The following is a 142,815-nucleotide window of genomic DNA, read 5'->3' on the forward strand; positions in this document are numbered from 1 at the left end:
ATAAACTTGTTTTTGTTCTCCTCAGCATCCTTCCTAGATTAGCACATCACCAGGGGCAGAAAATAACCATCTCTTTCTCACGCTTCCGCCTACAGATCCCTCTGAGAATCCCAAGATTACCCTTCCGAGGTGAGGAACAGTGTGTGCGTGAACTCCGCCAAACTCCATCTGAATGTAAAGCATGTGCTGAAACAGTGAATCGCAGACCCTGGCTATCTGTATATCTGTCTGTAACTTATTGAAAAAATTATCTTAGATTGCTGCTTGAAAGTATGTGAACCCTATACAGATGCTTATTATTCTTGCATAAAATATTATTATTATTATTATTATTGCATACCTAATTCTACCTACTTACCTTCTTGGTTTAACCAACATAACTTTGGGGTTTACTTGTTTTAACACATGCAATTTTACAAAATGTCAGTCTGAGACACATAGCAAGTTTTACAATTAACGAAACTTTATGAATTAATGAAGACACTGCTTGGTATACTGCCAGCTGCTTGGTATTTTCTGTAACTTTTCTCATTAAAGGATATTTCAGCCACCATCTCTAACCATCATTTATTTCTTGATTGTGATGTATTATGGGTTCCTTAGTCTTCAGGGCAGTGTGTCTCTCAGATAATATATGGAACACCATGCAGATGGCTTCTTTTCCTATCTAAACAACCAGCATCCTGCAAAATGCTTACTCAGGTTTCTGAAGTGCATTTTTTTTAAATATATTTTTCAGCTTTCGTGGCCACAAAGTACCTGCAAACCTCTACCAGGCTAGAACATTATATGCAGTTCTCGCTCCTTCTGAGAAAGAGGCAGGAAAGTGCTGTTCTTGCTTTTTATATACTATGAACAAGACCAGCACTTTTTTCTCCTTTCTCAATTTCTTTCACTTTCTTTGTGTCTTACGCTCATAATTACCGTTTTATTTTTATTTTCTGTGACAGCATCACTGGATCACAGCAGCATAAAAACAATGAAACGGCAACATGTTGTGAGTACAGACACCCCTCTACTTACGTGAATTTGACTTACGTAAATCCGGATTTCTGGAAAATATTTCCCGGCATACGCATTATTTTCGAATATCCCTTTTATTTTACACAAAACATCTGAAATACGTTAAGCGCAAGTCAGCGTAGCTAGACAAGGCAGGAAGCTGCATCTTCCCAGTTCTCACGTTTCGAGCCGTGAACGCATCTCCTCTCGTTCGTGTACAGTACTGCTTTTTTCGCATACTTTTTACCCTTTTCATTATTCACAGTACCTGGTGGTAAACGTACACTTGAAGGAAAACGAGAACCTTCTCGCAAACGTACAGCAATTGATTCGGAGATGAAATTGAAAATAATAAGGAAGCATGAAGGTGAACAAAGATCATTGTCTATAGAACGGGAACCAGGTTTAGTCATTTCAACTATAAATACAATAGTGAAGGATGCTGCACGTATAAAGGAGCATGTGAAAGAAACAGCTGGCATGAAAACAACCATAATAATACGACAGACATCTAATACGCCTGACATTACTAGAGAATTATATTGTGTAATTATTTTATACCCATGTTTGCAACAAATGCCTAGGCTAGGGTAGGCTAGCCTATGTTGAATGGTGGGGGAGGAAAGGGAATCCAACATACGTAACTTTGACTTAACGCAAGGGGTTGAGGAACGGTCTAATTGCGTAAGTCGAGGGGTGTCTGTACATCAAAATACAAAACAAAAGGACATGAACTGCAATGTCCAAAAAGCAGTCCAGTGTTCACATAAATTATAATGCAGTTTTGTAATTAAATATCCTAGCAAAAGCAAATACTTTATTGGATCATGCATATAGTGTTTTACCGAAGAATACGCCCAGTGTTGCCGGGTTAGGCTCCAGCTCGCTGTGACCCTGCTTGGGACAAGCGGTTTCAGACAATGTGTGTGTGTGTGTGTGTGTGTGTAGACATATAGACCACAATGACAAAATTAATAAAGCTGAAGGAAATAAGGATAAGAGGAATCAGGATAAGAGAAAACATAACAAGTTATGGCAGTTAGCTGTTTTGTAGTAAAAATGAAATAGTAACAAAGTTTTTCACAGTGGCATCAAGAAGACACCAGCTTACACCTCCTGCCAGCTCGGTTTCCTTCACTGGGCTTGAAAGAAATCAGTCCATGTGAATCTGACCTATTCTGCCCTGTGACTATGGCTCACCTGTCACTGGCTTACATGAAGATGGTGCCATGTAGAAATTATTATATCATTACTTTATTACATAAAGGATACATTCTAAGGATGATTCTAAGTTTGAATCACAACTGAATCACTGCTGTTACAGGTGTGAGATCTAAATCGATTTAACTCCTGTCATCACTTTCGTGATCTGCCAAACCATGCAAAACTTCTGACTCATTCTTCTTTGAAAAAGAAAAAAACCTACTGGAAGGCCCAATCCTTGCTGAGGAAAAGGTGTTTAAAGGTGAAAAATCACACATTTCCTCTTAATACTGCCATAACAAGTATAATCTGTTCCTGAAGGCCTACTTGTTAAGAGAGTTCTAATAAATAGGACTCTTTTTGTCAGAAAAACAAGTAATATGTTCCTGAGCCACAACGGATTCAGCCATTTCTTTCACCAAACCTGCAAAATTCCTTCCTTTTAAATACCGATGCAATCCAATTCAATATTAAGTACAGACTATCAACTGCTTTGGAAACCTTTAAATCCAGGGTTAAGACTCACATGTTCTGATTCCTCTATACATAACTTTTACATATATCGGACACTTTTCTCCAAAGTGACATGATTATTGTCATTTAACTCTTTTAACCAGCTGATTGTTCAGTTGTTTTGTGGGTCTTTCTTACCAATAGCCATCCGTCTCCAAAATACTACTCAAGGACCTTGGGTTCTAGGATGGAACGTTTGCAATAAATTAATAGGAAGTGAAATCACTTTTGCAATTTGTAATGATATGGCTCTTCAAAAAAAAAACATCCTGTGTGTTAGCTATGTGTGTTTTCTCAACTTTTAGAACTTTCCTCATTGTGAGAGACGACAGGTCGTTATCTGAAATTTTGAGAACAAATTGCATTTACTCATAACTTGGAATCCCTGTAAAAGGAGCCGTTGCTATATGAATGAAGCGAGTACCTTCTTTTTAATCGATGGACGTCGGTACATCGCTGTGATAGCTTATACACTTGATTGTTGTTTTTTTTGCTTATTATGAGGCCACAATGATAATTATCTTTTGCTTTGCCACGCTACACTGACCCTGAAATAATAAGTACCTTTTCAAACTAGTCTGTTCCAGTTTGCCTGCGTCATTCAAATATTATTCCAACAGTTGAGTAGAAAAGCAATAAGAGAGCGGAGCAACTCATGCATATGCTCTGCTTTTGTCAGTGCTCACTTCCTAGAGCATCATGACTCACACACATTGCGCCGCATGTAATAATGACATGTCCTTGTAAGAGAAAGGCAACAGTTCATTGAGAGATACAGAATTCAGAAGAAAGCTAGCCGTTCATCTCCGTAGAGGGGAGGCAGTGTTCAAACTCAAATCAGATGTTTTTCTATTCTACCTGGGCACAGGACATTCACGTCGGAAGGTCTTTTTTCCATATATAAGTCCGTGGTCCGAGGTGCCCTCCGAGCGCTACCATGCTCTCGGAGACACTGCACTGAAAAGACGTCCATGTCCATGTTTGTGGTGTGTAATTACACAGCTCATGTGAATACAGATTATTTCTTCCTAAAGAAATGATCAGGAGTACTGTACAGCACACCTCTAACATACAACGAAGATACTTTATTCTAGATTTTGCACGACCGGGATGTAACTAAATATAAAAGCGTAATGTGAATTTTTATAATTGGAGGCACAACCGCAAGCAGGAGGGAAGTTTATGTGCAAAACAGTAACGCAAAAGAGCATTTGCATCATCAGCAGTGTGTCATACTGGAACTGCTGTATTGTTATTATGTAATATAAAGCTGGTTTTAAAACGAGAGCATTCAGTCGCAAAGGCTGCACTATCGTAAGCTGTACTGTGCCAGTGGGTAGCAAAAAAATTCATTGAGAAATCTATAGGTACACAATTGTTATTTTAAAAAAATTACATTTATTGGAATGTAAAAGCAGATGGACATACTTCACAATGAATATGCAGAACAGCAATAGTCAGGTAATCATTAGTCAATATACTGTACATGGTTATAACTGCAAAGAGGGTTAACTTTATGACATTCAGTTACACCTGTGTTTTCTGTCCAGTGCTTCTCTGAGGATTCATTATTCATTAACATCTCGCTCATCTGTGGGTGGTCCCTCTGTTGGGGGCGCACCCCATCTGATATGTTTCATCAACACTCATTACAAACGCCTCTCTTTTTGCCAGCTAGTACACAGTGTGTGATGATGACATTTTATTTCCCAAGACACATCACCTTACCTGTTCTCTATTAATTTCTGTTTCTTTCAAAAATCACATTTCAGAAGAGGTGGGGCACTCCCAATTCCATACCATAATAAATGAAAGAGGCCAAATGCTGGAGATGTAACGAATGGGAAACAAACTGGCAATATTTTTTTAAAAAAAAAACCTCAGTCATCACAGGATGATCATATATAAGTTTTTGTCACATTTTTTTCAAATAATAAATGTTGATTATGAATGCTGAAAGGTGTCTATTTATAATGTCATGCTGTTGATTCCCAGCTAATTTGTTCCCAAGGTGCTTTACGTACACACACACACACACACACATTTTCAGAACCGCTCGTCCCATACGGGGTCACGGGGAACCGGAGCCTACCCGGCAACACAGGGCGTAAGGCCGGAGGGGACACACCCAGGACGGGACGCCAGTCCGCCACAAGGCACCCCAAGCGGGATTCAAACCCCAGACCCACTGGAAAGCAGGACTGTGGTCCAACCCACCGCGCCACTGCACCCCCTACCGCTTTACGTACACTTTTCACAAAATTACGGCACAAATGAATTTATCCATAACTTTTCTAGGGGTTTTGATAACAAAAAAAACAACAGATGTGTATTACAAATGCCAAGATCTGTACTGGGTACCTTCAGTTCATATTTAGAGTCTGTTTCATGATATGGTTGTGAATTACGTCACCCGTTGGAGCGGCAGGTTTGGCCTGGTCCTGATCTCTGGTGGGTTTGGGGTTCGAGCCCTGCTTTGGGTGCCTTGCGATGAACTAGCATCCCGCCCCGGGTGCGTCCCCTCCACTCCAGCCTTACGCCCTGAGTTGCTGGGTTAGGCTCTGGTTCACCACGACCCCGTTCGGGTTCAGCCAGTGTGTGTGTGTGTGTGTGTGTGTGTGTGTGTGTGTGTGTGTGTGCATCCCAATGCATTCCTTATTTGCTGACTTTTTTTTGGACATGCAAATATGCATCCAGCAAGACATTGCATCCATTAATAATAATTAGCAATTGATAATAATTATATTGAAAGCTCATCAAATGAGGTTTGGTCAAGTCAAATGCTTTTCATTAATGAAGGTTTGTCTCTCCAGCACAGCTCAGGTCACTGACCTGTTCGGTACTATATCATTTGCTCCTTGTGACTAGAGTCCCGCAAGGGCAAATTATGTTATTCCACCAAAGGTAAGAGCCTTAATTTGGGTGGTGTGTCTTGGCTGAATACAGCACTGAAAAAAAAAAAAGACGACTCTACCGCCTACCGTGCTGCCAGCAGTGGGTCACGTGATGTCTGGATGAGTGCGGCTATAGATGGGAGGAGCGCATGTCAGGTGATTCAGCCCTCAGCGAAGGATGTTGTCCAGGACACGAACACACGAAGGGCAGTGTGAATAGGAGAGCAGATGGGGGATTAAATCTGAGGTTCCCTCTGCATCTGGGATGCAGTGGAAGCGTTTCGGACGGGCGATGCAGAATTAGACATTACTAAAACGGGATGAAAGAAAACACCAAAAAAACAAAGAGAAGTAAACAAACGAAAATGTCTGTTTTGGATGGGAAAGCAGGCTTTGATTTGTGGGATTTGTGCAGCTCAAAATATCCTCAATGTAAGGGGAAAATCAGTCTGCAGAGCAGACTCATGCACAGTGTTCTTACTTCTGAATGAAAGAGGGGTTTGAGCGGAGAAAGGTTAATAGTCAGGCAAGTTTACTGGTTAAGGACGTAAGTACAAATACCGAGCCAAGGTTTCTTTCATTGAGTTTATAATCCTAGACCTGGATCGACTTGAAATCGAACGTTTGCGAACCATTGACACGTTGAGGTCAATTAAGATTGGCTAGATGGTTGTGGTAGAGCCCATGAGTTTCTGGACCGTGGTGATATTTTGATCCATGCCTGATTGGCTCAGGCATAGAGAAGATGCCACATGGCAATCTGCTTGCGTGGGTTCTCCAGCATCTGCTGCCAGTGCTGGAGCCCCGTCCCGGTGGCCTGCAGGCCCAGCTGACAGCGACCCAGCGGCTCCAGCCTCCCAACACCAGCCTGGTTCAGCACCTCCAGCTCCAGACTGGTCTTGGCCAGTAGGTCCCTAGGGACCTCGAGCATCATCATCTCGTTCCACACTGGATTCATCTTGTGCTTAACCCGTCGCGTCTGCTTCTTCTTGAGCTTGGTGGCTTGGTGCTTGAGGGCCAGCTTCACAGAGAGGTCTGCGGACATAGACGCAACTGGTCAAAGTGGGGCGTGGTTCCACGCACCACCAGAGTGACAGCTTGTGGCATGATTGTCTGACAGCAGTCATGATGAATCAAGAGTTTGAATCCCATGTGAAATCCACTCAATTTCTTCAGTGATGAATGCATATCATAGATTATATTATATTGTATAATATATATAGGTCTATATATACAGTGCTGTGCAAAAGTTTTAGGCACTTGGGGAAAAAGCTGTCAAGTGAGAATCATTCCAACATACCATTTCACAACATACAAAACCCTTACTGTAATACTGTAACTTTTTGCAAAAGGAATGCTTTGAAATCTAAAATATGCTCTTTGCCATTGGCACTAATGCAGAAGACATTAAAGAACCATGTAAAACTAAAATTTTTGTGAAACATCTAAGTGCCTAACACTTTTGCACAGTACTGTGTATATACAGAGTATAATATTCTAGTGATGTTATAGCTTGGAGTTTCATCCTAGCTAGGAGATTACATGAAGGGTTACTAATGGTATAGCACATTTACCACAATGAGTTATGAATGATCTGACATAAACTACACTAGTATTTCTGCTACACTGGTGTTCAGTTATTTACAGATTTCCTAGTGCAAGTTTGCATGTATTTATTATGGTTTAGAATGTGCTGGAGTTATGGAAGCTGGCTATTTACTAGATATTTTGGATACCCTGTTAGGGCTGTACACAGGAAACTGATGTGGCAATGGAGTAAAATCGGGGTGCAGGAGGACAAAAGTGTTTTGGTTATTTATGCTTCTAGACAATAGCATGTTTTATGTGATTTGGTTTCTACCTGAAGGAATGTCTTTTACTCCATCCATGCATCCATCCATCCACCCAGTTTCAATAACTGCTCTGTCATGAACAGGGTCACAGTGGTCTGGAGCCTACCCCAGAATTACGTGCAAGGCTGAGGGGGTTGCACCTTGGATGGGATGCAGGGTAGCCACAAACACACACACACACACACACACACACACACACACACACACACACACACACACACACACATCAAGAGCAATTCGGAGTCACCAATTCACCTGAACTACATGTCTTTGGACTGCGGGAGGAAACCAGAGCACTTGGAGGAAACCCATGCAGACACAGTTCAAATAGAAATAATTTTTAGTAGAATTCTCTCATTTAAATACAGTCATATAATTTTAAGATCATAAGGGGCCCTAATAGGGCTTCTGCTTCATCACTGCCATATCTGTCTGCATGGGCATAATGAAACAATTCAGTGTCGTCACCTCTTGTACCATCAGAATGTCAGGGGAACACAGTGGGACAGACCAATAGAATCCTTCAGCTTGCTGGACTGCAGACCACGAGCCTTCATAACCACCACGCCGAGACGGTTGGCTGCCGGCAGGTAGCTGATGGACAGCAGGATCTCGCCTGCAGACACGGCCACCTCCTGCAAGCATGTGAATGTTAAAGAATTACGCCCTGTCGCACTCACAAATTAAACATCACAATGGTTCTCTTTCTCACACACATGCATTCTGCTTTAGCTCTCACGATTTAACAACCCAGACTCTTCCTATATATAACCGGTAGATTATATCTAGAAATAAATCACTGTCCAGTTGGGAAATTATAAGAAAAATAGCGATTTACTTCACCGCAAGTTTAGCTCATTACAACGGCATGTTTTGATACTTTAACATGTATAATGTTTCCTTTGAGGAAATGGAAATGTGTTTAACACGGAGGAAACGGGATCTTTCATTCTGTTAGGCAGACATAATGATAACAGGCTTCATTTCCTTTTGTCTGCACAGACCAGGCAGGACGGAAACCGTGGTTTTTTTTCTACACAGCACAGTAATGCACTATATAATCCCCTTGGAAATGAAAGCAGATTAATTACTCAACATGTAAAATATCATAATGAATGCCAGCTTCCGCAATTGCCAGATTTGGATGCAAGTGTTAAATTGCTGTGTCTCATTAGGAGATTGTTCACCCCACGGTCCTTACTGGAGTAACGGGTCATTCCAGCGGCAGACCTGGAACTTGCTGAAGGTGTGTGGGCCAGTAACGCTACATAGTATCCATTGTAAGTCGCTTTGGAGAAAAGCGTCTGCTAAGTGAATAAATGTAAATGTAAATGAACAATTGCTTTAATACACGTGCAGCCAAGCAGCAGTAAAAATTCGAATGAAATCAGGCTGGTTCTTATTAAATTGTCGCTCATTACTTTGTTATCCTCTCATTTCTTACGTCCTCAACTCATCCCTGTTTTCCAACTCTTTCACCACGACTTCCAAGCAAACGAGGTCAGAACCTCCTACTGCTGACATTAAAGGCGTTCCAAATTCCTGACCTTTTCAACAAATTTTTTTCTTTTTTTTTTTTTTTTGCAGAAATTTTTGTGAAAGGGGGACTTACAATGTCACGCTTGTGCATGAAGTTACTTTTATTAGAGCAGTTGCATAATTTTTACCGGCGCAGTTCAGGGTAAGTACATTGATCGAGGTGGTTACAGCTGGAGAGACTGCTCCAATCACTGCACTTCACTGTACCTGAAAGGGTATGCGTTCAGATCCAAACTCCTGGTGTGCTTCCCTTGATCAAGGTTTCAAGCTTCTAAAGCTTAATTTGATACTGTCAAAAAATTACCTACGTGATCAGTTACATAAATATAGAGTGACACGGCTGTGCAGCAGTAACACTGCGTGGATGGATGTGGGTTTGAATACAGCTCGGGGTGTGGAGAGTTTGCACGTTTTCCCTGCATGAGCAACTCGAAGACACGGAAGGAACCAAAGGCGAAGGTGAATCACTTCCGTACCCTCCTTTACTATGTAAACCACGGCAGCGGTTGCCATTGAGCTGCATTCCACTTGATGGTACTTATCCTACCTTACATAATGAGAGCTTAGTAATATCCATAACAAACACTGTAAGATGCCTTAGAGAACAACTATAGAATCAAGCACCAAACCAACATTTTATCAGGAAGGGACAGCTGCAAGTGTGGTGGTTAGTGCTGCTCCCTTTAAACCCAAAGGTCATAGGTTTGATCCCCACCTCGGACTGCAGCACCCTTAAGCAAAGTACTTACCCTAAATTCCTCCGGTAAAATCACCCAGCTGTGTAAATGGGTAAATAATTGTAAGTAGCTCAATCCTATAAATTGCTTTGGAGGAAAAGTGTCAGGAAAATGTAAGATCTTATGGCATGAAATCAGTATGAATTGGACTTTGCCATAATTATCAGTATGAGAGATGGAATCACTGCCCTGGGTTACAGAGGCTGTTCTAATATAAATATTTTAAAGCTGTTGTGCTTTGATTACGACTAAAATGATGATCACAGGGAAGAGGGAGAAATCGATGCGGAAGAAAGCCATGCTGGGTGTTCACATTTCATTAACCATTGTCAATGAACTTTCCAGAAGAGTGTTTCCTGGATGTCTGCCAATTAATGTGTTTTAATGAATTTATAAATTGAAGAACCTAATAATAGGACATAGTAAAAAAAAGAAAAAAAAAAAATTGCCTGGATGAAAAGGAAAGGTGAAAAAATGTCTGTACTACTTGTCATGATACTGGGTTGTCTATAGAACTGAATTAAATAAGTGTGAAAAGAAATCACTAAGTTATCTGGCCATTATGCTGTGTGTGTGTGTGTGTGTATTGTCTATACTATATGGATCCACTGTTTGCAATAGCAGTTTCTGCCTCGTACAGCTCTGCGAAGTTTACACAAATGGAGTGACAGCCACACGCAGGCCACCATCCGTGTTTTTACCGCGATTTTGTGGTACTCATTTTATATTAAGCTAACCAGTGTGTCGTTCATAGCCCATAGGCCCATTTCTGCCTAATTTTCAGATTGAAATGCTCTCTTGCTCAAACTCATCCTTGCAAATTAGCAAATCAAAATGCTCCCTTTTCATTTTGAAGAGCATTTAAAATGTTTTGACTGGAAGTGGATTAGCAACAGTCTCCCTAGAAAGAGGAAAAATAAAACACTGTCATAAAACTGTTATTCTTATAACTGTCATCCTAAAAATATTAATGGGAATTTTTTCCTGTCTGAGAAAACACACTATAATGTTATTCGATTTTTTTCTATGAAACTGTTCATTCTGTAATTCATGATGTGTACTAAAATACCTCAGTTACCACACATTTAGAGCATCATATCAAGGTCATGCTGGGGGTTAATAGGCCGAAAGTGTGGGCTCCATGGGATGTTGTTTGATTATGTGTTTGAATCCCATGGCCGTGTTTCTGATCCCACACAGAGAATCTCTTTTGAACACAAAACTGATATTTCAAATGATATTTTTATAGGAGCTGGATGATGAAAACTATAAATAATTCATTGCTTCTCCTCGGCAGCAGAGCACAACGTGCGTCATGGATGTCAGAGAAAGCTCTGCTCTCACTTGTTTGTTTCTGCTCATTTACCACATAATAATAATAATAATAATAATAACAACATTGTTGTTGTTATTATTATTATTATTATTATTATTATTACTTAGCACTTTATTTTCTTTTTATTTCACTTTTTTATTTCCTATCCCATGGCCCCCTCCAAGGTTTCTCACCCCCACACTCCTCCACTCTTAAACCCCCCCACTGGTTTTTCCTCCAGTTCCTTGCAAGGATTTCTTCTTTTTCCCACCCCGTCCATTAGGACTCCCCCCCCCAGGGCTCACGATGACGCAAATCAGATCTCGTGCTCAGCCGCCGCCCCCCCGACCCCGCGCACAGGTGGGCGACGTCTGCAAGATTCCAATCGCACTCAGGTGTCGCACTGCATTTGGCTGCATTAATCAAGCCTCATTGTTACCAGGGGACTCGGGGGGGGGGGGGGGGGGGGCTGCTTCCATCCAATTTGGCATCAGACGTTTACTGTTATTTTAAATCGATTCCCACAGTCAGAGAGCACTGCTCTGGTTTCGCCGTACTTCACCAAAACCAGTAAACCCTGCAGTAAGAACCGAGGTAGCGCTGGTACGTCTAGGAGAGCCGACGGCGAGAGGTCCGTACGTTTCCGCTCCTAGCGTATCGCCTCCCCTCGAGAGGCGACGCATTCTTCCTTTGATGCTAGCAGAGAAGTGAGATCTGGACGTAGCTGGGCTCCATCATCGTCATTCGCCGCAAGCTTTCCATTGACGTCCTTTGCTCGCGTCACTCTCTGGCACCAGTGAGCTTTTGTCCTTGCTGTTCTCTGCCACCCTGCTGCCGTGTGGCCAGAAAATCGCATTGCTGCTCGATCCTGAAATACCTGCCCTGCGACCCTCTGTCTCCAAACGCAGATGATGTTTGTTCTCGTTATTCTGGATCCACAAACCGCAGGAATGAAATGTCCTTTCCTCTAAAATGCTAAATTGAATTGATATGCTATCAGTCTGGGATAATGGCCTTGCTGTCAAAGATAATGGTCTCTTGTACGACGGGGGGAACTGTGTGTAGTGTGCTGTTAGGGAATATCACACAGAGCTGTTAAATCATTGCGGCTTTGTGGTGTCCTTATCGAAAGCTATGGAGAACACGGAGCTCATCTGAAAGCTACGGAAAAAGTCCGTTTGAGAAAGAAGGGAGATTTCTGCCAGCTGTCAAAATAAAAAAGCGAGTTCTGAAGCTGGCAAATCGTATATTTCCAAACGACACGGTGTATTCAATACATTGCTTGGGTATTAAATTAGTTACGCTTATTTATTTAGCAGATACTTTTCTCCAAAGCGACTTCCAGTGAACTCTATGTAGTGTTTTCAGCCCACACACCTTATTCACCACGGTGACTTACACTGCTAAATACACTACTTACACTGGGTCACTCATCCATACATCAGTGGAACATACTCATTCTGTCACTCACGCACTATGGGGGAACCTGAACAGCATGTATTTGGACTGTGGGAGGAAACCAGAGCACCCAAAGACTTACACTGCTGGATACACTACTTACGCTGGGTCACTTATCCATACATCAGTGGAACACACACACACACAGTCACACACTATGGGTGAACCTCAACAGCACGTCTTTGGACTATGGGAGGAAACCAGAGCACCCAAAGACTTACACTGCTGGATACACTACTTACACTGGGTCACTTATCCACTCATCAGTGGAACACACACACTCTCTGTGTCACTCACACACTCTAGGGGAACCTGAACAGCATGGACTGTGGGAGGAAACCAGAGCACTCAGAGAAGATACAAACTCCACACAGACTAAGCGGGGATCAAACCCATGTCCTCTCGCACCACCCAGACACTGTGAGACAGCAGCTCTACTCAATGTACAACCATGCCACCCCTTTTAGTTTAATAATTTAAGTAATTTTAAATTAAAATCTATAATCACTAATTAAAAGTGAAAGGAATAGGGTTGATTGGGCAGAAGGAAGTGCAATAGTTCATGCTGCTCCCTTGTATTTGGAAAACCTAGCTTTGAATCCCAGCTCCTGCTGCAGTACCCCTGAGCAAGGTACTGAAATGATTCAGTAAAAATTGCCCAACTGTATAAATTGGCTCTATAATTGCAAGCAGCTAAGTATACAAACCGAACACTGTAATTTGTTTCGGAGGGAAGTGTCAGCCAAGTGAATAAATAATAGATTTACATGTCATAATTCAGAAGACATTTTTCTCCAAAGTGATGTGCGATGATGTCAAAGGTGAAGCCCGTACAACCGTTCGTCCATGTATGAAGGAGAGCGATGTACCACACTCTTTCACTCAGAGACACAGAGTAAAGGCAAAAAAGAGCCATCAATTTGCACTGTGGGAGGAAACCAGAGCACCTGGAGGAAACCAATGCAAATGCAGGGAGACCATGCAAACTCAGCACAGACTGAGCCGGATTTGACCCCCCATGGGAATGCTCAGCCCAGGTGGTCTAAGGCTCCAGTGCTACTTGCTGGGCCCCTAAATGAAGGAGTCCAAACAGTGTGAAATGAAATAAATTCTATTAGGACTAAAACGTGGGGCCGATCCTCCGCAGTGCTGTCTCGGGCCGGGCGATTACCTTCAGCTGCTTTTCTTTCGGCAACGGAACATTTCTGCATGACCTCGCCCTCTACCCCAGTTGATTAGTGAGCATGTTTCGGTATTACATTTACCTGTATTTATTTATCCGATGCTTTTCTGCAAAGCGACTGATGATGTTAACGCACTCAGAATTATTTACCCATTTTTATTGTTGGGTAATTTTTACTGGAGCATTTTAGGCTAAAGAATACCAGTGCGCTACCAACTGCCCCTATTATTATTACTAGTATAATAATAGTGGCATTACACAATATGGGGACAGCTGACAGCATAGTAGGTAGAGCTGCTGCCTTTGGACCTGCAGGATTGGTTCCCACTTTTGGCTGTAATACCCGTGAGCAAGGTATTTACCCTGAATTGTTCCAGTAATGTTATCCAGCTGTATGAATTGCTTTAGAGAAAAGCATTAGCTAAATGAACAAACGTATCATCCAAATACTCCAGCGATCCCAGTCGCTGCATCTTCTATGGAACATTCCGGAATGATCTCGAGACAGCATTGTCCACCTCCGTTCCCTGTATGACAATCGTACAGACGATGGCTTCTTTCTACGTACTGGATGATGGTCCTACATCCCTCATGCAGAATTCTAGATATAGTAAACTGTGTACCACATATTCAACTGTACTGGTTGGATTTAACAGCCAAACTGGCCACTGTAAGATGCTATTCAGCAGTTCCGAACAAAGCCCTGCCCCCTACTTTTCGAGCCGTGTGCGTCAGCCGAGAGTACCTGTTTGGGAGGTTGAAGGTCGACCCAGCATTCGGCGTCAGACATCATGTCCACATCAGCAAGCTTGAAGTGCATGGTGCCCAGGTTGACGTGCCGGGAGAAGCGGTCCCAGCTGTGGAGGGACAGGGCTACCTCTCCTTCACCTCGGCAACCACCCGGGAGCGGGAACACCAGGCGTTCCCTCCAGCGCATAGAGGGTGCCAGGCGTTGCATGGTCGTCTGAGCATCCCTGCGGCCCGAGGGTGTCGACAGTTGCCCCGCCACATAGCCCTCGCAGCCGGTCTCCGTGTTCACGTGCTCCACTGCAGCACACGGGAGATCAGGGATGACCACACGCCACAGGAACGCATCCGTCGGTCCGAGCAGCACGTTTAATCCACGACATCCTCCTGGTGCGGTCCGGGCGGAGACTCGGATTCGTTGAGCTCATTTATCGATTTGATTCTCAAGATTTTTTTTTGAATTGTAAGAATTTTCCTAAGGCTCAGATACCGATAAATTAAAAACCACATTGGGTAAAATGCGAGTCAATGGTTGGTAAGTGCCATTCAAATCAAGGCCGGACAATCCGAAGGTAAAAACACGGAAAGAGACGAAATTTACCGCAGCTTGTCTTTGGAACGCCAGGTAGACAAGGCGTCTGTAGGAAACAGTGGCACGAAAACAGAAACACACAGACTTGGCACCAACTTGGAAGCCACAACCATAAAAACACACACACACACATTTTCAGAACCGCTTGTCCCATACAGGGTCACGGGGAACCAGAGCCAACCCGGTAACACAGGGCATAAGGCCAGAGGGGGAGGGGACACACCCAGGACAGGAGGCCAGTCCATCGCAAGGTACCCCAAGCGGGACTTGAACCCCAGACCCACCGGACAGTGGTCCAACCCACTGCGCCACCGCACCCCTTTGCCATAAAAACACATTCTCTATTTTCTTCTCCTGCTGATCAAATACATGAAGAAAATCAGTGCTTTAGGGGGACACTTTAGCACCACCGAACTGACCATATTTCGCGTTGCTGTGCTTTTTAGCGTCACGTTTCGTTTCGGAACGACGACTAATTTCCCTCTGTTTGCCTGTTTATTTCATCGCTTTAATGCGGTTCCGGTCATGTTTCATTTTCGCTCCGCCTAATACGTTGCCCGAGAGCCCTTAACGAAATAACTCAAAAAGAAAAATGGAGCGCGTAACAGGAGAAAGACATACAGCTACAGTCAAGCGCTGGAAAATGGGATTCTGATTGTGTCTCTTTATGATTACGTATTGCCAAGGTCTGGGCAGAAAGTCAATACTAGACGGTCACACTTAGCACTGCCTTCTTGTTATATATTGATTCACCTAGTTAAGTGTCTGTATGTGTGTTTTTACCTTAATGACCACAAAACTATTGATGTCAGTCTGAGTAGCAATTGCTTCGCTTTCATTTTCACTTTCAGCATGTAATATACATGTCCCGTGGTGACTATATTGGACATTTTTAAAATCATTAATTGATTAAGTGGGGATGCAGCAGGGCAGTGGGTTTGGCCGGGTCCTGCTCTCCGGTGGGTCTGGGATTCAAGTCCCGCTTGGGGTGCCTTGTGACGAACTGGCATCCCGTCCTGGGTGTGTCCCGTCCCCCTCCAGCCTTGCACCCTGTGTTGCCGGGTTAAGCTCCAGCTTGCCGCGACCCCATTTGAGACAAGCGGCTTCAGCCAGCGCGTGCGTAATTGATTAAGTGGCCCAGTGACATTTTTTTTTTACATTCAGTAGTGGACAGTTGGGTGGAGGGGTGCAGTGGATTTGGCCGGGGCCTGCTGCCTGGTGGGTCGGGGGTTGGAGTCCTGCTTGGGGTGCCTTGCGATGGACTGGCGTCCTCTCCTGGGTGTGTCCCCTCCCCCTCTACCCCTGCGCCCTGTGTTGCTGGGTTAGGCTTCGGCTCGCCGCGACCCCGTTCGGGACAAGCAGCTGTAGACATTGTGTGTGTGTGTGTGTGTGTGTATGTACTCCAGACTTTATTGAGTCTATAGTCTCCTACTCTAGGCAATATAGACTATAGACTCCTAATTGGTCCCTTTTGTGCATATTACAGCCAACTCTAACCCATTTTGCATATTCTCCACAATCAGATCTGTGGGGTAGGGTGGAAAGAGGCAAAGCTGTTTCTCACCCCCCCAAAAAATGTAAACCCAGTTGCAAGGAGACACATCCAATCCCCCAAAATAGTGAGGACAGGGACTCTGACCAGGACAGAGGGAAATGAATAATTCGAAATGTCAAAAACATCAAAATGTGGCACAAAAGCTGTTGCCAGAGAGTCAAAGAAAAATTTCACCTTCAGCATGACAATGGTTCAAAGCATGCACCCATCACAACCGAGGGAAGGTCATTTTATTGGAGTGCCAAGTCAGAGCCCATTTTCAAAATGTGCGGACTGACCTATAGTGGGCTGTGCACAGAAGATCCCCATAGGATGAAAGCGCAAAATCTCGGGGCAAATACCTGGATACTGGTGGTAATAACTGAGACCTCACCTCTCTGTACTAGTGTATTTAAAGAAAAGGGTAAAGCAGACTATATGCAGAGATTTGGAAAATATGTGCATGAACATGCTCGCAAGGATGAGGCTTGAAGAACCCTGAAATAGTGCCTTTGGCACTCTTGAACCATTGGTCCCCAGCAACTAAGAGCAGCTACACATCAACGGAGGCAATTATGACAAAAGCAGATTACTGCAAAGTGCCACTTCAGTGTGAAAGCCTTATGTTGGCTGCTGGTTGGCGGACTCCTCTACCTTCCATCACAGTGACGTGCAGCTCCTTTTCCCGGCTTTGGTAGGTCAGGGAGAAGTGCAGCTTAGGACGAAGGACCGAGTCGCTCGTAGTCGGGCTCTTCTTGAGCTCTGCGCCAGTGGGGCCGTTTTTGGTGGAACCTAGAGAACAGATAGTACTATGAACCAGGGTGTTTTTTTGACCCACTGACACAGTGATCTGGATGCTGCTTTGGCATCTGGCTGCAGTTGTTCTTTCTTACTTTGAAATAATACGGAAAAATAAAATCCATATCTGTCAGTCAGATAATATCTCCTCACCAAAAGGATCAGCTGCTCATCAGTGCATGACCTCAAGATAGAAAGTGTTTAAAGAGTGCATGGGTAAAAGAGAGGAAATGCACTGCATGGTTATGGTCCATATTTGAAGTTCTATAAATATCTGAATGACCAAAGTGTTTGACTTCCTTCAGCTGGAAAAAATAAGACTTGATATCTGTGACAGTTCAACGGAATCCTGCAATGTCTTCGCCCTCCTGGAACTCCTGAGATAGTGCTGCGTGATGATACCTGTGAAATATGACAACCTTTTACCCTTGCTTTATCTATGTGGATTTATTTGTAATTTGTCGCTGCACTGTTTCTGCCTCTGTGATGCTGTGGCCCAGTGTTCTTCTGTTGATAATAAAAGAAAAAAGTACAAGTAATTAATAGTCATCCTCTGAATTTTCTATCTCAGCCCCCAGGGTAATTTGCTACTTATTTTAGGTTATTTTTATTGACCTATTTACTTACCACGAGATGTCAAAGAACCAGTGAGCTAACAACCCTTCCACACTCACAGAAGGGCATTGACTCGTATTTAAACTTACATTTCCTTAGCACTGCAGTGGAATAACCTACACCCATTAGCGCTGTGGAAGAGGTGAATAGGGCATCGCTAAATGAAGGAGGGAGGAAGCGAGTACGGTTTGCTCGAGACCTCCTGCTCGATCAGACCTAATTTACCTTGCCTGGGGATGATGAAGACCTTCTCAGATTCTGCTGTTGCTAGGATACCATGTTCAAGCTCAGCTGTAGCGGGCTTGTCCAGCAACGGTTCGTCCGTCGTCGCCAGGGCGTAAGAGGGGAGACCGATGACCTCGGGGGAGGTCACCGAAGGCTTCGGCTTGTAGGTTTTGGGGAATTTCAGTTGCGTCTCTGGCTGGATAGGCTCTGTGGACTTCTCCACACTGAACTGCAGGATGACAGAGAGAATGAGGCCACCTCTCTAGTTATAGACTATACATACCCAATATATACTCATTCCTCACATAGGGGGGTTAATTCATTCTGTGACATCATCCTCTCATCGTGAGGAGGTCAAATTTATGTGGCTGTCAGGAAACAGGAGAGAAATAGGTCAGAAAGAGGTGGGTTTTGAGATCTTTCTTAAATGCTGGGAGGGATTCAGCAGCTCTGAGGGAAAGAGGGATGAGAGAGAAGAGCAAATTCTTCCATGTCAGAGTCAACACTGAGAACCTACAGACTTTTAGTTTCGGACCCCTGGTGACCACCAATGGGATGGAAGCGGAGGAGCACAGCAGTCCTGCTGGGGTGTAGGGAGTGATCAGAGCAACACAGATTGCATCAAAATTAAAGGCAGAGACTTGTAAATGTACAGTTCATTGTTCAAGGCTGCTTGATGAGGTGTGTTCCAGTGGGAGAAGAATTCAAACCAAAACTGTTAAGACCCTTAAAAGTGTATAATGAACAAAATAATGCAAATCCAAAAGGTGGCAGCAAGGCTCAGTATTATTTCAAATAGTGTTCAAAACCTTTGTTTTATTTAAGATTATACATCCAACTGAAAAGGAGCTTTCTTCACTAGAGGGTAGTTGTCACTATTTCAAATAAATACCTGTTAACTAAGATGATCAACCCTACAGAATCATGCTTTTGCTTTTCAGCAATTAAGCAAAAAGGTTAATCCAGAAGAAGACGTTCAATATTAATTTATTCTGTTTTGCTTCAGGACAGATCAAAATGAATGAAACATCATACTGGAGAACCTCTAATAATTTTGTCAGCCCAACGCAAATTCGATTTCGTACAACTGAAAAGCTTATTGAGTTCTCTGCCTCTCTGTCTGGTTCCGGGTTTCGGTTGTGTGACTCAGTCAACAACTATAGCAGCAAATGAATTAAGAGCTCTAGTGCAGAAAAAAATGGAATACATTGGGGGTCCACCACACTGGGGGGTTAATTACCACTGTACAAGAACTGATTGTTCCAGGACAGATTGAAGGGGATGAATGTACATTGCTTAAATAAACCTTCTGAATTTAAAGTTGGATTGCTGGATGGACGGATGGACAGATGGACGCATTAGTAGCAGAGAATAGCAGGGAATGAACTAAATACATTAGCTAGAGAACACCATAATCGCTAGATTTATTGAGGCTTAATGGGCTCTTCTAATCTTCTAGACCATGTTTATCTGCAAACACCCTTCACTATTTCTGCTTGACTACCTAATACACTTTATTGAAATACCACTGTGAGTGTACTTACGTTAATCTCAAGACTATCCATCAAACTGAAGGAATCTCATTAGAAGTAAGTCCTGTTGCAAAATGACTAGTGAATGAAATATATAAATGTGGCTTAGAAAACTTGGAGTCCACACATCTTGAGAGCGGCTCCATGTCGATAAAAGAGAAAATTAAAAACGGAAGAAATAGGGAATAAATCAAAATTGTTCAAAACATACGTATCCACCCAAGACATCATATCAAGGTTTCTGTAGAGACATTGATCAGAAACACAACCAACTTAATGGATTAAACGCAAACTTATCACCGAAGGCATGTTTAACGCAGCACTCAAACACTCTCACTTCTAATTTGATTAATGTTCAGTTGCAGTTCATACATTTACTTGTTTTGTTGTTGATTTTGTCCAAAGCAACTTGCAGTAATTCTTTTATACAGCAGGGTTAATTTTACTGAACTATACAGAGTTAGAACCTGGCTGAAAGGGGCCATAGCAGGAGGTGGGACTTGAACCTGTGTATATCAATCATTGATAAATGCTGTAACCCTAACCCTACCTGCTTCCCTGTGTATGTAGACTTTGTTATTTTTTTTGCAATTCAAGCTGAAAAATTATGTTGAGGGAAACATGTTTGGGGGGATGCAACGGGTTTGGCCGGGTCCCGCTGTCTGCTGGGTCTGGGGTTCGAGTCTTTCTTGGGATGCCTTGCAGCGGACTGGCGTCCCGTCCTGGGTGCGTCCCCTCCCCCTTCGGCCTTGCACCCTGTGTTGCCAGCTTAGGCTCCAGTTTACCGCGACCCTGCTTGGGACAAGCGGTTGTAAACATTGTGTGTATGCGTGTGTGCTACAGTTATGACTAGTATTAACAATAATCACATGGACTGGCATGAGGAAGCATTGCAGTAGCTCAAGCAATACTGTGGAAGACATGTGTCAGCGAATAAAATTAACGCAGACGCTGAGACTGCCAGAGGATCTCTTTCCCTGGATCTCCACCTCCATCAGAAACTGAATAATGCACAACCTGTCAAGGACTCCTGTGGATGTGGAAACCCATCAAAGGAACCATCTGGCAGCAGCGATGGGGCTTCCACACGGCTCGTATATGATGTAGCGGTCCCTCGCGAAGCCCGTGTGCCAAGAGCTCCGTCTGAAGGTCCCATGTGCCTGTATGTCCCAGGTCTCGGCTCTTCTCCCAAAAAAATATTTTGCCTCCTCTGCACGATATCAACGAAATTTGCTGTTCTGATAAAAACGACTTTGTTAACGACTTCATTTGGAACATCAGTCATGTCCCTGCGTAAACGCCACACTCTTTTTAGGATTGCAGAGGGGCTTGAATGCAAATTACTGGAATCATGAATATTCATATTGCGTGCAGTTATCCTTCAGCCTATCGCACCAGCTGAAGAATGAAGTGAATGGACATTGAAGCCGTGTGAGTACTTGAAGATTAATTTTTTTTTCTTTTTCGCACTTGGAGCTGCTGCTACACGGTGCGGCAGTTTGGACGAAAAGAGCGTTGCAGACGATGATCCCCATAGCCCTTCGAGGTGATCCGCTGCTTTCATTGTTCGTCCATCCTGTGCGTACGGAAGGGGGAGGGGTCAGGGGTTTGGGATGAGCCTCGGTCTCGAACGCCATCTCCCCCAGGAGCTTCCTTCAGTCCCTGGCATCTATTAATAGCACGCTCCATCTAGTCTGCCAGCTTGTGGGCACGGCAGCAGGGGAGAGCTGACGGCTGACGGCTGATGGCTGACAGCTGCAGGATGCTTTCTGGGTGCCGAGTGGGTTTGGGCAGATCGTGTCCTCGGTTTCCCAGCATTAGCTTTCAAAGTGCCTTCCCTGCAGACAAAGCAGTCCATATTGCTCTAATTATTCTAGTTATTATCATACAAGGTATTATTATTATTATTAAGCTGCTGTCTTACACTTGAAGGACGCACCTGCTGCTGTGCTACCAGTGACCAAGGTAATTAGTTAAATGTAATACAAATGAGGGAATTGTAAGATTTAAGTCACTTTGTTAGCATCAAATAAATAAAGAGTAATAAATAAATGTTAATGTCAGGTGTAGCATCAAAAGTGCAATGAACGCCATGAAACTCCATGCAGTTTCCAGGAAAATGAGCTCATGAACTCCGCGCTGTTCATCAATTCCTGCTAAAAGCAGTTTCTTCTCTTTTTTGGCAAATATGTGACTGGTAAATCAAAATTTTGTTGTGTGCACATTAGACAACGTGTGAATATTTTTCATTTAATTGTAAAATCAAAGGGTGATCCTGCATTCTGGTAGTGTAGCAGTTAGAGCTGCTGTCTTTCAACCCAAAGGTTTCAGGTTTGAATCTCACTTCCCCTTGATCAAGGAACTTACCTTAAATTTTCCTAGTAAAATTACCCAGCTGTATAAATGGGTACATAATTGTAACCTTAACATTGTAAGTTGCTTTGGAGAAAAGCATCCGCTTAATGAATAAATGTAGACTGTCTTCCACAAATTAGTTATAACTTTGTAATTTCAAAGATACAATATTGTTCATGTTAAAAACATACTGTATTTTAGCTGCCAAAAAATTTCTTGAAATAATTTAAGCATTGCAAGAGATATTTTTTATCTAAATTTATGGTGAAGTGTTATCTTGGACCTGTTCCCATAATGTTTCGGTCGGAAGTGCTCTCTTTCCACTTGGTAGCATCAAAGGCCATTTATGTTTGCATGATATCTTATCTTGGGATATCATGATGTATGTGTGTGTGTGCTTATTGAAGAGGCTGCAACATCCACAGTTCATTCTGTTCATGGTAAGTATACATCCACCAACCCTTCAGCCTTTTCATGGTCAATATACATCCACTAACCCTTGAGAACCTTTCATTGTCAACATATATCTGCCATCCATTCAACCTGTTCCTGCTCATTCTGAATCCACCAACCACTGAGCCTTTTCATGGTCAATATACATCCACCACATCCATTCAACCTGTTCAGGTTCATTCTCAATCATTCAGTTTTTTCATAGTAACTCTACATCCACCAACCATTGAGTCTTTCCATGGTCAATATACATCCACCACATCCATTCAACCTGTTCAGGTTCATTCTCAATCATTCAGTTTTTTCATGGTAACTCTACATCCACCAACCATTGAGTCTTTTCATGGTAACTCTACATCCACTAACCACTGAGCATTTTCATGGTCAATCTACATCCACCAACCACTGAGCCTTTTCATGGTAACTCTGCGTCCGCTAACTGGATGTAGCTATGCGCTCATCCTAATATAATTCTACTCACTGTTCAGCCCGTTTGTGGTTGTACTACATTCACTCAGTCTAAACTGATCAATCTCCACTCTATCATTTAGTCAATACTACTCTATACGCCTCCAAAAATAAGCATTCCATTTGGCAGAGTCCCTCAACATGACACCTCTTCAGTTAACAAGCAAGTGCTCCATAAGAATAAAACTTTTTTACTGTTATCATCAATTACAATATAACCCCATCCTATTATGCAGAACCCTGCCATGTACAAAGTATTGCAACTTGTTTTTTGTTTTGATTTATTGATTTATTTGATTTGTTCATGATTCCATTACCTTGTTGAAGACGCTAGACACTTGACTATGCCAAGATCCTCCAGGTTCTTACCTGCTCAGTGGAGTGCATCACGCTGGGCATTGTCTTCTCTGGGTCGGCATCCTGCGAACCCTCCAACTGTCCCTTCCTGTACTGCTTGCAGAGCAAGGAGAGCAGGCATAGGGTGAGGGCCCCTGAGGCAGTGCCCAGGGTGGCCCCGAGGACAACAGCACTGGAGAAGATCATCCCAGCAGTCACAGGAGTAAAGGTGCTAGATTAAACATCAGTTTCCAAGGTAAGGGTAAGCGGAGGTCAGGGTAGGTTCGCACTTTTAGTCCTGGGAGGGGTCGAAGGTCAAGCCGCCCTCACCCAAACGAAGGATGTCTCCTTGGAGGTCAGAGGTCAGACAGCACTTAGATGCTTAGGCTGTCTCTCTGGGAGTCCGCAGAAGAATTGCATCACAAAACAGTCGTTTCCGTACCGCTCCCTGCCAGGTCTCCGCTCCTGTGTGGCGGAAGACGGTTGTTCCCGTCTGCAGAAATGTGCAGAAGAGAAGAAGCGGCTCAGCGCCTCCCCTCTCAGACGTTATCCAGAAAGGGAGGTGGGAAGGGGAGGGGAAGGGAGGGGAGGGGAGGGGAGGGAGTCAAGGGTTGTCTGCTGTTTGCGGCTCAGACGGAAAGTGACAGGCTCACCTCCCTCTCATTCTCATTGCTCTCCCTCCTCTCCTGTTCTCTGTCTCGCTGGGACAGTGACAGCTACTGCATTTCTGTCTATGTGGCCATCAGGAAATCATCAATGAGTAAAACAGTTACAGTACTTTTACTGAAAAACTCATTTAAAAACACCTCTGCAGACCATATGTAGAGAAATCCCACTTTTCTGTTTTATGGTTTTGACATCACTCAATGTGGGCTTTATTTCGACAACTTTCACAACATCTTAAGCAGGAACATTTTTAAAATGTTCTCATTTTTCATCAAAGATAAGGCATAAAATATATGAATAATACTGCTCTTCTTTTCTGTGTCAAACCAAATTCGTTATATTATAGCATTAAAATGTTTGTTCATAGATTGTGGGTCATTTATTTCTAATACTGAATGTAAGCATGACCTTTGATGTTAAGATGGTGAAAACATCCCTCCGCTTATGTCTTCTATATTTAGAGTCCTGATGAAAAAAACATACAGCTTCCTCAGCCACACAGAGGTAGACTGTTTGTTAGGGCTCTAAGTTTGATAATTTGTCAATGAAAAGAAAAATCTGTATCTGACAATAGTAAACTATACTAAAAAAATGGCTATTTTCTCATTATCATAATCTTCACGATTTTAGGTTCTGGTGAAAAGAAAAGAGAAACAAAAAATTACCTACCAGCATACACCGGAATATAAAAAAAAAAAAAAAAAAGAAAAAAACTAATCATAGACTTTAATTGAAACAAATTGTGAATGTAGCCCTTCACAAAAATAAATCGATTCAATACCTTCCAACTTTTGAGCTATATATAGAGAGTGCAAGTGAGAGGCGCAAGGCGCAATGTTTCCATGGAAACCACCCCCCCCCACCCTCCCGCACACACACGCTGCACCCCGAAAAACAAGAGAAACAGAGCTGGAGTGAATGCAGAGTTTTGCATAATTATTAACTTTTTCTCTCTAAGGGCAAGAGCAAGAAAAGTCCTTATGAAATCAGAAAGGGTGAGATTGAGGAATCTACCTACTGGAGATTAGCAGTAAAAACAGTATTATACTGGGAAAGCAACCCACTAAAGTGGTGTGTGCACATGCCTGTGAGGACACATCTATGTGGGACTAGAACATAGGACCCACTGACTAACCCAGAACACTAGAAGATTAATGTCAACAGAAGTATATACTGTAAGTGCAGAAGGGAATAAATGCGTATAGAGCTTTGGTCTCTACAGCGATCGCATTCTACTGATGTTCCAACTGTATTGACGTCAACGGTTATATATCATCCCATGTAGGAGAGATAAGGAGGTCAGCTTATTTAAATTTTTTTTCACACAGCTTGATGAAGTAGTATGTTTCCCACATTTCTTACTGATCCGCAGTCTCACTCAAAAGTACATAATTAAGTAGAGAGAAAACATCAACATGATTCCTTCAGCAGAAACCCTCAGAAGGTAACTGAGACAAGGTGTGGATCAAACATTCATCCCCCATCATTTTTGACATGGCTACATGACTCATCCCAAGAATGGATTCGTACCTGATTTGTCGATATGGAATACAGAACATGTGCATTGGAACAGGTAGGGCAGGAAGAAGGGTGCCATCCAATAAACTCATTTTTTACAGCAGGCATTTTTTTGTACTCCTTGAAACAGATGCAGCTGAACACCTGCACACGGGAGTCATGCAGGTTTGCCGAACAGATTTTCGCTCGGATTTTCACAGTATGGGTTTCCGACAACTGTCAAAGTATGATGTGATGTCATTGATAAACCTGTAGGTCTGGAAGCATCAGAGCGTGCGGTATTTTACAGTACAGATGTTTTTCCACTTATGATGGTTCGACTTACAATTTTTCGACTTTATGATGGTGAGCTGGCGATAGACATTCAGTAGGAACCATAATTTGAATTTTGATTTTTCCACGGGCAAGCGATATGTGATGCGATACTCTCTTGTGATGCTGGGCAGCGGCAGCGATCCACATCTCCCAGTCTGTCATGCGATCACTACTATAGAGATACCCTCCATATCTACGTTGTGTTTTGAGCATCCATCATGTCCAGAAAATGCCCATCTGTGTCTCCTGCTACTGGTGGGAAGAAGAGAGGAGGGCAATTACTCTTGAGGAGAAACGGCCATCGCACGTATGCTAGGCAATGATGTTCGGCAGATTAAGTGTATTAAACGCATTTTCGATTTACGATATTTTCAACTTACGTTGGGTTTATTGAAACGTAACCCCATCGTAAGTCGGGGACCACCTGTCCTGCAAAGTGGTCCACGCTTGTTCTGTACAAAGGAAGTTAAAAGCTGGAAAGTTCATCGATTGTGTCCTTTGAGAAAAATCATCTGGCAGAACGTGAAGATCAGCCTCCCGCCAAAAACACAAATCAAAAGAGTTCAGATGTGCCAACACACAGCAATACTTCTAAATAACATAATATTTGCATATTAACTGTAATGTCTGAGTGGTTCTGCAAATTGTGGGATGAATCCTTGTGGTGAACCATGTAAACGAGGTACTGGATGTCATTTCTAATCAAAATTGGATACTGTCAGTCCCAGCGAAGAGAGTCCTCACTGTTGATTTAACCACTTAATTTCCACCAAAAGGACATGCTGTTCAGGTTCACCCGTAGTGTGTGAGTGACAGAGAGAGTGTGTGTGTGTTCCACTGATGTATGGATGAGTGACCCAGTGTAAGTAATGTATCTAGCAGTGTAAGTCTTTGGGTGCTCTGGTTTCCTCCCACACTCCAAAGACATGTTGTTCATGTTCAGGTTCACCCATAGTGTGTGAGTGACAAAGAGTGTGTGTTCCACTGATGTATGGATGAGTGACCCAGTGTAAGTAGTGTACCTAGCAGTGTAAGTCACCACGGTGAATAAGGTGTGTGAGCTCATAACACTACATAGAGTTCGTTGGAAGTCGCTTTGGAGAAAAGTCTCTCCTAAGTAAGTAAATGTAAATGCAGACAGAATGATAACACCGATCAACTGAAGGACTTGGTTCTGCTGTGTTTTCTGACATTTGCAGATACAGCTGATGCTCCTGTCCAGCTCACTTTCAACGTTCGACACTTTCACAATGATTTGCACTTTCATTACAGAGTATTCTTGCCGTATGGATTCACTTTGAGTTCCTCGCGCAGCGGTTCAACGGAGCGACGTTTAATCCAGGGATCTTCAGTTTGCAAGAGAATAGTCCAAATAAAACATATTGTTTGCACACCTAACAATGTACTGTACATTTCCATCTCACCTTAATACCATCGCAGCTGTGCTTCTGTAGAGAGTAGATTTGTACCACTACTAATATCAAGGTTTAGAACTTTGTTGCCATCTAGAGGGAAGAAACATGGGTACAGTAGGGTAAAAGGAACAATCAGACACTGGCAATGCAGAATCTCTCTTGCCGCAGGTGTTGCCAATTTGAGAGGGTCAACAGAGGAGACAGCAAGTAGCATAGTGGTTAAAGCAACTACCCTTGAGTAAGGTACTTACCCTGAATTACTCCAGTAAAAAAAAAAAAATACTCAGCTGTATAAATGGGTAAATAACAGTAACCTTATGGTGTCAAGTCTCTCTGGAAAAAAAACATCAGCTAAATAAATGTGTCACAGAGGTGCAATGCTGGAGAAGCAAGTTTTATGAATACTACTATTTTTTACAAGTCCTGGAAACACAAGGGATGGCAGGAAATTGTACATATTAGCTTCCATTTCTTTTCTATACCCCCACCTATCCTTCTCCCCAACCTTGTTGAAATTCTGCTTTCTTGCATTCTCATCAAATTCTTTCTGGAATATTCATTTACCTCGCAGCTAAGCAAAAAAAGCAAGGCAGGATGACAGGAGCCTGGACTGATACCCCAGAGAACACCATCCTGATGAAGGAGTCACACCTCCCACTTCACAACTCCCGATATGCTCCGACACCTTTCTTGAAATGAAATCAGGATTCCAGAAAAAAACAGGTGTACACACACACACACAAAGGCTGAAACCGCTTGTCTCAAGCAGGGTCGCAGCAAACCAGAGCCTAGCCTGGCAACTCAGGGCATGGGGCTGGAGTGGGAGGGGACACACCCAGGATGGGATGCCAGTCCATTGTAAGGCACCCCAAGAAGGGCTTAAACCCCAGACTCACCAGGGAGCAAGACCCAACCAAACCCACTGCGCCATCACTATAATATTGTATAATAATAACTATTTCCAATACTGGAAACCATACAATAAATCAGAACCAGTAATACTTTTTATTTATTCAGCTGAGGCTTTTCTCCAAAGTAACTTTTAACATTTTAACATGTCTGTGAACTTAGTTACCTACAGTTATTTACAGCACAGTTTACTGGAGCAATTTGTGACAAATACCTTCATCAAGGGTGATACAAAGGGAGAAGGCATTCAAACCCAGGACCCTTGATTACAAGACTAAAAAGTGTCAACCACTACACTTCCTGCTGCCTGCCACATTGTTGAAGTTGTACGAAATGTCAAATTGGCAAAATATCATATTGTCCCATGACTGGGACACAATCCCATCACAGTCAGTAAATCAACAATAAAATCAATGTCACTCCATTAATTTCTCGGTTAAGTTCGCAGAAACTGCCAGATGTAGCTATAATAAATTTAAATTTAATGATCATATGCTGAGTTTTCACGGAACCAAGCACAAAAAAAACATTGTCCATAAAAAGGAAATCTCTACTGTCATTTTCTCCACAGCTTTCTCTAGACAGGGACACAACAGAGTGGAAAAGTAAACCAAAAAAATAAATAATATGTAACAATGGAATTTAAATGCAGTAAATTAATGATAAAATAAAATGCATCATTAAGGGTACTACAGCTGGAGGTGGGATTCAAACCTGCAACCTGCAGCAGCTCCAACCACTATACAACCAACTACTCTGAAGTTTAACGACAGATTGTCTACATTACTCACCGCTGACAGCTACAGGTTTGAATCCCACCTCCAGCTCTAGTACCCTTGAGCAAGGTACTTGCCCTGAATTGCTCCAGTAAAATTACTCAGCTGTATAAATAAGTAAATGATTGCAAGCAGCTTAATGCTGTGAGCTGCTTTGGAGAAAAGCATCAGGTAATTGAGTAAATGTCAAGGTAAGTGTAGCTGTTGCCAGGGAGCTCCAGAGATGGACAGGAGTTAAGGAGGCTGTGATTTCACCCAGTGACCAAAGCCTGATTCTGCAAACCACTGTCAGAAGAATCAGAGATCAGAAGAAGGGAGCGAGTTGGCAGGGCTGTGATAGTGATCAAAAAATACCAGACGGGCACAATCCTGCTGTTGTGCATTTTCTCCGGAAACCTCTGCAGACTCGCCCACTATTTTACCATTAAAATGAGTTCAGTTAATTCCTGGTACGTCCATACTTATCTGGGGTTGCCACCGATGAGAGCGTTGTACGTGTTTCACTACGTGCTTTTCCGATTTTGCCTGAGTCGAATTTTTACAGAAGGATAAAAGAAATATAGAGACATAATTAACGCATAATTATTGTAATCTTTGTAATCGATGTCTGTTAACGGCTGAGGAAAAAAAAAAAAAACACGTGGGTCCCGTTCTCTTAGGTGTTAAATGACACATTTAGGGTATTTTTTCTAGCTCCTCAACTTATAAACATGACTGGGACAGGATCCCATCGCAGTCATTGAATCAATAATAATACTGATATTATGATATAACCATATTGATATTTCAATAATAATAATGAAAAGAGGAGGCAGCTAGTAGTGCAGTAGTTAGTGCTGCTGCCTTTGGACCCAAAGGCTGAAGGTTGGAATCCCACTTCCAGCTCTAGTACCCTTGATCAAGGTACTTACCTAAATTTTTTGCCAGTAGAAAAAAAAAAACTACCCAACTGCATAGATGGGTGAATAATTATAAGCTTGTGGTAAATGTAACCTTAACATTGTAAGTCACTTTGGAAAAAAGCATCAGCTAAATGAATAAATGCAATATAGATGTCACTTCATTAATCTGTAGGTTAGTTTCAGTATAACTGTCGGATGTAGCTATGATAAATTGAAAAAAGATAAGAAGTAAAAGACGCTGTTTTACTTACTATATTTTATCCACTTTCAGCTATTTTAAAAAGAAACATTTGCTAAATGCGCCTTCAGGAGAGCCATGCACGTAGACATATCAGAGCTTGCGTTATGTATCATCCATACAGAGCCCAGTATGTGACCCAAGCTCAACGCTTCCCTCTCTCAAAGTCTGCAAACCAGGCTCCTGTTTGCATGTTTTCCGCAAGCACTTTTCCTTTGGGAATTTTTAAATGTTTTTTTTTTTTATATTTAAAAAAAAATTTCACTTGTTTTTCTAGTAACACACATTACGTTTTTATAAAATAAAACATTGTGTATATGTATATTGGGGGGTGCGGTGGTGCAGCGGGTTGGCCTGGGTCCTGCTCTCCAGTGGGTCTGGGGTTCGAGTCCCGCTTGGGGTGCCTTACGACGGACTGGCGTCCCGTCCAGGGTGTGTCCCCTCCCCCTCCGGCCTTACGCCCTGTGTTGCTGGGTAGGCTCCGGTTCCCTGCGACCCTGTATGGGACAAGTGGTTCTGAAAATGTGTGTGTGTGTGTGTGTGTGTGTGTGTGTGTGTGTGTGTGTGTGTGTGTGTTATTGCACCTTGACGTTTCTTATTATTTATTGTTGTTTTCTTGCTAGCTGTTCCTTTCACGTGCTCCTTAATACATGCAGCATCCTTCACTATCGTATTTATGTTTGATACAGCTAAACCGGGTTCCCGTTCTATAGACGGTAATCTTTTTACACTTTATTATTTTCAGCTTCGTCTCCAAATCGATTGCTGTACTCTTGCGAGACGGTTCTCGTTTGTGTTCAAGTGCACGTTTACCACCAAGCATTGTGAATAATGAAACAGGTAAAAAAATATGTGAAAAAAGCACTACTATACACTAAGGAGAGGAGTTGCGTTCGCTGAGAACTGGGATGATGCAGCTTCCTGCCTTGTCTGGTTATGCCGACTTGAGCTTTACATATTATCCATAAATAATGCGTATGCTGGGAATTTTTCACGTAAATCCGGATTTACGTAAGTCGAATTTACGCAAATAGAGATTTGTCTGTATATTATTAACTTACTGCCATAAAGTACTAAATAATGCTAAAATTACTCAGAAAAATAGAATTTCTCCCAAAATTCTTCTCAAGAACAAGTAATAAAGTATATTTACGACCCACATCTAGTGGAGCATTTGGACATCAATCATTTATAATGGGCACATAATTTAATTCCCATTTTTTTCATAAAGAGAAGACTCATTCCTCTTGTATGGACGGAAGAGAATTGGCTCTTATACCCTCAAATTGGCCCTTACACCTGCCTATACCGTAACGAAGACGACGCGCAAGGCAGCATTGAAGCATTTTTATGGATAATTACCTTCCTCTGTATTCCTTTCCTGCTCTCCCTGTGGTTTTAATCATGACTTGGCATAATGATGCTGCACTAGAGCAAGAAAAGAACAGAACAGGCAGAACTCAAGGGTGAAATTGATCGTCACAAAGCCAAACACCTAGAGGGGACAAGTGAGCAAAGATGTCAAAACTATAGTTTCATCTCACATCAGAAAGGACAGAAAAGCGGGAAATCGTCTCGAGCTGATAAAACCTCAAAAATTAGCGCTCTATGTTCCACCACAAAGCGGTAAGTGTGATCATAATAATAATAACCATTAAACACGTCATTCACAGAGAAATCCTTTTATTTTGCCCAAAAAGTTTCATTGAAACGCTTTTTTTGTTCTCCCGGAACAACCGTCCTTCTGTGGAGCGCCTCCAACATACAACAACTCTTTATACATGGTTTAGAAATGTGCGCAAGTACTGCCAGCCACAATTCAAGTGCCTTTTGTTGCGTTCTGACAATCGGCACATTGTTTATCCAGTTTAACTAGCACTCATCTACGGGTCCATCCGTGGACTCGTTCCAGCAAAGCGGTCCTCCGTCTCCACCGTCTCCACACAGCGGACCACAATACTGTGTGACTCGTGTGCGTGCGTGCGTGCGTGCGTGCGTGTGCGTGACCCCCGTGTCTGAAAGCTGTCAATACCCAAACGTGTTATGAGTTTCATTACGAAAACTTCACTTTTCGGGTGTTCGGGCGTTGTCGGCCAGTGCTTTACGTTAGAACGCCAGCGATAACTTTTTGTCGAGACTTTTCCGATGAATACAAGCAAACCCTAAGGCGTGCAGTCTGAACTGTGCATGGCACACATTTCGAAGACAGTGCTCCCCTTTTCTGGCCTGCAGCTGCAAGGAAAATTCATGCAATAATAACTGGCCTTTTGTGTTCCTCGGCTCTTAATAAAATTTTTGGTTTTTTCGAAGAGTTACTGAAAAAGCCAGACTAAGCTGTGTACTAAATGCGATGGAAAAATATGATCATAGACAAACTAGACTGCTGTAACGATCTCAAAAGGAAATATAAAAATATTATTATTTTAAAATAATAAGCTTTTTTTTTTTGTTTTCCTTCTTGCAAATAAGGATACGGGTTTGAAGGACTTGTCCACGTCATACAGCATGGATGGTGCAATAAAACAGTTTGTGGGTAAGAGGAGATCCTAGACATACAGCACATCCTATTTCCAGAGCACTGTTTCAATTAAAATGTTTGTAATGAGAAAGAAGCTGTGGAAGGGTGGTGATGATACTCTTTGCACCTCCAACCAGAAGGTTTTTTTTTTTTTTTAGGGAATTCAAAGAAGTCAGCAAAGGCTGAACCTTTTCTTGTTAAAGTTCCCAGTTCAAACCTCACCCATAATACCCTGAATTACCTGCTGTAGTAACCAAGATCAAGGTGCTTGCCTGAATTTCTGTAAGGATATGGTGCTTCATAAAATCACAGTATCTAACATTGTCAGTAACCTGGGGCAAAGGTATCAGCGAAATTAAGGTTAATTATAATAGCTGATGTTCTTCATGCTCCTTGGCGTAATTTACATTAATTTCTTATTCAATAACTACCCGTTTTCATTGAAATACACTGATCCTGAAGGTGAAGGATACCTTTAGTAACTGAAAAATAACAGACACGTAATTTATATGATATATGTTTACCCAGAAATCAAGCTCAAGTTTCGTAATTTTAGTCTTTAATAACTAAGAGTAATATTCTTTAATAATAAGGAATGAACAGAATTTATTCTGGTGTTATGAGATGCAGAAGTATTTATGTGGAAACACGAGTATTAATTTAGAAAAATATGCAAAAGAATTCACTTTAAAGCTTTGATTATTTGTCCTCATTCAGATGGAATCCCAAACTCCGTATGCCCTACTCAAGAGCAAGTTTTAGTTGTATTTTTCTTTCGAGCAATTTTATCGAATGTAGAACGAAGTTAAAAGTTAGTGCGGCAGTGAAATTTAATTTATATTTGATTTTATAAATGCGTCTGTGAATAGTTCCCACTCATGAGGGGTGGGATTAGGAATGACATCACCGGACAAAAGGAACACATTTCAGTGACAAAGATACAGTTCAGCTCTTGTAAACTGACTGTGAACTGGGTGAGTACAACTGCGATTTTACAATATTAAAATACTATCTTACTAGATAAAACAGAGATTACTTGCTGTTGCAGTAAAAAAAAAAAAAAAGCTGCTCTGTACAAAACTATATTTAAAATTTAAATATTTATTTTAACATATTGAAATTATTCTAAACAAAGAGTTTCAAGCCCAATAGCTGTTTCACAATTTCAGAAGATTCGAGTTTATTAACTTTATTTTTTTCATAATTTAGGCAAAGGAATTCAGGAAATCTGCAGCGATGAACCGTTCCATGGGGATATGTTTGGTTTTTTGTTTGGCAACATTCAGTTTGGGTGAGTATCTTATAATTTACACTGTTTTAAACCGAGACACTGCTGATGGCTCCGATGCAATAATACCAGTGTGTTTGGAGACTGTGCAGTAAACATATATATAGTATATTGTATATATATTTATACAGTAACATATATATAGGTATATGATAAGGAAGACACTTTGAAAAGGTTTGCTGGTATATTTCAGGAGGTAGAAATATTAAGCTGGTTGTGCCTCTGAGCGGATGCTTGGTGTACTTGATGTACCACATGGGCTTAGAGTGTGCCGGAGGGCTCATACCTGCTGCTGAGCGAGGTTGTTGACCCCCCCCTCCCCCCACAAAACTCGGTGCACTCTAAGAGGCTAAAACTAAATAGAGATTAGACGCTTCACAGATAAAGTTTCTGTGTGCTGAAAAAAACGAGAAGCTGAGCAGATGATAGCAAAATGGATTGGGACTAAAGGACAGTGTTTACCGGGAGTCTGCTGAACGTAAATTAAATCGTGAACAAACAGGGAAAGAAGTAACTAATGCTGCAGGCTGACATGATCAATGTAGAGCAGATATGGTCCGCGGTGACCTGTGAGGGCGACTGGAAGTGAAGGCAGAGCCGGCCTTGGGCTAGTTGAACTGTGCAGGTTGATGCTCTCGATGGACCGAATTTTGTACGGTACAGGTTGTAACTTAGAGCTCCCGAAGAAGTTGCACTGATTCCACTGTGAGATGAGTGCAGCACTTTTGCTGAGGACAGTTTATGAAAGGCTGGACCTCCTGAAATGAGTCGCCGGATCAACGAGGTAATCGTGGCGGGCACGAACGCCCGGAGGAGTCATTAAGGGAATCATAATGGAGAAAGAATAGGAGGGCGTCTGATGTATTGAGGAGGGTCGGGTCCACGGTTAGAGCACGGAATGAGGCAGTGGCAGGGAAAGAGGTGTGAGGATGATGGAGAAAGCTGTAGGAGGACCAGAAAACTGCAGGAATGGAGGGGGACAGCAAGGAAACTGGACCTGGCGCATGACAAAAGGTGGATGGCCCGAGTGCGAGGGTGCTGGTGCCGGTGGTGCCGACGGTAGATGGAGGAACCCGAAAGAGGGAGGGACAGAGAGAGAGAGAAAACAGGTATAGCCTGGGTTACGGACAGAAAACGGTAGAGGAGGAGAAGGATCTAAGCCTGAATGGAGCGACGAGGGAACCAGGCACGGCCCGGAACGTGGAGGCGGCACAGTTGCCGTAGGGCTAGAAAGGAGAGAAGGAAGGGGCAATGTTCATGTTGCCGCTTGTCATGCAGAAGTTACACATGTAGCTTTGATGCCGCACAGAAAGATGTGTGTGTACTGTTGGAGTGTAGTAAATAAGGAATGTGTTGAAGCTCAATGACAGCGTCTGTTCTTGCGCTCAATGTACTCGTGTAGAACTCAACACAAGAACAGGCAGGGGGAGGGAGGTGCAGTCGCTGGACACACTGGTACTGGTGTAAACCCCCAGGGACGAAAGGAACCCAGACATGGTTCAGGATGAGATGAGGGCAGTTCCCGAAACCAAGAGGTATGAGCTTCGGAAAGAGCGCGTGGTGCAAGACGTGGGGTACGGAGCTCAGAAGCCACTTATATGGCTTGTGCATGATTGACAGCTGGGTGTGGCCAGTGGTTTAGTATAATACTTCTCTCCTGAAGTTTTGTTCTAACAAACTTCAACTCAACTTTCAACGTCAAAAAGAAATATTTACAATATTCAGCATTTTTCCAAGCCCTCACTCACGCGGCGTTTCCATTTTCATCAGTGTAATTGCTGCGTCAAAGAAAAGTATTAGTATCAATATTATCCTTTTCCCGTTTTTGCATCAATTAAAATAATCCATGGGGCAACATATTGTAATAGGAAGGCAAAAATCATGAATTACATTCACTTTTTAGCTTATCAGGGATGCTTGATTTTTGAATTTCAGATGTTTCATGCTGGTTGTTGCATGTATAACCCTGGATGTCGAACCACAGCTATCGTGTGCTGCATGTAAGATGCTGAGTATCTGATGTTGGATTTTCCATGTTGGATGAGCGCGAACTTCTCTTGGCAGCGTCTGCACTCCGATGCTATAAATGCTCGGATTACACCGGGCGCTGCTCTAACATCCAGGAATGCAGTTATGAGGATGCCTGCCTACGGCTACACGAAAGAGGTACTTCATCGAATATTCTGCTTTTCAAAGGATCCAAATGCACCAGATATACCATGTTAATTTATGATGTCCAAAGACACGCTGTTGAGGTTCACCCACAGTGTGTGAGTGACAGACAGAGTGTGTTCCGCTGATGTGTGGATGAGCGACCCAGTGTAAGTAGTGTATCTAGCAGTGTAAGTCTTTGGGTGCTCTGGTTTCCTCCCACACTCCAAAGACATGCTGTTAAGGTTCCCCCATAGTGTGTGAGTGACAGAGAGAGAGAGAGTGTGTGTGTTCCACTGATGTATGGATGAGTGATCCATTGTAAGTAGTGTATCTAGCAGTGTCAGTCACCACGGTGAATAAGGTGTGACACAGAGTTAATTGGAAGCCGCTTTGGAGAAAAGTGTCTGCTAAGTGAATGAATGTAAATATACCTAAAATGTAAATGTATGTCGGTCTTGGACTTGATAACAGTTTTGCTTCGTTGACGTTTCAGGAGGGAAGACCATCCGCCAGTGCATTCGGTACACAGACTGCGACAACGTGCGGCTCTCTCAGATGTTCCCAGCAGTGACTTCCTTCACCTACAGATGCTGCAGCAGTAACCTGTGTAACAGCAGTACCGCTGTCATGATCAGCAAACCCCTGCTGGGCTCGCTGGCCTCCCTGCTCATCTTCTGGTGGTGTTTGCTCTGAAACATGCAGCCGAACCCATTCCGAACAGCGTGCCAGCCGCTAACGTCCGGGGAGGTATCGCTACAGTAATCGGCAAAGTAAAAACGGGATAGGTAACGCAACATAGAAACTCGAGTTAACTCCTAACTTTTGTAATATAAATTAAACAAAAACAGAGCAGCACACCGATTATTAATGAAACTACCGAAATCAGATCCGTTTGCGTGCACGTGGGCCGCGACCCCCAAAATACAAGCAAATTGTGAAAACTCATGTCTGCATCACGTGCGCACCAAGTGGTAAAACACGGTAATTGCCGTGAAACTTGAATGAGGATATAGCTATGTTGACGATGGTGTCGCGGAGCTTTCAAACAACAGAAAACATTCCCGTTGTGGCACAATGAAACATCTGGTGGCCAGAAGATGTGTACTTGTGATGAGAAATGATGCTGTTTTTTTTTAACATTTCATCAGCCATCATAACCCTGGTCTTTTCCCGAGAAAATCTATGGAAATCAAACAATCCTCTTTTGCTAATATGTAAATATGGACTTTGGCATTGCAGATCTAAACCAAAAAGGATTGTTAAGATATTTGTATTTTTTCTCTTGGAAACTTTTGAAACAATTTCATAAGACATAAGAGGCCTAAAGAAGCTGGAATAATGTAATTTCTTAGCTGGCGTGTTTTCCGTCGTACTTCACGTAGCGCTTCGGCGGGTTTATATAAACACGGGAGCACTTTTAATACAAACTGGTACTTAGAACAGCGAGGCACACGGTTATGAAAATAAACCTAATTGTAAGTAACTGTCTACAGAATGATATCCTACTGATTCCGTTTACCGGTATTAATAACAGCGTTGCATTCGAAGGGGAAAGCGGAGAAAAGGAAACTGTTTTAAAAGCACGTGAGAAAATGAGGAGGAAGTCATTTGCGCCATTGGTGGCACATGGAACCAGTGCTCTTAACTTTATCCACCAGGCCTTATACAGCTATGAATAACCGAACTGTAGGAGGGATTCGCGGATGAGGAGCTATAAGCTCTCCGATGGCGTTCGCGCGTCCATTATCCTCGGAAACGCACCGATGTTGCCGCCTTTCTCACTAACCGCGCAGCGCAATAAAATTAAACTGTTTAAACTGCATTTTCCATTATTGTTGCACCTCTCTGAAAGTTAAGCGCATGTTGTGTCTCAAATTAAACCAAAATTGAACAAAAAAAAAAAAAAGATTACCCAACTTGGACCGCAACACTCCTACTCATCTAGTCCAACTTCTGAGTCGAAAAATACCAATTCCGTACAAATTACCCAACTTTAATTTCAAATAAATTAATAAGAAACTTTATTTTATGCAGTTCCTCTAAACACAGCTGCAGAAAGCACTTTAGACTAAAAAGAAAGATATATTGCATGGGGTAGAATTAGAAGAAGAACATTATCAATCCCTTATCACTATTACCCAAGTAAGTACTTTAGTAAAATTAATGCACACATCAGAAATACAGCTTCTTCTTTGGAAGCTGGAGTCCAGACGTTTCATACAGGCAGTACTGAAGGCTGATGGATTTTATGCAGGGCTGTGGATAAAAGTCAAGGTGGACGATTAAGGCTCCACCATCTCCTTTGAAGTTTGCTCAATTTTAAGAAAACTTTCCTAGCATTTCACATTTTATTTTCTCACACATACATTATACTTAATATAATCAGAAATGAGAGGTAATTCTAACAATTATCCAGGTTAAAGCAGATGCTTATTATGGATAGATTGACTAAATTTCAGTGCCTTTAGTGGTAATAATAAAGCAATAATAATAATACTTATAATAAAGCAGTGAAATAGGAAGGAAGGTAAGCAAAGAAGCCATTTGGAAGGTTCTTCCTGTAGTTCCAACCTTTCGTGGTTCTTCAATACTGTCTCCGAGGGTCAGGAGCACGACGCTCGAACCATCACAAAGCTTGGGACAGACAGTACTGCTTGAAAGTCTGTGAACCCTCTAAGGATGGTCATTACTCTTGTATAAAATATTAAAATAAACAGAATCTAAATTTTAAATCTTAAAATAAACTTAGAATGAGTACATGACTGATTTAGACCCCTGATTCTACTTACCTACTTGGTGTAACCAGCGTAACTTGGGCTTCACTTATTTTTACACATACACTACTTCTGTTTCTACTACACACGATTTCCTCTAAACCATCATATGGAATTGATCATTACACACCTATTATGTCACATGAGAAACACTGATTCTCATTAAATACCCATTTTGTAGTAAATCCAAGGGACACAAGGGGTCCACACACTTTCAAGCAGCACTGTAGATGCCCTTCCAGACATTACACACAAAACGAGACCCTTTGGACAGATTCCCTCCATAGACTCACCTGCGAGCGGCAGGTCATCCGACAGAAGGAGCAGGTACCCAGCTCTGTGGAAAACAGGACTAACACCCCTTAACCGCAGCTCTCAGGCAGCTGTATGGATGAATGTATGATCTGCACACAATCAATGATTTTCACTCATACCATTTAAAAGGTAATCATCAATTTATTACAGAAAAAAGTGATATCCAAATTCTTTTTTCTCAGATATTTTCATATACATTTATTTGATACATGTCATTTCTCAAATGTAAACAAATGTGTAGTAAACAAAGCTCTCTTTTGAACTGGAAGTCTTGGCCGTAGACTTGGTATGGCAATACCTAGTCTGCTGTGCTTTCTCCTGCAGGACAGAGAGGTCCACCTCAGTAAATCCAGTAAGAGAGAAGGGGACTGTTACAGTTTGGGGGGAGGTGGTTGGGGGGGCGCGTGCATAATCTCCCCCCTGCCGTCAAAGCTAATTTACTCGAGAATATGTGTAATACTGAGCTGTTTATTGCACATCGGACACCTCACAACTTGGGAGACACATCTTGAAAGAGGGCGTTTTAGGAAAGACAGTAAAAGACACCATGTGAGAGGTGCGGACGCCGCTGTAGAAGAGAGTGCAGCCCCAGCACCGTCTTAGAAATGGTGAAGGAATCAAATCCACACCAGGAAGATGTCCCCCACTGTCTTGAGCAGCACTCTAAGGCTATGATAAGGGCCTTGAAAAGATCCCCAAACTACAGCCGTTCTGTTGCTCGAAAAAAAAAAAAAAAAAAAAATCATAAGCATATCATATTGCAGGATCTCCTGTTAATACTGTATGCACATTTTTGTGTAAATAAGAATGTACATTTTTATTTTTTCACATTTTTTCCCACATTTTAAGTAACTTTGGTCTAGTTCTAATCCGAAAACAATTTTTGTTTTCACCCGCAAGTCCTTGTAATTGAAAAAAGAAAAGAAGAAAAAGAAAAAGAAAAATGTAAACATTCTCATTTTAGGTTGAAACCTTTCAAAATGTGAAGTGTAGAAATTTGACTTCAGAAGGAATACATATTTTGATCTTTCTAAGTGTTTGGATTAATATTTGCCGCTAACTTGGTTTTTTGTTCTGTTCAAATAGTATATGGCCACGTGTACTTTAAATGACCATGCTCTTGGTCTGACATTTTAAAAGACAAGGTGTTAGAATTTAATTAACTATTCCGACTGAGAAGAAAAAAAAGTGTGATGACAGGATGATCCTCATATATACTATTGGACATTCCTGCTCACAACGGTTGCATATTCAAATGTGCTTTTCTTCTGCCCAAAACAATCATGTGCAAAAAATAGTTTTTTTTTTTCATAGTATCTTTCATTTCTTAAAGCTTCGACAGTGATTTTGTACTCGTTCATCACTTTCCAAAGACGTAGCTCCTCTGGAAACTGCAAAACAGCACGGGGTTTACTCACAAGCAGTCCTCTAGGTAGACAAAAATCATGCTTCACAAATCTACTATGCTTTATCCTCATGCAAAGGTTGAGTGCAAAAATATCTTCTGAAAAGCATATTAACTTTATTGTTCACGTCTAGGAAAATATAGTGAAAAGTAATCATCCGCAAATGCTTGAAAGGACACCTGAGAGAAGCGCTTGCATGGACGCACAGACGGTAATGCGTACACTGTGGCTACCGCACGGGCTGCATTCGGAAGCATACCACCATCATGCATGTACAACTTGCACGCAGTCCGCAATGATCCACACCCTCAAAACACTTCTGGAAATGTATATACAGGTGGTCTCCGACTTACGATGGAGTTACGCTCCGAGAAACCCATCGTAAGTCGAAAATATCGTAAGTTGAAAATGCATTTAATACACCTAATACACACTTCTGTGTAACAGACCGGGAGATGCGGACCGCTGCCGCTGTCCAGCATTGCGAGAGAGTATCGCACTGCATGTCGCTAAGCCGAGAAAAAAAAATCAAAACTCAAAGTACAGTTTCTACTGAATGTCTCACCTTCGTAAAGCAGAAAAAATCGTAAGACGAACCATCGTAAGTCGAGGAGCATCCGTACATAGCATATAAACTACACATTACAATAACACAAAGTAAAAAGCAACAAAGAAACAAACAAATAAATACTAAAAATGGGGAAGGGGGAGGAAAAAAAATTGATCCTTATTACAAGAGATATTTGTAAAGTTTTGCCCAACCAGGCTGCAGTCGGTGCGAATCAACAGAACAAATCTAGACCGACTACAACATACTACTCACACTTTAAAAGAAATCAAATGAAAAACTCAAATGCAACGGTGTATTGACAGCATTTCATGTCTATGCGATATGATCCGTAAAACAAGGGCGCTCTCACCTCTCGTTAGTATTACATTGTTCTTTGCTGGAAAACTGGGGACAGTTCTGTACCTTGAATATGGAATGAAGCCACGTGAAACGCACTGCACGGATTACAGCAGACGTGCTTGGGAAGGTGAGTTTCAGCAGTGTAAAAAGTCCAGTAGAAGCTTCTAGCATTTCCCTCGCTTGTATTACTGTCTTAGACCTACAGCAATATGCTGCATCGATATCAACAATGTCTTGGTTCCACTTTCCTAAAACTATGTCAGCCTAGCTAAAAATAATAATTTTTATGCATAAAATAATGATTCTTATCATGATATATGGGTGATTATTGAAAAAATTATTGAGCAGGGCTTTTACCTTACTTACGTGGTTGGGTCTCTGGGAATGTGACATTAATGTATTCTTTGTCACCAGGTCACTTGTGACTTAGGTGACCATCATAGAATCCTTTTGACTGATGCGAACAGCACAGCTACAACTACAGCATTTGACAGAACCGACTGTCCATACAGTTTCTGCAGAATATTTGTGGAATACCGGCTCTGTCAATGCAAAGTAACACGACGCAAACACTAACTCACTTTTAACCACTTATCCTGGTCAGGGGGGTCTAGAGCCTATCCTGGAATCAACGGGTGCTAGTCTAGCAGGGCTGCATCCTTGACAGGACGGAAGCAACGCAGCATCACCAATTCACCTGAACCGCATGTCTCTGGACTGTGGGCGGAACTCAGTCTCAACGAAGACACGGGGAGAACGTGTATGCTCCGCACTCAAATAGCCGAGGCGCTGCGAGACGAGAGCTCTGCCATTGCACCACGGACCCACCTTCCAATGGGAACACAATAACATAAATCAGAAAGCAGTCAGGTCTCTCATATACTACAAGGTGCCCGATTGACATAAGCAAGGAGAATAAAATTTGAACAAAATCGCTGATTGTCCAAGCTAATGATGCATGTCAGTGTACTGCCCTAACCAAACAATGTGTGGTACTAAGCTTCGTAAAAGCTACTGACAGTGACTGTGCTTTACGAGGATGTCTAGTCGTTGTGCCAACGTGATGTAACATAAGGTATTAAAATCCCACAAAACATTTTTCTTTTTCAATGCGTGCAAAGAGCGGGCCGGCTATGGAATAGCTTTCGCAGCCATTCCGATCAACGGTCATACGGTCAAGACCAGTTTGTATGCATTGGCTGTGCGAGTTTGTACATTCGTAAGGCAAGACAAAAGCCGTCAGTTTTGTACATTGGACCATTCTCAAGGCAGAAGGCAAAGAGTCAACGTGATGAACGGACATTCAGAACACTCTCTTATGCTCCTATAAGAGATGAATCTTAAATTATTCATGAATAATATGGTATTCCATCCCCTACAATCTGTCCGTCAAGGCGGTTCCATAGCGAACAAGCACGCACAACACCTGCAAAGTATTGGTTGTTATCTACACGCGCAGCAGGAGAAGCCACGTTGAGATGTGGCTCACGGACCATGGAAGGCCACGGGTTGGGAGGGCAGCACATGTACAGCTCTTCTTCACGACTACGACATCCAAACTGCAACGCTTAGCACAGGTGTATGGATGGGTGCAGAATGAAGCCAAGCATGCATTGCATTACGTAATGGAATATGGGGTGATATCTGTGTCTATTTTGCATTTACAAAACAAAGCATCCGAAAAGGTAAGTCTGCATGCTTTCAAGGGAAGAATACAGTAGATTTGCAAAAAGCTCCGTTGGATACTTTTCGTAGCCGAACAATAAGAACTGCCGAGGTCGGAATATGTACCACGATATGCAATTAAAGTTGCAGTCAGACAACCCGTTGTCCATGTTGCTGTCCATGGGTGGTGCAAGGGTCCTCTAGGCAGGCTGGGGGGGACGGAGGTGTCTGTGATGGCCATGCGCCAGGTGCCTGGTCGCCACTGCAATGGCCGAAGTGGAACGAAGCGTTGATCTACAGCCCTTGATCTGCATAGTAAACATTACAATTGCACGGGGTCTCCTTCAAAGTGCGGACGCTGCACAGGCATGACGGCATCTTGTCAGGCAAAGCTGAGCTGGGGCGGCTAGCGTTGAAAGGACCAAGATGAGTACCGACCTTCACTTTGGATACGGAAGCCGCGTAGACAGAGGTGTGTGTGGGGTCGAGTGTGTCTTTACGCTAGATGACGTTTGCTCCACACATGCAGATGCAGCTCGGCGAAGCTAGCCTCCCCCAGCAACAGTGACGTTTCTTTTTTTCGGGCTGGGTGGGGGCCACAGGACCTAAGGCCACTCATGGTGGTACTGCCTTCCGTTCTTTTTCCTCTCCTTCTGCAGGTGCTCCAGCTCAGCCTCATACATCATCTCCTGCATCAGGTACTTTTCCCGTCGCATGCGGTCACACAGGTCTTTGGGCATGTCCGGGATCAAGTAGGCAATGAAGGACTTGATGCCAAACACCAGGTGCTGGAGGAACAATCAACAACATCCTAGTGAGTATGACTGATACCAGCTACTATTGGTAGGATCTTGTGTGCTTTGACTCTTCTTCAGCTCCTGCAGAACCTCAGTGGTAGGAAAAGCCAGCAGTGGTGGCTATGAGATGCCTATGCTGAACATACATGCTGTAACATTGCTATTATGGAGAAGTCCAGGGCAGTGACACCTTCAGCTGGAGAACAAAGAAAGACCTCCCAACATACCCTGGAAAAGTGGAGGATCTTTCTCTAAACTAGCTGCATTTGCAAATTAACATTTATTCACCTAGCTGACACTTTCTTCCAAAGTAACTTACCATGTTTAAGCTACTTACAATTATTTACCCACTTATTTAGCCGGGTAATTTTACGGGAGCGATGTCTGATTATATACAGGTGGTCCCCGATTTACGATGAGGTTACGTTCCAAGAAAACCATCATAAGTCGAAAATATCGTAACTCAAAAACGCATTTAATACACTTAATACACACTTCTGCGTGACAGACCGGGAGATGTGGATCGCTGTCGCTGCCCAGCATCACGAGAGAGCATCCTGCCGCGTATCGCTTGTCCGAGAAAAAAGTCAAAATTCAAAGTATGGTTTCTACTGAATGTCTATCGGCAGCTCACCATCGTAAAGTCGAAAAAAATCATAAGTCGAACCATCGTAAATCGGGGACCGCCTGTATAGGACTATGTATTATATAGCTGCTAGAGTGCTTAGATGTGCTCTTAGTTATCATTTTATCATTAATATTTCACAAAATCATCGATATTACAAAAATTTCACGCATTAAATAAATTTTTATAACACCAACCCGTTAAACTAAACGATGTCCGATATTTCATGTCGTACCAATCCTGTGTAATGCTCACCGGAGATATGAACAAAACTGTTACCCCTAGAAGTCTCCTTACTTGTTTCAATGTGTAATTTGATAAGTAGCCAATGACTAATTTGTTGAAGCGCCAGTAAGAAGTAATAAAAACGTAATCATGTTTCCAGTTAACTCGGTTTTTCTTTGTCATTGTACAAATAAGTCACTTATAGAGAAGCTGCTGGTGTTATATAGCTTTGTTAATCATGTCTTCCTTCTGGAAGCATTTCCATGTCTCTTTTGTATTAATGCTTTTGCAGCTCATCTTTCAAATTGTTCTCAAAAAAAAAAAAAAAAAAAACAAGCGCTACCAGCCGAGACTAATTTTAAGCTCTCTGTCACGAAGTAGGTTTTGAAGGAGCACGACTGCAGTATGAATTCCGCACAGATGGTGCCTTATGCAGCGGCACAGTAAATCGTCAGGAATGCAATTTGATTATGTGGGACAGCTGGTAGCGCAGTAGTTACAACTGCCGTCTTCGGACCAAAAGGTTGCAGTCGCAGACCCCACCTCCAGCTGTGGTACCCTTGAGCAAGGTACTTACTCTAAACTGCTCCAGTAAAAATTACCCAGCTGTATAAATGGGTAATAACTGTAAGTTGCTTTGGAGAAGAGCGTCAGGTAAATGAATAAATGTAATGCCAGGAAGGAATAAAAACTGAAATTCTGTTACGTCAACCACTAGGGAGGGGTGATTTTGCCTTTGTGCTAAACTTCACTACCAGTATAAACCGTAAGAAGTCCAACAGAATCACTACACATTCTAGGGAAATAAGAACTGCAGAAAAATACCATTTCCTTTAGGCGAATAATAACACAGCGTGGCTTAATGTTAAAAATGAACTCGAAGGTCCCTGTCCCCAGAGTGAACTCCTCTGGAGCTGAAAGAGCTTAAAAGAAGATGAAAAAAAAAAATGGAGCACAACATAATGTGGTGCTGCTTTATCGGCAGTGATAAAACATTAAAATTTGAAGACACCCGTTGCATATGAAGAGTAAAAGGCTCTAATGTTATGGCATCAGCGTGTGTGTGAGTGTGTGTCTTTTATGGAATTACGGGGAAGCATAACCGCTATGTGACAAAGTGCTTCGTTTTTCCACTCGGTCGCTGTGGGATGGAAGCTGGACTTCAGCTGCTGCTTATCTTAAACAAACTAAAGCCCTCATTTGGGTGTAATGTTCTTTTCATTAAGACTCACATTTGGTTCCCACGGTTGTGCTACTGACCTCAAAGACAATGATGAAGGCCAGTCTAGCTGCCAGAACGTGCCAAAACTGCAGCGTGAAGTCGTACGGCTCGGCGCTCCAAGGAGGCGCTCGGTAGTCCCGGTACCTGCAGGCAAACGCCACGGGTCCAACGGTTGCCATGGCAATGGAGGGTCACTTAATCTCTGTTACGTCAGCAGGCCTGACTTATTTTGACTGGACTCAGCACCAGAAGACAGAGCCCCCCCACAACCAAGCTGCTGTGAAGTGACAAATACATCATCTTCCGCAACACCAGAATATTAAATCGGTACAGTGAGAATAAAACATAGCGGGAAATAGACTTACATAAATGGCACCTCTATAATAGAAAAGAAAATAAAATGGTGAAAACATTCCTCCTCGGGAACTTTAAACCCAGTGGAGTCTTTTGACTGGTTATTTCTTCAACTCTTCAACTTAAAGGTGATAACGGTAAAGATTTGCTGGGAGTCCCACAATGAAAGGTTCAAGAAAAAAAAAAGCCAACGCAGCACCAGTTAATGCAGGTAGGTATTTATAAAGTCCTTCAGGGTAAGCACCCTAGTCAGGGCATGTTTTACAGAACTGCCCCAAAGCATCCATCCACCAGCTCATGCACACACAGACACACACACACACACACACACACCACTGGCCCAGATTCTCCCCCACCTGGTGCACACACCTGCAGTATCTGTGACCCTTCTCGTCATCCCCCATGTCAAACACGGACAAGCTGCTGTTCATGTAGCCACGTAAGCACCTATAAGGAAGGGCAATAGCGCAGGTTAACATGTCTCAGAGGTGATAATTCATTTCACAGCACGATTAACTACTCCAGTAACCACGCAAACTTATGGGCTGAAACCAAGATTTTATTTAGGTACGAGATCTTGAGAAGATGTATGGATTTACTGATTTGAGGTGCACACCTACCGGACCGCTTGCATATGAACAGTGTGCAACTAAGAAAGTAGTCACATGAGCAACCCCTTAACCTGGATTAGTGATTAGCTTATGCGTACAACTGATGAACACGTTCTACAACGAAATCATGGGTTCCTTAAAAACACTTCTTGATCTGGGGGAGGACTTGCGAGAAAAACATCTGAGAAGTTTTGGAGAGGTACTGTAAATACACGCAGACATACGGACGCAAACACATGTGCGGGCAGACATCCGTACACGCGCTTGTCTGATATGCAAATCTTCTTTTTCATTTTCCATGTAATATTTCAATAACCCAAAGGCACAGAAGGTAAGCCTCCTCCAGCTCTCAATGGGAACATGAGTTTTAAACATCAAATTCAACACTGTCAGACAGAGATCTCGCTCTAGGCAATCTGGGAGAACACACAAGCTACTGAAGCGGAGACCTATAAGCGTTCTGCATACTTCTGGGTGCAAGGTGCAACACTAAGCCTGGCAACTATGTGCTTACTCTACTTCAACACAAGGTGGCACTACCAGATGTTTAAAAAAAGCAGAACAATCCCACACATACTTCTCATTTCGATAGCCCTTGTCCACGCAGGGGCCGTACTTGAAGGCGTAGACAAAGCGGGGGATGTAGTCGGAGGTGATGGCGATGACAAAGGCATTGGTGATGACTGCCAGGACACCGATCCACTCCAGGATCCCGTGCCAAATACCTAAAGAAAACCATTCATGAGCACAGCATTTCACTGCCACAAGGGAGATAAGCCACCGACCATAACTAGAGCCCGCTTGAAAAATTTCGAAAGTTTCAGTGTTCAGAAGCAGTCCTCAGGAATTCTCGGTCGCACATCTGCTCACTCTGCGATTTGACAAGTGATGGTCTCCTGATCTCAAAGCACAAGCATAGACTGGACGCCTTGATAACACATCATATCACTTCGATCACCCCAATTCATACAACCTAAGTTTATCATCTGAACAGCTTTTTTGGTTGATGTTCGATTCAGTTCTGCACTTGAGATCATTCTGAAATAGACAGCGAAATTACTACCTCCCGGTTGAATATGTCCTATACCTATTGCATCACGTTTCACCGCGTTCTGCGGCGATACGGCCGGCAGACTGACCGATATCCGTGGCTCGAGCTGGCATGGGCCGCCTCCACTGCGTGACGAACTTGTAGGCGTCCAGCCGGATCTCGATGATGTTGTTGAGCAGAGCCAGGAGGGGGGCCAGGGGGAAGGCTGCCACAAAGATGGTGGTGAAGCCGAACTGCAGGACTGGTGTGGGAGGAGCGAGTCATGAACTGTCTACAGGTCACCCACACACTTGCTACAGCACAAAGTACTAGTGTTTCACTGGGAGGGAAAACAGGTTTGTCCTTTCAGCTAAGCCTTTATAATTAAGTTGGACTAACAGTACAAATCGCCTTAGACTCTGGAATTTTCCATTAACCGATTTGTTCTTAATGCTTATTTTGTAGGGAAAAAATTTCTTCAGCATACAGCCACAAGAGTGCTTCATATGTTGCTTTCTCATACCAATATTAGCCGACTTAGTTTGCTCATTGATTTTGCTCCACAGTCAGGGATTAGGCGGTAAACGCATGCCGTTGTGTAATTTCTTTAAATCGTACTTGATTAATGAGTCACAATATGCACTGCAAAGCTATAATTAAATGATTAAGGAGTTGTCTGCTCCAGAAGGCAAACCCAGCATCATTTTTTCATTTGGCATTTTGTGATCTTAGTACTTGACTAGAAACTGCAAAACAAATGGAGATGCAGTTCGAGAGAAAAATACGTGGGGAATTTTAAAAAAGTCACACCCAGGGAATATAAAGACATGGGAGCATTCAGTCTCCACCTTGATGTCAACTGACAAAATAGTACGAAGACTGATTTTTTGGCACGCTGCGACTTCTACATAGAAGATGGATGTTAAAAACATGGCAGAGGGCCATAGATCAGGTCTTACCCATTTCCAGATACTCATCCACCAGCCCATGGGCATTCATGGGCTGCAGGTTCCAGTCTTTGTCCCACTGTGGAAGCAGCACTTTGCTCTCAACATTTTGCCCCCCCTTTTTAATCTTCCTGCGGGACCACCAGTTCTGTAGCAGCCTGAGGAGTAGACGGTAAAGCATGAGCTAATATCTATTATTATCATCATAACACTACTTACCTAGGCAATTCTCATAATTACTGGCATCGCCCCTAATACCCTTCTCAGCTGAGCTATTCGTAAATTACCATGCATAATGCTTTGACTATTCAAGAGCAGTCAATGCATTTTTCAAGTTAGCTTTTATATTTATTCATTTAGCTGATGCTTTTCTCCAAAGCAACTTAGAATGTTAAAGTTACCATTATTACAGTTACAAGCCTTTACCCATTTATACAGCTGGGTAATTCTACCAGAGCAATTTAGAGTAAGTACAGTACTCAACACTACAACAGCCAGAGGTGGGGATGGAATTTGCAACCTTCGGGTCTGAAGGTACCGGCTTCAACCACTACACTACAAGCCGTCCCTATGCGAGGCTTTCAGGTAAGGCTTTCCTTTGCCTTTCCGATTCTTAGTGCTTTCTTTAAAATTGGTTGCTTTAGGACTCATTGTTATTGATGCTAAACAGTCGGCAGATTTCCGAGATGTGCTTATGAGCTGCTAAAGGTGACATGCACAGGAGAAGCGATGCCCCACAGGGGGAGATTCTGCCTGAATTGCATGGTTCTCGGTGTCGTCAAGGTGCATGCTGTGCACGCAAATTTCTGTTCTCATAAGGCATCTCTCACAAGTGAACTGAGAGCTCGTTGACAGCTCGCTATAGCTTGCATATCTTGCGGTGAAAGTGACACTTGCTCATAATACGATCAGCTGTACTTTTGGCTGCTAATTAGTATGTTTATATGCATTTTATTTATTATTATATGGTAATATCTTCTGTTTTTTACTGTGTTCATTATTTTTTGTTGTGTGTAAGTAGCTTCTTGTTGTTTTTTATGTAGCACCACGGTCCAGGAGGAACGTTGTTTCGTTCCACTGTATACTGTACCATCTGTATATGGTTGAAATGGCAATAAAGCCACTTTGACTTTGAATATGAAATTCTCGGGGGCCCTCCCTGCTCACAGTGAAACAAGTCAAGGGGTTAAGGCGTCGTGCTATACTCAGTAACCGGATTTATGGTTCATCATTCGATACTGAGGCATCACTGTTAAAGTTCCACTATTGTATCCAACAATGAACAACTGCTGTCTTTTCCAGGAACTTTAAACATAGTTACGACTGTCACAGACAAGGGCAATCAATAAAAATGCAAGAAATGGATTTTAAATGTATTATCTCTGCAGCTGTGCTTCTTTAAAGCAGATGAGCAAACAGTGGATATGAAGTAAAAATTAAGTATCACATTCAGAAAGTTTAAAAGTCTCAGTGAAAGTTAATTTTTCAGGAAACATCTCCCCAGATGTCCAATATTTATCCTTACAGGTGACTGCATAGCTGGTTTTTAAACCTGCTGTACTACTTAGCTGGGGTTACTGCAGGTGCTTTTTAACAGCATCACAGTATTACAGCACCCGTTACCACAGTATAAGCTGCAAGCGTAAGTAACTGAGACCAGTTCAGTTGCATTCACATCAAAAAATTACCCAGCTGTATAAATCGGTAAATAATTGTAAGTAGCTTTGGAGAAAAGCGAATGATAAATGAATATGTAAATGTAAGTTGCTAATTCGTGGACAGAAGTACTAAGTGAATGTTGCTCCATCATGTACCAATACTCATGTGCAATAGGCTGGGTAACATTCACAGGTACCAGGATGGTGTTACACTTGCAGGTATTGGGCTGTGTAATATTCATGGGCACCAGGCATTGATATGTTCAAAGGTACCAAGATGTTGTAAAAAAACACCAGAATCTCGCTGTGCAATGCTCATGGGTACCAGGCTGTGTAATACACACGGGTGCCGGATGGTGTAATACACATAGGTACCAGCTTGTGTAACACACTCACGGGTAGCCCAGCTCCATGAAGTTGTTCCAGATTTGCTTGAGCACCATAATCACCTCCATCTGTAGACAGAGGTCTATCAGACAGCCGCTGGGATGGCACTAGGGAAGGACATCAACAGGGCAAAGTGAAATGTCTGTAAGAGTGATATAAATCCTCAATAAGGCCTGTAACTACCATTTAAGCCCATATTATGTTATGATAACCAATGCTAATACTGTGAATTATAGCCAATATAAATCATGCCTGTAGGAGGTCTTATTCTCTTAAGAACTCTCATAAAAGCTCATGTCCAGTCTTTTGATTTTTAATGAAGAATTACTGAGGTGTAATGTTAAAGTAGAAGTAGGAACCAAAGAACGATCATAAATCAAAACTGAATTTCATCCTAGTGCGGTTATATTTTAATAATATCTGGAAGCCATGCAGAAAGTACACCGTTTCTTCCCATGCCTGTTTCAGCGTTATTCTGAAAGAGACTCACCTCCTCCAGTCGCCACCTTTTGAACAGTTTGTTGTACTTCCCTGGTCTGCCTGCAAACCTGCACAGCAAAGAGTGGACTTAGCACAGATTCCTCCAGAATGCATTAAGACAATGGCATGGATCACATGAAGGAAAAAGTAAACTAAGATCCATCCATCCATCCATCCATCCATCATTAACAACCACTTGACCTGAGTGGGGTTGCGGCAAACCAGAGCCTAAACCAGCAACACAGGGCGCAAGGCTGAAGGGGGACGACACACACCCAGGACAGGATGCCAGTCCATCACAACGCACCCCAAGCAGGGTTTGAATGCCAGACCCGCTACATAGTGGGCACCAGCTGAACTCGCCGCACCACCACGTCCCCTGTAAACTGATATATATCACGGAAAAGATGTCATAGTGCTAAGATGTATGGACACACACACACACACACACACACACACACACACACACACACACACACACACACACACACACACACACACACACACACACACACACACACACACATCTTCAGAGCCGCTCGTCCCATATGGGGTCACGGAGCCCACCCGGCAACACAGGGCGTAAGGCCGGAGGGGGAGAGGACACACCCAGGACGGGACGCCAGTCCGTCGCAAGGTACCCCAAGCGGGACTCGAACCCCAGACCCACCGGACAGCAGGACCGTGGTCCAACCCACTGCGCCACCGCACCCCCTCGTATAGACATACATCCGTTCCATTTTTCTTTCCATTTCATTCACACATAGCGTGATATCTGGGGCAAAAACACATGCAATAATGTTTTTTTTCAGTCATCTGCTCCTTTCTTTAGGATCAATTCAGGGTCTTACTCGCTTTCACTTTAATACTTAAATTTCCAAATTGGTGTGTTGTTCAAACTGCAAGTAGTTTGTTAAACAACTATGACATTTTAAGCTGGCTTTGGGGTTGATGTTAGCTAAATAATAATATGACTTTGTCACGCCCACACCTGAGAGCACGACGGCAACACCTGGTACCAATCAGCCCAACCAGGTATAAAAACAGTGCTGTCCTGATACTGGGTGTGGAATCTTGCAACGCCCTGGCTTGCAAATTCAGCGATTTACCCCTTGCACTCTCTTCCTCATTCTAGTGTTTACCTGGTTTTTGACCTCTGCTTGCTTTCCCTTGTTTTGAGTATTGTCTTGCCCTCTAAACGACGTCTGCACCTTGATCGACCTACGCCTGTCCCTGATCCCTGTTCCGGAATGACCTCACTCACGCTTGGGTCCGAACCACCTACCTCCTGCCTCCTGTCCCTGACTGTGACAGACTTGTACAGTTCTATCCAGCCATCCATCCAGCCATCATGAATTACTATTATTATTAAAAACTTTGGGCTAATAACGGGCCACGGTGATCCGGAGCTTAATTTAAAAAAAAAAAAAAAAAAACTTCAAACTACAGTGAGATTGAAATTAAACTAAAAATACTGAAAATAAAAAATATGTTCTGTTAAATCCCTCTTACCCATCACAAAAGTATCTGCAACATACATCAGCCTCCAAGCATTTTCAAATTGTAATATATACACAGCCAATCAAAATTTGATAATACACACACGTACGTCTGAAACCACTTGTTCCAAGTGGGGTCGTGATGAACTGAGGCCTAACTCAACAAAACAGGAGGCAAGGCTGGAGACGCGCCCAGGACAGGATGCCAGTCCGGCACAAGGCACCCCAACCAGGACTCGAACCCCACGCTCGCCAGAGAGCGGAACCTGGCCAAACCCGCTGCGCCCCCACATCCCCTGATAATAGCCACATCTCTCAAATTATTATCCTGATTGATTTATCTTATTGTGACATAGCAGGTCTGTCCCAGTTAGGGGTCAGGAGGAAATCACTAATTTATTCCACAGTTAACTTAATGGGTGCACACAGTGAGTGTCCCTGGCATGTCTGTTATATGTATGTGTTATATTTGTGTTTCACTGATATATTAATTACCAAACAGCATTACGTGTTTTAGGGTTGGAAAAAGGGCTAAGCGAGGTTTTACATGCCATTAAATATTCCCTGTTTTGGCTTTGCACATGCTCAGTTGAATGTAAATGGAAAAACCCAATACTGGGTAAATTTGTCATGAATTGCTTTTCAATAATCATTATATTTCATGAAAATAGTGAATTGTTACAGACGGGAAAATGATATTTATGCACAAACCCATTGCAAAGGTTGATCATAAAGTTATATCTGTAGGTCATGTTTTACCTGGTTCATGTCTCACAATGATACCCCTTTTTTCAAAGTAGATGGTTCAGTCTTTTGTAGTGGAATGAAGGTAGGCTGTTTAAAGGATTCATTTGCTCTCTTGTCAGGGGGTGGTATATATGTAAACCATTAAGGTAGTTAACAACACATATCAAGTGCTGTGGACCTTTGTGAACATTGTATATAGTCCCATATTCTCACTCTGTTTAAGCACTACATCTATTCATTGAGCTGATGCTTTTGCCTAAAGTGACTTACAATGTTGGTCCACCTACAAATATTTACCCATTTATACAGCTGGGAAATTTTACTAGAGCAATTTGAAGGTAAGTATCTTGCTCAGGGGTGCCATAGCCAAAGGTGGGAATCAAACCCACCATCTTTGGGTCTAAAGGCAACAGCTCTAACCACTACACTACCAGCTGTCCTGAGACACTATTAAGCCTTGTTATGACTTACCAATTGTTAGAGAAAGAACCCAAATGAAACACATGTCTGTCACCAAGACACAAGGTGAGATAGTCATAAAGGTGCAACATTCCTCATCTTGTTATTGATCACCAAATACAACCTATAAACCTCATGAAAGCGAGTTAGATTCCTGTGATTCCACACAAATTAAATTCATGTGGTCCTATTGTGAAATGAATATTGCTGAATATGAAACATGCAACCGAAAATGAAATGGAGAACATTTATATTGTCAATATTTTTAAACAAAAATGTCACAACATGAGAAGTCAGTATATGATGAAGCGTGTGGGAACTCACAATTTAAAACATGTTCAGCTGAAGAAAAAAATGTGTAAAGCAAACGGAATTATGTGAAACAGTTGGTTCAGCAATACGCAAGAAACAACCACTCCGAGGTGTTTGTAAACTTGCAGCTTTTTGTATCAGCCAAGGCAATAGGGAAGGAAATGCCATGAGAATTCCTGCAGTACCAGACTCTACAAACAGCATCACGGTCACCACCCACTACCCACAGAAACAGGAGGTGTCCAATGCTGGTGATGGGAGTTGCACAGGAATATGACCACTTTTCATCTAGCCCCCAAAACTTGCATTGCATCGAGATATAATAGACAATAAAGTGAAAAATTAAAGCAAAATTGAGCATGAAGATACAAAATAAACATGGCCTACCTCCCCAGGAAGAAAGCAATGTAGAAAGTGGAACTGTTGAGGTTGACGAACTGAAAGAGGAACATTTTCAGAGCGAAGCTGTTCTCCCATTCCGACTCCGTCCGAGGATGTTCTGAAAGACAAATCAGAAAACAGCAGCACTTTAGAGTTTGTTTTAATTTACTGCTTCTGCCAGCTCACCCTGGAATGTGACCGCCTTGTCAAACGGAACTTGGACTTACCCAGATTTGTAAGCAGGTATGCAACCTTTTCATACACCTGGTAAATAAAAAAGACCGGACAGGTAAGCTGGGTGCAGCAACACTGCTGTGATCTCAAATTTATGACAAAAATTAAAATTAGGACAGCTGGTAGCATATTGGTTTGAGCTGTTGACTTTGGCCCCAAAGATTGCAAATTCAATCCCCAATTCCAGCTGTAATACTCTTGAGCAAGGTACTTACCCACCCTAAAATTGCTCCAGTTAAATTACCCAGCTGTATAAATGGGTAAATAACTGTAGATACACCAACATCGTAAGCCACTTTGGTGAAAATCATCAGCTAAATGAGTAAATGTAAGAGTCAAGATAGGCTGTATTGTCATTTCAACCATATACAGCTGGTACAGTTCACAGTGAAACAAAACAACGTTCCTCAAGGACCATAGAAGTACATAAAACAACATGGAGTCATCTACACTGACTACAAAAAGTGCACGTGTGATTTTGGGTCCAGAGCGGCCGCCGAGTGTTAGCGCTGCGCCGCCATCTTAGGACGAAGTCCCACATTAATTCCTGTAAGAAAAGCCCACTTACTGACTTTGACCTGTGATACCAAATACCCTTCTGATCAAGCTTTGGCGCTTGTCATGACCAGTCCATGAATAGCACTGTAGTTTACCGCAGTATCTAGTCTGTACTTTTTTTGCTTTTCACACAAATTCCGGTTTGTTTCCTACCAGCGTGGTGAAATTCCATATACCTAGAGCCAGTTTCCATTGCGTCGGTCGAAGTTGTCAAGATTTATTTTAGTCTCTGCCTGTAACCTGACAACTATTACACCTGAGCTCCAAACCTCAATAGGCCACCAGCTGCGTGTCAGCAAGAAACCCCCCCAGATACTTATTAATTCTCTTGACGATGAAATACAGTTTTTAAGAATAGCAAAAATGTTCTGTCCATTACAAAATAGCCAACTTCTTAATTTCTTATAAGAGTTAGGGAAGTATACATACATTTGTACAATATGCATTAGCTGTAATATGACTCATACTTATGTTTGCACAATAGACAACGGACAATGACTCCACCCAAGGAGCTAAGGTACAGTTCGGATCCATTTCTTGCCCCGTTCGGAATAACAGATTTAGCCAAGAGTATTAATTATCCATGTGGTGAAACCAAGCCTCTTTGGAACTGAAGGACTTTTGTTTGAGTCCCAGACGTTATGGGAACTTGGTGAGTTTTAGCAATGCCGCTTACCACATTGAGAGACATGATGATCATGAAGTTGATGCACACAGCGGTGCCCGATGTGGCGAACTGCCAGTTTTTCCTCACGAACTCCCATTTGAAGGAAGCGAAATGCTCCATCGCAATCAAGCGGAACACCACCACCGCAAAGACGGCCGTCAGTACCAGGGAAATCTGGCAACGGAGAGAATATGGAGAAGTGCTTCAGTGTCAACACCGGTTGTTTCACTTGAATGCAAGCTCTGGCTTCCAATCTATTATATTACATTAGATTAGACAGAAGTTGTCTACAGTCAATAGCTTTTTGTTAATGATTTTGTCTTGTAATATTGAATAAATTTGATTAGATTTCCTATTTAAAAGTGAAATGTTTGTTTTACCTTCTATGTGTTGTATATATTAATTGCATTGTGTAATGGTATATAAATTTATGTCAGACACAGCTCTTTGTAGTATAAATATAAATGTGTGCGCACACTCATCCCCGATATTCTGTCCTCCAATATCCAGTTTTCATTCATCTGGTCTGAAAAATCCAGCCCAGGCTGGCAACATTCGGTCTGGCACCATAAGCAGACCCCATGTGAAAAATGTAAATTAACATCAGCTACGCGAGAAAGACTAAGAGAGAGTGCATTGTGGGAATGGGGTACCCACGCTCTCAGTTACACTTCAATATTTTATGGTCTGACTTGCATATCCATCTAGAACAAATAGGAGCACCTCCAAGATTATTGACTGCACTGGGCTGAGAGTCAGATGCTACATAAATGGACAGTCAGAGGACTGGGGTGTTCCCACTGCAGAACTGGAATTAGTATGGCTGAATACGCTGCCCAGCTCTTCTGGTTTTTGGTATTTTAATATTTATGCGACATGTAATATTAAAAGTTATTCTACTTTAATATGTTACACAGCCTTTTCCTTTTATTAGGTACAATTTAAGGTGATTTTAGGGTGAACTTGTGATAGGATTGGAATGAATTGCAATTCATAATGGATTAAGTAATTTCACTATGCTTTTTTTCAAAACTTGGTCGGCTTTTTCAGAAAAAAATGAGGACCCATTAACAGGGATAGGTGTATTCATAAGAAATGTATGCAAAAAAAAAAAAAAAATCAAAGGAAGCATACAATTACTACTGCTACTACCACCACCACCATCAACAATAATAATAATAATAATAATGACAATAATAATAAGTACCATAAAGAATATTCCAGAAACAGAGACCATAAGCCTGCTGAGCTTGTCTGTGAAAGGCTGGAAGGGCTCTGGCTTGCCGGAGATTGGGTTCACCCTCTCCATCCTCGAGTACTTTGCCTCAAACTGGGGACGCAGCTCCTCCTGCCAAAGAGTCCCAGCACTGTGATTTCCACCAGATTTTCCACACGTCTCATCTTGACTGGTTAATCTGCGCCCCCTAACAAACTAACACATTAGTGTGAAGCCTGATGAGACCAATCAAACGAAATTATTAACCTAACAAAGCAACACATATGGGGTATTTAGGATTTATGATATTTTATTTATAATTCAATAAAGAGTTAAGGTAAGATTAGTGGAAAAAGGTGCTCAGAAGAAACCAGATACATGAACTTTGCTGGAGATACAGACCACTTAAATCAACTTTAAAACACCAAATTAAAACAATGAGCCCTTACTTCAGTGATGGTTAATTATGACAAACCAGCAAAATAAGTGTAAATGTAAACCATCTGAATAAAAGGGTTTATTGAAGTTCTTATTGAATTATTGAAGCTAATAAACTGACATATAACATTACTGTGAACCGAGATCATCTAAGTGCTCTTACCTCTTCCTCTTCCCAATCAATCAAATCCCAGTCATAGGTGAGTTCTGCCCTTCTTCTCTTCCAGAACTCCAGGAACACAGTGGCTGCAAAAGAAACTCACATTTACTTATTTAGCCCACATTTTGTCAGAAGCCACTTACAAAGAATGACCTGTTTATACAGTTGGGCAATTATTACATTTAAATGCATTTACATGTATTCATTTAGGAAACACTTTTCTCCAAAGCGACGTACATCTCATAGAAAATACAATGCGTTAGTTTGTTACTTTCCACCATATGAACCAATGTTCATCACACCAGTAGCTCCATAAAACTTTATCCGAATTTTGACAATTCCTAATACTCTTTCTACTAATAATTTTTTTTTTTTTAAATATATAAACATTTCTGTTACATTACAGGAGTACCTGCATGAATGTTTATCCTTTGTTTAACAGGTATGGTCTCAAAGTTATAGTGCATGAACATTTACACCTTACAGGAACTTGAGAGATCATGGGTGAAGTGAGTCTGGAAGAGGTGAGTTTTAAGACCCTTTTAAAATGTGGACAGAGATTCAGCAGTTCTGAGTGACAGGGGGAGGTTGTTCTACCAAATCGGAGCCAAAACCGAGTACCTTTGTGCTTTTGCTTCTGGACCATTCGTGTGGGTAAGCATCACCTTGGGTAACACAAGGGAATATTGGGTAACACTGCATAACATTGGGTCACACGCCGTGCAAGATCTAGTGCTGATCTATTACCGGCACCTAATGTAAACCTGTACCCCGCAAGAGATGATACGCTGAAGCCAACCCACAAACTGGCCACCTTGGCCTCGCCTTCTCATGGGAAGAACAATGACAATTGTTTCCCACACACACTTTGAGCACAGCTGTCACAGTGAACCTAATTATATGTCCTTATATAACTGAGTTCCATGGTTATTCTGATGAAAACAGGAAGACTGGATTATGGCTTTGATGTGTGTGAAGATAAGTTTACAGATGTAAAGTATGTGTGTGGGGTTGGTGCTTGTTTTGCAGTCACTATGGTGTCTTACGGGCCACGTAAGCACAGGAACCGTGTGTAACAGGTGTGAAATCTGGTTTGGTAGGTTCCTAGGTGGCCATGCTATAGGTGTACCTCCATATGTAGATATGTCCCTCCCTCCGTTCCTCCTTCCTACCCCCTTCCCCAGGCATAAATATTCGCCATAACCCTGAGAGGCACTTTTCACCTGTTGCTGCCTTCCTGACAACACTGACACCTCACTGGGTTCCACCTGAACATCTCTTTCGGTACGTTTGTTGGCTTTCACCTGTCTCGCCATCATAATCTGACACTGTTACTCTGCTAAAACTCAACATATGATTTTGAAATTATGTCCCCACTTGGTGTGGGAATATAACAAATGTGTCTGTGAGCAATGGGTCCAGCAATTACTGTAGAAAATGCAAAAATAATTTTTTGCAAAATCTGAAATAAATCATATATACGACAGACATTGTGTGTCGTCACACAGTTGGCTGAAACACACCCAGTGAGAATGGATATCTGTCTGCACCTCATTCATGTGTTTCATTCTGAATGGGTTTAACACACACACACACACACACACACACACACACACACACACACACACACACACATTTTTTGAACCGCTTGTCCCATACGGGGTTGCGGGGAACCGGAGCCTACCCGGCAACACAGGGCGTAAGGCCGGTTTAACAAGTTCTCCTAAAAATTATACAGGTTACCAGTCTATAAAAGTAAATCAGAACACTTATAACAGTAATCTATTTTAAAATTAGAAAACATCTTTAGCCAAGGCAGTTACAATGTACGTTCAACATAGATACCATTTTAAAAGATTTTTGGCATATTTCTCATGCTTAATTATCAAGAGCTCAAATATTTCGTGCTAGTTCTAAATAATTTATATTACATTTATTCATTTAGCTGATGCTTTTCTCCAAAGTAACTTGCAAGTTAAGGTGCCTACAATTATTTATCCATCTATACAGCTGGGTAATTTTTTTTTTTACTGGAGCAATTTAGGGTAAGAACCTTGCTCAAGGGTACTGCAACCAGAGGTGGGATTCAAATCTGTGATGTTTGACGAACTGCACTGAATGATCTTGGAATAGATAACGTTTCTATATTTACAAAGCAATTTTTACGTTTTTATCGTTTTTTAATAGCTGAAACGAAAAGCAACATGGATCTACGCATCGTGGCAGCCCTTCTCCTGTTCTCTCTGGTGGCCCTCAGTAGGTCTGAAGGGGATGGAAATGTTGACCCCCAGGAAGACATGGTGAACGACGGGAGTGATGAAGGTTCCAGCATCATCTCCAAAGAATTGGACAACATGATGGAAGAATCAAGTGGCCAGGATGAGCTTCTTCACTTCAACAGTGTGTTAAGTACCGCAGCGTTGGACACAGGCTCTGGCAATGGCTCAGATCCTGGGAACTAGTGAACAAGACAAATCTCTCTTGTCTTAGGAAGCCCTTTTTCTAAGGTGCTGACTCACTGTATGTACCTGACTAAAATGCTTAATCAGTGTCATATAATGGGAAAATAATAAAAGTGACATGGATTCAAGCTGATTTTACATTTGGATTGTGAAACCTATTTAAACCGAAATCTAATGTTTTCAATACAAAAAAAAAATCTGTATTTACAATGTTGCAAGTTTATTAAAAGCAATTACTGAAATACTCATTGTAGAATCACCTCAGTGTAGCTTAGTGAGAATCACTGTCAGAATAATACGCAAGTGAATGGAGTCAGTGGGGCTAAAGAATCGACGATACCGTTCTCTTTTATACTTAGTATCTGTACAAAGCTGAATATCATGGTCAAACTGTCAACACTTGCCTGTCTCAATTCACCCTACATTAATTTTCATTTCTGTTTCTGAATATATGAAATTGAAAAAATGCTGAAGGAAAAAAAATCACTTTTTATTCACCTTTTCACAATTTAAAATTCACTTGACATGGCAATGTTTTTTTTTTTTTTTTGCAATTTAATTTTTTGGGTGATCTGAAATAAAATGGAAGGATATATATTACAGGGGGGCACAGTGGTGGAGTGGGTTGGACCAGGTCCTGCTCTCCAGTGGGTCTGGGGTTCGAGTCCCGCTTGGGGTGCCTTGCCACGGACTGGCGTCCTGTCCTGGGTGTGTCCTCTCCCCCTCCAGCCTTACGCCCTGTGTTGCCGGGTTAGGCTCCGCGACCCCGTATGGGGCAAGCGGGTCAGAAAGTGTGTGTGGGTGTGTGATATATACTACATTTTGCACGAGAATCACACATACTTCCACTGTTGTATTATGTCATCAGCTTTATCTCTTCTTTACATTTACATATTTAGCAGATGCTTTTCTCCAAATTGACTTCCACTGAACTCTCTGTAGTGTTATCAGCCCACACATCTTATTCACCACGGTGACTTACACTGCTAGATACACTGCTTACACTGGGTCACTCATCCATACATCAGTGGAACACACACACTCTCTCTCTGTCACTCACACACTACGGGTGAACCTGAACAGCATGTCTTTGGGAAGAAACCAGAGCACCCAGTGGAAACCTACACAGACAACAAGCAAACTCCACACCGACTGAGTGGGGATTGAATCCACATCCTCTCGCACCACCCACATGCTCTGATACAGCAGAGCTACTCGCTGTGCCACCTGTATGTGCTACCTGTGTATATAACACACATCTGTGTGATGTCCTACTAGAGGTCACTAGAAGGTTTTGTTTTCAGCCTTTGAACTCAATTCTGTACATATTCTAATCTGAGAACTATTGTGATTTAAAATATTCAAGCATTGCAATAATCAGCCAAGCCTATAGACCACATCTGAGTAAGATGCATCAGTAAAATGCATCAGTAATGATGACAGAACTAATCTGACTGGTAGCTGCACAAAAATGTATGGCAATAAACCAGAATGAGTGGCTTTTATCTTATTATTACCAGCATTTTATTAGTCCAACAAGCCTACGTGGCCAAAACCCAGTTTCCATCTCTCACTGATGCTGAGGATAAACCTGCAGGCGGTAGGAAATGCCAAAGTCAACCCAGGAACTGGTCGTATGGGACTCTCCCTCCTATGGCAAAATATTTTCAAATACAAAAGAACTCAAACACCCTCCCAGAGGATGATAGAGCTCAACTTTGAACCTGGATCACAGCAATCTTTCCTCAATGTCTTTTCTAGCTCATCAGTTTCGAACACTTGAAACAGAAAATCTTTGAATTAGTTAAGGCACACACACATTTTCGGAACCGCTTGTCCCATCCGGGGTCGCGGGGAACCGGAGCCTACCCGGCAACACAGGGCGCAAGGCCGGAGGGGGAGGGGACACACCCAGGATGGGACGCCAGTCCGTCGCAAGGCACCCCAAGCGGGACTCGAACCCCAGACCCATTGGAGAGCAGGACCTGGTCCAACCCACTGCGCCACCGCACCCCCCTTAGTTAAGGCAAATAAGCGCCATTATATGGCATTTATATTTGTTTTTTGCAGATGTTTTTCTTCAAAGTGACACAGAAGTGACACAATACTCAGAGGAAAAATGTAAATTTCATCAAGAGATGGAGATACAAATCTACAAACATGATTTATAAAGTACAGTCAATCATCCCAATATACCCATTTTGCCAGCATACATGAGTAGCTCTATATCAAATGGAAAAGGAACAAGTATTTTTTAGATAAGCAATGAAGGTTTATTGAGCAGACAGGAGACCAAGACTCAAGACGGTCTGAAAAACATGTGTTTTGAGTATGTTGAGAGGGATTCGGCAGTTCTGGGTGAAAAAATGAGATCAATCCACCACACTGGAGGCAGAACCAAGAATCTTTGGGCTTTAGATTTTGGATCTCTCATGCATGGGACTACCAAGTGGGCATAGGTGGAGAAGCATAGCACATATTTTCAAATATAGATGGTCTTGTAGGTCATAACCAGAGTCTTCAACTCCATATGGGCAGCTACAGGAAGCCAATGGAGAAAGACAAAGATGAGAACTTCATGAAAACGCTTTGAAAGTTCAAACACATCTCATGCACCAATATTCTGTATAAGCTGGTGAGGCTGAACGGTGGACTCCTGAAGACCAGACGAAAGGGAGTGGAAGGACTCCAGAGTGTTTTGTGAGATAAAGGCGGATTCTGTGGATGTTATGTAGGATCTATCTGGAAGACTGGATTATGACTTTGATCTGTTGAGAGAAGCAGAGACTTAAGTTGATTGTTACTACCAGGCTCGTAACCGATGAAACAGATGAAATGAGTGAGTTGCCCAGCTTGACAGAGAGCTCCTGATAGGTGGACAGGCTAGCTAAGAGGTGAAACATCTCAATTTTGGAAAAGCTGAGTTGTAGATGGTGATGGATCATTTAAGCAGAAATGTCCGGGAGGCAGACAGTGATACATTGGGATACCTCTATAACAGCACGGGGAAAGGGAAGAACAGTTGGGTATTGTTGGTATAGCAGTGATAGGAGAACCTGTGAGAGAAACGAGAGAGCCAAAAGGAAGAGGTGTAGATGGAAAAGAGCAAGGGTCCCAGCACTGGGCTCTGGGCAACACCTGTTAAGAGGGGCTGAGGGAAAAACAGCAAGCCATGCCAGACCACCTGGTAAGATCTACCTGACAGCTAAGACTCACACCATTACAATACTTTTCCTTTAACTCCAAAATGTCAAAGTAAGGAAAGTAGGATCTAGCGGCTGACAAAGTCAAACACTGCAGTCACACTCATTCCTTCAATTAGCTGATGCTTTTCTCCAAAGCAACTTACAATGTTAAGCTACTTAGTACAATAATTTACCCATTTACACAAGTGGGTAATTTTACTGGAAAAATTGAGGGTAAGTTCCTTACTCAAGCATACTATAGCTGGAGATGGGAGCTGAACTTGCAACCTGTGAGTCTAAAGACAGTAGCTTTAAACACTGTGTTACCTACTGTGGACCGGTCTTGTGACTTGGGTTACCAAATATGTTTAGGGATGGTGAGGATGCCGTTGTCGTCAGAAATGTTGCCACAGCAATGTATCAGCATGTCAAACGAAGAGGGTGTGACTAACAAGTGTAAAATGTGGACTTGCAGGTCTTCAGCTAGCCATAAGAGAGGTGTGCCTTCTTCCCTCCCCAGGCCTACAGACTTGCTGCTACAAATCAAGTATTTTTTTTTATTGCTGCAGCAAAGTAAAAAAAAGGTCAGTTTTGGTCGAAAAGTAATATGAGAGCAATTAAGAACTACAATAATTTTATCATATATAATTTTCTCTCAAGATTAATACAGGAAAATGATCTTAACTTTAAATGGATAACACCAAGAAACTGAAACATTTAGATCATGCTTTAAGACTTTAATATAGATTTTATGAAGGCGATATGAGATACGCTCACGTTAGAGCCTTGAAACAAAAACACGCGACTAATCTCCTTCGCAGGGAAATTTAAGGTTCATGTGAAGCGTCACTAGCGTCATACTGGCTGGATGAGCAGAGAGGGTGTGACTAACAGGTGTGAAATGCAGTTGGTCCGGTTCTCAGGTGGCATACAGGTGCACCTCCCTCCCCTGTATCTAGAAACCTCCCTCCCTTCCTCCCCCCAGGCCTAAAGATCTGCTGGCACACTGGGAGGCTCTCCTCACTACTGCTGCCTTCCTGACTACGCTGACACGCCGTCTCCTTCGGTACGTAGCTGACTTTCACCTGCCTCTCGTATCCTAACCTTCTTCCTCTATAACAACAATTTGCACTTTTTGAAATTAGAGCTCCATGTAGTCTGGGAATAACACAAACTTGCAGGTGAGCACTGAGGTTTATGGTTCAGAATCAGTGTATTAAATATAGCAGAAGAACCCAACAGTCTTATGGAACATCTGAAGCTAATTTCATATTGTGGAACAGGACAGATAGTAACCATGTTTTTTGCTGTGAATGTATTTGAGATGTGCAATGGGTGACATTTGAGGCCTAGAAAGGGATCAATATCAGGGAAGATTCAACCAGAACACGGTATCATATTACATTACGTAGGACCGGATTCCTCAATCTACTAGGGGATGTATCTCTCCCTGCCAACAGACACACACATGCACACACACACACAATAACAGCAAAGTCAGTCTAATAGAGAAAGATGGAGTAGTTGTGCGTCATCACATACTTGATTGCAACAAACCGGTTAGAACACCTATATATGGACACCTCTTTCATGCATTGGAATGAATAATATTGATGGTATTTAAGGCAAAAAACATTACCCCACCCTTACTCTGTGTGCTATAGTGAGAACAGTTGTCATCAAAATAACCCCAAAAGGCAAAGTCATATTCAGGGTCATTTACCTGATGCTCTAAAAAAGACAAAAGGTTATACTTTAAACAATCCTTTTCCAGTATTGTATAATTAAATCTGTTTAATTATGGATTGGCAAATTAGTTAATCCAAACTGGGGGAAAACATTTTATCCTTCATTAATATGTAATCGAAATATATTTATATATCAAATACAGATTGATCATCTTCATCATTTTCATCATTTTTCATTTTCATCACCTAGTAAACAGCAAATTTGAATCTTTATTTTTAGAGGGGGGACATTTTTCTAAAGTATTTTTGTTTTGTATTTGGTGTTTATGTAACATCAATTGGAAAAAATTGACAAGTTTTAATAAATCTGTATATTTATGGTAATTTATGTAAAGGCAAAGGTCACAGGTTTCCAAATGGCAACCTTACCTCACTTCTTCTCAAACAGCAGTTAGAAAATCATGTAAAAATCCTATGTCTGCACCACTTTCTTATAGTTATGTGTTTCAGTGACTTAATATCTCAGAATAATGAAAATGAAGAGTGACACGCTGGACACATGACTGAGGGTTTGAGCTATAAACCTTTTGGTCAAATTGCATTGTGGGAAATAATCAGTAACCATAGTACATTACAGCAGTTCTACAGATAAAAGTTCTACTGTTTACATTATCGCTTATCTTCATTTTTGCAGAAAAAAACAGAAAGTCAGAACCACCATGGATCTGCACTTCATGGTAACCCTGCTGCTTTTCCCTCTGCTGACCCTGAGTGCGGCAGAAATGAATGAAGATGCTGAGTCCCAAAAAGAAGCGAGGAATGAAGTGAGCGAGGAAGGATTTGGCTCAGGAATACTGCACCTACTCTCCGAAACTAGGAGCAGCAACAGCACCTTGCTTGGAGGACCCAATGACCCTGACAACCCACACTATGAAGACAAAGGCTCCAACAACACAGTTATTGAAAACCCAAGTGGTGAAGACACAGGTTCCAACAACACAGCTCCTGGAAACCCAAGTGATGAAGACACAGGTTCCAACAACACAGCTCCTGGAAGCCCAAGTGATGAAGGCACAGGTTCCAACAACACAGCTCCTGGAAGCCCAAGTGATGAAGGCACAGGTTCCAACAACACAGCTCCTGGAAGCCCAAGTGATGAGGACACAGGTTCCAACAACACAACTCCTGGAAACCCAAGTGATGAGGACACAGGCTATTACAACACAACTGCTGGAAACCCAAATGGTGATAATACAGGCTTTAATAACACGGAGACCGGCGACAACACAGGTGTTACTTCTGCCGAGCCCCCACATTTCCTGGACACAACGACTGCGTCCACCCCCTCGAGCTCTGACTCTCCCTCAACTGGACCTCCTGGAAATGTCCCAGATACCAACAACAGCCTTGTTCGCTCAGAGGACAACCAGGACATGGGTAAGTAAGCCATAGCTGTTGTTTCTGAAGCTCCAACACTAATGAATAATGTAAATATACATATACTGTGGGGCCATGGGCTTCTGGGCTATGGGTTCGGGGTCAATTTGAATCTAGATCAGCCTGTGTGACGTTTGCATGTTCTCCCAATGTTCCATCCAGGGGGTGCTCTACCTCACACCCTATATTTCCAGGATAGTCTTTGTTACAGCAACAGTAGGAGAACCCAGTTACAAAATCACAGTAAACAGCGGAACGTTTATTTTCATTACTCTCCACACCTATCTTACCCTCCCATATGCAGCTGCATGATCTATTCACTCTCTTTAGGCTGGCTCTCAGAGCTCCTTCTACAGGGATTACCATGTGGATATTCCAGGAGAGCACAGGCCAGGTCATTGTTGTATTGTACCCTGCTTGTGGTGATACTGAGAGTGAATACCAGCACAGGGGACACAGCCGCAATTGAAAGGGAGACTGAAACCTGACCTTCTGCATGCATGTCTGGCAAAGGGTGTCAAAGCCTTTCAGTCTACCGGTGCGTGCGGGAAAAGCTGGTATGCTTTATGCTCTGCATGTGTGTGTTGAAGGCTCGATGGGAGGCATGTCGAGGATAGCGAACAAAAAGGCGTGGGCTGCCATCCTTGGCACAGCCATCGTGGTGGGCTGTGTGGTCCTTGTCCTCTTCATGCTGCTAAAGAAGAGAAACCGCCAGGACTTCATGCACAGGAAGCTTGAGGAGGACTTCAATATGGAACCAGGTAGGTGTAGGAAAAGTATTCAGAATGTCACCCATAGTACTACTTGGTAATGTACATCTAACTGAACAGGACAGGTCATAAGTTTAGAGAAATGTAAACCAGTGAAACCAGTTCCTGAAGGTAACATCTTGACCTCCTTTAAAAGAAGTGAAAGAAGAAGTGCAGACACTGGAAGTGAGACCGTCACAGATGAAGAAGGCAAAATATTGTACATCCAGTACCTAGAATGTTGATGACCCCTGTTCCAAGCACCCCTGACACAGCTGACTTTACGAAATACAGATTGACGAATTAAAGTATGGTAACCCCCTGTGTCCCTTAGTTTTACCACAAAATGGTTATTTAAAGAGAATCAGTGTTTCTCATGTGACATAACAGGTGTGTAATGACCAATATGGTCCATATGTTGCTTTAGAGGAAATCATGTGTGTTGTAGAAACACGGAAGTAGTGCAGGTGCAAAAATAAGTGAAGTGGCATTGGTTAAACCAAGTATGTAAGTAGAATCAGGTGTGTAAATGTAATCATTTTTTAACTTCATCAGTTATTTTAAGGTGTAATGTTTCGATTTTATAAGAATATTTTAATAGTTTACACAAGAATAATGACCATCTCTATAGGGTTCACATACTTTCCAGCACCACTGCACACAGTAAAGTGTTATATGCTGGACTCGAAAAAGTGCGTGGGCATGTGTGAGCGTCCGTCTCTGTCTGTGGGTGTATGTGTGATTGTGTGTGTATGTGTGCTAGTGCCTGTGGGAATGTGTATGTGTGGGAGAGTGTGTGGGTTTTAAAACGGGTGTGGGATGGGCGGGATTCAAGTGCTCACTTTTTGAGACTGAATAATGTATTTTTTAAAAGGCCGGATATCTATTTGAAAGCCTTCTGGTCGCGAACAGTCAGCATGTGCCTAATATGCAAAGCAGCGCGAGGCAGCCTGACCCACTTTTCCTAGACGAAGGGGGGTGAGAAGCAGCTCCTTCAGTCCCCTGGGCAGACCACTCTCTGCGCGCACTGAGCTCAGCCAGGGATCCACACCGTGCCTCTCGCACAAAGCACATCGACCAGGCACCCGTCCCTGCGCCACATAGCTGGGTTTCTAGAACATTCCACGAATCCACTGGGCCACTCAAACAAGCTGATGCAGTGCAGTAGTACCCCCTTTCATCCACAGGTTCACTTTCCGCGGTTTCAGTTACCTGCGGTCAATCGCCAGCAGAAAATATTAAATGGAAAATTCCAGAAATAAACAATGCATAAGTTTTAAATCGCACCCCATTATGAGTAGCCGTCCCACCCAGGACGTGAATCATCCCTTTGTCCAGCGTTTCCAAGCTGTACACACTACCCGCCCATTAGTCATTTAGTAGCGTCTCGGTTATCAGATCAACTGTCGCGGTATCGCAGCGCTTGTGTTCAAGTAACTCTTTTTTTTTAAGTAAAAAAACTTTATTTTAAAAAAACTATACTGATGAGGACCTGGGCACTGGTCCTTAGTTTTCTTTCTTCTTCTGTTTAGGAAAAAACATAGTATATATAGCGTTCGGTACTGTCTGTGGTTTCAGGCATCTGCTGGGGGTCTTGGAACACATCCCCCATGGATAAGAGGGGACTGCTATATACCATATTCATTTTCAAAACAAGACAGTTTGCTTATCTACTATAGTATAAACTTAAGACCAAGTAGGTAGTACTTCTGGGAAATGAAACAGGTTCAAAAATTGTTGGAGAATTTTACAAATAAATGTACAAAATTCATTCACACATTTATACCAACTAGGACCAAAAGTGGGTTTGCAACTTCATTTCTTTGGAAATCCAGCCACTATGTCCCAATCACTAAATGCTCAATACAGAGGTTCCTTGATTTATTTTCAGCCACATTTTTATGAATTTATTCAGTTTTCTTCAACCACTTGGCCTATGCATGATCACTGTGTTTCAGAGATGTAGCTCAATTTATTTGTTGGTTATGTTCAGTAAAAGTCTCAGCTATAATAATAATAATAATAATAATAATAATAACAATAATAATAATTACCCAACTGTATCAATTGGTAAATAATTGTAAGCTTGTAATTGTAATAACTATAACCTTAACATTGAAAGTCGCTACAAACAGCTAAATGTAAATGTAAATCTAAATAAAACATATGCTTTTAACAAAAAATATTTAAAAATGTTTTCTTAATAGTATTTTAATATTTTTTAAATATTTCAGCTAAACTAATTCCTATTCAGTGATGATGCAATTATCCATAAACCTGTTCAATGTTTGTCATTTTGTTATTGATCACTAATTAATTTGTCTCACACTCCTACCTGGGTGCATTTTACTGCCAACTAATGGCTGGAATTGGAAATGCATCTGAATTTGCGCCACTTATTTTTGAAAATAAGTGAAGAAAGAGCAACGAAGAAGACATAAATGGGTAATATTAGCATATTTAAAAATTTGTTACTCAGATGTTTGTAACACTGGGACTCAGTGTACTATTGTTTTTTGAAAAATGTGAGGAAGCGAGGTCACCAAAGTAAGGACAGTGAAGGTTGACAGGCTGAAGTTGTGTTTCACAGATATAACATGGCACTTTAAATCCTACTGTCCTTCAGTCATCCGACTACATAACACTCAACACCTGTTCTTTGTGTCTCTGACTCATAGTGCTCCGTCTGGACAACTTCGAACCCTTGAAGATAGGAAACATGGCCTACGACAACCCGGGACTCCAGGGGGACAGCATCTAGATGGACAATATCCACACAGGAGGCAAGCAGCGACAATACTAGAACTGGTGGACCAGCTAATGTGCCATAATGGACCTTTTTAGTGGCTTTCACACTAAAAACATCTGGAGAGCCTTTGGTATATTTTGCTGCCTTATAATGTTATGAATAATGCGATGAAAACATACAATGCCAATGGGATTTTTATTCTTCCATTGTTTAAACCCCATGGAATCCCTTCCAACCATAAGCTGTATTTATACAACAAACGGCAACAACCGCTGAAGGGCGTCTCCCATAACTTTCCCAGTGTATTTCATGCTTTAGAAAGTTTAGAGCATGCACGCTCCCTGCTCCCTTTGAAGAAAACCTCATATTTCCATGCTGAAAAGAAGAAGTTCATTTGAGCTCTTTCATCTGCTCAAATATTGCAGTCTCAGCAGGATCTACTCTTTGCTCCACTCTCCGGAAATAACGTGGTAAAAATAATGAGCTACAGCTGCAGGGGTTTGCTCCGGTAATCAAAGGTAATCACAGCAGACCGAGCTACGGAGGTCATAACAACAGCATGTAAAGTGACACCATTAATTCCCCAAGACGTATGTTAAAACTCCGATATTGGTAAACAGGTACACTGTAACAGCAGCGTCCACACGAAAATTTTACATTTATATTTAATTTTACTAATTTTTTTGAGCTTCCAAATTTCCATTTGCAATTGCACAATCACCTATTTCAAAGAACATTTTGGAAAGAGGGCACATTTTTAAATGATGTGCTTTTGTTTACCATGGTGTAAGTAGCAAGCCAGGATAACAGACACCAACGGTAACTGTAGGAGCACAGGTCTTCCTGTGAGGTCTGGAGCAGTAGAACTTCCCACACCTGCAACTTTAGCACTTTAGGGGTCACGCGCTTTTAAGGAAATTAGCTATTTATTTATTAATTGTTTTATCTGTGAATTATTCAAACGGGGTTGTGCAACGCTTTCGTCCGAAAACACGTTACATTTGTCAGGACGTAGCTCAATATATCAAATCTGTGATCCAAATCTAAGATGTCTTCAAAATTAATTCGAGTTGGTATCAAGTGGCGACTGCTGAGGAGCGAATGAAATAAACGATGTTCAGTTATCTGCTGCTTCGGTAACCGTCTGTATGAATCAATGTGTGCGATAGGAGAATGCGTATGAGATAAAATGGAACTTGAAGGAGAGATTACTGCGCTTACCCCATATTGCCATGAAGATGGCGAAGAACACGGTACCGCCGTTGTCGAAGAGGTGTGTCACCTAGGGGAGTGCAGGATCGGTGCTCTTACAAAACACACGCATGAACATGCACACATAACATAAGCAATCCCCACCTATGTACTGGCTGTATAAGTGAAAAAAAAAAAAACGTAGGGCAGGTGCATCTTTGTGTTGCCATATTATAGTTAGTGTCGGATTCATATTTTTATTTTTGTATTGGTTGCACAATAACACTAAGGAACAAAGAGCAAAACCAGTTTTGCAGACTGTCATTCCATCTGTATCTGCACCCAACAAAGCTTGCAATGTTTTTTTATGGTTTAAAAGAAACGAAACGCACCTTTCACAGAAATCGTACTGTGTCATCGAATTTGAACACAATGTTCCAAAAAGGTATTTTGCATATAGGAGTGCCACTTGTACATATGCTACTACCGCCACCTATTTTAGAGAAAAATGCTTGCTTTTCATTTAATGAGTAACGAAAATACAAATTCTTTCATTTTAACGTACCACTCATGATAACAATTTCCATTAATGTTTTGATTGAAGCCGAGGAAAATCATGTAACGTACTGCATAATTTGGCATGTGTTGAGATGGTAATAAATGGTTGTTAAAAGTGACATTGCCATTGTGTGAATACACATGACATTCTCTGCAATGTGCTGCTCGCTGCTGCTCGGTTTATTGTGCGTCACTCGTCCCACCGTCAGGAAACTGGGGTGCCTTCTAAAGGCATGCTGGAAAACCAGACCAGAGGCTCACCTTGGCGTAGATACAGCTGTCGCTCAGCCTCCAGGGGCTGCAGTTCCGTTCACACATGGGACACATGATGGTGGTGTTCGCCTCGCAGATCTCTTTGCTGACAACACATAAAAACATTGGATTTCTCCTCTGTATCAGCTTTATCATGTGATATGTATCTTACTACGTCTGATATGTAGTTACTGGTGTAAGATATCCTGGCAAAAACAGTGCTATTGGACAATCTGCTTTCTAGGGACAGCCAGTAGTGTAGTGGGTAGAGCTACTGCCTTCAGATCCACAGGTTGCAGGTCAATCCCCATCTCCAGCTGTAATACCCTTGTGCAACATCCCTACCCTAAAACTGCTTCAGTAAAAATTACCCTGCTGTACAAATGTGTAGGTGACTGCAAGTTGCTTTGGAGAAAGTGTCAGCTAAATGAAAGTGGCTGAACTCTGAGAATAGTATGTCTGTGTGTTATGAAATGTATTTTGTTTAATCTGAGTTGTACAGTATTTACAGTATGTGTGTAAAAAAAGGTTCAAATTGCTGTAAATGATACTCTGCGAGCTGGGCGGCAGCGGGGGGAGGTGGGGTGGTTTCGGCTGGGAATATAGTGGTATCTCCAGAGGGTGGAAGATTGACCCGCTGGTGAGCCGGAGTGGCTCATGCGCCTTCCTGGGTGTTCTGAGTTCCACACATCACATAAAATTCGCTACTACCCAATACAAGCTTCATAATAAGAAATAAAAGCATTTATACAAGCATTTTAAAGAATTGTAAGCTGTATTTATTTTATTTTGAGGTGCAGACAAAAACTCCACATCACCATGGAGCTGGAGGTTGGTGGAGACGTGTCCCAAGCCATTGATCAGCTACAGCTTGTTCATCTTCTCTTTGTGTCTTATCCACCTTCTCTATAACTTGAAATATTTACTGCAGTACTTACTCTTCACTGCATTACTTGCTATCTGTTGAAACACTGGGGGACACTTTGCTACGCGAATTGATTTGGTCAGTCTAAACACTTGGAAAAATGTTCAGCAACAGGTTCATTGCTTGAACGACTGTAAGTCGAGGACCAACTGTACAGGTATAGTTTGATCGTCTACCATGCGGTGGCTCTAATTTTCAGAAAATCCTGGACATTTAAAAGTATACAGCAGAAAAGCCGAGGTGTACTGCGGGAGCATGATTGTTGGCCGAGCGCAGAGTGGAGCAGCTCTACTATGAAGAACGATCTACTCACCTCACTTGGCTAGAGTCCATGGTGAAAAGGCCATAGAGGAAGACCAGCAGTCCAACTAAAGCGGCTGGGATGAGCATGCCAGTATACCACCCCAGCCATGCGAAATACAGTCCGATCTTTTCCCCGAAGTATCGTCTGCCAAGGAAGACGTGAACAGAGCACAGCTCTTTATGCACTTTACCATACAATTTACATTAGACTTAGACGTCCACTCTATCCACACACATATTCAGGGCGGCAGGAGATATAGTGACATCTTCCACATTGTCTTGGCCGTTTGGTTTGGAAGATACTTGTGAGTAGTATAGTGTATAGTGTAGTCCTATCTAGCATAGTTAGGTGCCTTGGATGAAGACATCAGGTAAGTAAAACACATTAGGAGCAGAAACACAGCAGAGCTGGGAATGGTTTCTTGTGTACCTGATGAGGTCCAGCGGCTGGTACTTGTACCACATTCCCCAGCGGGCCCATCTCTCATACAGAAGGTGCCTGTGGTTCAGGGCACCGTGGGTCTTGATTGGGTGTCTGCTTCTATAACCACCCTGGTCACACAGTTATTGTTAGGTCCATATGCCACACACACTGCATGCATTTAATGCATAAGACGAAACAATAAGATCAAAGCTTCCTCTTCCTGGCCCTGGGGACCTACTCTGTGCTAGTTTTCATTCCAACCAACCGTGCCATAATTATCTAGGCATGACAGGACTGTTGCAATTTACTGACCCTGATGTTATCTATTACCCATTACACACCCTTTTAAGGTTTACAGGTGTATTTTTTTAAAAATGTATTGAGCGTACACACTGTTAACCTAGTTTGGTTCTTCATGCCCAACAAATATTGATGTGATTTTTCAGTTTAATTAGGTAGACATGAAGTTGCTGAACACAAATAAAATGAAAAAACTGTATTATTTAGACCAGGCCCAGGGCTGAGAAACAGCTTTTACACGGCATGGACACTCTGACATGAAGGGAAAGCAGTTCGAAAGGCTGAGTTACACACAAAATAGAGTGTGGGATTTTAATTTTGGACTTCAATTTCTTTGGTCCTTCACAGTTGGAGAATGTCCCGAAAAAATGCTTGACTAGTTAGATATCCGAATAGTTCAAAATTAAGTCAATACAGATTATAAATCAACGAATTCATGTCAAAATTGCTGGCTGGCAGGGTTATTAATATTAATGTATTGAGATTGGAGGTGATATAATTTAATCTTTCATTCTATTAAAGCACCTGAAATTGTTACAATTTAACAATACTCTTTGTTGTGTATAAACAAATCCTGCAAAGGGGTGACTTGTCAAGGAAAGAGTCAGTTTAACTAGTGAAACCAGTTTTGCCAACACCTATTTCTGTCCACGTGGAGTTTTACTTTGCATATTCTAAGTGTTTGTTGTGTATAATCATTTCTGCGCTAGTATTAGAAATATGACTAACATGAGAAGTGCTTCTGATGAGTACTCATATATATTCGCCACTTCCTAGCTATTATGTTATGTGGAATAGTCTTACCTCGTGGGGAGGAAAGGCGGCCTCATAAGTCCCGTTGCCAAGCAACCGATTGATACCTTAAGACAAGGAAGAGAGCCAAGCATCAGGACAGCTGCTTGTCAAGAACACTTGATTTGAACGGCATTGAATTCCGTTTTTTAAATTCCGCAGTAAGAATATGAATGTCTATAAATATGTACTGTCAAGATGATTAAATAAAAAGGGCGGATGGGCGGATGAAGGGACCGCTTCTAGCTTCAGCGGATCACCGAAGGCATAGACACTTGCAGACACACCTGTTCTTGTGTCTACAGTCTTTACCACAAAAACCACAGTACTGGAGAAAAAAATGAAATCTTAATACAAGAAAAACTGATCATGTGATGATCACAGAATGGAATATTTGACACACGTTTAACCTCTTTTGTGCTTTTCAGAGTTTGGTTCCTTTTTTGCGTAAAATATACATAATTAACTTTTTACGTACATTGAATTTGTTTTAAGCAATTTGAAAGATCACATTTTCTTCTTTGGATCAAATATGTGAAAACGGAAAAACTCTTAATGAAACAAACTGTAATTACTGCATGTACAGTAAGAACGTGTTTGTCGTTCTTGTTTTAAGATTTCTTTTTCGGCAGTCCAAGGCAGGCCCCATGCCTGTGGATGGCCGCTGGCGTCCACTGACTCTCGTCTGAGGTCAGTGCGTGAACACGCACCTTCCCAGGAGCTGACTGACGGGGCCACCAACATCCGCTCATGCTGACCATAAAACTTAAGCAGCGACAGACAACAAACGGGAAGAGCTGTTGAAAAACGAAGCATGTGTCGTCAGAAAAAAAAAACTCAACAACACAGGCAAACAAGTTTTGAGACCGGACCAGTGACCAAAAGAGCCGTTGCCAACATCCGTGAGGACAGGAAAAAAAAAAAAAAACATGTAGAACTAAGGAATGAGAGATGAGAGACATGATACATAAGGGCAACAAAAAGCCCTCAATGTAACGGTTCATACTGCTTATAAAAGCATTTCATAAACCCTTCCAACATCTCCCTCTATAGACAAAAATCTACAAGGACAAAAATCTGGTTCATTAAAATGTGGAATAAACTTCTAACTCTTCGAAAGTCTTTTAAAGTGATTCTGGGGCTTTCCCAAAGGCATCCAAGCACCTCTGACAGGTGGTTTTTATTACTACTCCTCTTAAAAAGCTGTATGAACATAAGAATGAAAGCTATAAAACTTGTTCTGAAAACTTGACCTCAGAGGCTGAAGTGGTCAGGTGGCATGGAGGTTAAGTATTACGGTGATGAGGTATTGCGGAGGTCAGGCTTCACGTACATCAGATGTTACAGAGGTTAAGGCTGAGGTTGTGGTTATGGTTGGAGTTATCAGAGATCATAAGTTCTGATCTCTAAGGTCAGGTGCAATGGAGAGAATGTTATACCAGTGCTTGAAGTGGAAAAAATAAATGCAGCTATCCCCCTTATTAGCAGGTTGGTTTGCCTATCAGTAAACTAACCAACCGATTTCAATAACCGCTTGTCCTGTGCAGGGTTGCGGTGAGCCAGAGCCTATCCCGGAGGCATCGGGCACGAGGCTGAAGGGGTGGCGGGCACACCCTGGTGGGATGCCAGTCCATTGCAGGGCCACAATTATGTACCCAGGCATACAGCTGGGCAAAAGTACTGGAGCAATTCGAGGGCAAGCCCCTTGATCAGGGGCACTACAGCCAGAGGCAGGGATCGACCCGGTAACCATCGGGAGCCAAAGGAAGCTGCTCCAAGCACGATGCCACCAGCCACCCATCAACTGCCTGTCACCAAACTATAAAGTATTAAATTCTGAATTTCTGCAGGGAAGATACTGCTAGTAAAAGATACTAAAAGACATTGCTGATGTTCATAGCCTATATTTCCTCGACAATGGAGACACAAATTTCAAGTATATCAAGCACCTGGTACAACAGCAGCAGCAACAGCCTCTTTAAATGATACAGGATCAAGAAGTTGGTCTAATGGTGCTGCTAGGAGTGATGCCAGCTTGCTGAAGCATTTAGTGGTAAATTCTCAGACAGCTGTTCTCTCTCTGATTTTGAAGTGGTGTTACGTCTTCTGACTCTAATCTATTCTTTCCCCTTTTGTAGCCAGGATAATATTGTCAGCGATGGACGAAGTTCCTTGAGTCTACTAGCTGGGAGCAGAAAAATTATGACAGGAGTAATGGAAGCAAATGTCAGGAAAGCAGTGCGCGAGCCAACTTGTGTAAATTTGTGGGGGATATTATGAATTGCCATGTACTACAACAACATTTTGTTGGGAAGAGTGGGTCGACCAGGGAATCCAGTTGAGAGGGCAAAAAGAGAAGCGGAAGCTAATGAGAAGTGCTGGTACGCAAGAAAAAGTCATTGTACTCAAAAGAGCAAACTGCAGAAGTGCCGTTACTGCATACTGGTGAGTACCGGTCAACTTCGAGCTCTGTGTTGTTCTGGTCAGGTGCAATGGAGATCAGATGTCATGGAGCTCAGAAGCCATGGAGATCAGATGACAAGGAGATTAAGTTAAAGGGATCAGACATAAGGCTGTGTGCCAAGTCACACATTCTCCCAAGGGACATGCCGAGCGTGGCATTGTGAAACCTATGTCTCCATTAACACTTCACCAGCATTTCACCTCAAACGCAAATTCCAACCATCAAATCCTGCAAGAAAATCAGCTTCTATGCATACTCTAGAAACCTTGCTTAAAAGACAAGAAAAAGAACTGGTCCACGGGGAGTGGGCATCCCTGTGACATAGATGTTAATTATACTTACCCATCTTGGATTTGGCATCCTCATATTTGGTTCTCTGCAGAACGTGGTGAACTATCCTGCTCCTTGTAGAGTTGGAGAAGAAAGTCTCTCTGTTGATGATGGTGAAACTGGGGGAAAAAAAAAAAACAAATTAAGACTGCGAGCTCCTTAATTACACCAAATCAAAGGAAGTCAAATGTACACCATAATTTTTTTTCTATAAAAACTGGACTGTTGATAAAAAAAAAGAAGCATTCAAAGGCTGGGTCTTGCAGACACTGTTGATGGCAAGTGTTTCAGTTCAGTGTCTACTATCTCACATTACTTTGTAATCCATATGGTGTAATAACAGGAAGTATTAGTGTTGCTATTGTATCAGTCTACCCCATGAGTCCCACAGCTTCATTGGAGTGATTGAGCTCCCTGTTGATATGTCAAATAATATTCAAATCAGAAAAGAAACAGAAGAAAGTCAGACATCCAGAGCAGCCAAAGACAGCTCGACTTTAGGAGATTTGCTTAACTGTGGAGCAACTTCAATTTTTTTTGCCAGTTTCAAGATCATAATTCCCATTTCGTTACTTTAAAACTGAGAAGGCTCGTGTGACGGCTTCTCGGAATGAGGCCCGCCCCTGAAACCTCAAGGCGGAGCATTTGAGCAACCGACATAATATCTGATTTCTGGGCCGCCGCGGGAAAGCTCACAATGAGCTGGGCGACCCATCTGGCCGGAGAGCTGGGCGGTTCAGGAGGAAGAGGAAAGGGGATTGAGTAACTGGATTGAAAAATGATGGAACCAGGGAGAGTGGGAGCCTGCAGCCGCAGCTGTCACTGTTGGTGGATTTTCTATTTCATAACATCTGGGCTGCAGGCCAAGGTTTGATCGGGCTTCCCCCACTTTTCCCCCCACTGCACATGTCAGCACATGGAGGGGTAGGTCTGGTGAGGCCAGACGGCAGACTAGAGCGGGCTCAAATCTGGGGATTGAGGGGGCAGTAAGGGACACTGGCCAGGGCAGCCAGTCATGTCTGTCAGCTGGAATAATGCAATTCCACTCCCCATCCACTGGGCATCAGTCCATCTCAAGGTATCAAGGCATTTCAGGTCATCTCTCACCATAATAATGCTTGAGAGTGATTATTACTGCCTGTGTTATTCTTTTTTTGCTAGTAGCAAAAACCAGTGCAACAACAGTCATGTAGTTTGAAGATGCAGTGTGATTTGACAAGCAGTGTGGACTGAGGAACTGCATTTTATGGCACGAAAAATGCATTGCAACTGGATGTGAGGCAGTCTTAGGGGTTAAGCGGAGTGAGAGAACGAGTGGACATGTTTTAGACAGTGGGTCGTGATGACAGGTGCGGGACTGGGGTTCGAGTCCTGCTTGAGGTGCCTTGCGACGGACTGGTGTCCCGTCCTGGGTGTGTCCCCTCCCCCTTCGGCCTTGCGACCTGTGTTCTGGGTTAGGCTCTGGCTCACCGCGACCCCACTTGGGACAAGCGGTTGTAGACGGTGTGTGTGTGTGTGTATATGTCGTGGTGACAGGTGCGAGGGGTGCAGAGCCAGTAAGAATAGCAAAGCGCTAACTGGTGCATCCTCGCTCTGCTGAAGGGGGCTGTGTAGCAGTCTGTCTCCTCCAGGTCGGGGAGAGCCTCCTTGTCCAGCTTCATGGGGTTCTTAGGGAGCCAGCTCTTCAGCTGACGCAACCGCAGCTGGAACCTGACAGAGACATGACGGTAGGACACCTTCATCATGCAGTACTGGTGATGACCGCACATCTGCCTTCAGAATGCAGTACTAGCATTGATCACACATCTACCATCGTCATGAACTATTGGCGTCGACCACATAGCCACCTTAGGCATGAAGTACTGGCACTGACCACAACCTAGCTTCATCCTGAGATCTTGGTGTTGGCCACACAACCATCTTAGTCATGAAGTACTGGCATTGACCACACAGCTACCTTCACCAAGTAGAACAGGCTTTCATTACAGAACCACCTTCAGTATAGCTGATAGTACTGGTGTTCATCACACACCCTTCACAACTTCACCACAGGCCATACAACCACTTCCATAATGCAGCACAGGCAATGCTCACACACCTTACTTCAGCATGCAGAACTGACATAGGCCACCCAACCACCAGGCATCAGAATGCTTTCGTGGCACTGGCCACCAACTCGTTTACAGCCCGTTACACCTAAGGTGCCCCAGCGTCCACATTCAGCCCACAGTATTGACTCGAACCCTCAACACACACCCTAAATCTGGCACTGACAGTATAACCCTGATATACTGTACCTGCCCATGGTTTTACTCTTCCAGTCTGTGAAATAGCATTTCTTCCTGGAAGTGAAGTAAAAGTCAAGTCAAAATGATGTATAGGAGTTATTATACAACTGCTACTGAAAAGCTATTTCCACCAAGTGCATAACCATTTATGAACTTGCTTTCCACAAGAGCTGCATGTAACTTTAAAAAAATTAATAAAACATTTAATAAAAGGTGCCCCATGACAAAAATTAAATTCAGTGTAATTGTGAATATATTGTGGACATACACTATATGCAACTGCTGTGTTTATTCAAAGCAGCTTACAGGTTTATCTCTGTAAGTGGCCTTGGACAAAGGCATCAACTGAACACAATAAAATAAAACAAAACATTTATACTGATTTTCAAGGTTCACGTGAGGTACTTCACAGGTTATAGTTGGTCTGTACCCCTGATTATCATGCTGTCTATATATTCCATATATAAAATCTAACTGTGCGTCCCTCTCAGATGTTAAACAGGTCACACCCATATCCGTCCCATTTATAGATGCTCATGTATGCTGGACATGGCTTACAGGTATGAGGACACTGTTTGACGAATGAAAGGATTCAGACCTCACTGCGGCCCTACGGGACTGGATGGATGTGCAAGATCCCCCACCGCCTTCAAGCATCCTCATCCTCCCCTAATATGGACATGTGTGGCAGGCCTGGATGTGGGGGGGCTCACCTGAAGGGCATGCGGATGTTCATCTGCTCGGCATATTTGCACAGCGTGTCCCAGGGGGCGTGGATTTTAACAAACATGATGTCACTGTTGGTCAATGAAGGCTTCCGAAGAAACAAAAGGAAACCATCAGACCGGAGCCCATTCTACATGGCAGCCAATCTAACTGTTGGTCCAACACCAAAAGCCAGCTGGACTACCTTGATTCTTGCACTATCTACAGTATGTGGGTGGAATTCCATTTCCATAGTTGTTGTATGTAAAAATAAAAAATATGTATATCAACTAACATTGCTAAGCAATACAGTATGTAAAAATACATATACCAGCTATCTACTAAGCAATGTTTAAAGGTCCTAAATGGTATGAAAGTTGGAATATTTGGAGAACTGCTTATATAAATGATAGAAAAGAAGATTTTTTTTTTTTTTTATGAAGAGCAAAAAAACCCCACTAATTATGTATTAACATACAGTAAACTACATTTCCCAGGGTGCTTTGGCAGTGTACACACTGGTTCCACACCTCTTTCTCCAGCATAAGCCCCTCGGCACGCAAATTTCTCTCAAAGGTGCACCGCTTCTCCACTTGCAGGCTGGACTTCTTGTACACTAAGATGTAATCAATGCGCTTCTTCCCGTCTCTAAACACCAGTCCAGAGGGGGCCGTAGGGTTACTCGCCTAAAGATCAATCACAGGAAAATCACTATTTAATTGCCACCTTTCCCACAAATAATGAGGATACTGGGTTTCCTGTCCCTCCATTCTAATACTTCCTTAATTCTCAAAACAAATCTGTGTCAGTCAAACTCAGTTTTTAACTGTGCCACTCAGGCTTAAACTGTGTCAAACCACATGCTGGTTAGTAACACAGTACTGCACTGTGACTTAACAAATGAGGTGTTCTATTTACCCTGTTAGAAAAAAAAGCACACATTAAGTGGAGATGGGCAGAGAGGAGCACATCAGGATGTGGGGAAGGGTGGTTACCTGCAGAGACTCTGTGCGGGTCTCTAGTCGGGATCTAGTGGAAGGTTTCTGTATCAGGAGTGACTGGTCTGTCCTTGAGCCGTAGGCCCCGGCCTCGGACTCCTCGGCATACTGGTCCCTCACGTCCTCCACTGCAAGCACACAATGATGGAGAGCTTGTCAATGAGCAAGCTAATGGATAGATAGGGGTAGCAACTTTCAACAGTAAGGTACTTACAAATACTTACCCATATATACAGGTAGGCAATTTTACAGTAAGTACCTTGCTCAAGGGGGTGCAGTGGGTTGGACCAGGTCCTGCTCTCTGGTGGGTCTAGGGTTTGAGTCCTGCTTGGGGTGCCTTGCGACAGACTGGCATCCCGTCCTGGGTGTGTCCCCTCCCCTGTGTTGCTGGGTTAGGCTCCGGCTCCCCACAACCCCATATGGGACAAGCGGTTTCAAATGATGTGTGTGTGTGTGCCTTGCTCAAGGGTAGTACAACTGGAGGTGAGAATTGAACCTGTGACCTTCAGGTCGAAAGGAAGCAGCTATAACCACCACACTACCAGCTGTCCCATAACTTGCATATAAAACCCTCCTGGACAAAAAAAAAAAAAAAGTCAGCAGCATTGTGTCACTTGGGCTTTCTGTTAATTTCTTTTGAAAGGTATCCGTTCCATGAATTGCGTGTAAGCACCCGAGAAGAACTGTACATGCGACATTTTGGCCTTCAGAAGCACTCTGGGTATTTCGGCATCCCAGTTCATAAAGTTTAGCCGTTTCTGTCACCATCTTTCCAGGGAACGTTTCCGTGTACCCGCGATTTAAAGTAGAGCAGAAAGTGTACGGCTCAGCGAGCCAAGGGCTGGGCTTCGGACTGCTCGCTATATTTAGCTGCCAGTAGCAGATGCATTTGCGGACCATATGCCAACCGAGGAACCTACTGCACCATTTTCAGAGATTAGAGGTAATTATTGCATGACAGGTATTTTGACGTGACATTATGGCTTCATTAGCAGCTGTGTCTGAATGACTACATGGCAGCATCCATCAGGGCCTCTGACAAGGAGTCAGAAAGTAATTACATTTACATTTATTTATTTAGCAGACACTTTTCTCCAAAGCAACTTCCAACGAACTCTATGTAGTGTTATGAGCCCACACACCTTATTCACCGTGGTGACTTACACTGCTAGATACACTACTTACACTGGGTCACCCATCCATACATCAGTGGAACACATACACTCTCTTTGTGTCACTCACACACTATGGCTGAACCTGAACAGCATGTCTTTGGAGTGTGAGAGGAAACCAGAGCATCCGGAGGAAACCCACACCGGCACAGGGAGAACATGCAAACTCCACATAGACTGAGTGGGGATTGAACCCACATCCTCTCACACCATCCAGCTGCCTGGAGACAGCAGCCCCATACAGATTAGAGCAAAGTGGAAGCGCATGTAATGTGTAAATGGGTCATGCAGGGGTGCAGTGGGTTTGGCCAAGGTCTGCTTTCCGGTAGGTCTGGGGTTCGAGTCCTGTTGGGGTGCCTTGTGACAGGCTGGCGTCCCATCCTGGGTGTGTCCCCTCCCTCTCCAGCCTTGTGCCCTGTGCTGTCGGGTTAGGCTCCGGCTTGCCGTGACCCTGCTTCGGACAGTGTGTGTAACTACAGTATCTATAATAGAAAGAGATAATAAATGTTTTACTACTGTCACGGTGAACAGAGGATATGGAGGGGGCTGGATCCAAGTGCGGGATCGTTTATTCAGAATCAAAGGACTAGACGCGTTCTGCAGTTGGGGACGGGCGAACGGTTGGTCGATCGATGGGCGAACTGAACAGAGGCGAGGGTCCGAAATCGTCGCCGAGGGACACGGCGGGCAGTCGTTATTAAAGAGACGTGGAACGGGATGGGGAACGATGAGGAACAGGACTTGGAAGAGTAAAGTGAGGTAGGTTTGAGAATGCTGGGGGGGGGGTTGTGTCGAGTGAGATTCTGTAACTGGGAAGAGGTTGAGAAGTGTCTTTTATAGTCAAGAGCTCAGATTGCAGCTGCTGGTTGAGGTTCGGGGCGTGGTCGTGACACCTACAGTATTTATAATAGAGTGTGTGCATGCGCATGCAAAACATTAAAGAAACTCGAATGTTAGCTTTTCCAGTGTTCGTTCGCATTATACCTTTATTTGATCGCTTCATTATTTCTACTTTAGTTTCAGTTGTGATTGTTTTCCTTTTCTTGGATGCATCACTATCACTTGCATCACATTTATGCTTTGGTGCCATGGTTTGGAGGGTAAAAACAAAACAAAAATGAAAGCCAAATACAGTAACGCACGAGACACTTAACAGCAACGTGGTCCGACTGAAAAGAAGGAAGTCTTGGTCCTACCTCAGGCTCACGCGCCCCCAACCACGAGCCAACAAGCCGCTGCAGACGCCCGGTGTTTTCATGCACGTTGCAAAGTAGCAGCAGTTTGTTATTACGAACCATTGAATGTAACTCAAATTTAGAATCTAATAGGCTTAATTATGAAGTTTTTCTTTGAGTATTACTTAAGGGTGACAAAAAAATTTACTTTCGGTCAGTAAGGCGACTGTTCGTAACTATGGCTTGTATGTAAGTCGGACGTTGGTAACCAGGGGACTGCCTGTACTGCGTATTTATATAGTTCTGAATACTTGCATTATTTGCACACTACAGTTCTTCGAATTGCTGCGGATACACTGCTGGCTTCACACTTGGTGTCTTGTAATTGATTGCTTATATGTTGTATATTGTTATTGTCTCCTGTTTTTTATGCTTGGCAGAGCGCATCACCGAACCTGAACCAATCCCTATAATATGTTTTTACATAGAGGGAATAAAGTGCTCTGATTTCTGAGTTCTGAGATCATTTCAATAACCACAAGGTTAATTTGCTTGTTAATTTCAGCTTTCTGTAATTTGCAAATTAACACATCTTGTTAATAGTCACTTGGAAAATGTGTTGGTGTATTTCATTATTGGATGCATAATTCTGCGGACGAACCAAGGCAGCTGCTGGGGGGGAGAGTCAGGCTTCTCTCGTAGCTCAGTTTATTTGCCCCAAAAAATAACAAACTACTGCTTGTATTTGAATTCATTGAAAATAATTTTAATTATTTCAAAAGTTTTTTTTTTTCTTTGTTTCATGTTTGCTTGTTAATGCCTTTCTGAATGACCATGGAATGACTCCCACCAAGAAGCGTCAGTTCTCCTTGTTCAACCATCTGGTTGCAGCCCAAGTTCCTCGACTACTTTTCTTCCTCGCGCTGCTCAGTGTTACAGCAAAGAAAGCACAAGCTTTTGGATCGACTTTCACATATCAATTTCTCCCCTTCTGTACCTCTGAGGAAATGACGAAGGTAATATTAAACTTTACTGGGTTTGCCGAACTGAATAATATGAACAAAACAAAATCATTAGAGGAACTCAATACGGGAGTCTTTTTTTTTTTTTTCCTGGTTCTCTGGTTTCCGAGCCTGGGAGTCACAGCAGCCGGGTTATAATATTGTCGGAGGCTAATTGTCCTTTATCTGGGTATCCGAATGCAGTTGACACACTGACATTTCAAAACACACACACGTCCGAAGCCACTTGTCCCAAGCAGGGTCGCAGCGAACCGGAGCCTAACCCGGCAACACAGGGCGTAAGGCCGGAGGGGGGAGGGGACACACCCAGGACGGGACGCCAGCCCGCCGGAAGGCACCCCAAGCGGGACTCGAACCCCAGACCCATCAGAGAGCAGGCCCTGGCCAAATCCGCTGCCCCACCTCCATTTCAAATGGACAATTTTGAAGTGACCTTGTTTCTATGTTTGAAACTTGATGCCAAGAAGGAAATAACACTCAGCATTCACACAAACACATGAGAATAATAAAATACTTCCATCACCTGAAAATGATAAAATTGGTCAAGGGTCTGAGTACGTGTGTGAGGCACTCTATCCTAGCCAGTCAGCTGTCTGCAGCATGCTGCTGTGGAGCTCACAACTCGACAGATTTTGACAAATAAAATGAGCTAAATGGAGCATGCACAGGAGGAGGGCACACTCTCTGGCCCCAGTGCCTTGTAGCACTTGATAGGTGGATTCTTGCATTTACATTTATATATTTAGCAGACGCTTTTCTCCAAAACAGCTTCCAGTGAGCTCAATGTAGTGTTATGAGCCCACACACCTTATTCACCACGGTGACTTACACTGCTAGATACACCACTTACACTGGGTCACTCATCCATACATCAGTGGAACACACACACACACTCTCTCTCTCTGTCACTCACACACTATGGGGGAACCAGAACAGCATGTCTTTGGACTGTGGGAGGAAACCAGAGCACCCGGAGGAAATCCACACACACACGGGGATAACATGCAAACTCCACACAGACTGAGCGGGGATCGAACCCACATCCTCTCACACCACCCAGCTGCCTGGAGACAGCAGCCCCATACATCTTTTCCTTCTTGGAAGGAAAAGATTAAAGCAAAGGTGAAAACAGAACAGGAGAAGGGAGAGGGGGAAAAAAAAAAAGAAACTGTTCTAGAAAGCAGACCTGAGCACAACCTTCATCAAGCTCTGACTGTAGATGTATCTTTAGTTTCCACTTGCCACAGCTAATATTAGTCTTACAGCAGGTTCCTTTGGGTTCCCTTGAGCTGCTTTATTTGTCAGACTTGCGTGGCCAATTACATGATGAAGCATGCAGAGAGAAGCATGTTCCGTGTCAGCGGGCCGTATGGTTCAATCGCTCCCATGTTTGCTGCCAAACATGTCTTTTGCCTTCCAGTACTGCCAGGAATGGGGCTTGCCAGTGCGTCAGCAGACAAGAGATACATTACAGCCACAAAAAAAAAATTAATAAAATGAATATAAAATAAAACGAACATAATTCAATTTCAATTCAATTTAATATATTATATATATAATTATATATATTACACTATATTACTATGATATACAGTATAATGAGTGAACGCAGCAGGAGACCTGGTTCCTTTTAAACCTTTATTCTGAACTGTCATTTTACAGCGGTGTAAATGTCAGCTCCTAAATCGAAAGGGTAAAGTCTTTAAAGGTAGCCTCTTTCACTTTAGGAAATTAAAATTTCTGTTATTAAGGGATAATCATTTGGAGGGGAAAAAAAAAAAAATCTGTGCATGACATGTGGTTAATAGAGAGGAATTTGTCATTTTTGTTGTGCAAACTTCACTGTGGCTTGATATCAGTTAAAAGCCTAATTTAATCCGCATTTATTTTTCCTTTTGTTTTTTTTTCTGCTCAAGGTGAGCAAACTCCATCAATAATGCCAACATCAGTGGTTCTAACCGTGCTATAATTTGTGAAAGTTTTCAATAGGCAACATGATGAAGCAAAATTGGATTTGCAAAAGATTAACACTCAGTAGATGATATATGGTTATGCTGCAGTACAATTTTTGAGATTATCTTGTGTTGCAGCATATTGTTTAAGACAAGCTGAGAACTGACATAAAGCTGTAAGTGAATGCCACCTCTATGCTTTAAACAGTTTTTAAATATATTACCATGTTTAATGTTATATATCAGTAATTCTGCATTACATTTTTAAATTGCTTTGTTTGGCTTCTTAAAAAGTTACAGATATTATACATATATGTGTAAGTCATGTGTAACATGTATAACACATGACAGTGTAGTTTCTGCAGTCCTGCTGTTGAGCTTTGCAGCTTTAGACTTGGCTTAGCTGAAGGCATGTTTGGTACTACTGTGTGTTTATATATATATAAATAAAAGCTGATTATGCTTTTTTATATGTACTGAATAATGTAGCCCTTAGAGAACAGTTTTGTTAATTTGAGAAAAAACTAATCCACAGCAATAAAACAGCAAAGCATTTATGATTTTTGGCTCTAAGCTTTATTCTGCTATCTGATACTCAATTAATCATCACTGCTCAATGACAGTATACAATGCCAAGCTGTAAGAAATTAGTGATGTGTGGCCACTTACTGGGCAGAGAAGGGCACAGGGCAGCAAGGGAAACCGAAACAAGGATTATTTTGAACTGAAAAGATAAAACAGCCCCACTTAGGCTGCAACAAATCCAAAACACAAAAAAAAATATAAAAAAAAAAAATAAATCCAGTCTCCTTCCTAATTATTCTCCAGTTACTTCCAAAAACAATACTTCTCAGCTCTTTAGGCCAGCTGCCTTTATAATCCCTACATCATCCTTGAGCGGGTGCAGCTGGCTGTCATTCAGTTAGGACAAAGGGTGGGTCCCTGTGAGCTGTCCATCATGATGTTCCTGCCTCCTGCCCTGGTCTCATAGATGTCAATAAGTACTTAGTAAGGCTTTTCCATGGTAAAGGTTGTTGAAATTAGAACCAGCCACGTAACGTGGCATTTTGTAATCTGATAATTGTGTTTCGTAATCAGATGACAGCATTTTGCATTTGGATAATGACATTTGGACTAGGATCGCAAACCTAGTGTTTCACCGTTAGGTCGTTCGGTTTTTGATGAATCCATGAGCTTAGCCTTGCTTTTGCTTCCTAAATGCATGGTTTGGTGTTCTGATGGTGAGACCACAGTCTTACTCACAGATCGTGGTCATTGAGGAGTTTTGAGTGTTACCTGGTGAGTGTTTTTGTGTAGCCAGCATATAGCACAGTGATTTTGGTCATTTCCCTTGGACATTGTGACCCAAGGTTTGAGACCCACATCCTGTTGTTGCACCCTTAAGCAAGGTACTTCTTGTAGTATTACTCCAGGAAGATTGTTCACCTGTGTAAATGGATAAATCACTGTAAGACAGAATGTTAGCTTTGGTTCTTGAACATGAGGACAGTTGTCCAGCTTTTGTCCAACCCAAAGAAAGAACCACTTAGGACAAGGCATTGACTTGTAGTACTAATAGGTTTAATATGGTGGCACAGCGAGTAGCGCTGCTGTCTCACAGCAGCTGGGTGGTATGAGAGGATGTGGGTTCAATCTGTGTGGAGTTTGCATGTTCTCTCTGTGTCTGCGTGGGTTTCCTCTGGGTGCTCTGGTTTCCTCTCACACTCCAAAGACATGCTGTTCAGGTTCAGCCATAGTGTGTGAGTGACACAGAGAGAGTGTATGTGTTCCACTGATGTATGGATGAGTGACCCAGTGTAAGTAGTGTATCTAGCAGTGTAAGTCACCGCGGTGAATAAGGTGTGTGGGCTAGTAACACTACGCAGAGTTTGTTAGAAGTTGCTTCGGAGAAAGTGTCTGCTAAATAAATAAATGTGAACTTATCCTGAGCCCTGATAGAATTTGTGGGTTATAGACAGCTGGGGAACCCTTTGGACAATAGGCCTTCGGGAGTAGGGTTGAGCTAACCTGAGCTTCATGAAGACTCTCCCTTGCATGTATCTGCATGTGTTTTAGCATTTCATTTAGTTTTTGTGTAGCCAGCATATAGCACAGTGATTTTGGTCATTTCCCTTGGACATTGTGACCCAAGGTTTGAGACCCACATCCTGTTGTTGCACCCTTGAGCAGGGTACTTCTTGTAGTATTACTCCAGGAAGATTGTTCACCTGTGTAAATGGATAAATCACTGTAAGTCAATTTGGAGAAGAAATTGAGATACGTGTAACTTATTTTATGAGATTTCGAAGGGAGATTTTGCATTTGCTGTATAAATTTGTTTGGAGTGCCTTCACAGATCACAGTTATCTGTAGTGCTGTTATGCTGTTTAGTAATAAAATATAAATGAGCCACAGTGTAAGGTTACAAATATCCGTTACTTATGTTTCTCTCTTTCAAAAAAAAGTCAGTGAAACGTGACACACATATTAAGTCTTAGTACATTTACATAAATAGAACCTGTTACGTGGCAGTGCACATACCACCAGCAGAGACTCCGACATATGTTATTTTCATCCTGTTGCTTTTACAGTTGACCCTTGAACAACACGGGTTTGAACTACGTGGGTCCACTAATATGCTGATTTTTTTTTTTTTTCACACACACACACACACACATTTTCAGAACCGCTTGTCCCTTACGGGGTCACGGGGAACCGGAGCCTACCCGGTAACACAGGGCGTAAGGCCGGAGGGGGAGGGGACACACCCAGGACGGGACGCCAGTCCGCCTCAAGGCACCCCAAGCGGGACTTGAACCCCAGACCCACCGGAGAGCAGGACTGCGGTCCAACCCACTGCGCCACCGCACCCCCCATTACTGCGCCACCGCACCCCCCATTACTGCGCCACCTAAATGTAAAATTTTTTTTTGAGATTTGCAACAATTTGAAAAAAAATCCCGTAGACAAACCGCGTAGCCTAAAAATATTGAAAAAAAATTAAGAAAAAGTTAGGTATATCATGAATGCATAAAATATATGTAGATACTAGTCTATTTTATCATTTGCTACCACAAAACATACATGCAATACGGATAACATCTACATGTTTTCTATCATATAAGACAATATTAATATAGGTACAGACAGACAATTCATCTTGTAAACAGATGATATAAACTTACAGTATTGATTAATACAGTAAAATACTGTAAATGTATTTTCTCTTATGATTTTAGCATTTTCTTTTTTTCTAGTTTACTTTATTGTAAGAATACAGTGTATAATACATATAACATACAAAATATGTGCTAATCGACTGTTTATGTTATCGGTAAGGCTTTCGGTCAACAGTAGGCTATTAGTAGTTAAGTTTTTGGGGAGTCAAAAGTTATGCGCGCATTTTCGACTGGGCGGGGGTCGGTACCCCTAACCCCCACATTGTGGGTCAACTGTACATTATTCTGATTGTACAGTCATATCAGTAATGTAGGAGAATGCTTTGTGAACATACCGCTGACATACAGTATTGTAACCTTTTGACCCCGGGAGATGTCCAATTTCTCAGCATACTGTCCCTGCTGCTGTGTTGCTGCGATGCTGAACAAACTGATCGAAAATATCACAACTGCTTCTACTTCTTGACAGAAGTTCCCAACGTGCAGCATGCGAGCAGCAACGTCCTAAACGTCTGCTGTCATTTTCACACCCTTAATTAAATAATTCTGAAAAAATCTACCTACATACACCCAAAGAGCACTGTGAAGGGAATGCCTGCACAGCCAGTCACTGTACCATGTTTACCAGCACAGGTATGGGTTCAACGGTAAAGGGACCAGGACAAGAGCTATATTATGATAGAGCCAGAATCACTCCTTGGTGCTCTGGTTGCACTATGCTGGGGCAAGCAGTTATTCCTGCCATGTCTGTTCCATTGAGGGGGCACAGCGAGTAGTGCTGCTGTCTCACAGTGTCCGGGTGGTGGGAGAGGATATGGGTTCGATCCCAGCTCAGCCTGTGTGGAGTTTGTATGTTCCTGTGTCAAGTGTCTGAAACTGATGAGCTAGAAAAGACATTGAGGAAAGATTGCTGTGATCCAGGTTCAAAGTTGAGCTCTATCATCCTCTGGGAGGGTGTTTGAGTTCTTTTGTATTTGAAAATATTTTGCCATAGGAGGGAGAGTCCCATACGACCAGTTCCTGGGTTGACTTTGGCACTTCCTACCGCCTGCAGGTTTATCCTCAGCATCAGTGAGAGATGGAAACTGGGTTTTGGCCACGTAGGCTTGTTGGACTAATAAAATGCTGGTCATAATAAGAAAAAAGCCACTCACTCTGGTTTATTGCCATCAGTTTTGATGCAGTTACCAGTCAGATTAGTTCTGTCATCATTACTGATGCATTTTACTGATGCATCTTACTCAGATGTGGTCTATAGGCTTGGCTGATTATTGCAATGCTTGAATATTTTAAATCACAATAGTTCTCAGATTAGAATATGTACAGAATTGAGTTAAAAGGCTGAAAACAAAACCTTCTAGTGACCTCTAGTAGGACATCACACAGATGTGTGTTATATACACAGGTAGCACATATGGGTGGCACAGTGAGTAGTGCTGCTGTCTCACAATGCCTGGGTGGTATGAAAGGATGTGGGTTCAATCCCTGCTCAGTCTGAGTGGAATTTGCATGTTCTCCCTGTGTCTGTGTGGGTTTCCTCTGGGTGCTCTGGTTTCCTCCCACGGTCCAAAGACAAGCTGATGAGGTTCACCCACTGTGTGTGTGTGTGTGTGTGTGTGTGTGTGTGTGTGTGTGTGTGTGTGCGCGCGCGCGCGCTCCACTGATGTATGGATGAGTGACCCAGTGTAAGTAGTGTATCTAGCAATGTAAGTCTTTGGGTGCTCTGGTTTCCTCCCACACTCCAAAGACATGCTGTTGAGGTTCACCCACAGTGTATGAGTGAGAGAGAGTGTGTGTGTGTGTTCCACTGATGTATGGATGAGTGACCCAGTGTAAGTAGTGTATCTGCCAGTGTAAGTCACCATGGTGAATAAGGTGTGTGGGCTCATAACACTACATAGAGTTCACTGGAAGTTGCTTTGGAGAAAAGTGTCTGCTGAATAAATAAATGCAATGTCATGGGCTCTGGTTGGGACACAGAAAGGAGAAAAAGAATAGTAATGGCACCGCAGGGCTATCGCAGACCATTAATAATGCAGCACTGACTGGGCTTGCTGTCTTGCAGCTTCCCCTGGTGTTCTCCAGTGCTCACCCACACTAAAGTGTTTCTCTGAGTCTCTCGCTGATGCTGGCAATCCAACAGCAATGTTTCCGACCCCTGCCCAAACAAAAACATTACACACATTACCGCATCATTGGCATCTATACATCTGTGTGTGTTTGTCCTGCATCGGAACAAGAGCCCTTCCAAGCACTTCATCCAATTATACTGCTCGGCGCTGCCCTGTGAAAAATCAATTACTATTGATTCGAGACAACAATTTAAAATATTTCTCTGTGGGGCTTCCGAAAAATCTCACCGTCTGCTGAAGCAAAAATTGGGAAATGAAAGAGAATCTGACCTTTTGCGGAGTAGGAAGCACCTGAGAACACTTCATGTGCGATCCTTTGTATTGTGCGTCTGCGTACTGCGTGTTTGCACACATGCAGGGTTTGAGAGGGCGGCAGCCGTTTTATTGTAATACTGCTACTAGACAGAGAGGGATAATATTTTAAAACAGGTTTATTAGGAAAACAACCACAGACACACCTCAATAGGGAAAAAAAAAAAAAGTCCTTCATCCTTCCTCCTCCTTCCCTTAACTACAGAAATCTTTAAATGTCAAACACAAATCACAGCCTGAATAGCAGATTATATAATTCTATAATTTCAGACACAAACAGCAAAGGTTGCAGGTTCCAAGCCCACCTCTGGCTGTATTACCTTTGAGCAAGGTATTTACCCTAAATTGCTGCAGTAAAATTAACCAGCTGTATAAATGGGTAAATAATTGTAGGTAGATTAACACTGCAAATCTCTTTGGAAAAAATCAGATGAATATACAAACGGGCGGCACGATGGCACAGCGAGTAGCGCAGCTGTCTCACAGTGCCTGGGTGGTGCGAGAGGATGTGTGTTTGAACCCCGCTCAGTCTGTGTGGAGTTTGCATGTTCTCCCTATGTTTGTGTGGGTTTGCTCTGGTTTCCTCACACAGTCCAAAGACATGCTGTTCAGGTTCCCCCATAGTGTGTGAGTGTGAGAGAGAGAGAGAGTGTGTGTGTTTCACTGATTTATGGATGAGTGACCCATTGTAAATACTGTATCTAGCAGTGTAAGTCACTGCGGTAAATAAGGTGTGTGGGCTCATAACACTACATAGAGTTCACTGGAAGTTGCAATGGACAGAAACCTCTGCTAAATTAATAAGAATTACAAATATTAAAATTTAGTCAAAACAACCTTTTAAAACTTGAACGCTCTTACATTCATATCGGGTTGTCAAAGCAAATGTGATGTGGAAATTTGCATGCACGTTAACGGCATTACTGTTCCTGAACAACAGCTCAAAAAAGTTAGACTTACACTAGTACTGAACCACCCCTTTCCTGTACATAAAAAAAAAAGACAATAGCTGCAAACCGCCTGCAGAAATGCCAGCCTTTTGTTTAACAAATCTGGTTCTTCCAGAAATAAGTGATGTGGGAGGGAACGCAGTTGGGTTCAGGAGTTCCTCAGCAGGGTTCAGGAGAAATATGTCCCTTATTCATAAGGGCAGAAAAGCCAGCCTAAGAATTTGTTATTTTAACATCTCTCTGTGGGTCTCTGAATGGCTGTAGATGCAATGAATGTCTCAAATGATAAGCACAGGTATTGCATACCGCAGGTCGTACAATAGCTGAGAGCTGGATCATTATTATGGTTTAAGTCCAAGAAGAAATGGAATACAGAATATGCTATCTGCTGTGGTACCCTTATAACTGCACTACTCAAAACAGACTAATTTTTTGAAAATTAGGAGCAGAAAAACATGCTACAGCTATTTAGTATCTGTGCATGAATTAATTTTGTAATCTTACCCAGTTACTTAATGGTATTATAATTTGCAGTCATTTTTATGTGGTCTTAATTGGCCTTTTACTGAAAATTCTATCCATTCAAAGAAACAGAATTATTTTAAGAATGGAAAATAATGTATGATATTGTAAAACACTTCAACACGAATATTTTGACATTTAACTCCGCCATCCAAATGGCACGAGCCGTCTTTCGACACATGGCTGTGAGAGCTGTTTTTAGTGGCCACGGAGATTTTGTCACTTTCGCATGTAACAGTAAGAATCTTCTCCAGAAATTTGGGAGTTTGGCACCGTAAGAATCGTGACTGAGGATTATCAGTCATCTGCCTAGTAGCAGATTTATCAACCAGTCCAAGTAGGATGTAATTTCATTACAGTGTATGACATTTTATATTTTGTATATGTGTATAGATACATACAACTATATATATTCCATATGCTATATGCCATCTGTATTACATGCTCTATGTTTGTTCTCAATAAAGCTTTTATTTACAAAAAGTTTTTTCGTTGGCACGGCAAGTTATCACATTTATACTTATTAACGTGGTAATTGCGGACAGCCGCTAGTGTAGCGGCTAAATGCACTAGCTAGTGTAGTACTCTTGAGTAAGGCACTTACCCTAAATTGCTCCAGTAAAATTACCCAGCTGTATAAATGGGTGAATAATTCTTACCTTAACACTATAAGTTGCTTTGGGGAAAAGCATCAGTTAAATGAATACATGTATATCTGAGAAAAACAAGATTTCATTCTCCTGAGAGTGGTGGCAGTAAAGGTATTTACCCTTTGCCTCTGTTCTTTTCAATTCTACTCCTATTTTTGAATTTCCACTGCAAAAAAAACACACACACACATATACATATATACATATATATATATATATATAATATATATATATATATTTTTTTTTACAACAGTGCCTCACCCTGCAGGGGGTGCGGTGGCGCGGTGGGTTGGACCACAGTCCTGCTCTCCAGTGGGTCTGGGGTTCAAGTCCCGCTTGGGGTGCCTTGTGACGGACTGGCGTCCCGTCCTGGGTGTGTCCCCTCCCCCTCCGGCCTTACGCCCTGTGTTGCCGGGTAGGCTCCGGTTCCCCCGTGACCCCGTATGGGACAAGCGGTTCTGGAAATGTGTGTGTGTGTGTGCCTCACCCTGTTCTTCTGTTCAGTACAGCAATAGCACTTTTCACGAATACAATAGGTTTCCTGCCTTTTGACAATTAACTCTCATCAGTGACCTGATTTTAACTGCTTTTATTGCACACTTTGCTTATTACATGCTGCGACTTGCTTGTTCCATAAGCATTATTTCAATTAATGCCTAGTGGTATAGGTATGATTACTGCAATTTTTCCTCATTAGAAAGAATTATTGAAAACAATAACTCATAATAAAGTCCAAATGTCTGTCAAGGGTTAAATTGCCTGGAACTTGTTAAGCACAGAGACAGAATAATTTGTATAAAATCTCTGAATATGCCATTGGAAGCACCTTTATTACCTAGTTAGAGTCTCATTGCTCGCTGGACTGAGCTTAACACTTGGTGTAAATCAAAGGCTTTTAAATTAATGCCTCCATAATTATCAATGCTTCCGCTCTTCCTTTCTGGCACTTATTTTGATCTTATCAAGGAGATACTGCACGACAAGTGGCCTCGAGTGAATCGGAGCGGTTCAATTAGACGTCTGCTGTCGCATGAGTCAAAGCTCATTCTCCTATGAGCCTTGTGCCAAGAGCAAGGTGAGCAGTCTGGGAGCACTGCGTAGAAAGCCCTATTCAAGGTGGTCACCAAATCTGATGGTCACTGGAAACAGCTACATTCTCACTGACTCTTAATAGTCTTAGACATTGGAAAATTTAAAAACAAGCCCAGTTCTATGAACTTTCTCTCATATTGTGTCATAGTAGAAAGCCATCAGCGATATAAAGTATACAGAATACACTGCTGTGTTCAATGAGCCCTGGAGAAGTTTGCATGATCACAAAGAATTCCTCCCAGACCCCATTTAGAGTTGATGTGACGCTGCTGACTTTCTTGGCTTACTGAACCTTGGGTTCGAAAGATGGAGGACTCGTCATCGGGACAGTAAGGCGAAGGATTCGCTGTATTGTATTATGGGAGGACCCAACGTTGAGCTGGTGAAGCGCATGGTGAAGGACACACATCTATGGTGAGAAGGTGAGGAAGACACGCCCTTGTGTTTAGAGGACAGAGCAGCGTAAACGGTGAAAGTAAGGCATGACCTTTGGGTCAGTAAAGTAGAAAGTGAGGACCCACTGCTGGATTTCCGAATGTAGCGGGCTTGGACAGAATTTGCATGACGAGAAGGCAAAATCTGAGAACTCACCTGTCTTGTGAGCGATGTGAGTGCAGGAGGGACTGGTGCTGCGGGCCAGCGGCGTCGGCCGGGACAGAGGGGGCAATGACAGGATATGGTTCAGGTTCTGGGGGTGTGTCTGGCTTTGGGCCAGGCAGGGCAGACTACGACGAGATGGCTTTAGGCTCTTCTCCTTGATTATCTCGCTGATGCTGGTATGCATGCCTGTCGGGAGCAGGAAGCAAACAAGCTCATCAGTAACATTCCCAAGCCAAATATTCTTAACCCAGTATAAAGTCATATACCTCTTCTGGGCTTGGCACCTTCTCAGAATTGCTCTACAGCTTCCTGGAATACTTGTATACTGACAATCTCAAGGAATCTGCAAACTCTTCAACAAATATTTCCTTTTTTTTATTTAGCTGATGCTTTTTTTTTCAAATTGCCTCACAATGTTAAGCTACTTAGAATGCTTAACAGGTTTATAGAGATGGGTAATTTTATCTGGATGAACTCAGGGCAAGTGCCTTGCTCGAGGGTGTTGGAGCAGGGGGTGGAGTTCAAACAAGGGTCCTACAACATTAAAGGTTTAAACCCGTCGTTGGGAACTTCTTCTTCACCCTGAGCAAAATATTTTGGCTGAATTAAAGTATAAAACACGATCAGCTACATACAGTAAATTGTTTCGTATTAAAACTTCAGCTAAAATAAATACACAAATCAGTGAAAGCAATGGGAACTACAGATTAAGCAATTATGGTATTAGGTCAGGGGGCCGTGGTGGCATGGCAGGTTTGGCTGGGTCCCGCTCTCTGGCAGGTCTGGGGTTCGAGTCCTGCTTGGGGTGCTTTGTGACAGACTGGTGTCCTGTCCTGGGTGTGGTTAGATTTCGGTTTGCTGCGACCCCGCTTGGGATGAGTGCTTTCAGACTATGTGTGTGTGGGCATTAGGTCAGTTTAATATACAAAATGTATTACAGATGTACAGGACTTATGATGGGGTTATGTTCCGCGAAACCCATTGCAAGTCAAAAATATCATAAGTTGAAAATGCATTTAATACAGTTAACCTACTGAACATCATAGCCTAGCATATGTGCAACGGCCATTATGGGCTTGCCGCCACTGCCCAGTATCGCTCGCCCGGGAAAAAATCGAAATTCAAAATCTGAAGTCTGGGTTCTACTGAATGTCTATCGCCAGCTCACCATCGTAAAGTCAAAAAATTGTAAGTCGAGAAGCATCTGTACAGCTAAGACTACATTACGCATTAGATTACAGCTTCAAGTTGTTTGGAAGGTATGAAAGTTTGCACGCAAGGGTAAAACCTTGGCATGTGAGTAACGGTGGTATAGCTTCCCATTTTTTAACATTAAAATGCATCAAAGCAAATCAATTAAATCTTTTTTGTTTCACAAATGGTGGGAAAAAAATCGAGACAAAAGATACGAGGCAGTCACGTATTGTGTTACATTAAAAACGCACAAGCAAACATTTATTCATTTAGCGGATGCTTTTCTCCAAAGCAGCTGACAATGTTGAGGTTAAAATTATTCACCCATTTGCACAGCTGGGTAGTTTTACTGCAGCAATTTAGGGTAAGTACCTTGCTCAAGGGTACTACAGCCGGGGATGGGGATCGAACCTGCAACCTTTGGGTCCAAAAGCAGTAGCTCTAATAGTAGTTCATTTGTTGGGCACATCCTTTGTCTGGACTGTGTAGAGAAGCAACGTGGCACCGCGCTGCTTTAATCGGAAGCCCCTCAAAACAGCTTTAATTCACGAAAATGGCAGCTCCCGTTTTCTGCGGCTCCCCACGTCCCACCCCGAGCCTTATCGCCGACTAAGCTCCTGCTGTTTATTCATGCATTTGGGGGCCTTTCCAGAGGTTCATGTTTCATTGATTACAAAGGACACAATTACCGTGCTCTATTTTTGTCTAAGAGGTTCCTGTGCGGGCCCTGCGGATGCTCTCCCAGCGGCCCTATCCGGTTACTCACACGCACATTTACAAACAGAGAGCGAAACCTACCGGGACGCTGTGTCTCTACACGGTGCAAAAAGACAGGATTGCATTGCCCTTGCCGTCCGCTTCCGCCCGGGAAGGGAGTCAGGGTTCGGATACGCAATGAATGCGGGGGCTCTCGGCTCCACGTGAAGAAACCCCCGGCTGCGGAGGGGGTTTTGCCTTTTTTTGCTTGTGAAAAATCCTGAAGCTGCGGTATTGCATCACGAAGAGACACAAATGCAAGCACTTCTCCCTGTTCATTTCGATCTGGCAGCAAATTTGAAGATAAGCACCTGGAACAAAGCCATGGTACTTTGTGCTATTTGTTTCATATATATAACGTATATGACAGCGCGGTGGGGTGGGGTGACTAGAGCTGCTGCCCTACAGCACCTGGGAGTTGTGAGAGAACATGGGTTTGATCTCTGCACAGTCTCAGGATAATAAAAAAAAAAAAAATCGATCAGGCTCTCAACACATCGCTTATGGAAATTATTTGGAGAAGATTATTGATTTAGAAAAAAAAGCTTTTTGTGTTGTAACTGGAATTTATTGTTATTTTTTTGCTCAGTTCATATTTGTCAGAAGACGCTGACAGTTTGTCCTATAAACAGGACTTCAGTTTTATTGGCACAGTTCAGTGTGAGGATCTTATTCAAATATACAATTTTTAAATTTTTTTTTGGCTTATATATAGCACAGCTATATATATATGTATATATATATACACATACATACATTTTTTTTTTAATATGTATTTGCGTGTCATCCTTGTGCAGAGGCCATGCTAATCTTCGCTGTATTGTTCCAATTTTAGTATATGTGCTGCCGAAGTGAGCACAGTATATATGTGTGTGTGTGTATATATATATATATATACACACACACATTTTCAGAACCGCTCGTCCCTTACAGGGTCACGGGGAACCGGAGCCTACCCGGCAACACAGGGCGTAAGGCCAGAGGGGGAAGGGGACGCACCCAGGACGGGACGCCAGTCCGTCACAAGGCACCCCAAGCGGGACTTGAACCCCAGACCCACCGGAGAGTAGAACTGCGGTCCAACCCACTGCGCCACTGCATCCCCTATATATATATATATATATTATATAAATATATATAATAATATATATATATATACATTGTAACAACCTGCATTACCATAATGAGTGGGAAATGGGTCTATTGTAAATAGTTGCATTATGGGAAAAATGAGTAAAGTAAGTGTACAACCACTGAGGGGACTTACGGGCAAAATAAAGGGGTGACCATGTTGGCCAGTGGGGGGAAAAAAAACAAAAACCTGGAGGTGCTAAGCAAGCTGGGAAGGGTGGATTGAAGCACACGTATTTCCCTGTGTGTCGGTGTGCTAATAAAACGTTCAAAATGAACACTGCCTGCGCGTCCTTCTTCGCCCCATCCAACCCCAGAGTGCTGCGCGCCACTAGATATATATACACACATATACTGTACATGATGTATACGTACACGCACAGCGCTGCTATTCTAACTAGGAATTTAACCCTAAAACCTTCAGGTTATACACTTTCAACATGTTAATCAGTACTTAGAATAAAAAACAAAAAAAAAAAATTATACTTTCTGAGCAAAGCCTACCAGGCTGCTTCAATTCCCCATAGAGGGATCTGCATATTGTCACAGTTATTTACACAGGAGGAGTGAAGCTGCCACGTCGAACAGTTCCTTAGTGAAAAGTGCTTCATGATGTACGCGGCCAGCGATAAATCTCATCTGCCAATTCCAATCCTGCGAGTCCAGCTGTGCTGTTCTGCCGGCTCCGAGTGCTCCTCCTTACGCCGGGCTGGGAGAGCTCAACGGGCCGGTCATTGTTCCTCTGTGACACCTCACTGATATGCTCTTCCAGCTTTCTCTGTTGCTCGGATCACCGCACCACCGCCGCTTAGGCTGGGTATATGACTCAAGGACCAGAAATAGATATGGATCATCTACCTGCTGCATTACTCACAAACTATCACCCATTAATCACCACCTCCGGTGCTTCTGTCCCCACGCAGGCTGTGAAAATTATACGCAGTAAACCACAAAGGACTCTCGGGCTTTTAGGGATATTTTAGAAATCTTGTATTTGTACCTGGCCGCATGGCAGGTAGCACCGGTGCCTTCGAACTGGCTTTGAGTCCGATTCTGTGCGGAACCGACGTGTTCTCCTCATGTTTCCGTGGGCTTCCTGCAAAACCCTGCTTTACGCTCCGTGCTTCCTCGGACGGACTCTGTGCCACTGCGGTCCCGAAGACATTTATTCAGTTACCAAAAGCATGTGGAGAACTTGCAACCATCACACAGACCGCGCCTGATTTAAACCCCACATTCACGCTGCGCACTGGAGCGGCAAGGCACCAGCGCTACCCGCTGTGCCACCACGCCGCCACCCGTTCACTCATCCTGAAACGCATGAGCGGTTTCTGAAAATGGATGGAGCTCCTAAAGTATTTAAAGGCTTCCGCTCTTCACTTTCGTGGCTAAGTTAAAGTCGTACTCTAGATGTGTTTTTTTCCGTTTATTTATTTTTTTAATCTCCTTGTTATTCGGGCACAAACACATTTGTTATAAAGGCAAATATTCTATTTTGGGCCATATACCGCGTGCTATTAAAAAGGTGTTTACGCTCTATTTCATAATTTTTGGAGATTTCTCATACTGGTGGGTGGTTTCCGTGGGTTCCTCATACGCTCTTGTGTAAAGCAACACTTAAGCTCACGACAGGTTTGTCGGGTGTCGAACCCAGTTTTGTAACGGCAGTGGGCAGGACCGCTGGCTGGGGCTTGTTTATCTGGGAGAAGACGATGCTGAAAGCGAGCGAATGAGAGCAAAGGAGAGGGAGGGAGAGGGCCGGGGAAGGGGAAGGAGAGTGATGAGCGTGTGCGAGGGGGGGAAAGAGGGGGGCGAGACTGCGGCACGAGCCTCCTGTTTGCTCCGCTGTCCCCTCCTGAGCTGTAACAGCCACGCCTGCGTGCAGTCATCACTCAGGAGAATCTTCCCCTCGCCCTAGGGATGCCACAGGCGAGGTCGCACTGCAGGATGGGGATGTTCCCAGGCTGGTTGTGGGGGAAACTGGTACTGGCATCTTGGAGGGAGGAGAGTGGGGGCGGCATGGGGTGGGAAAAGTGGAATGGCAGCATCAGGCTGAGAGATGTCTGACTGCAGCTATTCGGCCATGGGGGGGGGGTGCCCTCTTTGAGTCATACGGCCCCACTGAGAAAGGGCTCAGCACCGTCCAAAAAAAAACACACACACTGCTTGTCCCAAGCAGGGTCGCGGCAAGCCAGAGCCTAATCCGGCAATGCAGGGCACAGGGCTGGAGGGGGAGGGGACACACCCAGGAGAGGACACCAGTCTGTCACAAGGCACCCCAAGCAGGACGTGAACCCCAGACCCACCAGAGAGCAGGATGCAGCCAAACCCGCTAAGCCACCACAACCCCCGTGTCTAAAAAATCAGAAAAAAAAGGATTATAGATGGAACCATTCTCTTAAAACAAACAGCAGGTAGAGTCTTCATGGAGGGTGGTGCAGTGGGTTTGACTGGGTCCTGTGCTCCGTTGGGTCTGGGATTCAAGTCCTGCTTGGGGTGCCTTGCAATGGACCGGCATCCCGTCCTGGGTGTGACCCCTCCAGCCTTATTCCCCGTGTTTCCAGGTTAGGCGCTGTTTGCCATGACTGCGGACAAGTGGTTTCAGACAAGGCGTGTTTGTCTGTGGACCTGGGTTTGAATACCACCTCCTGTTGTAGTAGCCATGGTACTTGCCACCAAATTACTATGGCTGTATAAATATGCAAATCATCATAAGCAGCTTGACATCATCTGCTGTTTTTGGATGCAATGGTCACAGGTTTGAATCTCACTTCCAGCTGTTGAACCCTTGAGCAAGGTACTTACCATAAAATTGCTCCAGTGAAGTTACTCAGCTAGGTAAATAATCGTAGGTTACTTTGGAGAAAAGTGTCAGTTGAGATACGGGGAGGCATGGTGGCACGGTGGCACGGTGAGCAGTAAGAGGTCATGGGTTTGATCCCCACTCAGTCTGTGTGGAGTTTGCATGTTGCCCATGTGGGTTTCCTCCAGGTGCTCTGGTTTCCTCCCACTGTCCAAAGACATGCTGTTCAGATTCCCCCAGAGTGTGTGTGTGTTCCACTGATGTATGGACGAGTGACCCAGTGTAAGTAGTGTATCTAGCAGTGTAAGTCACCACACTGAATAAGGTGTGTGGGCTCATAACACTACGTAGAGTTCATTGGAAGTTGCTTTGGGGAAAAAGCGTCTGCTAAATAAACGTATGTGAATGTGACTGGAGGAAAGGCAGTGTGGGGCCTTGAGGTCTTCTTCATATTCTAGTGTGTGTTTTCAAGGGTCATTCATCCACCTGTGAAAGTGCCCAAAAGCACGCAGCAGCCCCTTGCGTGTGAACGGTGGGCATGATTTACAGAAGCCATTATTCCCACTCAGAGTCACCTTGGGTTTCACACTGGTCATGCACCAGCTACACGCAAAATGCAAGGCGGTCACGTGAGCCGATGGGGATCGCAGTGAAACGAGCTCACCGTACTTCTATGAACCTAAATGCCGGGCACGCGTTAAAGTGGCGTCGTGTAAAATGCGTAGATCTCAGGTGCAGAGTATCGCAACGAGCGCAAATATAGATGCGTGAAATCAAATGAAAGTCGGGCTGGTGACGATTCGAACAGATGGAGGGAACCAGTGGGTGCTGCCCACAGGACCAGAGGGCCCGTTCGCTTCAGTCTGCTGTGTCGCGCGGAGACGGCGGCGTCAATGGAGACGGGCTCTTGGTGGACGTCAGCATCGCAGCGACTAGTGAAATAATATGTGCCATACCGCAAATCGATGACCCCCCAGGACCCAAGCAGCGGAGAAACGTACCGCCTACCCTGGAAATATTATCTATGAGCTGAACATGTAGAGGTTTGAGATGTACAGGTCATAAGATGTACGTCGCTTTGGAGAGAAGCGTCTGCTAAATGAATGTAATGAATAAATGTAAATCTAAGCTGTTGAAATTCCACTGGATCCAATAACGTCGCTTTAGTCAATATGGATGTGCTTACTATGTGATTCCAATATAAGAAGTATAAGCTAAGCCTGAGGCACATGGTGAGACAGTACCGCCGACTGCGCTTTTGTTTCCTTCTTACTGTGCTTAATGAATTTTAAATGTAACATACAGAATGAATGAGTAACCACTTTAAATTATTCATCTGAGTCCCGCCACAGATTCAGGGACTCGGGGCCGATGACTGGTTTAGTCGAGATATATTGTGCCGCTTTACACTCTTCTGCCAGTAAGTGAGCCGCTCTAGGGTAGACCGCAGTACGTCACGCTACGGTACATTTCGACAGATCTGACTTCCCGGGAGTCATTATGCTGGGTTAGCTGTCTCAGACGCACAGGGTTCACATACTCTTCAAGCAGCACTGTGTGTACATATACATATATACACATATATATACACACACACACACATATATATACATTTATTTAGCAGAGACTTTTCTCCAAAGCAACTCCCAGTGCCCAGTGAACTCTATGTAGTGTTATCAACCCACACACCTTATTCATCAAGGTAACTTACACTGCTAGATACACTACTTACACTGGGTCACTCATCCATACATCAAGTGGAACATACTCTCTCTCTCTGTCACTCACACACTATGGGGGAACCTGAACAGCATGTCTTTGGACTGTGGGAGGAAACCAGAGCACCCGGAGGAAACCCACACAGACTGAGCGGGGATCGGACCCATTCCTCTCGCACCACCCCTATATATATATATATATATATATATATATATATATATATATATATATATATAAACAGTATAGAGAGAGAGATAGAGAGAGTAAAGTTGATGTATACACTGTATACTGCTTTGGACAAAGGATTCAGCTAATTAAAAGTCAATAATAACTACAAAGACTATCTTTTTCATTCATGTTTTGGAAATTTGTTGTTGCTTACTTTTATAAACACTATAATGCTATAGTGTTTCTGCTGTTTCAAGAGTATATGAAATTATGCTGGTCTTAAGTTTAAAAAAAAAAAAAAAAAGGTTTAGTTTCAGGTTTGGTTCCAAGGATTATCATGCTCGACAGACAGATGTTTTCTTTTAATTTTATTCCGGTCAGTTACATTCTGTATATTTCTGATGGTGTTTTAGAGAAAAAAATCCAGCATCGCTACACCCACATTATAACCAGCGACATTAAATAAAACCTCTTGAATACCATCATCATTATCATTTTTTCTCTTGTGTCTCACACCATCATGCCATCATATCATCTCCTGTTTCTCTCCCAGCACCACCATCTACACTCTTTTCAGCCATCTTCACCATCATCACATCACTTTCACCATGATAAAAACACCTTATGCTCTCCATAGCTATTTACTCCACTCCTTGTCTCTCTCCATTAGGTTTCTGTTGCTGCCAGTATCAAGTTCAAGACTCCTGTTATGGCCAACAAGACCATGAATGGATGTGCTCCTGGATTCTTGTTGGACCTTATCAATTGCTACACCCAGCCAGACTGCTTTGCCCCTCCACCTCCGGCCGCTTGGGGGTCCCACGTGCAGAAGGTCCAAAATGGATCCAATCTGGTGTAATGATCTCCCTCTGTCCCTCAGAACCGCTGAATCCCCCTCAATGTCGAAGAATGACCTCAAAACACATTTTTTCAGACTCCTGATCTCCTATGCATTCCAGAAACTCAAACTATATTATTTATTTTGAAAAAATGTCCTCCATATCACTTTCCACCACCATCTATATGGGAAAATGAGCAGAAAAGCTAAAGTTTCAGCTGTTGCAGTTAATGTGGGAAGTACAGTCATCTTAGACATGGCTCATTATTAAATGATGATGATCAGGGAAGCCTCATCAACCTCCTCGCATTTATGTGTACAGGCAGGTTTGGCATGGAGTCAGCTGATACTATGTCCCAAGGAAATATACTGCTGTGCATGTGGCTCAGCGCTGTCTCACTGACGTCCCGTTTGACAAAAAGCAAACTTCAGCAAGTCACGAAGGGCATACGATGTGTGGGAGTGGTGTGACGGCTTAGGTCTTGAACTCATGCTGATCCGATCCTATTTTATAAAACTGCTGAGCCCCTTAATGCATTCAAGATGACACAGTTTATACTGCAGACTTTCAAGATATGGCCCTTTTGGGATATTAAATGCGGGACTCGGTTTGACCCTTCAGCTCATTTCTATATGTATGGCCCCATAAAACATTTACATTTGTTCAATTAGCAGATGCTTTTCTCCAAAGCGATCTCCAATGAACTCTATGTAGTGTTATGAGCCCACACTGTATTCACCAGGGTGATTTACACTGCTAGACACTCTACTTACACTGAGTCACTCATCCATACATCAGTGAAACACACTCCCTCTGTCACTCACACACTATGGGTGAACCCGAACAGCAGGTCTTTGGGCTGCGGGAGGAAACCAGAGCACACAGGCGCAGCGAGGCAGCAACGCTACGTGCCACCAAAATGCAGCAATGACGCCGTGTACCTCACCGACCTTCGGCATCAATCAGATGCTGCAGTTTCGACAAAGGGCACTGGGCTGCAAAGCCTCTCTCCCAGTTAACGTCACCGATGAACTGACGTGACAGTCCCACGGGCGCCCGCATCCGCACCGACACCTGCTCTGGCACACTGATGTCTGGCTGTTCGGCTCTCTTGCGCTGCAGTGCCGATAATATGTCATAATGCAGCAATTCACGAGTCCCTGTCCCCTCTTGTTCTTCTCAAAGGCTTTCCGCGATGGGCTGTGACGCTTGCCGGCACTCTCCGAACAACAGCAAAAGTTGTCTCTATGACAACTGTGCTTCCTGTTTTCCCAGAATTGAGTTTGAAAGTGTTTTCAAATGGCGTTTTTTACCTTTATAGAGAGGCAGAACTTGAGTAACACGGCACGGCTCTAAAACAGAGCTCAGTGCTGGGGAATATAAACACATTTGCTGCGCCAGCCTTCATGTAGCCGGGTCCCGTACGACAAAACATCACTTTTGACTGACAAAAATATACATCCTTTTTTCATGCACTGGGCTCATTATCAGTTTAACGTCATTTTCGTCTTTCAAACAGTCATTTTTCATCCACAATGGATAATTTATTCCGTAAAACGGCACGTTCCGCATCTTAATCAATCACAGCCTTTGGTTACGGTAAATATACGTCACAGCTGGAATAGTGGATTCAGTATTATTATTGGTGCTAATTCATTTAGCTGACACATAAGTGTCAGCTAAATGAATTAACAGCAATAATAATATGAGCTATGTGTATGGATTATGTGTAAATAAAATGGGCATTTATTACAGTATTAATTAAGAGTAAGTACCTTGCTCTAGGGTACTTCAGCTAGAGTAGGATTCAAGGCTGGATCATGAGAGTCCTAAAAATAAATTATAAGCATGTAAGTATTAACGTAGTTACTGACGTTAAAAATATCCTTCATCACATAAATACCGTTACACTAGTGTAAATAAAGCCTTAATCTCGTGATCAAAAGAAGGTCATCTATTATCAAAAATTTGATTCGTAAGCAAAACGTTCGGCCTATAAGCCAAACTATGGCAATGTTTACATCAAGCATCACATCCTATGCATCCTAGACTCCGAACCTCAATGACCTTACACTGAACAAGTGTCATTAGTAATGAATCAATTAATGCTTGAATGCATAAAAATACAACAAGCCAGAAATAATATTTTTTTACATGTTATAAAATATGTTGGCGTTATCACTGTCATGTCACAAAAATACCTTCTGTTTGGTATTATAATTTAGGTGATGTACTTTTTGTCCGGAAACTGACTACTTTCACAAAAAAACAGACCCTGTCAAACTGGGAATTTGCCAATGGATGACTTTACAAAATTAATTTAAAACATGCTCAATCTAGATTTTATTTCAAAGTTTACATGTAAACTGAAAAAAGGACACACTGAACTGTAAGAAATCTAAAGTAAATTATTATTATTATTATTATTATTATTATTATTATTACTATGGCTGATAGCCTTGCACAAATAAAGCAATGCAACATAAACAGTCACACGCTGAGGGCAACTTGTATTCCCCAGTCCGCCTGAAACGCATGTCTTTGGATTGTGGGAGGAAACCAGAGTACCTAGAGGTACAGACTGGGTTGGATTTGGACCTGCATCCAATCGGACAGGCAAGACACCGTGAGGTACAGTCACACTTCTGCCGTTTGCCTTCTTTTGCATGCAGAGGGCATGAAGTGAATGAATGAGTGTAAGAAACGATCAGAGCCAACGGTTCAAGTTATTTTGCTCAGATCACTTGTCTCCCCACCAACAGGACCATCTCTGAACTCCTGCAAACAGCTTTCTGCACCATGTCTTCCTGTAAATAGTATGATCTGCATTAAATAGAAAAATAATACCATTGCTGCATTTTTTAAACTATTGGAGGTAGACACTTCATGGAAATGACCCATATTCCAATTACATTTTACATACAAAACTTAACATGAAACAGCCCTAGTGTGTTTTTCACAAAACAGGTGGTAAAGTACTTGAATTCCTTAAATAAATATTCTGATTATTGGATCAGATTGTAATAAGGAATTTCTTCCCATTAGGGCATTTTATTAGAATTTTATACATGTCTCTCGGTTTGTTTACAGCCCCTCTGCTCTGATGATTTAGCCCAACACCATCAAAAGGCCAAGTCTCTTAAACCTTGATTCAAACAATCTACAGTTTGAATGAACCGATTTAATTCCTCTGCCCAGATCTGTGCGAGTAAACAGCTTAATGGTATCTGGGAAATCTGCTGAACTGCCGGCCTCCCGAGTGAGGGGATAGTAGTGGGCACATTCCCGGTTGGGAAGGAATGCAGTGTTAATATACAGACATGCGTCGCCTAACAACGGGGATACATTCTGAGAAATGCGTCTTTAGGTGATTCCATCATTGTGTGAACATCGTAGAGTGTACTTATACAAACCTAGATGCTATAGCCTCGATCATACCGTGTACTTATACACACCTAGATGGTATAGCCTCGATCACAGAGTGTACTTATACAAACCTAGATGGTATAGCCTCGATCATAGAGTGTACTTGCACAAATCGAGATGGTATAGCCTCGATCATACCGTGTACTTGCACAAACCTAGATGGTATAGCCTCGATGCAGTCGAGAGATGCAGTAAAGACAAGATTTATGACGGTGCTGCCGGCATAGCACAGCATACTGTTTTACAGTAAACTTTTTTTATAAGTAGAAAGAGTACATTGTAAAATAACAATAAAAAGTACAGTATAGTAAATACATAAAGCAATAACATAGGTGTTTTTTATCACATAGGTGTTTATTATGTACCGTATTATGTACAGTACATAATAGTATGTGCTAAACTTTAATACGACTGGCAGCGCAGTAGGTTTGTTTACAGCAGCACCACCACCAACACGTGAGAAACACGTAGCGCCACGACGTTACGATGGCTACGACGTCACTAGTCCATAAGAATTTTTCAGCTCCAGTGTAATCTTATTGGACCACCGTCGTATATGTGGTCAGTCGTTAAGCGAAGCGCCCTTAAGCGGCGCATGACTGTAATCTATATCATTTGCTGTAGCGATGGGACACTGGCTCAAACGGACTGTCAATAAAACATTTTTTAGCAATGCAACAGCGGTCATGCCCAACATAGCTGGCAGGGTCCAGCGCCATAGGATTCAATCCTGGTCAAGCCTTAATATTGCATTATAGAGGAAGATTAACCAGCTGTTTCTATCCATACCCCACCCCCCCACCTGCCTTTTCCTCTTGATTACTTGGGAAATGACCAGCACTCATCACTGTACTACAAGGGATTTCCTCAAAGCCTCGCTCGGTGCGATGTGTTCAAGAGTCCAAGATTAAATTTTCCCCGCCGCACCCAGTCACTATAGTTCAAGCCCTTTAATCCAGGCAGGTTGTCCAGTGACAATTCCAACAATCTATAGGAAAAATTAATGGTAAGAATAGTGAAATCTAAAAGCAGTGCACTATGAAATGTGGACAGAGCCTACAAGTCAGCATTTTTTTAATCCTTTTATTCAGTTTCTTTATGTTGAAAAGTGTGAGGATAAAACCCGTCTGGCTCAGATGCAGTACAAATGTGAACCGGAGTGCCACGACTGTAAATCAACCATGGCGGCTCTGGCATTCTTACCTAGTTGCTGCCTTTTGTACTAATAGTCCAGATTCCAAATAAATAAATAAATCTGCACAGTCTCCACTGAAAAGGTTCCTGTTCTGGCCAGATTCAAACTGGGGTGCTGAGGACATAGTCCCGAAATACAAATTTTCACAGGAAAAAAAAAACAAGAAAACGGTTTGGGGCATTAGGATGCGTTTCTATTTTAGTTCCACTAAACGATAACGCATTAACTTATGTAATGTGCCTAGCCGATCAGCTTATTGTAAGAGCTCTCAGTGCCAAATACCGTAATTACAGAAGGCATAATTAAATTAAAAAGTTAGACGCTGCTGTGAATTATCATGTATAAGTCGTATAATTGTTGCGTAATAGTTTTTTTTTTTTCCCATGGGGACAGGAATGTGTAAATACAGCAGGGATTTCCTGTAACGTCATATACTTTCATATGTTTACCATCACTCAGGCTTACTATATATCCCCTTGATCCCTACGAACATTCATATTTCCTCAACCATCTGTCTGCTTATGCAAGCAAACAGGTGCGTGGAGCGTAACTGTGCCGCCGTCACGTTCATAAGGGTCTCCTCTCTGCTGCACTCATCCACCTGGAGGTGTGAAGGTTCAGACTCCCTGTTCAGCTCTTGTTGCCACTCACCCCGAGAGCCTCTCCATGCCAGGATCCCACAGAGACCAGCCCTCCTACTGCTTTACCTCCTTCACTTTTATTTCACCTTACCATTTTCCCCTCCGGCTTCAGTTACAGCAAGTACTCTGTATTCCTGCCCTTTGCTTTCCTGCGAAATGGAATGTCGACGGAAACGCAGCCGCCAGAGCGTTAAAAAAACGTACAGCCGGCCCTCTCGGTGACACGGGGTTACGGACCTAAAAAATGTTGCCATAAGTCAAAATGATGGTGGCTGACTGATTTTTCCCACAGAAACTGTGATGTATTGGCGGTTACTTCTTGGACGTCTTTTAGATGGAAAGCTCAGTGGAACTACCACCCATTTGTAACCTCCAATTGAATCAATAAAACAGTGTATATACATTATACAACGGATAGAACATCGGCGGCAGTGACTGAAAAAGATCGACACGGATTTTGACATTTGTGGCACTGCAGCGTACCGTGCACGTCTGAACTCTTGTACATTTTTTATTCTAATAAGACCTTTGATGCGATCATCTGGGAGATGCAATACAGAAGGGTCTGTTTCAGGATTTTTCCACAGGGTTCTCTGAGACTTGAAATCCAGGCATGTTTTACTTCTTTTATGTGATTTTCTCCTGTGTATTTTTTAAACAGACCCAGGGACATGGAATTTGTTGTGCTGCCCTCTTTCCCTCTTCCTTCAGTGTAAGTAACGCTGTGGCAAACACAGGCTCTTCGGCAAACACGCCTGCCCTTTGCTCACAAATCAAGGTTGCAGGGACTAATGGATGCCAAATAAAAAAGCTGATTTAAGAGAAATGCCACAATTTACAAAACACACAAACAATAAAAAGTCCTGCATAGGCCAGTGACATTGCTGCGATGCCAGAACATTAATTTCAGGGTCTAAATAGGGTTGACGATTTATAGCACATTGCAAAACACAGATTGTTTGCCAACTAAACATTTACCCGGTTGTCATTCCTGGATTCTTAGTTTGTGAACTGCGGTGTTTCCTCTAGTCCTTGGTTGTAGGTTACCCACACCCCAGTTCCTCTGAATTTGTCTTCTGGATCTTCTCTGAACCCTGCTGCAGCTCATCTGCTCCTGAGCCTGCAAAGTCCTCATCATCACACCTTAAGAACTCCTGTTCCCACACGTCTAGCCCTCAGTTCTATCTCCAGTTAGTCACAGTCGATGCCCTGAATGAATATTAGCCAAGAAAATGTATACAGAGAGCTGGACGTCTCAAGCCTTTAGGCTGCCAAGCATCTTACTGAAATGTAGCCGTAGGTTATGATGACTGACACAATGTGAATTCTTAGATACACCAACGTCTATCCACAGCAACATCGTCCATTTCTTCTTCCAGTGTATCCAGACTGAAACATGCCGCACGTCATATATTACATATATACAGGCTCCCTTCGTACGATGAGCATAATTTATTCCCGAAGATGTGCTCATAAAGAGATTTCTTGTACTCCTCGTTATCATTAATTTAAACTGGGAAAATATTGTTTCCAAGAATAAAGTTCACACATGTAAAATTCACCAAACATCCCAAATTCCTGCCATTTTTTTCAAAAAAGAGAAAATCTATTTCAAAATCAAGTCTGAAACATCAGAACGGCTGCAGAGACCTTTAAATCCAGGCTTAAGATCCACAATTTCAGAACTGGTTTTTGATAACACAAATGCACGCAGAGTTTTTATTGTTCCCTTTACTCCTTTCCCTCATTATTTATCATAGTATGTTCTGCTTTTACTGTGATGTTTTAAAGTATTGCTCTTGGGGGGCACGGTTGCACAGTGTGTGAAGGTTTTCTCTTGCTTCGTCTCACATTGATATCACCTTCTTCTTCTTATTTATAATAATAATAATAAGAAGAAATATTGTTGTTGTAGTAGTAGTTGTAAAAATAACGTAATGATGCAGTTTTCATAATATTATTGCACATAGTTATAATATAACACACACACACACACAGTCCGAAACCGTCTGGTCAGGGTCGCCGCAAACCGGAGCCCAACTCGCCAACACAAGGCACAAGGCTGGAGGAGGAGGGGACACACCCAGGACAGGACGCCAGTCCATCTCAAGGCATTCCAAGCAGGACTAGAACCCCAGACTCACCAGAGAGTAGGATCGAGCCAAGTCCGCTGTGCCAGCACGCCCTCTCATAATATAACACATATATATGTATTGTACAACAATACAACATAATAGTCTATATCATATATTACAGATGATATAGAGTCACAGGATTCCTTATGTGTTTTGGCACACACCTGAGACAACAGCGCTGCAATGGAGAAGCCACGACCTGCTTGTTTGCTGCTCAGTGCCACTAAATGTGTATTTCGATTTGAAATTTCTGATCGCATAAGGAGTTTATGTTATGTGTGAGCTGACAGCTATTATGTGAATATTACAGTATGTTACCAAATTCCTGAAAAATTCGCCTTTCTTATGCAAGGGGAGCTGATATTCCGCGATTTTTTTGGCGTGGGAACTCTTTTAAAAGGGATAAAACGAAGATCATCCATCCAGTCATAAGATCAAAAAACAGTCTTTTAGCATTAAGACATATCTTTTAAGACAAAACTGGAACAGAACTATTTTTATTAAGACAAAAAGATATCGGTACCACTTGGACCACTAAGACTAATACGTGCTAATAAGTACCACAGCAAAATGAGCCCAGTAAGTGTTCATGGAGAATTCAATTAAGGTGATCTTTGAGGAATATAAATGTTGCATAAATGGAGAAACCATTAGTTTTTGGAACTTAAAATATCAGCTTTCCCTGGTGGGAGCCAGGTCTGTAACAGACAAAGGCAGTAATGGCATAAACATCTAACTAAATCCATATTAGTGTTGCACTAATGTTCCTTGATGAACAGGAACCTGTGTTCCAGAATCAATAAAAAGACCAGAATCCGAAGGAAGGAGCTTAATGCCTCGCTAAACATTTTCCATCATGTTCTCTCCTCTCGGTGCAGTCAGTCAGTTTTCTCCGTCACGGCAGTAATGTGATAACAAAGTGGATCTTCACCTCCACTCATAGGCAGCAATCCCATTCATTTTGCCATTTTCACCACTGAATAGCACACTTGTCTTTAAAAGCAGACATAAAAAGGCAGTTAAATTACCCTTTTTCATACAAACACTGGGGAAAAAAAAACTTGTCCACGTTTCTATATTTTTCCAGTCAAGGTATGTGCGAGTCGTACTCTATGATGTATTGCACAAATTATAGGAGTTAAAAAAAAGCTCAGCAAACACGCTTTGATCAGCTTCAAAAACAGAAAGCATGAACACTGACTACTCCGGCAGTCAGAAATTTTCACATACTTCACACACTTCATATTTGCTTGACCTGTACAGTGTGGAGAAATTGTAGGCAGCAGCAGCTACAACAGTAGGAGTCATAACTGGAATTTTGCAAGTTCAAGTGTCTGACTGTAATTAACTGTGGATTTTATCCCAGAGAATAACTGCAAATCAGTGCATAAGCATACACACTACAGCCATTCCATTGCATCATTTATTTGTATGAAATGAAATTATATAATGATATAAATATAAATTTTTTTCATTTTCTTTATTTGCTTATTTTGTGGAAGGTTTATGATGTTGTGAAGCGCCACACACATACACACACATTTTCTGAACCGCTTGTCCCATACAGGGTCACGGGGAACCGGAGCCTACCCGGCAACTCAGGGCGTAAGGGGAAGGGACACACCCAGGACGGGACGCCAGTCCATCGCAAGGCACCCCAAGCGGGACTCGAACCCCAGACCCACTGGAAAGCAGGACCCGGTCTAACCCACTGCGCCACTGCGCCACCGCACCCCCTGTTGTGAAGCTGGTTATTACTTATTCATTTAGATGATTCCATTGTTCAAGCCAATCTACAATATTAGGTTTGCAAACTAAGCTACTTACATCTATGAAAAACATTATACAGCTGTGTATTTCAGTGGGGCAATTCAGGGTAAGCGCCTTGCTCAGCAGTACTGCAAATCCTTCATGATAAAAAAAAGTATCTATCTATCTATCTATCTATCTATCTATCTATCTATCTATCATAAAACAATATAGTCTATTTCAAGGCAAAGATATTGTGATGGCCATACAGTTTGTTTACATCTATTATTGTGATACATCTATTATCTAATGTTATCTATTCAGTATTGTGTTATCTGCCTGCTAATGGATTGAGAATCGCTGATGTGATTTCTGCAGTCACCTCTGTCATCAGAGAGAGGATTTATTTTGTTTTCACTGGAAGGTCCCACTATAAGCCTTTTGGTTATTTGACCTCCCCGACACACTCTGCCTACCATCTATCTGTCTGCAGCAGGAATGGGATTCAGACCCACAACCTTAACGCTGCACAGAAACATTACACTAACATTTACATGTATTCATTTAGCAGATGCTTTTCTCCATAGTGACCTACATCTCAGAGAAAAATACAATGAGTGTATTACATCAACAGAAGGAGACACTTGGATGCAGACAAATAATTATAAAGTACGGTTAATTTGTCCCATTCCACCATATGAACCAGAGTACATCACACGAGTAACTGCATAAAGGTTTATCTACTATTCTACAATTCTAAATGCAGAATTACGAGCATAAACATTTACGTCACGCAGGCTGCTGCGTAAAGGTTAATGCATAGTTCAACCATTTGTTATCACAAAACTACCGAACATAAACGGCTCGAGCCACTGGACCACCTGCTGCCCCATTTGAATGCGAAGATGTCGCCGTGAAGCAAAGCGGGTTAGTGATTCGAAAGAAGGGCATCTGCCATCAGTTTCACTGAACCCACCCTGGTCCAGCCAGATTTGGCAGGAGAAGTGAAAGCACTTCCTTAGGGGACACTGCACTTTGTGCTGATGCTCTCTGCACCCTGCTATTCAGCTGCGTGTTCCACCAATAAGAACAAAAAATGACAATAATGCAATTTCGAAGTAAGCTTGTCCATTGATTTTGTTAAGATTTTCCACAATGTATCATCATTCGGAATTATGGGATCTTTGGCAGTGCAAAATGGAAAATGGCAAACCTTATTTTCTGAATGCAAGGATGTTATTTAAGCAAAAGTGCATGTCACTAAAATAAACTGGAAGTGAACCAATAGTACTTGCTACTACTCAGAAAACTAATACAACCAAGTGGTGTGCAACATCACCGTGTTAGTTAACCGTGTCGAGTCCCGAATAGGCCTACGGTCCTGCTTTCCAACACAACTTTTCCAAGGCAAAAAGTTTTATTTTACTGGTAGCACCGTATAATTCCAAATGTTCCTGCATGCACTGAAGAACTGCGTACAGGCAGTCCTCGAGTTATGAACGTCTGAGTTACGAACCACCCTCTGTAAAGCCTTATATTAAAAATTTGAGTTACATACAATTGTTTGTAATGGCGAACGGATGTTACTTTGCGACGCGCATTAAAACACTCCGCGTTTACAGAGGTTCTTTGGCTCGTGGTTGGGGTGTGTGGGCTCGAGGTAGGACAAAGACTTCCTTCTTTTCAGTCGGACCACGTTGCCGTTGACAGTGTCTCGTGTCTTAGTGTATTTGGCTTTAATTTTTTTGGTTTTTACCCTCGTAATTATGGTACCAAAGCGTAAACGTGATGCAAGTGATGGTGATGCATCAATGAAAAGGAAAATGATCACGATTGAAACTAAAGTGGAAATTATAAAGTGATCGGAAAAAGGTGAAACGCCAACGAACATTGGAAAAGCATTAGGCTACAGTCGGTCAATGATTGGGACAATTTTAAAGGAGAAAGTGAAAATAACAGAGCATGTAAAAGGCTCTTGGGGGCACGGAAGCGCAGTGGTGCGACGGGTTTGGGTGGGTCTCATTCTCTGGCGGGTCGGGGGTTCGAGTCCTGCTTGGTGTCCCCTCCCCCTCCAGCCTTGCGTCCCCTGTTGCCGGGTTGGGCTCCGGTTTGCCGCGACCCCGCTTGGGACAAGTGGTTTCGGACAATGTGTGTGTGTTATATTAAAGATGTTTTACTGTATCCAGAAGTGTTTCTTCAATGTTTTTTATGCATAGAAAGGTACACTATATATTACATGCTAAGACAAACATTTTACTAACCGACGTTAGATACGAACCGTACCGAACTGTTCCGACTTACATACAAATCCCGACTGAAAGACAGACTTAGGACTGGAACTCGTTCGTAATTCAGGGACTGCCTAAAATGTCAAGAGTTACAAGTGGGTTAAAGTTGGAAAACGATAAAAAGATCAGCTTTGCTGAAGGAAATCCTCAGAAAATCCTTCCTTCCTTGTCCTTCTGCTGAACCATGTCCATGTACTACTGTTTGCTTGGTTTTTTAAGGCACTGACTGACTACAGCTTGTATTTCTACAGCCCACGACATAGTTACCACAGCACTCATATGTTTCAATATGCACATGATGATGTGGGACTCTTATTTGGCCTAATTAAAACGTCTGAAAGGTCAGAAAATAATTAAAATTTAAAAAAAAAAAAAAACTACTACAGAGTAGAAACATTTCTTCCCATCATCTTTTGTCACCAACAACGTCAATGTGTAAATTTCGACACACTGACTTAATTTCATATTCATGATACTAGTATTCATTACGACACGAGGAAATTGTACTGCCATACGTAACGCTATGTTTTATTGACATGCAGAAACTTTCATGAAGTATTTGGGGGGAGGTTCACAAAATTTTACTCAGATTCAGCACGTGACAAGAAGAAGACGGGGAGGACAAATTAACTGGAAGCGACAGCGTAAATCAAAACAAATTACATAATGAGGAGATTTCAGTTTTAAAAGGCCTATTAGACAAACAGATGTACGTGAACACTGCAATAAAGTACATTTCATGAGAGTATAGCGGAATCATTGCGAGAGAAAAGAAAGGGGGAAAAAAAAACAAAAAAAAAAAAAAACACCGCTCGGCGAACCCCTGCGGTGGAGCGTCTGAGAGCGCGCGCCGCGCCGCGCTTCCAGAAAAGGAAGGCTGCACGCGCAACCCCTTCCCGGCGCGAGGGGAGAATGCGCGCGCTCGCGCTCGCGCTCAGCACAAGCACTCACCCTTTTGCTGCTTGAAGGACTGAATGGACCCCGAGTGGTGCACCATGGTGGAGGGGGGGGGGGCGCGGAGGGTTCTCACCGCTGTCCCCCCGGTGAAACGGAATCCTTACTCTGCCGGGCTAAAAACATCCAAAAGCGGCGGGAAGCCGTGCTGCTGTCGCGTGGGTGTCTGCGCAGCGTGCCGACATGCCGCGCGCGCAGCGGAGCGATGCGCGGGCCCGAGCCGCTGCCTCAGCGCCGCGAGCTCCTCCATCCGTGGCCGTTGTCATGACAACATACTGTAAGGGAAGTCCTGCGTCGGAACGCCGCCTTCCCTCGGCCAACGGAATTAAAAAAAAATAAATAAAAGTGTTTATAAGTGAACTGTCTGTATCATGTATGGTAGAGAGAAAATAAAGCTGGTCTCTGTGTGTCCCGGGAAAAGTGTTTGTCGTCCGCGCGACCACGTTTTACAACGAGCGGAATATGTCAGCCACTAATGAGTGGCTAACATTCCTGGTCGCTTAGTCTATTATTTATTTCAGCTTTTTGTTGTAGCCTTTCAGAACTGGCGTCAGGAATGTCTGGCTTTTAATGTTTCCTAATAGCCTTCATTTATTTATTTATTTTGCTACATGACCAGGAAACCTTTTCTCGGCAATTACGTGTAGGCCTCCGGGCTCGGCTCAACATGTTTTAAACCTTCCTTGACCTGTATTTTATATACTTTATGTTCTTCAGCTGGTTTAAAGAACCTACATCTGAGAGAAACACTGAAATTATTTTATTTTTTTTTTTCCATTTTGTATGGTCTTTTCTTCAAAAGCAACTTACAACTTTAACGACCCGCATTACTGGGAGTTTGAGCAGGAAAGGGATATATTCTAAATAGATGCATTGCGGGAAAAATAGAATTAAGTTTTCAAACACTGGGGGGGACTTGTGGGGAATATAAGGCGGTGACTGTTTCTCAGCAAATAAGGGAGAAAAGCTTATGGGTGCAGGTGCTCAGACCGAGAGCATTAATTTCTGGTGTTCCATTGCTTCTCGGCCTTTTGGCTAAGATCAGTGTAGTACCGGAGATTTTAGCGGGGGCAGAGTGGAGCCGTATTCAGGACTGTGCGTGGCATGTCCGCAGCTTTCCTGAGGCGAAGCTCTGCTCCTTTGTAGGAGTTTTATTTTCTTTTTGGTAGCCTGCAAAGCCTAAGGTGCAGGGTTTTGGGTGGCTTGTCCGCCGTCCCTGCAGGGTGACGTTGAGATTTTGTTTTTAGCCATTCTGCAACAGATTGTCCAGAGTAGGGTCTTCCTCGAAGATGTCGGCAGCCCCAAGGGAGAACGAGAGACCATCACTGGCAACGAGGACAATGACTGGAAGGATGCAGGCATTGAAGAATACCTTCCACTAGAGGAACCGGGACGACGTCGTTGGATTTCACGAGCACATTCCATTAGTTCGTGAAATTGTCTTCGGACTCCTGGGACTTCCAGCGGAGGACATTGTCTGCATCCAGAGGAATGGGTCGTTGTCCTTCTTCGACATCACGCTGGCAACTGACGAACGTTATCGGAGGGTGTTGGGGACGTGTAGGGTGAGTGCAATGCATTCCAAGCTGCTCCCCTACTCCATCGAACCACTCTGGAGGACAGATAGAAGAGTTGTGACTGTCCACGTCTTTGACCCCTTCGTGTCGGCAGAGGTCGTGGCGGCTTTCCTGGGGGATTTTGCTGATGTCTACCTGGACGTGAGGAAGACCGGGATCTTCTGGGCATCTGGACTGGACGGAGACGCTTTTCAGTTCGCCTGCATCCCAACCCTGCGGGGTTGGACGGTTGTAGGCACCCGCCTGCGTATTTCACCTTGGGTAAGGCAAGAGGCTACCTATTTTATTCTGGTCAGCCTCCCTCTTGCCATTTGTGTCTTGGCCAGGGACACACCGGGAAATCTTGCAAGGCAATGAAGTGCCAGCGATGTTTGGAGATCGGCCACCTGGCCAAGGACTGCGGAGGCCCCCGCCGCTGTACCCAATGCGGGGGGGAAGATCATCTCTTCCGCAGATGCCCGCAGCGCAAGCCGACCTATGCAGGGGTGGTGCGGGCAGGGGCAGTGGTGCTGAGGTAAGAGAGCGGTTCTATGGGGCCAGTGTGGCACGGTCTCCTTCTTCGCTGGGCACTTCTGAGGGGTCCCAGGCCGAGGAGGAGAGGGACACAAATGGTCACTCTGGTATTTTACGGGACTTTGTGGGAGTGACCAGGAAAAAGAAAAGGCGCAGGAGGGAGGCTGGGTTGATCTCCGGTACTACACTGGGGGTGCGGGTCTTGACTGCGACCCCTCAAAAGGGCCGAGAAGATGCTCCCTCCTCCATAGCGGTACTCGATCATTCAGGCTTATTAGTTATTGACTTGTCTCGGGTGGGGTCTCCCCCTAGGTTCAGTTCGTCAGGGCCGGGGGAAGAGTCCCACCCGACAGCTGTGGAGGAAGGAGATTTTTGTTTTGAAAAACTGTTTGAATAATTGATTTTAATTTGTAGATTTTATAGCGTTTACAGTGTTTTGTTTTTGTGTGTTTAGTATGAATGTTTGATGTTTATGGTTTTTAATGACGGAGCTAAATCAGAATGTGGCGGTTCTGGCATAGGTGCCTGGGTGCTTTTCTTGTGGGTGTGGTAGACGTGTTTTAAACCTTGTATTTAAAACACTTTTTGGTGAAGGGTTTTAAAGTCCCAGGTTCTTTTTATCATAATGGAAATTTATATTTGCTTTTAAATTCTGATGTTTATTACTCTTTGTACTAGTGATCCAAGATGTTCCGTCATGTTTATGTTGAGAGACGCTTTTAAAATGAAATGTGAGGATGTTATTTTTTTGTTTATGTTGGGCGGCACGGTGGCACAGTGAGCGCTGCTATTTCATGATGCCTGGGTGGGGTGGGAGAACGTGGGTTCGAACCCTGCTCATTCTGTGTGGAGTCTGCATGTTCTCCTCGTGTCTGTGTGGGTTTCCTCAGGGTGCTCTGGTTTCCTCCCACAGTCTAAAGACATGCTGTTCAGGTTCCCCCATAGTGTGTGAGTGTCATGGAGTGAGTGTGTTCCACTGATGCATGGATGAGTAACCCCTTGTAAGTAGTGTATCTAGCAATGTAGTCACCTTGGTGAATAAGGTGTGTGGTCTAGTAATACTACATAGTATTTGTTGTAAGTCACTTTGGACAAAAGCGTGTGTTAAGTGAATAAATGTAATGTGGAATGTTGGAAGTTTTGTTTTGTTCTTATGGTATTGAATAAAGTAAGGAAAAAAAATTTCTGGTGTTCCAGTAATAGTTTTCCCTATTTGAGCTCAGAACACTGAGCGCAACACAATTAAGCAGTATCTTCGTCCATATTGTCCTTATTCTTTTAATATTCCAGCTAAAACCCTGGTTAAAATACACTGCTTGCTGACTTCCAAACAGGAAATCACTAAAAAGTAAATATTAAATATCCTGAATCCTTTACCCTGTTATAAGAAAGGAGTAATATTTCCTTTACCTTCTCTTTGACCTAAAAGCAAAACACTAATCTGCACACGATTTTCCACACAGATTTCAGCAAAGTGAATTCCTGTTTTTCACGTCGACGCCGGTAACTCTGAGTAACTTTTCCCATTAGGTAGTGATTAAAACAGAGCTGCATAGTAACATAAAGAAAATACATGTGTATATTGACAGGGCAATAACATTAAAACCAAGAACTGAACTTTGATCTTTTAAAATGACATTTAAGAATATTTTCAAATACTTTATTCCAATACCTAGAAGATGTGATCACTTACTATGTGCTAACCAGACTGCTACACTTCTCCACCTCTGTCCACTTATAGGTTCCACACACAAGAGGTTCAAAATCCAAAGCACAAAGGTTTTCTCTTCTGGCTACGATGTGGTGGAATGACCTCCCTCTTTCACTCAGGACTGCTGAAACTTTGCCAACATTTAAGAAGAGTCTCAAAACACACCTGTTTTGGACTCACTTCCTCCTGATCTCCTATGCCCTCTAAAGAGGTTACAACATTATGTAGACAAATTGACTGTACTCAATCGCATGTCTTCATCTAGATTTTTCCTTCTGTTGAGATTATGCACTGTTGTATCGTTCTTGGAGATGTAAGCTACGTCACTTTGGAGAAAGGTGTCTACTAAATGAATAAATATAAATACAAGTGTAAGAGTTGGCCTCAAAACCCTAAAAGACAGCATCCATTTCAGATTCTGTTTTGCTTCTCAAACTCAACAGTCTCAGCCCAAAACATCTCTAGGAGAAGCATCCTATCCAGATGGCCAAACCACTTCACTTTCATCTTGTTTATAGTCCTACATGCTTCGGAGCAGCGGCTCTTAGACTTTCCTAAAGTGCACTTGATATTGTGTGCAGCAATCTGATGATCATCAGCTCAGCGTGGTGGAGAGCTGGGAGTTCCATTGATCCTAAAATGATGGAAATCTGTAGTCTACGTCTGAGGGTTCATTCCAATGGGTCCAGCTGGCTCTCAGTTAAAGCCAGAGGGGTATCATTAGTTAGAGCTATTTGGATGGAGTGAGTTTGTAAACAAGGCACACGTAACCTTGTGATGCGGTAAGGCTTGCACCGTTGCTTGCCCTCCACACACCCTCTCATAAAACTACATGCTTTCTACAGTCAGTCTTCTCAGATCTTTGCTCTTAAACCCTTTTTCATCTATCCAAATATAGCTCCAATGCGCTGATTTCCGACTTGAAGAAGCAAGCTTTGTTCTAACTGTGCTTTTTCAGGTGAGGTTCTTTGCATTGTCAGTCTACAAGTAAAATGGGTCAGTTTCGCTTACGTGCGCGCAGGGATCTTCTCGCGCTGCCGAGCCATGCTGTTTCACTCAGGAAGTGTAAAGAACGTTGTTGGCAATGAGGGGGAATTTGGAAAAAAAACCCAAAGTATACGTCTGACATTAGGAAAGCACACCGAAAAACATTGATCGGTCATCTTTTCCCAAAGCAATGAGTATATGATTAGATGACACCTTTATCCAAGGTGCCTTAAATACATTTATTTATTTATCAGACACTTTTCTCCAAAGCAACTTCCAAAGAACTCTATGTAGTGTTATCAGCCCACACACCTTATTCACCAAGGTGACTTACACTGCTAGATACACTACTTACACTGGGTCACCCATCCATACATCAGTGGAACACATACACTCTCTCTGTGTCACTCACACACTGTGGGTGAACTTCAACAGCATGTCTTTGGAGTGTGGGAGGAAACCAGAGCACCCAAAGACTTACACTGCTAGATACACTACTTACACTGGGTCACTCATCCATACATCAGTGGAACACACGCACTCTCTATGTCACTCAGACACTATGGGTGAACCTGAACAGCACGATGAGCAAGGCACCTCCCCTAAATTGCTTCACTAAAACTGTACAGGTCTATAAATGGGTAAATAACTTTAAGTAGATTAACTTTGCGAGTCACTTTGGAGAAAAGTATCAGATAAATCAATGTGTGATGTTCCACCTTTTTTTTAATCAATAAAAACACATTATAATGACAGGCCTTTTATACAAGACCACTGAGCTGGGTGTGGTTCGTTCGCTCTCTCTTTTACCCTGATTTATTGCACCTCGGGATCTACTGGAGATGGTTGGCAGGACTTTGTCCTCCCAGCAAATGCATGCGAGACACAGCCTGTGGAAAGATTGACAGGATCCAGGAGACCCATGAGTGGGAGCAGGTCAGACAGTGAGGGGAGGACGGAACGCAGCCGCCACCTCTGTGTTTATTATCAACAACTTGCAGTCCAATTGACAAAGAAATATGCATGTAAACTGTCTCGACCTCCGAAGATCTCCGATTCCTGTTTTTACAGGCTGAATCCTTTACAAAGTGTAGATTTTGGACATTTAATTTAATGGCTCATTTGCAGTAGAGATGTGACATTGGATATTTCACAGTCCACATAAGGACCTTGATGATAGAATTTACAACAAATTTACTTGTGATGTGTCATAAAACTCCATTGCGTCTATTTATCATAAACCCACCCTGTCTCTAGATTTTTTTAACTTATTTATCTAATTAGTTTCCTAAAAGTTTCATTTTCAGGCGCACGATGTTACCATGCTAGTAAACTATAGTATTTGCAGTTTTTTCCTCTTTTTTAATGTATTCAGACGAGTGTTTTTACTGCAGTTGTTCGGGGTTCATATATTGCTCAAGGCTGTTACAGCAGGAGCGACACTCTGAACCCAAGTCCCTGGGTGTAGGGCAACACTCCAGCCCCCATGCCACTCACTGTCCCTTTTATCATTTATCACAGCACTTTTTTCACAGTTTACACACAACTCGCAGCTCAGTTATTCACACACGTGTACCATGCTGGGCTCGCAGATACCATGGTACTTACGAACACAGAGATGTAAATGGGAGATCGCGGAAAATGAGACCCACAAAGAGCCCAGCTGTAGTGCTCTTGGGAAGACCTTCGTTGTGGTGGAACAACCTCCCCCTCTCACTCAGAACTGCTGAAACTCTGTCCACATTTAAAAAGGGTCTGAAAACTCACCTCTTCCAGACTCACTTCACCCATGATCTCTTAAGTTCATGTAAGGTGTAAATGTTCATGCACCATAACTTTAAGATCATGCCTGGATAAATCTTTTCACAGTTATTCCCGTATTGTAATGTAAATGTTTGTGTATTTCAAAAAAAAAAAATTGTAGGAAGGTGATCAGGAATCATCAATATTCTGAGTTTTATGCAGCTAACTGGTGTGATGAACGTTGGTTCATACGGTGGAAAGAAACAAACGTCTGCATCAAAGTGTCTCTTTCTCCTAATGTAATGAACACATTGTATTTTCTATGAGATGTATGTCGCTTTGGAGAAAAGTGTCTGCTAAATGAATACATGTAAATGTAGATCCATAATGGAAATAGGTCAAAATACTAAGTTGTATGAATGAAAAAAACTCCAAATTATTTTATAAAAGAGTGAAACGAGTGAAACAGTGATGTGACGCAGAAAAAAACACCAATAACGTGACTGAGGAAAAAAAAAAATTCCATTTCACATATCGAATCTCACGTTGGAGACGAATTTCTATATTTAACTATAACACTGTTTATAAAGCAATTATAAAACACAGATCATCACCTAATTCTGTTTTACTTTTCAACCGACTTCATTGTCATTATCTGTTATATGTAATGTAAATATTATATTATCATACATCTGTTATCTGTGCATTGTTAATTGTCCAAGTTATTATCACAAGTTTTGCACTTCTTTTGGGGAATTTATGGTTTATAGACCTCGTTTATCTGAAATGATACCACTCGTGTGTGTGTGTGTGTGTGTGTGTGTGTGTGTAAAGTTCTGAATTTGGCATTTGATACCCTTTGCTCTTTTTTTTTTTTTAAGTCTCACCTGTTAAATTCCTACGACTGGCCAGGTGTGACTGACACACCACAGATGTACAAAATGCAAAATGAATAAAAAGCAATGAAACCGGTTTTAATCATTAATTTTATGTGCAGAGATGCCTGGTGTGGAGGAGGTCATGAAATCTTATGGCAATCAGATGAAAGAAACCATATTCATGATCAAAAAGCTTGTAAATGGGTCAGATTTGACTGGAACACAAATCAAGGGCTAAAAATTGCTCAGATATACAGTGTTATTAGCTGGAATCTAAAATGCACATAATATCATATCATATACACCCTTGAAAAATATAAGACTAACATATATCAGTGCATGATTTCTCTATAGTAGGGGAATGTAGATAACACACTTGTACCACATTTACTGACCATACATCAGTGGAACCCACACTCTCTGTCACTCACACACTGTGGGTGAACCTGAACAGCATGTCTTTAGAGTGTGGGAGGAAACCAGAGCACCCAAAGACTTACACTGCTAGATACACTACTTACACTGGGTCACTCATCCATACATCAGTGGAACACACACATGCACTCTCTCTGTCACTCACACACTGTGGGTAAACCTGAACAGCATATCTTTGAAGTGTGAGTGGAAACCAGAGCACCCAGAGGAAACCCACACAGACACAGGGAGGACATGCAAACTCTGCACAGACTGAGTGGAGATCGAACCCACATCATCTCGCACCACCCAGGCGCTGTGAGACAGCAGCGCTACTTGCTGTGCCACACCCCTTCTTTGCTGTTTGATGTTCTTTTTTAACGAATTTTGCTTTTGCTTGTGTGAATTTTAACTGTTTTATCTGACATTTAAATGAAATATTCAGGTAAAATCTGATACTGGAAAATTCAGATGGGCTGGTTTGCTTTGCATTGGCTCCCCTGTCAGATATTTGCACAAGCGTTGGTTTCCCTTTCAAGCACGGATTCAATTATTATTTAATTCTTTAGGCTGACACTTTTATCCAAATCAGTGTACAGTGTTAGGCTGGCACTCTAAGATACATGCAGTGATTTACACCTTTACATAGCTGAGTAGTTTTTACTGGTGCAATGCAGACATGGACTACAGTAGGGGGTGGGATTCAAACCTGGGTCCTTCAAATGGAAGGCGACAGCTCTAAACACTACGCCACCTGGTGGTCAAATTAAATGAAGAGGCGCAATGTAACATGAATGAGCTCTCTGCTCAGTGCGTCTCTTATTTAGTGCGGTTTCAGCAAGTGTACAAACTTCCAGAAAAGTCCCAACATCCTTTCTTGATATGATATGAAACAAAAGAAAAACCACTTTTGGCCAAAAACCAAACTGTGCTAAATTGCAGACGCTCCCCTTCTCTTAGTGAGTCTGCAGAAATGTCACACAGAGATAATAAAGCATTTCTCCAACTGTAGAAGCGGGATATGGGGTGATAGCCTTGATCATCTTGCCTATTCTGCTGACACTCGCTTCTGTTCCCTTCGGCTCTTGTTACCGTAGCGAAAAGGCTCCACGTCCACCTTTTCATGAGCTCTGATAATAATTTTTCCCCTAGTATTTTGCCTGGTGCTATTCAGTCTTGAGCCATTGCTGTATCGATTGCTAGGGAGGAAATACTTTGAAAACATTACCTTCAGTGACTGTGATTCAATACCATCTGCTTGTGCCCATCCCCCCCAACTCCCCGTCCCCCCTCACTCCCAAAGGGCTCTGATCCAGAAAAATGGATCAAAGCCAACTGTGTGACTATGACCACATGAAGAAACTGACATCTGGTGGCAAAGTTAAGTTATTGCGTTTTAAACAAACCCCACTAATACACCCTTAAACTATAACACATTAACATGTATTTATTTAGCTGATGCTTTTCTCCAAAGGAGCTTACAATGTTAAGGAAATTACTATTATTTAACCCTTCATACAGCTGGGTAATTTTACTGGAGCAATTTAGGGTAAGTACTTCGCTCAAGGGTACTACAGCTGGCGACCTTTACATACAAAAGCAGTAGCTCTAACCACAACACTACCAGCTGCCACCATAATAGTATAATATATTGGTCATGAACTTTGGATCATGACCGAAAGAATGAGATCGCGGATTCAAGCGGCAGAAATGAGTTTCCTCCGCAGAGTGGCTGGGCGCACCCTTAGGGATAGGGTGAGGAGCTCGGTCACCCGGGAGGAGCTCGGAGTAGAGCCGCTGCTCCTCCGCATCGAGAGGAGCCAGTCGAGGTGGCTCGGGCATCTGTTCCGGATGCCTCCTGGACGCCTCCCTGGGGAGGTGTTCCGGGCTTGTCCCATTGGGAGGAGGCCTCGGGGCAGACCCAGGACACGCTGGAGAGACTATGTCTCCCGGCTGGCCTGGGAACGCCTTGGGGTTCCCCCAGAGGAACTGGAGGAGGTGTGCGGGGAGAGGGAAGTCTGGGGGGCTCTGCTTGGACTACTGCTCCCGCGACCCGGTCCCGGATAAGCGGAGGAAGATGAAGAAGATAATATAATAGACACTTTCCTCCAAAGCAACTTCCAATGAACTCTTTGTAGTGTTATGAGCCCACACACCTTATTCACCGCAGTGACTTACACTGCTAGATACACTACTTACACTGGGTCACTCATCCATACATCAGTGGAACACACTCTGTCATTCACACACCATGGGTGAACCTGAACAGCATGTCTTCGGAGTGTGGGAGGAAACCAGAGCACCCGGAGGAAACCCACACAGACATGGGGAAAACACACAAACTCCACACAGGCTGAGTGGGGGATCAAACCCATGTTTTCTCACACCTCCCAGGTGTTTTGAGACAACAGCACTACTCGCTGTGCCACCCATAATATACTATAATCTAATATAATTGGGGTGTGTAGGTGCAGTGGGTTCAGCCATTGCCTGCTGTGTGGCGGGTCTGGGGTTCGATTCCTGCTTGAAGTGCTTTGCGATGGACTGGCGTCCTGTCCTGGGTGTGTCCCCTCCCTATCAGCCTTGTGGCTTGTGTTGCCGAATTATACTTCAGCTCGCTGTGACCCTGGTTGGAACAAGCAGTTGTTCGCAATGGATGGATATTATTATAATAATAATAATAATAATAATAATAATAATAATAATGGGGGTGCGGTGGCACCGTGGGTTGGACCACAGTCCTGCTCTCCCGTGGGTCTCGGGTTCGAGTCCCGCTTGGGGTGCCTTGCGACAGATTGGCGTCCCGTCCTGGGTGTGTCCCCTCCCCCTCCAGCCTTACGCCCTGAGTTGCCGGCTTAGGCTCCGGTTTCCCGCGACCCCGTATGGGACCCTCAGTTCCGAAAGTGTGTGTGTAATAATAATAGGAAGAAGAAGATGATGAAGAAGATAGCTGGAAGTGTAGCAGTTAGAGCAGTTCCCTTTTAGGCCCAAAGATTGCAGGTTCGATTCCCACTTCCACCTTGAACAAGGTACTTACCCTAAATTGCTCCAGTAAAATTATCCATCTGTATAAATGGGTAAATAACTGTATGCACCTTAACACTGTAAGTTGCTTTGGAGAAAGGTGTGAGATAAATGTAATAACAACAGCTTCACCAACAAATATGTTTGAATCAGAAGTCATATGTTTCAACTTTGTGGGATCAGCTTGACTCTTTTCATTGCTATCAGCAGAAGATTTACATTTATCTGACGCTTTCATCCAGAGCGACTCAGAATACTAAGTTGCTTGCACTGATTGACTCATTTATGCATTTGGGTAGTAATTCAGTGTAAATACCTTGCTCAAGGGTGCTACAGCAGGAGGTGGTATTTAAACCCGAGTCCTTTGAGACAAGGCAGCAGCTCGAACCGCTGCGCCACCTGCTGTACAGATGTGAATGACTGACCCGTAGCTGGCCGGTTTTTATTCTATACTTTTATTATTATAATATTCTCCCCCTGCTTTGAAACAGATATTAATCTGAATCAGTTCACTTTCATGTCATTCTATTTCACAGAACACTGAAATGTTTCTGGGAACCATTTGGGCCAGACTGCCAAATACTCACAAACTGGCAATAAACGTGAAACATTTCAGTCGGTACACATATTTTTTTGACGGTTATTGCTGTTACATAAACCGAAATGGAAAAAAACGATGCAGAAATGAACAGTGCTCCCTGGAGGAAGTCTTTACCCCAGACAAGTGGGAAAAACCAGTAGCTCCAGGTAATAACCCAGCTCACCGCCAGTCACAATCCATGAGTCCTGTCCTACTGCGTTCAGATACCGCATTTTACTATGTTAAAGAGAAGAACGCCATCAGCGTATGTCACACTGCCCATGTGCATCACCACATGTAAAAGACTTGTACATGGAGCTTGTGAACTGTGTCCCTATCTGTTTACTTCCAGTCTTACTGTGATTGGAGAGGAAGCTGCTGCTTGGATTAAGACGGACCTTCTCAAAGCAGGGCCGTCAGCGATCCTACAGTAAACAGCGATGACAGCAACAATTCACGTAGCTGTTTCCAGGGAGGGGGCACGGTGGCGCTGCGGGCTTGGCCGGGCCGTGCTGTGGGGCGGGCCTGGGGATTGAGCCCTGCTTGGGGTGCCTTGCAATGGACCGGTGCCCCATCCGGGGTGTGTCCCCTCCCCCTCCGGCGTTGTGCCCCGTGTTGACAGGTAAGGCTCCGGTTCGTCGGGACAAGTGTGTGTGTGTTTTCAGGGAGAAGAAACCTGTTTATTCCCACATCAGTGACAGCATTTAAAATAACTTGTATCAGTTCTTTCTTTCCCTTTTATTTAAATTAAGGTATTTATTTTTTTATTCTGAACAATTCAAGTTAACACACACACACACATTGTTTGAAACCTAACCCAGCAACACAGGGGACAAGGCTGGAGGGGCAGAGGACAACCCCTGGACAGGACACCAGTCCGTCACAAAGCAGCCCACGTGGGATTTGAACCCCAGACCCACCAGCGAGCAGGACCCGGTTAAAGTTGCCGCGCCCCCCGATTGACTCAACCTAAGTATCTTGCACTTGTGGTCCATGCTTGTATCTCTATATGTGCACAAACAAAAATTCAAACAATAACAAAAAATAAAAAATAATAATTCAAATTTTAATTTGAATTCAAAATGAATCATTTGAATGAAAAAAAATAATTTAATGTAAAATTTTAATTGAAATTAAGTTTAGTTTGATCATTTGAATTGAAATAATCATATAAATTTTCTACTTAAACTGGAAGCATGAAAACACACACATACACACACCAGCTGACACTGCTTGTCCCAAGTGGGGTCGCAGCGAACCAGAGCCTAACCTGGAGACACAGGGAGCAAGGCTGGAGAGGGAGGGGACACCCAGGACAGTACGCCAGTCTGTCACAAGGCACCTGAAGCGGGACTCGAACCCCAGACCCGCCAGAGAGCAGAACCCGGCCACACCCCCTTTCTGAGACAACAGACTTGGATAATTGTAATTCTCCAGTTGTACTGGTCCAACTGGACATTGCAAGTTGCTACTCTTGATTCATATTTGCATCTCTTTTCAAAATTACTCTGTGTTGTCGTTGTTGCCTTTGCTTGTCTCTGTATGTCACTGTTACCCTTTGGGAAAAAATAAAACCTCCTGGACCAGTTCAGTAACTAGGGTATACAACATTATTATTATTATTATTATTATTTCAACAAACAAACAGAAACAGAAATAAAAACTGCGTCTGCAACGGATCCAAGGTATTACTTTGTCTGTTTCACCTTTGTTATAATGGAACGCACTTCGGATGCATTCAAGGCCTGATGATGCTGAGTGGTAAAAGGATGACAGGAAGAGTCAGTAGGGGGCATCCTTACATAACCATGCTAAGAAGAAGGGATTCGAATCTCCACTGCCTCCCCGCCACCTGAAGGTCCCTGGTTTAAATCCCGCTGCAGCTGTTGTGGCCCCTCACCACAACGCTGAATAAGGACACTGCTGTATAAAAGGGTACATCTTTTGATGATGATTATTATTAACCTGAGCCCAGGGTCATTTAGGTTCACCGTGAACCTAAATGACCCTGGGCTCAGGTTAATAATAATCATTGACTTTTCAGGTGTTCCTCTAACTTTCCTGCAAGTGAACCGTTTCCCAAACCCTCAACCACATAAATACTCCTCTTTTTAGGCATGAAATGTATTAATATAGTCTCTGTAGAGGAAGCAGAGAACAGGAATTTACTCTTCTGAACGAACAAATCAAGTGTAACGATACCGGTCAAAGACTCAGCTTGTAAATGACCATTCACTCCACTCACTGTTTATTGAATTTAATCAGCAGAGCAAAAAAAAAAAAAAAAAATTTGTCAATAACACAAAGTCCAGAAATGAGTGTTAATCATCATGACCCGGTCTTTTGCAACACACTTACTGTAGATGTCATTCGCTAATTTGACTATTTATTTCTTTAAAGAATAATAATGATATATGAAAAACTGAAACTGAATCTTTGACAAGAACTTGATCTGATGAACAACTGGTAGTGGAGTGATTAGAGCTACTGCTTTTGCACCCAAAGGTCACAGGTTCCATCCCCACTTTGGGCTGTAGTACCCTTGAGCAAGGTATTTACCCTAAATTGCTCCAGTAAAATTACCCAGCTTGGTAAATAACTGTAGGCTTATAATTGTAACCCTAACGCCATAAGTTGCTTTGGAGAAAAGCATCAGCTAAATGAGTTAATGTAAAAACGACTAATGTAATAACATGCACTACTATGAAACCAGTGGCTCAGATACTCAAAAGCAGCAAATGGTGTTGGCTGCTGCTTAATTCCAGGCATTATCCTGTTTCTTACGGCTGCTGATGATTAATTAACATTAGAGAGCTCTCCTGTTCCTGCAAGGAATCTGCATATTTAGTATCAAGTGTTTTTTTTTTTTTTTTTTTTTCGTTCTCCCTGGCAGAAGAAAGAGTGGCAAAAAAAAAAAAAAAAAAAAAAAAAACATCTTTACTTTTGGGAGCCACCATGCCAGTAGTAAAATATTTAACCAGAGGTACTGCAAATAAACGAGAGCCTGAATTTATTAAAAAAAAAAAAAAAAAAAAAAAAAAACAGGAATATGATCATTTGGGAACTGCCATGTGACAATTAGCAATTCTGTGACCCCTGGATAATGCTTTGAGTTCCTTGGAGGATGCGACATGTCAACATGGAAAAGAATGCCTGTTTTTTTTCTCTCATGGAGCTGTTTCCTTTTTGGTTCCCTGCTTCTCGAACCTAGTGCTTGAGGACTTGGTGCGCAAAAAAGGCTGGCGGCTAAATTCTGGCATCTCGACTCGCCTTGGAACTGCTGCGGTAAAATTATTAAACCGTCGGGATAAAATTAAACCTGTAAGCTATGGAAGCCTCTTCGGACAAATACATCTCCAACAGATTGAGGTAAAACAAAACAAAACTGAACAGTGGTAAACTGAATACGCTCCAAAACGGTGCCATCGATACAATAGAATAAAATACAATCAATAAAATAAAATATAACAACAGAAACTGATTGTAGCTCCCAAACAAAACCTCTTCAGTCCCTAATAGGGGGAATATTTTCTAATAATGGAAATCTGAAAAGGCAGCAACATTCGTCATTCGTTCGAGTGCTTCCTTCATCTTGCCACAATATTCTGTCTGGCCGATACAATTTTTTCGTTCTCTTTTGCTGAAATACGTTCGGTCTTTAAACTGGCAGCCCTTGTAAGCAGCATCGGTTACATATGGATGTGTTGTGGAGACAAACCAGTAATAAATATTCAGTAATAAGCAAAAGCAACATCCTGCACGCTCCAGGAACTTTCATGAGTTATCCGTTCAAAGGTGGCAGAATAACTATTATGCAAATTGTCCCAGATTTAAGAAGGCGTAGAAAGAATGAGCTGGAATCAGAAATGAAAATTTATACTTTTTTTCACATTTACCTAGGCCAATTTTTTTCTCATCCCACGTGGGTCACGGTAAAATTACAAATGGCAAAAGTTGTTCTTTATAAGGAGATTAATGCGAAGATTGAAACCCCAACTGAAACCCACACGTTGCCTTTGTAGTTCTCAGCTTTCTTCTGCCCGTACAAGACTGAAGGTCACTAATAACAACCCAATTTTCCATGGGAGCTCTCAAAATAAAACAGTACAGCAAAAATTATTATGCATCAGAGGGACTAAATAGGTTTCGAGTTGGCTGGCATATGACCCGAACTTTACATCAGCCAGCATCCATCAAAGATGAAGGACAAGAAGAGAATATCAGGTTTCTGAATTATTAATCTCCAATGAGAATTGGGAACCTTTGTAATACTAAGAGAAAAAATGTGTGCTTTCATAAACAAGGACTCCCTTAGGTGACTTCAAATAAAGCAATACAGCAATAAACTCCGAAAATCAAGTAAAATGACAGAATGTCAAATAGTTTTTTTTTTTTTTTTTTGGAAAAGGATACATAGCGAGAATAAAAGCACAAACTGATGTTAGGGCCTCCAGCATGGACAGAGAGCCTTTTTCTTAGAGAATACAGTATTCGGGACTATATTTGCGGAATAAAGAATACAGATCAGCGGGTTATTTCATGTTTTAAATTATTTTTTTTTTTACCATTATAAATGAGCATATTATTGAAACTTGATGAATCGACTATATATCAGCCAGACAGGTACTTGATTTCTAAACGTTTGCTCAAACTTTGCTTTGAAGAAAATATTTCAAAGACTGATGCATGCTTTAATATTTAAAAACATACCGACTGGAATATTTTGAGAATAAATGTTTATGGTATTGCCATGACCACAAGCCTCAATGAAATAAACTCAATGCTGCACTAAAATTCTTCTTAATCTAACATTTCTTATCGCTGTATTATGATGGTTGGTGCTGTTTTTGTACATATTTTTTATGAAACATACTAAAGTGCAGGTTAAAGGAGGAAAAAAAAAATGTATATATTTATACATAAATAAACACAGGGCTGCTTTAGCAAAACACGGTCGGATTCTCTCCGGACAACGTAACTCCCAGCCCAGTACTCGAGAAGAGCTTTTTAAACCCTGTACTCTGGTTCAGGCCAAATCAAAGCACACAAACAGCTGGTTTTTGTGTAATGCACAATGCAGCATCCATTAACGTGAATCCTGTGTGTCTCTGGGCAGAAACACACACAATGCTGCAGCTCTGTTCAACCTGGAGCAAAGTAGCTCCAATAGCAACGGCCCCCCCCCCTCAGTGAAAGCACCTCTACCCTCCCCCCCCCCCCACTTCCACGCACCACTTGTACATACCACACGTTTACTATCTCATGGCGACCACGAGATCCGTAAACCGAGCGCGTCGGAGACATGTGTATCAGTGACACTTTGGCGCAGCCTCTGTAGTAAACACAGAGCTGTCAAATTACTGTCAATCTGCTGTACTTTCAGTCTGCGTTTCAAAGTGGAGCAAATGACATGTTCGATTCGTGGTACACAGTAAGCACCCCCCCTCCCCCCCAACCCGTGGACTGACCCGATTCCAGTTACGAGAATTCAGCTTTACGAGGACTTTCACCAAACAGCCCTACTTTGTCTTACAGGGATTGCATCGGGTTGGATTCTGCCTCTGGTATGAAGCATTTACATTTTGTTCATTTAGCAGATGCTTTTCTCCAAAGCGACATACTGTGATTATTAACTACTTCTTTGTCGAAACCTTTACCTAAAGTGAATCCCAGTTATGCTGCACTAAACTCAGCTATTCACCCATCTATAAAGCACAGCAATGTATATCACACACACACACACACACACACACACACACACACACACACACACACACACGCACGCACGCACGCAAAGGACAAGTTAGAGTCAGCAGTCCACCTGAAACATATATTTGGACAGTGTGAAGAAACCAGAGCACATGGAAGAAACCTTTACCTTGTAAAGTGTGTAATATAGAAGAAAGCTGAATGAGCGCAAGTACAGATCCATATGGTATTACACAGTATTGATAAAGGGAAAATCTCTTGTTATGTTATAACTAGTGTTAACTTTTGAAGTCACTGTGTCCATTTTAATGGGATTTGGTGATATTTTACCATAAACGGGTAGAATGCATGATTTTTTTCCCCCCCTTGAAACTAATGGTAATTGGATACTTGAGTTCTGAAAATTCGCCTTATTAAAGGAATTTTCAGGACTGCGTTACCTTCAGAAGGTGGAGGACGACTGTAGCAGGCTCCAGTATCAAAGAGCGCTGTCAGTACACTGTTTTGCAGCTGCATTAGTGTGAGTTCTCACCACGGCTTGTTTAAGAGCTTTTCGGTGTTAATGTCATATTTCACATTCACCGAGCTTTTATTCTAATTGCTTACTTTCCTTTAGGGTGTTCTGTTTTTAGTAAATCCGGGACACTGCTTGGTCTCGCTATCCATGTGAATTGGTTCCAAATAAACATGCAGCAGATAGAGTTGGAAGCAGTGCCTTTAAAATATAAATTGGTTAAAAACCACATTCATAATGTATGATGGTAACATGCTTTCCATTCAGGAAGTTATAAACGTCTACGTTTTCAGGAGCGCCGCTTTGATATAATTTCAGTTACTTAAACCATCTATGTGGAATTTCACAAAGAGCAGCATATAGTTTGCTTGTTTACATTATCAGCTCTTTGTTATATGACATTATGAGATTAAAAGCTATTGAAACAGCAATATTATACTATTTTAGCGTAACCTGCAATGCTTGACTAATATTCCGGCAAATATGTCAAGTCTGCAGCATACTGTACTCATTTTTCATTTTCAAGCGCCCCACACACACACACACACACACACACACACACACACACAAACACAAACATCCAGATTGTACTGCAAAACATAATAGGTACATGTGATCCTGTACAGTTGTCTAGGGAGAAGTGACCTCATGGGTGACCTTGAAGTATTGAAGGCCAACTAAACTGTGGTAAACTGTGGTAAACATACACTGTCTTCACTGTCCTTGCTTTAATTTCCTTTCACTCTTCCTCCTCTTTAAATAGCATATAATACAGTTCGTAGTCATGTTTCAACTTTTCTCTTTTTACATATTCAGTCGTATTGAAGGGTTTCCTCTCATGCAATCTAAATGCTAAAACAGAAGTACAGGGTCAACAAATGTGTCTTTTAAAAGATTGTACCGAAATAACATGTAACCTGTTTTTCACATTCAGTACTAGTAAACAGTCCCACATTTAACTGCACGTACTGAACGTGTTTGTATTAATTTTCTGCGAGGCATTAAGTTAACATTAAGTTTGAGAAGGATCTCACCCAACATGCTTTCCCGGCTCTTCTGCAAGAGTTCCCAGGATTGTAGGATGCTTATGGCTTGCTTTGCTTTCATTCTTCTGTACCCTTTTTCTCATACAGGGATTACCCAGATTGCACGTGTACTCAAACTTTTGACTTCCACAAATAAAAAGAAGTCTAAACGTCAAGTATATTGAAGCAATGGAGCCTGAACTAAGCACATTAGTGTGATCACTTGTTACAATGAATGTGCTCTCATCTCAATATTTTGAGACATTTTAGACATTTATTATTTTTTTCTTCACTATGAAATAATCAGGCTGTCTTTTTCATCATTTTTCCTTTAGGTGTCCCTGCAGTGTTCAGATTTCATTTGATAGTCACAATAACTAATTATGCAATTTGGGACTAATTATACAACAGACCACAGAAGAATGAAAAAGAAAAAAGGGAGGGAAACTGGTCAAAAAACTGAAAAGGGAAAAAAGCACAGAGTGGCTCGATGATTAAATTATTTTGTTGGGTTAGTGCACATTTCCCTCTGAAAAGTGAGTCATGTTACAGTATAGGGTCAATGTTTGTAAAGGCAGATGTCATATTTTCAAAACGTTTCAGTGGTGATTGAAGTAAGAGGACAAAATGAGTGGTAATGTAACAGCGATTATGAAGGAAAAGTAATAATTTTCACAGCAGCTTTTCAAAAGGGAGATGATGGAGGACTGAAAAACACAAGATAATAGAGATTACAGGGAAAACATCTGTATTTCACAATTTAACACCATTTAAATAGGACGTTAGCAGGTTTTTCAACAAAGGGGGTATTTCAGCTGTTGCAATTTAAATATTTGTCTGATTTAGGCAGCCAAGAATTTCAGTAGAGTACTTCCAAGTAAGGCCTTTTCTCGAAGTTGTAACACTCAGCAGTAGGGCTTGATCTAGCAATCTTCAGGATCCAAGTCCACGCTCTTGACTTCTACACTACCTGCTGCCCTACTCCCCAGTTGCATAAAATCAACAAGGCTTGACGTCATTTTTATGTGTGCACGTTCAGACCCTCCGACCGCACAGTTACATTAGCGAACCTCGTTCCCGGCTCTTCGCGCCAAAAAAACTTGCTTATACATTCCTCTGATCTGTGTTAGAGAGCCGGGCGGAACGGGCCTAAATGATTATGCCTGCATTCCCCTTTAAGGCCACTACTAAGATTAAAGCAACCATATTGCTAACAGGTCTTCTTTTTGGGAGACACACTCATTTCAGTGTGAACAGTTCTCATCCTGGGGCTTTTAGTACCCAGAAATAAGTTTCAAATGAATTTGAAGCAGTAATTGAGGAAGATAACCGCATATCTAACGTAGGATCTTGCACAAGTCAGCCACTTTTAAAAGGCCGAGGGCGTTAGCAGGTGGACACATATTATACTTTCCCGCCAATAGAAGTTTTGCCCATTAAGCACAATAAGGATGGCTACAGGCTACATCATTTAATGCTTTTACTGTGTCTTCCAGGCATCATGTCATTGGATAGCAAAACCCCCAACTGAAATGTGCTGCTTACTTATTCATTTTCCCAACCTGACAGAACGGAGGGACATGTGAAATATGCCCATGGGTGAGATTGATGGACGTTTCCCTCTGATTTCCTGCAGGCTGTCTCAGGGGTGTCAATCACTTCGTGGAGGAATGTGCAGGGAGTGGCAAGGTTTCGGTGATGGGAGCCCATTAGCAATACAACTCAGTAGGAGACGGATGACAGTCCCCCGCCTAATGAGCATCAGGGGGATTGGGACTGAACACTACGGTGACGGCCATGTTCGCACTTGACCGGAGCCCGTAGATCATAGCAAGAGGGATGCAAGGAAGGCAGCAGCTGGAGGACCATTCTGAGTCAGCATCAATGTGGTGCAGGTTGTCCGGTTGAGTCTGTCAGGAAGACCCGTTGAGTCCGGTCACTCCCAGAACATCTCTTTTTCAATGGTGTCCATCTATCGGGCAGCAGTTCGCTTACGGAGAGGCGGTTCAGGCAGAACTATGTCCGTATGTCACAGGTGGGGGTGACCTTGGCGACAGTCCCTACACCTGCAAGTCTTTAAAATTTTGGACAAGGGAAAAATCTTAAAAATGCCGAAGTGAAATGTGGTGCTGTGTTTCCTTAACTGATGTAACTCACAAAAGTTGGTTGAATTTAAACTTTACAATTATTTACAATTATTTTTCACTTTGCACTTTACTTCAACTCAGTTTCTTTGTTTTTCAACACAATTAAAAGTTCCTCATCTCATTTAACAGTGAAGGATGGATACACTGGGACTAACTGGTTGGGCTGGCAACTCAGTTCCACTCTTCTGTAGAACATATATCAAAGCCAGTGTTTCAGTATTTTACTGTATTAGAATGAAAGTTTTCGATAAGGAAGTTCAAATTTCAGCTGGGAATCACTATTCTACCTTTTGCACCTTTGGTGTTAAATCCAGTGCCTTTAAATCAGGCCTTATCAGAAAAGTAAAAAAACTATTTTTTCAAAATTAATAATAGGGTCACAGCTACACAGAGATGGAAATAGTACACCGAAAAACTGCAAATACCATCACGGGCCAAAGGTTACAATATTTCTCAGGTGTGATCAGGGAGCTCTATATAAGAAGTTCCAAAAGGTGTCCAGACATTCCAGAATTCACCTGAATTATCCAATGATCAGAGGTTATTTCTTCTAGTGGAAGCAAGGTAAACTCTTTAGTCATACACATATTTACCTGAGGTGTAGACCAGGACAACAAATTAATATTCTTGCCAAATAGGGGGAGCCTCGATTAGGCTCTATTCTGTACCTTTGTCAAAAAAAATAGAATTTGGGTTGTGGCTGAACAAGCAAATAGAGAGGGGGACAAATAAAAACTTTTGGTCAATATTTTTTGAATGGTTGAGCAAGCATTGTTCCGGAAACCTTATATCCCATAACATTCTCAGAATAAATGTATCGATGTGGCAGGAATAGCATTAAATTTAAAGCACAGTTGAATGTACCCAGGAACATCTCATGAAGATGCATCAGGGTGAGGTAGATTCTCAGAAAGAGACTGAAGTTTTGTTCTTGGATGCTGAGGGAGGTGCAGGCAGGGAAGATTTTAGCACACTTAAGACACCATTCAATGTCAGTAAATCAAGTGAAGGTCGTGTTCCTACCTCCTCCGCTCACCCTGTTCTTCTCTCATCTTGTTTTCCTATTCCTAATGTTTTGATGTCCCCATTAATGGCATCGTATTTGGCCAATGTTTCCCTACAAATGGTTGGAATGGGCACGACTCCACAATAAAGTGACATCACCATGTGCCTGACCCACAGTGTTATTCCACAACAGGTCAAAAGACATCTCTTTGATATTTCCCTTTAAGATCACTCTTGCCCTATTTGCCAAAGTGCTTCCAAGTGATATCTACTTCAGATCATTGTCATTAAAGAAGCCATGGAGAATATTGAGCAGCACTTGGTCAAAAAGCAAATCCCTCACCTGACTGACAAGGCGGAAAAATGTCATTCTGAAAAGCAGTCTCATGAGTGCAGCTCACAAATGGAGGTAAATGAGCCTCTTCCTTGTTCTCACTTGCTATCTTCTGGTTGAATAGTGTGTTCAGAAGCCTGCAATTGGATAAACTGCTCCTAGACATCTTGTGACATTTCTGGAATTCACCCCTGGTGAGCTGTGGATCTGCATTACAATTTCGCCTGCAGTTTCACCCAGTTTCACGCAGGAGTTGCAGTGATGTTCTTCACACGAGGCATTCGGGCACTAGCTGGAGTTCACAAAGGTTCCTCCATTGCTTGTTTTGGTCACTTCCAATGCAATTTGGCCAAATCACCTGCTTGATTTTTGATATTTTTTGGTATTCACCTTCATCACTTCAATGACTTTGTGTAGACAGTACAGCAACGTGGTGCCACTCTTCTTATTGCAATGGCAGCAAAAACATACTGGACGTAGTGATGCATTTTGTCGTGTTGCTGTATATGCTATTGTTAGGTACACAGCGGGTGTGCATTTTGTTCCCTCTTTTTTTACTTTTTCCCTCCCCTGAATAGGATTTGGAGTCACACCAGTCCGTCAGTGTCAATCAAGGACGGATGATTGGGGTTCACTGCACTTTCCAGATATTGAAAAGACGCTTCCTGAAGGCCATTGAAGAGCTTGCTTGTGGATTAACCAATGTGTTCTAGTGTGAGTTTGGCAGTGCTGTTGCACTTCCTCTTCTTGTTTAACTTTCTTCTTGTTGGTACTTTGACATTTTTGCTTGTATCACTTTTACACTGCTTGTACACCTCTTTGGCTGTTTGTTTTCTTTCTTTAGATGCTATAAAAGAAGAGTAGTTAGCAAGGTGGTGGAAGACATTGCTTTGGGTTTTGACGCTTTTTATTTTCAGGGTGGAGCTAGAAAGTGGCTAGGTTAGGTTTGGCTAGGTTACACACACACACACACACACACACACACACACACACACACACACACACTGTCTGAAACCACTTGTCCCAAGGGGGGGCGCGGCGAGCCAGAGCCTAACCTGACAACACCGGGCGCAAGGCTGGAGGGGGAAGGGACACACCCAGGATGGGATGCCAGTTTGTCGCAAGGTACCCCAAGCAGGAATCGAACCCCAGACTCACCGGAGAGCGGGACCTGGCCGTGCCCCCGCGCCGCCATGCCCCCGCGCCCCCGCTTTGGCTAGGCTAGTCTGGCTTTTTTTTCTTTGTTTTTTCAATACCCTTTACATTCTGTTCACTTTTGTAAGGTTTGCTTATTGTCTCTTTATTTTGTGCACTTTCATTATTGGCGCTATCACAAGATCATTAAACACACACTCCTGTCTGTGTACCTTATTTGTTGTCTCGTCAATTCATAGCTCATAATTTGGTACAAAATTGTTGTTACACCCCTTTACACCCTTAGCGAACCTTAGGGTTGTAGCGGCTACCTTTTCAGTTTTACTGAACTCCACCTTTCGTCGGTGTGCACCATTTATGCAGTATTTATTGGCTTTATGCTGATCAGAAAAAGAAGTCTCAGATGTACTCTCCAGGCATTCACTCACTCTCGTTAAATGCCTGTCCCTATAAGGATCGAGACGGCTTGGAACCTGTCCTAGAATCACTGGACACCAGGCTAGGAGAGGTCAGCCCTGGGTGGGATTCCAAACCATTGCAAAGCTCAGATGGATAAGTTTACCTGGAAATTGCTTATAAATTATTAAACACCCATGGATTACACTCTTAAGTTCACAACATGGTAGAAAGCACTGAAACCAAAGTCAAGGTCTGTTTACTGCAGCTCGTGTCAAATACAGCTGCGCCTCGACTTATGATGGTTCTGCTTACGATTTTTGGACTTTACGATGGTGAGCTGGCAAAAGATATTCAGTAAAAACCGTACTTCGAATTTTGATTTTTTTTCCCGGGCAAGAGATATGTGCTGCGATGCTTTCTCGCAATGCTTGGCAGCGGCAGCAGGCCCGTAACGGCCATCCCACGTATGCTCGGGTATGATGTTCGGTAGATGAGGCGTATTAAGTGCATTTTCTACTTACGATATTTCCGACTTACGATGGGTTTCACAGAACGTAACCCCATCGTAAATCGGGGACCACCTGTACATGTGTGTCTAATTAAGCAGCACCAGGGTTTAAAATTCCATGAAAGCCACACCCTGTCCTTTTACTGCCTTTACACCGCTTGCGGCAGTTTGAATATCAGTGAACTTAGCTGTGGCTCGTCACATTGTCCCAGTCCGTGACAATTCACATTTGCTGAGCTCATAATGCTTGGGGGGATAGTCTAGTCCTGGAGGGGTTCTGATGGCATATTAACTGACAGCATCGCTAGGGCTGGTGGCTGTCTGGAATGACAGAACGGTAATTCAGTGTTAATAGATAAGGGCGACATGTGCAAAGTCGAAGGTAAAAGCCTCCATCCTGTGAAGTGAGTGTGGAAAAGGTGTTTTTGAATCATTCGCACAACATTTCAAAAGTGTTGGGAGCCATTACTAGGTGTTTAATGAGACAGAATTTTATCAGTGCAGTTCTTTTTTGGTTATGTTAATTACTACAGTGTCAGGGACCTGATGAGATAACTGATGAGATGACGATTTATCCCTCAATAGCACCGTTGTCTGTGGCCTGTGAATACTGCCCATCTGCTCCCTGCTCTGTCCCTCACGCCATATTTTCATTTTAATTTTTTTCAGGAAAAGTGTCTGGTTCACTCATGTCATAATCGCTGCGTTATTTACTCCAAAACTTTTTTCAACCCAGTAACACGACTCCTTGTAGCATCGGCCCTCATGCGAGACTGATTTATACTGTTTACATCTGTCAGTGATCTTTTACAGCCATTAATATGGACAGGAATGCCAGATGGCCATCATTTTAAAATGTATGTTTTTTATGTAATTACAGACTTCAAACACTGTCTGTATTAAATTTT

At 42.6% G+C, this 142,815-nt stretch overlaps 3 protein-coding genes, 1 long non-coding RNA gene and 1 other non-coding gene across 5 annotated transcripts; 2 read left to right on the forward strand and 3 right to left on the reverse strand.

The window, feature by feature from the left end:
• Positions 1-5,334: 5,334 nt before the first annotated feature.
• LOC108941263 (synaptotagmin-13-like) lies at positions 5,335-23,902 on the reverse strand. Its single transcript, XM_018763971.2, has 6 exons — positions 23,386-23,902; positions 18,209-18,437; positions 17,225-17,362; positions 14,443-14,744; positions 7,977-8,100; positions 5,335-6,647 (listed from the first exon to the last, which is right to left on the reverse strand). Exons 1-6 carry the CDS (start codon positions 23,557-23,559, stop codon positions 6,343-6,345), a joined length of 1,272 nt encoding a protein of 423 aa, XP_018619487.1. The 5' UTR covers positions 23,560-23,902; the 3' UTR covers positions 5,335-6,342.
• Positions 23,903-33,510: 9,608 nt separating this feature from the next.
• LOC108940850 (CD59 glycoprotein-like) lies at positions 33,511-37,873 on the forward strand. Its single transcript, XM_018763256.2, has 4 exons — positions 33,511-33,583; positions 33,819-33,900; positions 35,962-36,063; positions 36,545-37,873. Exons 2-4 carry the CDS (start codon positions 33,846-33,848, stop codon positions 36,742-36,744), a joined length of 357 nt encoding a protein of 118 aa, XP_018618772.1. The 5' UTR covers positions 33,511-33,583; positions 33,819-33,845; the 3' UTR covers positions 36,745-37,873.
• Positions 37,874-41,250: 3,377 nt separating this feature from the next.
• On the reverse strand, positions 41,251-117,935 carry ano3 (anoctamin 3). The gene is made up of 26 exons (XM_018763832.2): positions 117,682-117,935; positions 96,678-96,872; positions 81,926-82,056; positions 81,461-81,616; positions 80,939-81,039; positions 80,235-80,279; positions 79,516-79,647; positions 77,950-78,056; positions 75,156-75,211; positions 74,058-74,179; positions 73,638-73,772; positions 72,409-72,505; positions 71,620-71,680; positions 58,132-58,214; positions 57,522-57,662; positions 56,324-56,488; positions 55,083-55,119; positions 54,862-54,973; positions 51,468-51,525; positions 50,987-51,084; positions 48,945-49,090; positions 48,095-48,247; positions 47,533-47,680; positions 46,714-46,791; positions 46,029-46,134; positions 41,251-43,909 (listed from the first exon to the last, which is right to left on the reverse strand). Exons 1-26 carry the CDS (start codon positions 117,725-117,727, stop codon positions 43,727-43,729), a joined length of 2,892 nt encoding a protein of 963 aa, XP_018619348.2. The 5' UTR covers positions 117,728-117,935; the 3' UTR covers positions 41,251-43,726.
• Positions 59,332-60,832, forward strand: LOC108941189 (uncharacterized). Its single transcript, XR_001966613.2, has 2 exons — positions 59,332-59,412; positions 60,316-60,832. It is a non-coding gene; the product is annotated as an uncharacterized LOC108941189 (long non-coding RNA).
• Positions 99,389-99,495, reverse strand: LOC114911962 (U6 spliceosomal RNA). The gene has a single exon (XR_003798024.1). It is a non-coding gene; the product is annotated as a U6 spliceosomal RNA (small nuclear RNA).
• Positions 117,936-142,815: the final 24,880 nt, after the last annotated feature.

The sequence above is a fragment of the Scleropages formosus genome, chromosome 11, assembly GCF_900964775.1.
Source record: "Scleropages formosus chromosome 11, fSclFor1.1, whole genome shotgun sequence".
In the NCBI taxonomy this organism is placed as follows: domain Eukaryota; kingdom Metazoa; phylum Chordata; class Actinopteri; order Osteoglossiformes; family Osteoglossidae; genus Scleropages; species Scleropages formosus.

Bases quoted from the DNA above. Each gene is read 5' to 3' on its own strand.
- LOC108941263 (XM_018763971.2), bottom strand. From the start codon at position 23,559: ATGATCTTCTCCAGTGCTGTTGTCCTCGGGGCCACCCTGGGCACTGCC. The intron at 18,438-23,385 runs GTAAGAACCTGG...GTCATCCTGCAG, and splicing joins TGATGCACTCCACTGAGCAG to TTCAGTGTGGAGAAGTCCAC. The intron at 17,363-18,208 runs GTAAATTAGGTC...TCTGTTCTCTAG, and splicing joins CTTCATCATCCCCAGGCAAG to GTTCCACCAAAAACGGCCCC.
- LOC108940850 (XM_018763256.2), top strand. From the start codon at position 33,846: ATGAACCGTTCCATGGGGATATGTTTGGTTTTTTGTTTGGCAACATTC. The intron at 33,901-35,961 runs GTGAGTATCTTA...TTCTCTTGGCAG, and splicing joins TTTGGCAACATTCAGTTTGG to CGTCTGCACTCCGATGCTAT. The intron at 36,064-36,544 runs GTACTTCATCGA...TTGACGTTTCAG, and splicing joins CCTACGGCTACACGAAAGAG to GAGGGAAGACCATCCGCCAG.
- ano3 (XM_018763832.2), bottom strand. From the start codon at position 117,727: ATGGTGCACCACTCGGGGTCCATTCAGTCCTTCAAGCAGCAAAAGG. The intron at 82,057-96,677 runs GTGAGTTCTCAG...GTGTGCTTGCAG, and splicing joins TCACATCGCTCACAAGACAG to TGGAGGACGTGAGGGACCAG. The intron at 48,248-48,944 runs GTAAGACCTGAT...CTCCCACACCAG, and splicing joins GGATGAGTATCTGGAAATGG to TCCTGCAGTTCGGCTTCACC.